The sequence below is a fragment of the Eptatretus burgeri genome, chromosome 14 (assembly GCF_056783735.1).
Source record: "Eptatretus burgeri isolate ZD-2024b chromosome 14, Ebu_testis_v1, whole genome shotgun sequence".
Lineage (NCBI taxonomy): Eukaryota > Metazoa > Chordata > Myxini > Myxiniformes > Myxinidae > Eptatretus > Eptatretus burgeri.
Genome location: NC_140974.1, coordinates 71,544,008 through 71,688,186, shown reverse-complemented (window position 1 = coordinate 71,688,186; position 144,179 = coordinate 71,544,008). Strand labels below are relative to the sequence as shown.

The following is a 144,179-nucleotide window of genomic DNA, read 5'->3' as shown; positions in this document are numbered from 1 at the left end:
TACGTACATACATACGTACATGCATACAAACAACCAATTGGCATCTTTCCATATGGCGTATGATAATTTTAACTGACAATTAGCATTACTACAGAACGTAGTTTTAGACAGAAGTGATCGTTTTTTGTTTTTTTTAAAGACACCAACAAAGCAAGACAAATATTGATATAAACCATAACTTGAAGGATTTTTTTTTCAGAATTGGTGTACTTTACCCACTCTCAATACCCCCTCCCCCTGACTGGTGTTGGTGCTTAAGCCACTTGTACTATGGCATAGTATAGACAAAAGTGAGAAGTTATCTCCGCACCCTCACGTGAGGGGGAGGGTGAGGAGTTTGGTCATTTTGTGTCCAAGAGCGATAAAACTTGTCCAAACAGCAACGTTTTCTTTTTAACCGCCTTGTTCGATATAAAACCTGGCAGGAGCATTTAAAAATAGGGGCAATACCCCTGGGCGCTCACCTAGTAGAATAATGACACTGAGAAGGAAGTCAACATGGGATGGAATCAGCAAAATGTACCAGTGAACCAATTGGAGGAAATACATATTTTGGGGGGCAACTGCCTCCCCCCCCCGCTCCATAGATCCCCTTTGATCCCAATTTTTCTTAAATAGCGTGAACAAACTTTGATACATCATGGGTGATGAAGCTTGTGGTCAAGTTTCATTAGAATTGTGCACGTAGTTTTGGAGAAGAAAGCAAATACATATTTTGGGGGGGCAACCCCCTTAGACCCTGATTTATTTATTTATTTTTAATGTTGTGAACAACCTTTGGTACATCATGGATGATGAAGGTTGTGGTAAAGTTTCATCGAAATCGTATGTGTAGTTTCAGAGAAGTTGCAAGTATTTGCGGACTGACGGACGGACAGACTGACGGACGGACAGACTGATGGATGGACGATGCACCATCCCATAAGTTCCCCGGTACTACATTCCAGGTGAGTTAAAAATTGAAACCCATGCTATCTGCCTGGCAAATGCCTGCCTGCATGCATGCCCTCACCCCCATACGCGTTCCTCTAACATCCTTGCATGCAGGCACGCACACACCCCACAGAAAGTCATTTGTATCCTTTTGTGCCATGTCCATGTGTGCTGTTTCTGTACCTCTTCGTTTTCAGCAACTGTCGACTGTTAAATTATTGCAACAACTATTAGTATATTTATTATATTAATATTTTGTCATGAAAGCAGATTGCACAAAACGGTGAAAAGAAAACTGCATGCGTAATTGCCGAAAAAAGGACCCCCTGTTGACTATTGTTATGGATTGCAAAAACAGGTTGTGGAGCATGGCCTTGCACTCAATGAAGTTCCACTTTCTGAACGTTCCTTCATCTTTTCTTCACTAAATATAATCGTTCAAACAGTGAAAAAAAAAATCATGCTTGATGTTTCGCTTCAATAATGTTTTGAATAATAATAAATAATGTTTTTTGATGTTTTGCTTTGCTTGATGTTATAGCCTGGTGTTGGCGTAGTGGTTAGGGTAGCAGCTTGGGATCCAAAAGGTCCTGAGTTCAAGCCCTGTTGGCCACTTGAATTAATACACACCAGGAGGTTGACTCAGCCTGTCATCCTTCCGAGGTCGGCGAAGTGAGTACAGGTGTACTGGGCCCGGTGTATGCCCCGGTTAGAATAGGTGTACCATATCCCTGTGTCGTAAGAGGCGACCAGGGTTGCGTCAGGAAGGGCATCCGGCGTAAAACCTGTGCCAAATCATTATGCGGATCATCCGCTGTGGCGACCCCTAACGGGAGCAGCCGAAAGAAGGAGAAGAAGAAGAAGAAGAAGAAGAAGAAGAAGAAGAAGACGTTTTGCTTAAATAAATACACTTGGTAATAATAATCGCTAATTTGTTAAAATGTTCAGATTTCACTCCAGATTTTAACACTTATTTAATCCACAAGATCCGATTCTCAAACCGGATATAATATTTTGATTATATTGGGTCGCCGAAATAGGTGACCCTTATTGTCAGTAATTCTGTCTGTTTGTTTGGATGTTTGTTAGTTTGTCATCAGCATAATTGGTAGTAAACGTTGGCCGATTTTGACCAAACTCGGGTGGTAGGTACATCTTATGACCTAGTGCTTTGGAAATTGTGATGGTTGCTAAGGACGCTTTGGTTCCCTAGCAACAGTCGAAAAACCTTCAAAATCGGTACCCCTCACGCGAAAACAATTCCGAAAGCCATTATCCCACGTAGGCTTATGAAATTTGGCATGCATCATCTGCAGGTGATGCTCTACCAAATATATTCCGGTTTTTGTGATATATGGAATAGTTTACCCGCAGCGCCCCCTACAAATGGGGTATGCTCGAAAATTGGCGAAAATTGAATGCCCCCGAGCGACCAGGTGAGTGCATCGATCCGAATGAAACTTTGCAGATTCATAGCACGCAATAATGAGTACTACAACTTTGCTCATTTGCATAATGACCTATCTCGAGTAGGTCAGGGGTCAAAGGTCAATATGTGCATTTTTCGGGCGAAATTACCATTCAAGGCACCCTTGTTCCTACCCGGATTAACCGATACGAATGAAAGTTCATCGGTACATAGTACTCAATGAGTACTACAACTTTGCTTCAGGACATATTGACCTATCTTGGCTAGGTCAGGGGTCAATGGTCAATGAGTGCATTTTTCGGGCAAAATGACAATTCAACTCCCCCTTGCTCCTACACGGGCTAACCGATACGAATGAAAGTTCATAGGTACAGAATACTCAATGGGTACTACAACTTTGCTTCAGGACATATTGACCGATCTCGGCTAAGTCAGGGGTCAAAGGTCAATGAGTGCATTGTTCAGGCAAAATGACCATTCAAAGCCCCCTTGCTCATACTCGGGTTAACTGATTCGATTGCAATTTCGTAAGTACTTAGTACTAGATTAACTCAGATCAGGGGTCAAAGGTCATCGGATGCACGGCGACCCATGGCCGCCTACCGGCTTGTACTTTAATTATTCCGTGAGAGTCGATTGTGCTTCCAAATCAAGGCATGTTTGAATCGGAAGAATCAATATGGCAGCAAAGACTCCTGCAAGGTGAACTTGGGCTGACCAATGATGAGCCTTTCATGGAGGTAAGCCATTAATTAACTTCAAAAGGGGTGTTTAAATTAACCCAAAAAACCCATTCTTCACTCATGCACTACCTTAGATTTCCGTTGGTATGCATGAAAAGTTTCAGGCTGCTCGGTTTCATGGTTTAGGACTGATGGAACACGCACACACACACACACACACACACACACACACACACACACACACACACACACACACACACACACACACACACACACACACACACACACACACACACACACACACACACACACACACACACACACACAATTATAGATGAGAGTTCTTAAATTAATCTTATCTTAAATTTAAATTGAGTCTCGATCTAAACATCATAGCGATGCATATCTAATATAACATTTAAATACAGTATTCATGTTTATTCAAAAACACTCATTAAGGAAATATCTGCCCTATTTTTGCATTATTGACCCATCAGAGTCATTTCTACAACAATACAAAGAAGTTGTGACCCTTTTGTAAAGTTCATAATAATTTTCCTTTGGATCTGATTTATTTAAATAAAGATTTCGAAAACCCTTTGATGATATCCTGCACTAAAGGTTCTTCATGAATTGTGTGGCATGACGAGGATAGCGGAAAATAAATATTTTCTTTTTGTGTTACCTACCAAATCGTTCGTCTTGCACATTATTCTGCAGATTCAGAAACATCACTTGAAAGATGATGTGAACAAGTTGTTGGGTTTGAAGTGAAGCTGCAAATACTTCTGTGACCTTGATTACAATATCTATATGTGCAATTCTCTGTGATCAAGATTGAACTCCTTCCTGCACGTCTCCGCCATCATGAGGCGACACGTACGTGCCTCGTTCACACTGCAAGGTCTTGTATTCAAAAGGGTTTAATCATCGAGGCATTTCAAGCGATGAGCAGAAGTGTGTGTGTGTGTGTGTGTGTGTGTGTGTGTGTGTGTGTGTGTGTGTGTGTGTGTGTGTGTGTGTGTGTGTGTGTGTGTGTGTGTGTGTGTGTGTGTGTGTGCGCGCGTGTGCGTGTGCGTGTGCGTGTGCGTGTGTGTGTGTGTTTGTACGTACATATGATAAACCATTGCAGATGTTTTCCCAATTATATTGTACTATCTGCTTGTTTTTTTTTTTTGTTCTTTTAAACAACATCCTGCTTATCCCCTTTTCGCACTTAATTCACTTGCAAATCAAATCTCAGCTTTCACAATGATGTGGTCATTGCTTCATATAATAATGTATGTTCTTGGGCAGGTTTATCAATTGCCTTTTAAATTTTTACATGAAAAGGAATTTATATACGTTAGACATTTTAATTGGTTATACATTAGTGTACTTTACTGTGAGTTTTCAAGGACATAAATAAACAATGGACAAATGCTTGTATTGTGTGGGATTTGAACCTCGGTTCCAAGCATCATGAGCCACCAGTTGTGAAGGAAATGCTAAACTGGATAATCCAAGTACATTTGTCCTTTGCTCAAAAGGTGAATGAATACATCCTCTTTGCTTCAACATCACGCTGTTAAGGCTGCTTCTTCTCTTCTGCCCAAGGCTTGAGGGAACTTTTTAAATAAAGAAACAATACTATGATGGGGCCTTTACATCATCTGCTGTTATCCTTGGTGCCACAGAGGCTGCGAGCATAATGATGTGACGATACCAACAAGTCGTACTTCCACTCATTAAAATAAGATGGAAAAGCATCCTGCTACAACACTGTGGGCCTAGTTCAAGGCAGGGTTCTTCGTGGAACACAGGATTTCGGTGGGAAAAAGGAAGCACTTAAGTTGTCACAGCACAGGAACAGTTCGCACATAATTGGAGTAATAATTATCAATTATTGTGAATGAGTTAATTCAGGATTAACCTGAACCTCTTTCAATGGTTTGTTTATTTATTTATCTAATATTCTCTCCAGCATGTGGACATCTTTCAACAGGTCCTTCTTGAATGGGGCAACTTCTCCGTTTTCCAAGATGGCAAACATCTCTCCGATTATATCGGTGGTCTGGACGAGACTTAATTTGTCTATTTCGAAGCGATGTGTGTGTATGTATATGTATATATATATATATATATATATATATATATATATATATATATATATATATATATATGTATATATATATATATATATATATATATATATATATATATATATATATATATATATATATATATATATATATATTGTTGTGGTTGACGAAATTCGCAAACCACCATTCAGGTCCCTTAGGTGAGATATCTCTGTAAGTATATGTGTAGTTAGGCCCAAACCCGTTGTTTCGAGGGAATAAATGTCATTCAGTCGGGCTGCGACTCTTCAGGATAGCCGTTTTTCTTTTACTATCTTTATTTTGGACCAGCCGCCATTATTACCACCACCAACCACGTCTCAACAACCACCAACCACAACGCCGCTTCACAACAACAACCACCAACCACAACGCCGCTTCACAACAACAACCACCAACCACAACGCCGCTTCACAACAACAACCACCAACCACAACGCCGCTTCACAACAACAACCACCAACCACAACGCCGCTTCACAACAACAACCACCAACCACAACGCCGCTTCACAACAACCACCAACCACAACGCCGCTTCACAACAACCACCAACCACAACGCCGCTTCACAACAACAACCACCAACCACAACGCCGCTTCACCACAACCGCCACGACCTTTACCGTCACAACTCGCCACCATCGCACCCCCACCATTCTCGCGCCACTCGTGGGCACCGATACTGGACTCGTGCAGGGCGCGCACCGAGCAGCGTATTCAAAAACATCACAGACTTTCCGCAGAAAGACGGATCAAAAACGACTCACGCCCACTTCTGTTCCGTCCTATCGGTGAGCGAGGGGCGATTTGGCCCCGCCTCCAGGGCGTTGGAGGGCGGTCGCTATATGCAAATTCATGGATCAAAAAGCATTCACGCCCACTTTTCCTCGGGCCAATGGGGAGCCAGTTGGAGAGGTGAAGGGTCGGAGGCAGAGGGTCAAGGGTGAAAGAGCGAAGCCACGGGGCTTATATAAACGGCTGCGTTCGTCAGTAAAGGCAGTTGTGCGGAGTTCAAGAGAGTCGTCGGTGGAGCTGGAAAGAAGTGGGACGAGCCAAGAGAGGAGACGGAGAGGGCGAGTAGACGGAGCTGTGGAGAGGTGACGGCGGCGAAGGCGGACGAGGGGGTGCTCGCGTCGGTGCCGGGAGCTGCACAGGGAGAGGCCAGCAACGCGCCCGAGGTCGAGGAGGAGACGCTCGCCGCGGGACCCGAGACAGGGTGATATCCTCCTTCCCCCGAGCATCAGCAACCCCCTCCTGTTTCCCCCCGCACTGAGATAGTGCGACAAAGGGGGCCCCTTTCCCACCCCCTACCAGACACTGTCCACGAGGCCCGCGGAGTTGAGGCGCCACCGCCGCTCCGCGTCTCATCATCAGACGGGTAGGCCCGACCCGGTCTCGGCCCCAGGCCCGCCTCATCCTTGAGGGTGGTTCTTTTTCTTTTGCTTTGGGAATATGTGTTGTCGGCGCCGTCTGTGAAGTAAAATTGTATAAGTGTTGCCGTGTGCCCGGTAGTCGGTTAGATCTGCATTGTTGCATTTGCTTTTTGTGTAATATTGTGTTTCTTCTTCTATTACATTTGCTTTTGGTGTAATTGTATATGTGTGCTTTCCGTTCATCGTGAAATAAATGTGCTTATTGTTGAACTGTTTTCCCGCTTCGCTTCGTCTTTTCTTCTATTGAATCTCCATCTTGCTTCACGTAAAGGGTTGGTCGTGGGCTAAAACGCCCGATAATTAATCGAACCGTCGAGGCCGACGAATAACACCGCTCGGTTATCCCGATAGTACGGAACGGGTCGCTTAAAGTGGCCCGTGTCCGAAGTCGACCTGCGGCGAGGTGCGATCGCCCGGTCTACCCTCCGTGTGGGTACTTAGGTAGGTCGAATTTGGCGAGCAACCCTATACCACGCGGGGGCCGATTGGCACGATCGTGGTGAGACCGAAAGGTCCACCCGTGACTAGTTCCCGGCGTTAGTCCGAGAGGGTCACGACTGGATTGTCCGTCCGGTGGGCGACGTGCCGCGATTCGAGTTACGTGGCCGTTCGCACGCCGGCGGGCGCGAATCCGCAACACTGGTGTCAGGTCGTGCGATATAAACCCATCGCCCTCCTCGCGGCACTGGTATCGGAGAACGGGAAAACGGGCTCTCCTGTCTCCAATTAAATTCACGGGAATCGGTCCAGGGGTGAGAGGAGCGACCCCCGATTCCCTCCAAATTACGAGCGAGCTAAATTAAACCCTTTAAGAGAAGCAAGATGGCGTCTCAAGGCGAGCGGGAGCCGGGGGTATTAGAAATGGATGTAGAATGTGTAGAATCCATGGCTCAGGATGAAATCCCCGTGCAGGAAATGTTGGTTGTACAGGAAAACGAACTCGCTCAACTGAACCCAGAGCCCGAAATGGGTGCGGCAGCGGCCGCGGTGTATGACACCTCCCCTCCCCCTCTCCACCAAAACCCTTCCCCAACCCCTGCCGAAACGGCTCACCCAAGCGCACCCGACATGGCCCAGCTATGCGCCATGCTGGCGGAAATGACAGCGAACATGAACAAAATGAAAACGAAAATGGATGCATACACAAATGAAATGAAAAACGGAATGAAAGGCATGAACGAAAAAATGGATGCATACACAAATGAAATGAAAAACGAAATGAACGGAATGGAAACAAACATGAAGGAAGAAACTAAAAAGCAGCGGGGTGAGACGCAGAACATGGGCCGATGCCTGCAGGCGGGCATGCAGGCCGTTAGCAGGGAGCTAAAAATGGCGACTCCACGTGTCGGAGCGAACGAGCTGGAAGGGGGTGCAACGGCTGTCGGGCCCGCGGTGGAGGCGGGTGAAAAAATAATTCGGGGGGCGTGTTGGGCGAGGGTCGTGACGATGACCGAAAGGGAAAAATTAAATGGGGAGACCAAAACGTGCGAGACGAGACACGAGGTGACGACAACGGAAATAATAGTTGAGACAAGGGAGGTAAAGGGTGAAGAGGTGACTGAGTTGGCAGAGACACGGGAGATGGGAACGATAGAGGGAAGACAACACGATGAAGACGGGGTAAGTGACGCACACACACACACGGAGGTAGTGGAGGATAATGGAGGTGAGCTCGCGGAGCGTGTAGGGACCCAGTGCGAGCACCTGGATGGCCTCCTCCAGGAACGAGGGGAGGGAGTCTGCCCCCTTGAGGCGGATCACGACCAGGTGAGTTCGGTCGTGCTTTGCGAGGTCGAGGGGAGGAGTGCTGTGGACAGGTGCACGGAGAGCTTGGGGGGTATAGAGGCCCCGGAGACCCTTGTGGGGACACGAATCCCCAGTGTGGTTGTCCCTGTGTGTGTGGTGCAAGGTGTGAGTGCGTCCCCGTGTGTGGAAGCGACCCCGTGTGTGAGTGGTGTGGTGGCTGTGGTGAATTGTCGTGAATTGAGGGACATGACGCGGGATCACATGTTGTGCGTCTCGCGTATAAGGGGAGGTCTCTGCGGCACGAGTGATTGTCCCCGGGGCATTGCTATTGACATCGGCTGTTCACTTGATGCTCGTTAACTGAAGGTGCTCATTGACTGGTGAGAATGGAAATTATATCGAACTCCGTGCTTACGCGGATTGTCTGCAATGATTAACTGCACATGTATACGTTACTGCTTATGTACTCCTAGCTGAACCTGTATTCCCCGGTGTGCCCACAGAAGCGGCTCCAATCAAATGGAATAAAGCCTAAACTCTGAAGGTTCATCTCTCGCTCTCATTTCAATTTATTCCATTTGGTTTTCTCGGCTCTCTCAACCAAAGATGGACAAGATCTACAAACCAGAGAGGTTCGACGCAGACCCGAACGCGACTGACGCAGAAATGAAATGGTCACATTGGTTCTGTTCCTTCTCACACTATCTGACCATCATCGCGGAGGGAGCTGACAAATTTGCCGCTCTCGTGAATCATGTCTCGCCCAGCGTGTACAGGCTCTTCTCGGGGTGCGACACTTACGAAGCAGCGATCGAGGTGCTGCAAGCGCTCTACGTGAAGCCCAAGAACGAGGTATACATACGACATCTTCTCAACACACGCAAGCAAGCAGCCGGGGAGACAATCGATCAGTTCCTGCAAGCTCTGAATCAGCTGGGAAAAGACGGCAGCTTCCGGGCGGTAAGCGCCGAGGAACACCGAAAGGAAGCGACCCGGGAGGCATTCATCCAAGGAGTCAGATCAGCCCACATACGGCAACGCTTACTAGAGAAAGCGCAACCCACTCTTGACAAGGTAGTCGATCAGGCTCGAGCGATGGATACGGCTCAGCAGCAATCTGAGTCATTTGGGACACCGATGCTGCTCATGAACGCTGCTACGATGGGAACCCAAGGAACCCCACTGGCACAGACACAGCCAGACATAGGGGATGGAGAAACACCCGAGGAGCCGGATACCCAGACCTCGTCAAACTCCTCAGCAACTGCTCCGGTTGGTAAATGCTTCTTTTGTGGGTACAAAAGGCATCCTCGTCAGAAATGTCCCGCCAGAGATGCCACATGCATGAATTGCGACAAGAAAGGGCATTATGCCAGGGTATGTAAATCTACTCTAAGGAGAAATAAACCCACTTCTGCGGCTCTCTACTCGCAAAATAAATTGACTGCAGCCTCCCCGGGGAATCTATCCAAGGCTATCATCAACGTACGAATTAACGGGCATATGGCTGAGGCACTGATTGATACCGGTAGCTCTGAAAGTTTCGTCAACAGCTCGCTAGTGAAGGGCAGGAAATGGGTAATCCACCCGACTGACAATACGGTATGCATGGCCGCCACCTCACTACAATCCCGCGTACGAGGGTACTGCAATGTTGAATTGGACGTAAAAGGGTACACGCATCGGGATGTAAAGGTACTGGTGCTTCGTGATTTGTGCGCAGACGTAATTCTGGGTCATAATGTCCTCAAGCAGCACACGAGCGTCGAAATACCCTTTGGAGGAAGCAAGCCTCGTCTAATTTTAAATGCGTTGACCACCGCGGAGGTGACGTCCCCCCAGCTGTTCGCTAACTTGTCGCCGGTCTGCAAACCGATAGCGATCAAATCGCGGCGATATACAACTGCTGACATGAATTTCATCACTTCGGAAACCAAGCGATTACTGGAGGAGGGAATTATAGAACCGAGTGATTCGCCATGGCGCGCACAGGTGTTAGTAACCAGCAGTCAGAACCATAAGAAACGAATGGTTGTCGATTATTCCCAAACGGTCAATCGCTTCACCCAACTCGACGCCTACCCCCTGCCGCGCATAGATGAGATGGTCGAACGCGTGGCCAATTATAAGGTATTCAGTACCATCGACTTACGAAGCGCCTATCATCAAATTCCCATCCGAGAGGAAGACAAACCTTACACTGCATTCCAGGCAGGGCGGCGCCTCTACCAGTTCAGAAGGATACCATTCGGTGTCACGAATGGAGTAGCTTGCTTCCAACGGGTTATGGACGACATCATCTCAGATGAAAACCTCAAAGACACTTTTGTTTACGTGGATAATGTCACAGTGTGCGGTAGGGATCAGAGGGAACATGATAGGAATCTGGACAGATTCTTGAGCATTGCTAGAAAATATAATCTGACTCTCAACTACGAGAAATGCGTATTCTCGGCAAGGTCAATTGACCTTCTCGGCTACACAATAGCCGACGGCACAATTAAGCCTGATCCTGAGCGATTGCGCCCGCTCCGTGAGCTTCCACCACCTCAGGACTTGCAAACAATGCGCCGGGTGATCGGGATGTTCGCTTACTATGCGAGATGGATTTCGCAATACTCCGAGAAAATACATCCCTTAGTGCATTGCAAAAACTTTCCACCAGATGCCGCTGTTGTAAGAGCTTTCCACAATCTCAAGGATGATATCAGTAAGTCCATGGTTTTATCGATCGACAGCTCGGTGCCCTTCGTGGTGGAGACCGACGCTTCAAATCACGCCATAGCTGCTACACTTAATCAGTCTGGGCGGCCGGTCGCGTTCTTCTCGAGAACTCTCTCTAGAAGCGAGCAGAGACACTCAGCGATAGAGAAGGAAGCGTACGCCATCGTTGAAGCGCTGCGGAAATGGAGACATGATTTACTGGGAAACCACTTCACGCTCGTTACGGACCAACGATCCGTGGCATTCATGTTTGATGGGAAAAATAACGGGAAAATTAAGAATGAAAAAATTATGAGATGGCGGATAGACCTAGCTTGCTACAGATACGACATTGTTTACCGGCCCGGGAAAGAAAACCCTGCTGCAGATACCTTCTCCCGGGTCGACAGTTCGGCAACAATCAGTCAGGCTTTGCAAGACCTCCATGTGTCTCTGTGCCACCCAGGGGTAACCAGGATGGCACATTTCGTACGCAGACAAAATCTTCCCTATTCTGTTGAAGATATTAAACAAATGAATGCTTCATGCCCTGTTTGTGCTGAACTAAAACCCAGATTCTATGGCGCGGCTTCTGGCAGACTGATCAAGGCCACTTCCCCTTCGAGAGACTAAACATCGACTTCAAAGGGCCCCTGCCGACCGAAACAGACAACAGATACATATTCACCGTTGTTGATGAATATTCAAGGTTCCCTTTCGCGTTTCCGTGCTCGGATATGACCTCGGACACTGTCGTAAAATGTCTCTCTGACCTCTTCGCTATGTTTGGGAGACCTTCGTACATACATTCAGACAGAGGGCCGTGTTTCATGTCGGCCGGGCTAAAACAATTCCTATTAGAGCACGGCATAGCAACTAGTCGAACGACGGGTTACAACCCACAGGGAAACGGGCAGGTGGAACGGTATAATGGAGTTATTTGGAAAGCCGTAACTCTGGCGCTGAAATCGAGAGGTCTGGGCCCCGAGCGATAGGAGGTTACTCTTCCCGACGCTCTGAATTCCATACGCTCTTTGCTCTGCACGTCCACAAATGCCACTCCTCACGAACGTATGTTTACTCACCAACGACGTTATGTTGACGGTCAAACGGTGCCCAACTGGCTGACCCACCCCGGTACAGTGTTCATGAAACGCCCGGTACGACAAAGCAAGTATGAACCGCTGGTGGAGGGGGTCGAACTCATTGACACTAATCCAGAGTATGCTCATGTCAGGCTCCCGGATGGCAGGGAGACCACTGTGTCGGTTCGCCATCTGGCTCCCTCAGGTACTCCTCCCGCCGGTACACCACCTTCTGGCACTCCTCCTTCTGACATTTCCCCCCAGGAACTCCGCCAGGCGACGGGGCTGCCGCGTTCCACCCGAGAGCGATCGAGGAGTCATCCCCGGCACAAGTCGAGGCTCACCAAGAGGATCGGGAGTCTCCCTCAAGTGAAACTGCCGTTCACTCCCGGAGAGGTCGACGAATAAGGCCCCCTCGACGACTCAATCTGTAAAGGGGATTATCGGCATTCTCGCTGCTCATGCTCCTATATGCCCATTATATCATATATCGATGCTCATTTCCATGCTCCTACAACTCAAAATAATCACTGCTTGGCATGTATGCTTCTGTAGATCAATTAGTCCGCGTTGCTTGAAATGTATACTCCTATAGTGCTAAAGCAATCATGGTGTGTAAGATGGGCCCCTAGTTACATTTTAAAGGTGGGGAGAATGTGGTGAATTGTCGTGAATTGAGGGACATGACGCGGGATCACATGTTGTGCGTCTCGCGTATAAGGGGAGGTCTCTGCGGCACGAGTGATTGTCCCCGGGGCATTGCTATTGACATCGGCTGTTCACTTGATGCTCGTTAACTGAAGGTGCTCATTGACTGGTGAGAATGGAAATTATATCGAACTCCGTGCTTACGCGGATTGTCTGCAATGATTAACTGCACATGTATACGTTACTGCTTATGTACTCCTAGCTGAACCTGTATTCCCCGGTGTGCCCACAGAAGCGGCTCCAATCAAATGGAATAAAGCCTAAACTCTGAAGGTTCATCTCTCGCTCTCATTTCAGTGGCGATGGTGCCAGAGTACGTGCTTCCCAGCACGCCGTGTGTGGATGAGGCACCGTGTGTGGAAGAGGCCGTGTGTGTGGATGAAACGGCCAGTGTGGATGAGGCACCGTGGTTGAGTGCCCCCGCGTGTGTGAGTGAGGGACGGTGTGTGGATGAAGCACCGCGGTTGAGTGCCCCCGCGTGTGTGAGTGGAGCCACGTGTGTGAGGGAAATGGCACGAGTGAGTGGAAGGCCGCGAGTGAATGGAGCACCACGTGTGAGTGGTATGGTTTGTGCAAGGGAGACCGTGTGTGTGAGAGAGCGGTATGTGAGGGAGATGTCGGTTGGCATGCGGGAGCACGCAGCCGCGTCTCCCGGTGTGAATGTAATAGAATGGAGTGTGAGCGTCGTAACACGCAGGTGTGCGTGGGTCGAATGGCGACGACGACGGCGACATGAGAGGAAAGAAAGCCGGGTAGCGGCTGTAGTTGTTTCGGGGACCGTGCCGGGTTCACCCAGCAGTGAGCACGAGGTCCGTGCTGTGCAACGCACGAGGCCCCCACGTGCTCGCTTGCGAGAGTGAAGTCCCGGTCCGGAAACGCCAGCGGTGGATTTGCCGATCCCGCGGACGGACAAAGTTTAGGCAGGATTATGGATTTGGACCGGACGGGTTCTCCACGCGATCGTGTGTGTTAAGCTCCAACGGGCAAAGCACATGTGTTCGCGTGGGGAACCCCTCGAGACGTGGGGCTTGTGTTTTTTTTATGCGCACGGTGACGCCATGGCTGCACGTGGGGTTGGAATCCGGCAGGAGGGGTATCCCTGCCGGATGGTACCGTCCAAGGAGGGACGAGGTGCACGTGCAGCTGCATGACGTCACGGGCAGCTGCAAAGTGCGCGAGCTGTGAGTTTCCGCGCTGGTGATGCGCATGAAAAACAAACAAAAAAAAAAACAAACAGCAAGCCTCACTTTCGGGTGCACAGGATTCCTGGGCAAGGGGTGGAAGACCCCCTTGACCTGGGCACAGGGTGGAAACTAGTTAGGGGGAAGGGTTAGCTTAGTTAGACCGACTTCATGGGGCAGGGGTAAGTCCTCATGGAGTCCGTGGAATGGATTAGGTAGAGGGATTTAGTGAGCTTTAGGTTGGGAAATAGAATGGGATTATTTGAGGACATGGACAGACTTGTGAATGTGTAGAGGGGACGTAGCTTAGCTACGTAGTGTTAAAAGGAACGTGCTGTAGTTTAAGGGACGACGTGGGAGCACGAGTTAGTTAGGGGATGTAGTTAGGAGGATGGCAGAGTTCAGCGGTGTGTGTGTTGAAGAGTTGTGAGGTGAGTACATGATGAGTGAGTGAGGCCAGCGGGTCTGTGTGTATGGAGCGAATGGGGAATGCATGGTGCGATGAGTGATTGGGGGGAGGAGTGACTCCCGCCCAAGGGACCCCCGGGGTCAGTGTAGAGTGAGTTCGGGGGTTCGTCAAATTAACAAAAATGGAGGTTGTTTTGTTGTTGGTGGGTGTGTAGGCTCGAAACCCGTTTGGAGGGGTGCAGGAGCCCTGTTGACGGGCTGGGAGCGTGGCTGCGAAAGGTGAGTATCGCTGAGTGGGTACCCCGGGCACCAGGCTAGTCGGCCGTGGTCGGCCAAGGGCCCATGGGGGGCCGGGATAGCGTAGTGGGCACGGGTGCGCCTGCTTGGTGCGGGGGCCCGGGGCGCCATTAGCCGCGTGGGCAGTGTTGTGGGCACGGGTGACCCTCGGAAAGGGGCCTGGGAAGCCAGCCTGCCACGTGTGCGTTTCAGGGTTGGTGCCATGGGGGGCACTCCCCGGTGTTAGGGAGCTGGTAGGCTCGGAGGCAGTGTAGTGCCCGGGGGTGCCATCGTCGGAGATTCGGCAGAGGGTCGTGCCTGCCAAAGGGAGCCACGTGTCCCAGCCATGAGACCGTGTGAGGGCACGGAGAGAAAATTGGGGGGCGAGGCCCGAAATCGTGAGGACACCAACACAGGCGACGGGGATCTGGGTTGTTAGAACCAATAGTTTAAGCGAGAGGCGCTTGTTGAAAGCCCCGGGGTAGTTTAACAGTTAAATGGATAGGGTAGATTAGGAAGTGTACCCCTCCGCACCATCCATCCCCTCGCTCTCGTTGTGGGCCGCTGGACCCACTTTGGGTTAGATCGCTGAACTCTGGGGAGGCCATTCTGAGGCTTGGATTGGGCCTCGACACAGGACGCTAGCTCTCCCTTATTCCCCTCCGGGAAGGGAACGTAGGGGTTGTGAGTAGGCTAGGTGACAGGATAGGTTAGCCGAACAAAGACGATAAAGGGGGTTAGAGGACAATTTATAGTGGGGAAGTAAAATAAAAAAATAAGTTGGGGCTAAATTGGGGTTTGACAAATTAAGGGAGTGGGTATGTACAGTGACAGGCAAAGGCGATAGGTGGGAGGGAGACAGGTAGGTAGGTCCGAGCCCGCCTTCCAAGTGGCCAGCACCACCGCACTCCCTCCACCAACCTCCACGGAACGGCAAAGGCTGGCCAACTTCATCGGCAGCTGTTGTTTTGCTGCGAGGCACGGCCTGTGCCGGCTGGATCGTCTGCAGCTGCTGTGCTGCAAGGCCTGTGCCGGCCCACTTCATCTGCCGGCTGGCTGTTTTTCTTCAAGGCCTGTGCCGGCCAGTTCATCTGCCGGCTGTGTTTGCCTGCAGCGGCCTTCTTCTGCGGGCTGTGTTTGCCTGATCACCTTTGCCATGCCATGCCCACTGCCCCTGTTCACCAGCCCCGTTCAATTTTTGCTTTGCACCCCCCCCTATTCATTGCCATGTGCGCCAGGATCAAGGCAACAGTTTGCAAGCTGCGAGAACTGCCCTGTTGGCAGCTTCAACACGGGCCTGCAGTGGCGGCCCGTGCACCGTGTTTGCGTCCATCCATTCATCCATCCATTCGTTGTGCTCATTGCGTGTGCCACTTGAGCTGGCACGGAGACTACGTTTGTGCAGCCCATGCACCGTTGTGGTTCACTGCGTTCAGTTCAAACCATTCATCCATCCATTCGTTGTGTTCATTGCGTGTGCCACTTGAGCTGGCACGGAGACTACGTTTGTGCAGCCCATGCACCGTTGTGGTTCACTGCGTTCAGTTCAAAAGGGAAGGCCTTGGACTGCGTGTGAGCAGCCGGCCACGTTCCCTGTCACCTGCGTTGTTTGAGCCAGAGACTGCATGCGAGCAGCCTGGCTCCCTGCTAACTGCTTTCTTTTTGCAGAGTTCATTGATCCTGGGCCATGGTTTAGTGTAAAATTTGTAAGTTAAGGTAAGATGTACTGTAAATATGAGTGCGCCCCCGGCATGTTTGTCTTAGCGCCGGCAATTTTTATTTAAGTCGTCCGTGTGAGTGAGTTTGTTTAGGTAGTTACTCAGCCCTTAGGTTATTTATTTTGGGGACACGAATACCATGAATGTCGCACTCAGGGATCCGTAGGTAAAATGTACTAGGGGAAAACTTCACATGATGGCACACGAAAATTTGACGACTCGGGACGAGTCTGTAAAAAGGGGAGGGGGTAGTGTTGTGGTTGACGAAATTCGCAAACCACCATTCAGGTCCCTTAGGTGAGATATCTCTGTAAGTATATGTGTAGTTAGGCCCAAACCCGTTGTTTCGAGGGAATAAATGTCATTCAGTCGGGCTGCGACTCTTCAGGATAGCCGTTTTTCTTTTACTATCTTTATTTTGGACCAGCCGCCATTATTACCACCACCAACCACGTCTCAACAGCCATCACACAACAACCACCAACCACAACGCCGCTTCACAACAACAACCACCAACCACAACGCCGCTTCACAACAACCACCAACCACAACGCCGCTTCACAACAACAACCACCAACCACAACGCCGCTTCACCACAACCGCCACGACCTTTACCGTCACAACTCGCCACCATCGCACCCCCACCATTCTCGCGCCACTCGTGGGCACCGATACTGGACTCGTGCAGGGCGCGCACCGAGCAGCGTATTCAAACACATCACAGACTTTCCGCAGAAAAACGGATCAAAAACGACTCACGCCCACTTCTGTTCCGTCCTATCGTTGAGCGAGGGGCGATTTGGCCCCGCCTCCAGGGAGTTGGAGGGCGGTCGCTATATGCAAATTCATGGATCAAAAAGCATTCACGCCCACTTTTCCTCGGGCCAATGGGGAGCCAGTTGGAGAGGTGAAGGGTCGGAGGCAGAGGGTCAAGGGTGAAAGAGCGAAGCCACGGGGCTTATATAAACGGCTGCGTTCGTCAGTAAAGGCAGTTGTGCGGAGTTCAAGAGAGTCGTCGGTGGAGCTGGAAAGAAGTGGGACGAGCCAAGAGAGGAGACGGAGAGGGCGAGTAGACGGAGCTGTGGAGAGGTGACGGCGGCGAAGGCGGACGAGGGGGTGCTCGCGTCGGTGCCGGGAGCTGCACAGGGAGAGGCCAGCAACGCGCCCGAGGTCGAGGAGGAGACGCTCGCCGCGGGACCCGAGACAGGGTGATATCCTCCTTCCCCCGAGCATCAGCAACCCCCTCCTGTTTCCCCCCGCGCTGAGATAGTGCGACAAAGGGGGCCCCTTTCCCACCCCCTAACAGACACTGTCCGCGAGGCCCGCGGAGTTGAGGCGCCACCGCCGCTCCGCGTCTCATCATCAGACGGGTAGGCCCGACCCGGTCTCGGCCCCAGGCCCGCCTCATCCTTGAGGGTGGTTCTTTTTCTTTTGCTTTGGGAATATGTGTTGTCGGTGCCGTCTGTGAAGTAAAATTGTATAAGTGTTGCCGTGTGCCCGGTAGTCGGTTAGATCTGCATTGTTGCATTTGCTTTTTGTGTAATATTGTGTTTCTTCTTCTATTACATTTGCTTTTGGTGTAATTGTATATGTGTGCTTTCCGTTCATCGCGAAATAAATGTGCTTATTGTTGAACTGTTTTCCCGCTTCGCTTCGTCTTTTCTTCTATCGAATCTCCATCTTGCTTCACGTAAAGGGTTGGTCGTGGGCTAAAACGCCCGATAATTAATCGAACCGTCGAGGCCGACGAATAACACCGCTCGGTTATCCCGATAGTACGGAACGGGTCGCTTAAAGTGGCCCGTGTCCGAAGTCGACCTGCGGCGAGGTGCGATCGCCCGGTCTACCCTCCGTGTGGGTACTTAGGTAGGTCGAATTTGGCGAGCAACCCTATCCCACGCGGGGGCCGATTGGCACGATCGTGGTGAGACCGAAAGGTCCACCCGTGACTAGTTCCCGGCGTTAGTCCGAGAGGGTCACGACTGGATTGTCCGTCCGGTGGGCGACGTGCCGCGATTCGAGCTACGTGGCCGTTCGCACGCCGGCGGGCGCGAATCCGCAACAATATATATATATATATTATCATTCATAAGAAAGGTTCCCAAACCGATCCCCTAAACTGCATACCGATCGGCCTTCTCACCATCGTAAGCAAAGTAGTGCCGTCCATCGTTGCAGCTGAACTTGGGCACTCTCTTTTCGAATTCGCTAATCTTTGACAAGTAGTTTGGTATCCGACCAGGCAATTCCACCATGGATATGTTGCTTCTGACAGCAGTGGATGGATGCCTCTGAACCACAACAAGTGATTAGAACCTTCTCTCTTCGATGTCTCGTGAGCTTTTGATATTTTCTTGCATCCAGCCTTGATTTCTAAGTTTTCTTCCTTTGGTATTCATGGACCCTGCTAAAGTCGTTTGATTTCCTCGATGAGTAAAACAGCAGGTGGAGCTTGATAGTGTCATTTCCCTTCCGGTCCGGCTGAGATTCTACAAGGCAGCTTCATCAGACTGACGTTATTGTTAGGAACGATGATCTATCTCGGATCAATGAGCTGTACATCACTCTTCCATCCTGCATGCAGTGCTAATAGAGTTGCAGTTATTCCAGCATGAGCTGAAGTTTCAATACTCCTTTGATTTGATGGTGATCATATCTTCTCATTGTAGACACCTTGACCTGAGGAGTAGCTTTCAGGACAATTATTGAGCTCATAGTTCCATGCCTACAACTGCAGCTGTTGTATGACACCATCATAGTTGAACAGTTCACACCTATTTATCACAATATCTCCACTTTCTAATACTTACTATAGATCTCCAACCAATAGGCACTTTACTTACAGACAGGGCAGAACATTTTAGCATCTTTTCGAAGCCCCCACTTGTGGGTCACCTACTTCGTTACTTGTCCAACATCACAGAGTTTGGCAAGGGTCATCGTAAAGACTGACCCCATCCCTCACCACCGATTGAGGTCAGGAAACCACCTTGTTTCGCGACACATCCTCTAGTCCTGAAAGGTGAGTCAGGCAAAAGAAAAAGGACAGCTAAATGAGACGGAAAAGAAGATTTGAATAAAAACAGTATCTCTACGTGAAAGCAGAACAACAAAGCTGTTATCATGTATATGAATAAACCTAATGTTTTGTTACATAAAGAATGTCCTGTTTCCTGTTTGAATATATAAAGAAAATACAACATGTCAAGACAATATTGTCACCTGCTTAGGGTTTTCACTTTGAGTGTACTCACATGTGACCGCATCCCAAATCACAAGGCCTTTTATGGGCCCTGATATTGAACAGTAAAGAAAAGATGAAACGAAACCAATCTATATGTTTAAAAGCAAAAAGCACGGTCCGTCCGTGAAGCCATCCATCCGTCCGTCAGTCAGTCAGTCCGTGAAACCGTGTGACCACATGCCTATTAATCACGTCCTGTTTGAACGTTGGTTGCAGACTACATGAACATCCATAAATGACATACTATTGGAATGTTTCGCAGCGAAGCCGTGTGACCACATGCCTATTAATTTCAGAATCTCAGAGTGCATTGTGTCACAATCACATATTCTCTGGGTTTTGTTCACTTTCCCTGGAAGGGAGGCAGTCATGTACAGGATGGGAGAAGGGGCTTGGTAGTGTACCAGATGGTGGATGTTGGTGTACCTGAATGGGGTAGGGTGTACCAGAGAGAGGGAGAGGGGGTGGTATGTTCCGGAGGGAAGTAGGGGGGTACAGAATGAGGGGAGAGGTTGGGTGTACCGGGTGGCTGTGGGTGGAGCTGAGGTGTATCTGTGGCGAGTGTAAGAGTGGTGTATTTGGGGATGGAGTGGTGTGTACCAGAAGTGGTTGAGATGGCTAGCAATTGAAAGGGGGTTGGGTGAAGCCGGGGTATGAGTGTACTAAGCATGATGTGGTTGTACGGGAGGGGAGGGGAGGGGAGTGTCCAAGGATGGATGTATTTTCCAGTACAGGAGCGGTGATTACGGGGGGGGGGGGGGGTCTGGGGAAAAAATAGGGTGCACCAAAGGGTGTGAGGTGTATTGAAGGCAGGGTTACAGCATTGGAGGGAGCTTGGGGTGTACTGGGGGAGGGGGGTATAACATTGGTGGGTGGAGGGTACGTGTACCAGAAGCTGGGGAGTTGGGTACCAATGGGAAAAGGTTGGGGTGCACCAGGAATGTGAGGATGACCAATGGTGGGGAGAGGACCAAGGTTGGATTTGAGTGTTCCAGAGAGGAGGGGAGTGTATCAAGGGGAGATGGAATCAAGAGTGGATGTGAGTGTACCTGAACGCGATAGAATGGGTGGTGGGATGCACCTCTATTTATTTACTGGAATGAAAAAAACCAAAGAAAGGTTGAGGGTCAAGAGACCCGTCCAGGATTGTGCCCAATAGCCAAGGAGATTGCTTTGTCAGCACCAAAGTTCTGCACAGAGAATGGTCCCAATGGATGGCTGGAGGGTAAAGGTCAAAGGTGTGAGCAAACCAACCCTTGCACAATACTCCCCATAATCTGGGGCTTGGTCCTTGGGTACCCACTATGGTGGATCAAAGAGGTAGTTTAAACCCCAACCAATTGCCTTCTCGAGCATCATCTCACCAGGTTTTTGGTTTAGATTGGAGAGGATATTACCATTACCTGTCGTTATTGCTGCATTTTAACACTTCTGAATAAACTTTAATTAAATGGACTTTAGCTTTTGAAATTACCCACATCCCATGGGGGTTAAAATGGTTAAATATGTGGTTTTCCGACGTGATGAGTGGAGTGAGAGTGTCAAGGGAGAGGAGAGGGAGAGGCTTATTTACAACTTGTTCAAAATGGCAGAAAACAGTCACAGATCAAAATGGTTTCTTCTTTAATCAGTCAGTAATGTAATGGTTAGAGTGTCCACTCTGAGAAGGGAGGTCAGTGGTTCAAACCCTGGTTGAGTTCTCTCCCAAAAAAGGGATTTTTCCAAAGGAGGGATCCCACCTTGTGAGAGTGAATCCCAAAGTAATGAATGGCATGGAGCACTCGGAGATGCAGTTCACCCTCAAGAAAGGACACTTGGTTCAGCAGCTCAAAATGGAAAGGCCCAGGTTGAAGATCAGTGCTTTGACATGTGCCATGATCAGGACACCTGCAGTGTTTGCAGAGGAATCAATACAGGACCCGTGGGTGCTTGTTTTTTGGCTGAATGTGCTCACCCCTCTTGAGATGAGTATAAGTGTGTGTGAAGGTGACAACTCGCAATGTCGTAGAGCAAGAGCAAGCCTTACGAACAACCAAATGACCCAAACTCCTGGTACATGCTGTTTTTTTTGTAACACTTCATCCAAGCACATTTGACAATCCTGTGGCAACACCCACCCAGTCTCCCAAAGACTAATCACGTGGCCACACACAGTCTTCTCTGAACATGCAAAAGCACGCCCGATGTTCCGCAGGTAAAACCCTTGTTGGTCACTTTTGATGTCTCACATGTTCAAACACTAAAATCAGAATGGCCTTGCTGGTTTGCATTGACACTTGCTGAATCACACATCCATGTCACTGTGACTAGGTACAAGCAAGTTTATGATAATATCTTTGTTATAATGCGGACCATCGTGTCTGTTAATGCATTCAGCTGTCTCCTGTTTCTGGCAGCTGCCTCCTGCCCTACATTTGAAAATCTCTGCACACAGGCAAAGCTGAACGTTCAACCAGAAGAACATGATACCAAATCGGATGCATTTTAAACAAATAAATACAACAGGGAATCGCAGTTTTCTCATCGTGCGTTAAGATACGACCTGGGCTGACAGGCTGGCCGAGAGGTAAACACACTCGCTTTCTAAGCTGTCTAGCCCGGGTTTGAATGTCGACCCAGCTATAAACTGTCATCCCAGTGTTTCACACACTGGATAAATCAATGTGTGTGCAGTACCTCTGATGGAAGTTAAACTGGATGTCCCATCTACCGACATGAGATGGTGGACATTAAATATCCTGACGGTGTCCTTAACAAAGAGTGGTGAGCTACCGACAGCACCCTGAACAAATTACAAATTCCTGTTTGAAATAAGGGTGGGAAGGCAATGGAAAACCACCCAATGTAACCCTTGCTCAGGAAGATGCTTCGGTGGCAACGACACTCTGACAAAGTTCCCGTCATGTACAGCCTTTTTGGCTGCTGGTTGCATCATAGGTTGGGGGCACGGCTATGCTGCTGATGCGGTGCCTCTATTACCAGTACTCTGGTGCTCATTTCACCGACCTCAGATATATATATATATATATATATATATATATATATATATATATATCTATCATAAGTTAAGTTAACTAAAAGGGAAAATCAATATATGAGGGAATTGTACCATGTATTGTAAATGCCTCCATATTTTGTGGAAAGACAAAAAAACCCCAAAAGGAGAAACAAGAATCATGCCAAGTACAGAAGGCATTACCAAGTGAAATGAATGTCAAATCGGTCAGAGTGTAAGAATGATATTATTGAAAAGAGTGCGATGACGCCACAAGCCAATTAAAATAGTACCTGTTTTATTTGTTTTCTGATTAATTGGACAGGTGCATGATTTTTGTTTAAGTGGTACTTCTTGTACGTTTACTAAAGTAAGTTTGAGGCGTTTTTAACACTGACTTGACCATCTTTCCTCAGTACGGAAGTGCCAAGTTAGCTGGAAATAAATAAATTAATTAATAAATAAATAATGGCAGTTGCTAGGGAACTGTTTGTGAATGAAACTGTGGATTGCTTAGCAGATATGAATGTTAAAATGATTACAAATGTTAAAATGGTAACTGTGCAAAATCGAATCGCTTTGGAATTTGGTACTTGCTCCAGAAGGGGGAACCTGTCCTCTTGTTGGGTTTGAGTGTTGTACTTATCGCTCAGATAAATTAAAATACATTAAAGAAGAAGTAGCTAACTTTCTTAATTATTTTTCAGATGATGGAATATTTTTCTTAACTCGAAGGGATTTTTGAAGGATGGTGAAAAGAATTCTTCATTGCAAATTGGAACCCTGATAAATACTGCTGCTCTTTCCACATGGAAATAGCAAATGACATGAATGCTTTTGAGTGTACATACAACTGAGATTGCTGTATATTTTAGCATGTCGTTTCGGTGTGAAAAAAAAAACGAAAGAAAAGGATAAAATTTTGATATAAAATGTTATGTACGTTAGATGCTTGACCTTGATTTTGTTTGTTTCGGAGTGTTTTTGAGCAGTTGAACTATGCAGTGCACGATTTCGTCTTATGAAGCTTGGAAGAACTTCCACTGAAAGATTGGACGATGGAGAGAACCCAGATTTGGGTGATTGTGCATTCAACACATGATCATGACACTACCCCGTTCCTGAGGAGATAAGATGAGCATGTTGGAGAAAGAGGAGGTAATAAAAGAAAAAAACCCACTGAAGAGAAGGTTGGACAAGTCAAACCCCGGCAAGGCAAAGACTTAACGTCGCCGTAGCATGGTGCCTGCCTGGAGGAATGTCCCCAACCACACTTGCAATTTGCTGCTCTGCAGATACATCGTGAATTTGCCATGGTCGCACAATAAACGAAGAAGGCCTTGAAGGTCCATACGGCGAGTCATCTGCAACATGCGTTCGATGGTGTGGGTGGGGCTCGTGCAGCTATCGCGGTTGCCTCCAACGTGCACAGCTCGCTTGGCGAATCAAACCTGATTGCATGAACTGCTGCTACGAGGCCCCAAACTCTGCTGGGACTGGATCTCTGGGTCACATCTCGAGTCCTTTTCGTCTCCTTCAACCCAGTGTCATCTGCAACCCAGTGTCGGGCCCAAGCTCGTACCTGCTAAGATCTACCTTCTCTGCAGCTAAAGGAGCGCCTCGACTCTATTTCCCGTTGGGTGCTGCTCTGTCTACACCCTGACCTGCTTAGGCCTTGGGTAGCATGTCTTTTCAATTTGTGACACCTGCTGATGAATAGACCATGAATTAAATGGAAACGCACTCACTAACCTGGCTGGGACACCATTGAAATGGTCGTCATCCAGCATTCTTCTTCTATGAGTGCTCACTGCCATTGTTGATTGAACTTGTGTAACGGATATCTTTTCTCCTCGAGGAACGGGGTATGGTAATCATGTGTAATATAATTATTCAAATTTTTCCTGATATGGAAAAAAAGTGGGGGAGGGGGGGGCTGTGGAAGAAAAATAATTACATTCATGTCCTCTCAATTATAATTGTTGCTAGTGCTTTATATATTTAATTTTTATGCTATATTCGAATTGGCTGTCAGTAATGTTTCCCTTTACCCAATAGTCTTTTGACCAACATATTGATAAAAGGAATGTCTTATGATGAAACAGGGTGACCTGATTGATAACACTGCAAACTTTCGCCGCGATTGTGTCATTCTCTCCCTTCCACCCAAAGTGGACATGTATTGCAGTTTTGAGTTCTTTTGCCGAATGCTTATCGGCTAATAGTGGAGGAGATAGTAGAAAAATCGTGAAAATTATGATACAAGTATCAAATTTGGCATATCTGTTCTGCAGGGCTTTCTGATCAAATCTGCCCGATTGGCCATTTGAAAATTCAAATTTTGAAAAATTTGAAAAAAAAAAAAAATTTCAAAACATTTTAAAGTCACAGCTGGCTGAAATTCTTGAAGCGCAAGTGAACATCCCAGACAGAAAACCAAGGGGAGATGCAGTCATCATTGATGGAGGGGGGGGGGCTCAGCACTTATCAATGCCCTACCTCCACGCACTTCAAAGATATTTGATGACTATGCTAAAGAAGACATCATCCCAAAGGTGGAATCCTATGGTCCCAGGTACGAGAGGGTGGACGTAGTGTTTGATGTGTACAAGAAGTCAAGTCTGAAGTTCGAGGCAAGGTCAAAAAGGGGGCAAGGAATCAGAAGAAGAGTGACAGGAACCAGTAAGACCCCAAGTAGCTGAAGAAGCTTTCTTCGAGATGACAGCAACAAGACTGAGCTGTTTCACTTCCTTGCAGAAAAGATGTGTGAAGCACAGACGACAAGCACAGTCATTGTCACAAAAGGAGAAGATGCCATTAGCAACACAAGGAAGTCACTGGATGCTGTGTCTCCATGTTGTCATGAAGAAGCTGACACTCGAATATTTGTACACGCCAGGGATGCAACGACGGATGGGAGCAAGTCCATTATCATCAAGGCGAATGACACGGACGTACTAGTCATAGCAATATCTGTACTGCCATCCTTACAAGAACTCGGTCTTGAGAACATGTGGATTGCCTTTGGCCAAGGAGCCAAGGCACGATGGATTCCAGTCCATGAGGTAGTTTCTGCAATTGGGCCTGAGAAAGCGAGAGGGATCCCATACTTCCATGCGTTCACTGGATGTGACGTCGTGTCTGCCTTCCGCGGTAAAGGGAAGAAAACTGTATGGCAGACTTGGAACGTCTTTGATGATATTTCTGAAACATTCACCAATCTCAGCCAGCATCCAACATTGATTCGTGATCTTGACTTTTTTGAAGTTTTTTTTTTTTTTCAAATTTTTCAAAATTTGGATTTTCAAATGGCCAATCAGGAAGATTTGATTAGAATCCCCTGGAGAACAAATGTGCCAAATTTGATGCTTGTATCATCATTTGCACGATTCCTCTCAAAACTTGCTGCTATCTGCCCCACTATAACCTGTAGTTGAGTTGCCAAATGTCTCCCCTCCCATCCTTTGGAATATCAAATTGTGTATAAGAAGAATTGCTTCAGCCTTCTGTTTCAGTGAAGTCCATTCGAATGTTTCAGTGAATCATTCAATGTTCTTCCTCCTGTTTACGAAATTAAAGATTCTCCTTTGGTATGCTGATTCAACTTGTGGAAATTGAGTTATTTTCCACCACAATTTTAAGAGTTACCTTGAATATTAAGAGTTTCACTGCATGCCCAAGTATCTCTCCCTGGTTACTCCCTCCTCTGGTATGACAGACCTGAGCCTCGTCCTGGTGGAGAAGTTGCTCTCTTCATCAAAGACTAGATTCCTCACTCTCCATGCACTGCCCTCACTCCTCCACACCTCCAGGAATACCTCTGGCTACGGCTTCCCCTCCACTCCCACCTCATGTTTATATGTGTGCTGTACCATCCACCAAACAGTGCTGACTCCATTTACACCTCACTATCCGAAAACATGGACCAACTTCTATCTTCTCATCTGAACTCTCTCTTCCTCAAATGTGGTGACTTCAATTGTCATCATGCTAGTTGGCAAGATGTGGGTACCACTCTCACCTGTCATGGCACTTCAGCAAAAGCTTTCTGCAACTCATTAGGACTGACTCCATCTGTCAATTTCCCGACCCAGATCTCAACCTATCTGGATCTGGATTACCATCAATGGTACTCTATCTCTTCTGGATCTGATTTTGACAAATTTCCCTGAAAATATCTGCTGTTTTTTGTCCACTCCAATTGGTTCTTCTGACCACTTGCTTGTCAAAGTGGACATCTCTCTGGCTGTTATCAGACAACCACCAAAAGTGCCGTCGAGTCTGGCATTTCACTCAGGCCGACTGGCAGTGTCTCCAAGCAGCCATCAAACTTCTAGACTGATCTCCCATCGCTACTTTCTCCAACATCAATTCATCCTGGGAATTCTTTCAAAGAATCTTGCTCTTCCTCATGCACAGATTTATCCGCTCTCATCTTCAGTTGTCCGACCCTTCCTCCTGCCCATAGTTCACTGAACTTGCCCAGTGGTGAGGCAGTTGTCCTGAAACAACTTGCCTTTGCCTCATGGAAAGCAAACCCAACTGAGGATAATCTTGGTTCCTTCCACAAAGCTCAGAACAAGTGTGTATCTACCCTCAGGAGAGCCAGATAACAACATCTTTCTCAGCTCAAGTCTGACCTCTCAAACCTCTCTCCCTTCTCCAAATCCTGGTGGCATCTAATCAAATCTGTTTCTGGTGTATGTTCCCCCTCCATCCCCTCCCATACCTCAAATGGCCGCACTGCTGATACCGCACGTGAAAAGGCTGAATGCCTAAACTTGGTGTTTGCATCGAAATCTTGTGTCCAAAACCCAAACATTTCTGTACCCATCAAAAACCCATCATCAATTCTTTCTCCTTACCCAGTCACACCCAACTGTCCCTGGACTCTATACTCTTCTTCTGCTAAAGTGGAGAGCTTGCTGTCAAACCTCGACTCAGATTCTGCAACCGGTCCAGACGGCATCAGCCCACGTGCCCTAAAAACCTGCTCCTCCGCTCTTGCTCACCCTCTCTCTGTTCTATTCACCCTCTCATTTACTCAAGGTCATCTGCCATCTGCTTGGAAATCAGTAAACATTACTGCCCTGCATAAAAAAGGTGCAAAAACAGATCCCTGCAACTACAGACCAATCAGCCGTCTCCCAATCATCAGTAAGGTTATGGAATCCATCATCGCTTCAGACATTGACTCCTTCATCTTCTCCAATGGCTTGACTTGCAATCATCAATTTGGTTTCAGACCAGGTCATTCTACCCTGGATATGCTGCTTCTGCTCTCCCAACAATGGATGGAGGTCCTCAATGCCGGACATGAAATCAGAGCCATATCCCGAGACATATCGCGTGCTTTTTGACGTGGTCTGGCACCCTACCCTGCTCACTAAACTCTCTTCCTGTAGTATCAAAGGGCATCTCCACTCATGGCTTACAGACTTCCTCTCCTGTCGCAGCCAACGTGTGGCCCAAAATGGAGTTCTTCCATCCCCTCTTCCTGTCAAGGCTGGAGTTCCTCAAGGTAGCGTTCTGGGCCCTGTTCTTTTTCTGGTTTTCATCAATGATCTCTCCGACTCTCTGGAAAATCCTCTTTATCTCTTTGCTGATGACTCCACCCTCTGCCGTACCATCTGTCATCCCTCAGACCGGCAAGCAGCACTTTCTTCGCTCATTGTAGATCTGGGTACAATCACAAACTGGTCCAACATGTGTAACATGTCTTTCAATCCGGACAAATCTCACACTCTCACCATGTCTCTCCGAAAGGACCATTTGGAACCCCGCACCATCTATTTTCTCAACAATCCCCTGGAAGAGGTCCTTTCATTCAAGCTTATGAGTCAATATCTGCCATGATCTTTCCTGAGAAAGCCACATTTCCAACGTGGAGTCCAAAGCCAGTCACCGACTGGGAATCCTCCATCGTGCAAAGTCCTTCCTCGGCCCACCTGAGCTCCTGACCACACACAAAGCTTTTGTCCGCAGCCTGATGGAGTACTGCTCTCCCCTCTGGGCTGGTGCTCCTGCCTCCCACCTTTCTCGGCTTCACGCTGTGGAATCCAAGGCATTTTGGATCATTGGCATCTCTCGCGATGAGGCTGTCTTTGGGCCTCTCATCCCTCACCGCAGGCAGGTCGGTGGTGTTTCTGTCTTCTACCATCTCCTCTCCGGTCTCGCCCCCCACCCCCCTGCTCTGTCTGCGATTTGTCCTCACCATTTTTCCGCAGGGCGCTCAAGGTCCGCCAACAATCCACTTTTGGTAAAACTACCAAAATCACGAATCACTGCTCACCTTAATTCTTTCATTCCTCTTTTTTCCCACCTTTGGAGTAAACTCTTTCACTCTGTTCAATCCCACTCTTCCCTCCAGGCCTTCAAAACAGCTGTTTACCACCACCTCTTATCAACCCCCATCCCAATCCTCGATCTTTTCCACCCCCGTTAATCCACCCCAAACCCACCTCCTTCAAATTCCCTTCCTTTCTTCCTGAAAGTCCCTGTTGTGTCCATCTTGTATACCCCGTGTTCCCTGCCCAATCGCTCTCCCTTCCACAGATCTCTCATGTCTCTGTTCCCCACTGTTATGTCCTTCCCACTCCTGCCCCTCTTGTCTCATGCCCCCTTCCTGTGCATTGTGTGATAGCTCTCATACGAGCCTCAACAAGGAATACAAAAAAAAAGCACCTCGAGGGCCCCCAAAAGGATATCCAGAGTCTCTGCAAAGATGACTATCATCTGCAAAATCAAGGTCGGAGATCTAGACATTCCCAAACGATGCACCGTAGCTTGATCTCTCCGACATCCTCCCCAGAGTCCAGTTCGTACAAGTGCTGAAAAGTGTGGGGGCCAGTACACACCCCTGATGAATTCCAGTGACAACTGGAAATAAGACAGAGATGGTATCACCACAGCTCACAGCACTCTCACTGGCAGAGTAGAGTTCAGACATCAGATCGATCAGTTTTGGTGGCACCCCACGAAGACCAAAAATCCTCCAGAGGGCATCCCGATTCACTTAATCAAACGCTTTACAGAGATCAACATCGGCTGCAAGCAGCCCCTGCCGAAACTCTCATCTGCGTTCGGTAGGGACCCGAAGGGCAAGGATACGGTCAATCGTTGACCTCTTTGGTGTAAAGCCTGACTGCTCTGGACGCTGGTGCTCAAGCAGATGGTGGCGAACCCTATCAAGAATTATCTGAGCAAAGACCTTGCCCGGCACTGAGAGCAGCGTCACCCCTCGGTAGTTGTTGCAGTCCTGGTGATCACCCTTCACTTTCTTGAGAGGGACCAAGGTCAGGTGATGTAATTCATGGAAATTTGATCAATAACTTGATGAAGTGCTTGAGCCTGTTGTCCTCATCTTGGAATTATGTTTGGTGAAAGGTTCAGATTAGCACGGTCAGCATCAGGAGTAAACAAAAAGCAAAGTTGATTGTTCTTATTAATGATTTATTTCACTGAAAGGCCTGTTTAACTTGTATTCCAATCTGAATACTTGGCATCAAATCCCACATACTGTTTGTTTGTTCATGGTCAATAATATATTTGTTATTCAAAGGATCTCTCCCAATGTCCTTGTCCAGCCTGGGATTTATGTGCAAGCTCCACTACCAGTGTGAGACCACTTTAATCTGCTCTTCCAAAAGACAATGTGGGTGTGTGTGATGGGTTAAGGATAGATCCCCTCTCTTATGGGAAGTTTTTTTTAGCATCGAGAGCTCGACGGCGTCGTCCGTCGTCGTCGTCCGTCGTCGTCGTCGTCGTCGTCGTCGTCGTCGTCCGTCGTCGTCGTCCTCCTCCTTCTTCTTCTTCTTCTTCTTCTTCTTCTAACAAAACCTTTATATTAAGACTCGGCTCTTTTATATACAAGATCAGGCTCTCCCTAAATACTAAGCACTTGTACACATCCTCACATTCAGGGTGCCTTTTGAGAGCGTCCATCATGAACTTTTAAATATATTCGGACATTTGCTTTAAAGTTTCGAAAAGTTCACGTTACTATTTAAAGATTATTCCATTTAATATATTGTAATGTCGTAAATACATTATTTATTTCGTAAATACACGATATTTCGTAAATACGTAAATACACTATGACGGGTCTCGCTATTGGCTTAATCAAGGCACGTGACGAAATATCGGAAGTTTTATTTATTTATTTATTTATTTATTTTTTTTAGCCGACAAAACCTTTAGGACGCTGCTCTTGGACACATTTGTCCTTGTTTCTTTACGACAGGCACGTTTACACACATTTCTTTCACGAGCTCTGAATCCCGCCCCAATTCTTCCTCAGCGGCAATCTTTCGTGAGCTCCGACGCCCGCCTTTTTTGAGAGCGCACGGGTCGTCATGGTAACCGTGCCCCAATGGGGCGGGGTGAGCTTGGGGCGGACGGCACCCCGCGGAGACGGCCCGGGAATATAAAAACGAGAGAGAGAGGTACGTTCTGAAGAGAAAAAGTCCGAGGAGAAAAATGGGAAAAAAAAATCGTTCTGAAGAGAAAAGCGTGAGGAAAGGAAAAGCGAAAGGAGAGAGGAAAAAAAAAGCAAAGGGCGAGACTCCGAGAGAAGCGACCAAGAAGCGGGTGTCTGACCTGCGCCGACGAGACAATTCGCCCTTCTCAGTGCTTCAGCAAGCGAGCGTGTGGTGCGAGCAGCGCCGCCAATAAGTGAAGCACGGGTCGATCACCAACAACACCAGGGTCTAACCCCGCGACGGACGATCTCGGTGTCCTCCAGACGTCGACTGGCGTTCAAGGCTGCCCCGCGAGAGGGTGCACGGCAAAGCTGGGGCTGGCGACGGACGTGACGCACGCACGCACTCTCAGGACGTCTTCGCTTCACGGACGACTTTGTGGTGAGCGAGACGATTTTCTCCCCCTCCCCCTGAATGATCTGCTGGGTTCCCTTGTCTGTGTTTAGCTGAAAGTCAACCCCTGTTAAGCTTCTGTTCTCTGTCTCTTTCCTGGCATTTTGATTGATTTTGCTTTGAAATTCATTCTTTATTTACCTCAGAAAATAAAAGGTTCTTTTTATTTATTTATTTTATTGTTAATAAAATATAATTTGTCGATTTCTAACCCGTCCGTGTTTGTCCTTTCCTTCCATTGGTCTCGCATTGTCCGAACCGAGATCAACTGGGAGGTAATTACCACAGATTTGACCAAAAATCGTCGGCACGAACCAGCAGTTAAAACGTTCGGCCGCCCTAATTAAAATCTAATTAAGATAAGATTGGTGCTTTTACGATGGCCCTGAAGCGTCAGGGCTCCCCCCCCCCCCCCCCGCTCAGGTAACCACGTGACCTCGAGTTAAACTGACCAATTAGACTGTGGACACTGGAACTCGTGGTTGACTGGGTGGTGTTCTTGGTTCTAAAACAACCCACCGTACTACAACGTTAATTGCAAGCGGTGGCCCCAGGTCCGGCTCTACCGAGGACAACCGGGGATTAATCCCCCTGAGTGACAATCTGCGCCAGTAGAGTACGTGGTTTAATCTGTGGTGCACAGGGTTACCGTGCAGGGGTGCTGTATCGAGGAAGGTTTGGTCTAGCCTGGCACGTTGTATTGCGTGTGTTATTGAAGTTGATTTCAACCTCACCAAGACTGGTGTTTGGCCTTGGTGCTCCGTTGGGGATTCCCTGTAACCATTGTGGCGTGGTGGCAGCGTCGGGATACGATTCCATACACTCTTCACCCCGGAGACAGCGATCGGAAGAACGTCACTGCTACGAGAGCCATCTTCGAACCCCAATCGCACCTCACAAGAAGGTGAGCGGCCAACCAGCTCACTCTGTAGCTGTGTCATAAACATCGTCTGTACAACGTGCCCGTCGTCAAAATGGCCACCACACACCGTGCACCAAAGCAGTGGTCACTTAGGAAGAGTAAAACGGTGAACTCGTTTGAAAATTGGAGACACAATTTTCTTTATATTTTATCACTCGATCCCAACTTTGCGCCCTTCCTCACTGAGGGCGTCACCTGGGAGAAGAAGAGCAGCGCGTTCCCTCTTCGTGGACTTGTGGATGATGGTGAGGATGTCCCCGTTGTGCAGGGTCACACTGCCCAACAGAAAGTCACCGTACTGGAACTTATGCTGGGTCAGATTGCAAACTACTGCCCTGTGATATCCCACAACACCATAGTCCAAAACTCCACCTCTGTTGTCAACATATGGCAATCGATTCGACAACATTTTGGATTCCAGTCGACAGGCGCACACTTCATTGACTTTGCAGCGATACGCCATAACCCCGAAGAGCGCCATGAAGACTTATACCAACGCCTGATGGCGTTTGTGGAGGATAACTTGCTTTGACAAGATGGCAGCATCTTCCACCATAACCAGGCGATCACGGAAGATGAGGAATTATCTCCCTCGTTGGAGAACTTTATTGTGCTCGCATGGCTTCGCCTTGTCCACAGTGGACTCCCCGGACTCGTCAAACAACGCTATGGAACTGAACTCAGGTCCCGCACTTTAGCCTCCATCAAACCGGAGATATCCCAGGCGCTTGACTCACTATTAGATGAGCTCCATGCTGCTGAAGATACAACGTCCTTGCGCACTTCAACGTCTCGACCACAGGTCCCCCACCCGGCATCGTTCCCATCATCGTCAAAACCTCGTCAAGTCTTTTCGGGGACTCGTTCCAACAACCTTACGAATTCCTGTCCCCTCTGCAAACAAGTACGCCGCACTGATTATAGTCATTTCCTCAGTGAGTGTCCTTTTCTCCCCGAACGAGATCGTCGGTACATCGCCAGAGCACGCCATGTGGCTGACATAACTGAAGAGTCAGACGACGAGTCTGGAGACATAACATATGCCCATATGGACAAGGTAGTTAATAACATAGACTATACAGAACCGTCCACTATCTCGCGTGTCCAGACTCGCCAGTCTCCATATCTAGACACCTTCCACGGCCACCACACAACCCGAGTTACCATCGACAGTGGGGCCACGGGTAACCTGATTCGTGAGACAACTGTAAGGAGGTTTGGAGCCAAGATTCAGAAGAGTGCACAGTCCGCTCGTCAGGCTGATGGGTCTTCCCCTCTTCAAGTAGTTGGTGAGACCAGACTGACACTGACTCGCGACGGAAGGGAATTTCAGTTTGAGGGCCTGGTTGTCGAAAATCTTGACGTAGAAGTACCAGCAGGAACACCTTTCATGGTGTCTAATGACATCTCAATCCGCCCTGCGAAGCATCAAGTTATCCTGGGTGACGGCACCACATACATTTATGGTTCTCAGGAAGGGAGCCTTAATCGCCATGCAGTATGCCGAGCTCATGTCCTACGTGCCCCACCCCACACAACTGCTCTGTGGCCCAGTGAGTTCATTGAAATGGTCCTTCCATGTGACATGTCGAGTATCGACTCGGCGTTCGCACTCGAACCTCGCACGGATGTCCCCAGTGCGAGGTCGCTGCGACCCATTGAGTACTGGCCCCCACCGAGTGTCATCCGTAGCATCAGCGGGAAGGTTCGGATCCCCAATTTAATTAACGAACCACGAGTTCTCAAACGACATGAGCAATTTTGCCAAATCCGCCCTGTGTACATACCCGAAGAACACCCAGATGACTATACCGAGACCAGCCCCCCCCCCAAATTAAAACGCACACTCACTTCACTCTCAGGACACTCTTCGACTGTCACCCTCGACCCTGACAACATGTTCGCTCCTGACACACGATCAAAGTTTTGTGCCCTTCTTGAAGAGTATGATGAAGTGTTTGACCCAGTGTTCCAAGGCTACAATGGTGCTGCAGACCCCTTTGTGGCTGTTGTTAGCATGGGCCCTGTTCAGCCTCCACAACGCAAAGGCCGTCTACCACAGTATGTGCAAGATAAACTGCGTGAACTACAACACAAATTTGATGAACGAGAAAAGCTTGGAGTCTTTGCTCGCCCTGAGGACATGGGGATTACTGTAGAATACCTGAATCCTTCATTCTTGATCAAGAAGCCCAGTGGTGGTTTCCGCTTAGTCACAGCCTTTGCTGATGTGGGCCCATACAGCAAGCCCCAACCCTCTCTTATGCCAAACGTAGATTCCATCCTCCACAAAATTGCTCAGTGGAAGTATCTAATTACTACCGACCTTACGAGTGCCTTCTACCAAATCCCATTATTTCACCAGTCCATGAAGTACTGCTGTGTAGCCACGCCCTTCCGGGGAATACGTGTGTATACCAGATCTGTTATGGGTATGCCTGGATCAGAGACGGCACTCGAAGAACTCATGTGTCACGTCCTTGGTGATCTCTTAGAGAAGGGGACCGTCGCCAAACTCGCCGACGACCTCTATTGCGGTGGTGACACATTGGACGAACTTCTCCAGAACTGGAGAATGGTGTTGCAGGCTCTGCATAAATGTCGACTTCGCTTCTCTGCTACGAAGACAGTTGTATGTCCAAAGAACACCACCATCTTAGGATGGATCTGGTCTAGTGGTACTATCCAGGCCAGCCCACACTGTGTGGCTACACTCTCTACTTGTTCGGCTCCTGAGAAGGTCAGGGGAATGAGATCCTTTATTGGGGCATACAAGGTTCTCGCTCGTGTTATCCCCAACTGCTCTGCTCTCTTATCCCCCTTGCATGATGTTGTGGCTGGATGCCAATCACTAGACAGAGTTGTGTGGACTGATGAGTTACATTCTGCCTTCCACAGAGCCCAAGCCACTCTTTCATCAACTCGTACAATTACTCTTCCTCGTCCAAGTGATCAGCTATGGATCGTGACGGATGGTTCTGTCAAAAAACACAGCATTCGATCAACTCTGTACATTACGTGCAATGGAAGACCTCACCTTGCAGGTTTTTTCAGTGCAAAGTTACGTGGATGCCAACCTACCTGGTTGCCATGTGAAGTGGAGGCCCTTTCCATTGCTGTATCAGTAAAACACTTCAGTCCCTTCATTATCCTATCTAAACATCATGCATCCATCCTTACTGATAGCAAGCCGTGCGTACAAGCGTATGAGAAGCTCTGTCGTGGCGAGTTTTCAGCGAGCCCTCGTCTATCCACATTCCTGTCCACCGTCAGCCGTTATCAAGCGACCGTACGACACCTCGCAGGATCCGCCAATGCCCCATCTGATTTTGCCAGCCGCAATGCACCAGACTGTACTGACACCTCCTATCAAATTTGTGCATTCATAAGACGCGAGGAGGAGGCCGTAGTCCTGCAGGTGTCAGCCCAAGACATTATTTCCGGCCGAACCAAACTGCCCTTCACCAACAGAACTGCCTGGATAGCAGTTCTGGCAGAGTGCGCAGACTTAAGGTGGACTCATGCCCATCTGATTCAGGGCACCCGCCCATCGAAGAAAACAACCAACATCAAGGATGTCAAACGTTACCTCCAGGTTGCATTACTTTCCAAAGATGGCCTAGTTGTATTCCGTCGGGACAAGGCCTTGTCCTCGGCATGTGAGTGCATTATTGTCCCACGTCAGGTAGTCAATGGCTTACCAACAGCATTACACATTCAACTGGATCACCCGAGTCGTCATCAACTCAGTTCTGTGATTCACCGCTATTTTTATGCTCTTGATTTGGACAGAGCAATTGATCAGGTAACCTCGAGGTGTCACCAGTGTGCTGCATTGCGCAACATTCCTCATACCATTACCAAGCAGTTCACTGGAGAACCCCCTGGTCCTTCGCAGCGGATATCATCCAACGCAATCACCAGCTAGTTCTTGTATTGCGAGAATGTTCCACTTCCTACACTACATTGTGCATTGTGGAGAATGAACAACACATCACTCTCCGCGACAACTTGATCCGCTTAGGCATAGAGCTCCGGCCATTGGATTGTCCAGTTGCTGTCATCCGCACCGATCCGGCTCTCGGTTTCACACGTCTGGTCCACGATGAGCTTCTTAAACATCACCGGATGTGCATCGAGATTGGTCGCATTAAAAATCCCAACAAGAATCCCATCGCTGAGAAGGCAGTTCGTGAATGTGAAGACGAACTTCTACGACAGGAGCCGATCGGAGGACCAGTAACTCCACTAACCCTCGCACTGGCCACCGCCAGTATCAACTCACGAGTTTGTGCACGGGGACTCTCGGCCTGAGAGATGTGTTGCCAGCGGGATCAGTTCACCAATCAACAAATCCCTTTTTCGGACTTACAAATGATACAAGCCTAACACCGTCTTCGTTCCATTAACCACCCCCATAGGGAGAAGTCGAAGGCACCCATGGGGTCCGTCAAGCCCAATGTGTCAGTGGAAGTCGGTGATTTGATCTATTTGTACTCTGATCGTAACAAGTCATGCGCAAGAAACCGCTACCTCGTCTCTGCCACCGATGGACCCTGGTGCAACATACGTAAATTTGTGGGGTCCCAATTGAGGAGTGCAGCTTATCGGGTGAAAAAGTCTGAATGCTACAAAGTCCCAGACTACTGGAAGGATACGCTCCCACTCCCTCGCAATCGGGGATATGGTGTTGCACAACAAACCGAGGACGTATGCCTCCAACCAGCAACAAAACCACCAGACCCCCCCATTCATCCCCTATGAGCTGTCTTCACCTGCTGACAGTGCTGAATCCTTCCCAATCCCTAGTAGCCAGGTACCAGATCTAGGTTCTGATGCATCACCGAGGCTTGACACCTGTAGACCTGGTTACTCCAGAGCCATCGGCGACACCTGTGAGGAACATCCAACGGTGTCCCCAACCGTCTGGACACCAAGACGCTCCAACCGTGTACGTTACCAGCTCAAACACTTCAAGGATTTTATTTTGGATGCTTAGAGTCATATTGTGGTCACAATGCTTGCAGAAACTGTCATGGGGCAGAATAATCCCCGAGACCGGAGGACAGTCTACCCGGTGATGGTCTCAGTATATCTGACTGACTGGTACATGATTTATGTGACCTCCTCCAGGTTAAGTAACCATTATCCTTGTTTAACTTTGTGTACTCTGCCTCAGTATTTGAAGCCATGTACTGTCACCTACTTTCTTCATTTATAACACCAAGCATGATTGTAGATAAATGACCTCGTAAGAAAAAAGAAGTGGTTACGCCAGTAGAGTACGTGGTTTAATCTGTCGTGCGAGCGTGGTGCACGGGGTTACCGTGCAGGGGTGCTGTATCGTGGAAGGTTTGGCCTAGCCGGGCACGTTGTATCGTGTGTGTTATTAAAGTTGATTTCAACCTCACCAAGACTCGTGTTTGGCCTCGGTGCTCCGTTGGGGATTCCCTGTAACCATTGCGGCGCTGGTGTCTCGGTACCCGCACCGCAACATCTGGTATCGGGAGTGGGAGATTTTTTGCGCTTCACACACCTCGAAATTCAGAGCGGTTAGACAAAATTTTAGTTAAATTTATTGGGACGGACAATGGCGGACCAACACGGGCAGGTCCCGGTGGGCCATGTAGATGATGTAAATATGGATACGGAATTGACCCAGGACCCGCATGAAGTCACAATGGAGGGTGAAGAGGAAGCAATGGGGGGGATGGAAAATAACCCCCACCCTCGGTCTTAGGAAAATGCGGCCCCGATAGCGCAGAACGTCGGGTTATCGCTGCAAGTGCAGCTCGAGAATGACATGATGTTGTTCATGAGGCAATTAATGGTACAAATAAAAATGTCGAGCGAAGAAAACAACAGAAAAATGGACGTGTTGGGCGATGAAATAAAAAGGTAGATGAGTGAAGCGATGGGCAGAGAAATGGCGGCGGTACGAGAGGAGGTAAGGGAGTATCGGATAGGTGTCCAGGAAGAAGTGAGGGATTGGGAAGATAAAGAAGGAGGTAGAAGGACTGACGATCGGACAGAACGAGTTGAAGGAACAAATGTAGAAGAACACAGGGGAGAAAAAGGAATGAAGAGCTGCCGAGAAGGAGACAACAAGAGAGATGACTGCAATTAAAAACGAATGTAAAATGGCACACGAGAAACTGACGAAGAGAGTAGAGGAGGTGACAGACGATGGGAACAAAGGAACGGGAAATGGAAACACAAATAGAAACAACGAAGGTGACGTTGGAGGGGGAAATACAAGGGGCGCATCAGGAATTAACGATGGTTAAAGAGGAGGTGGATGAGGTAAAAATCGAGATTATTGAAATTAAAGCAAAACTGGTAGAAACAGGTAGTGGAGTAAAGGAGGAGATTGTTGAATGCATGGACGTGTTATATTTGCAGCGTGACGGAGTGCTCGGAGAACGGGAGGAGGTGAGTATAACGAAGGTGAGTCATGGCGAGACCAGGCACGTACATGATGCGATTGGGTGTGTGTCGAGCTTGGGGGGCAATGAAGGACCCGGGGTTTCTTGGAGTGTCCAATGTGCCGGAGTATGTACGGAGTGCATGTGATACAACATGGATGAGTGCACATGGAAGAGTGGGACACGAATCGACCCGTACGGGAGTAGTGGTTAGTCTAGCGGACCGGAGTGGCGAGCCTCCTGAGCGGGACATAGTTGTATTGGAAACCACGCCGGCTCCACGGGACTTTGCGTACGAGGTACGGGAGTGTGCGTGGTCTGTGCTTTGCCAACTGCCCAAGCACGGATGTTGGCGCGATGTGTTAATGGTTTCAGAGGGGCCGGCGTGTAAACGTTCCGTGACAGATAAATCACTGCAGCACGGACGGCGAAACAGAACGGATTTGGCTGCAAATTGTTTTCCACGGGGACCAGGTGTGCAATATGCACGGTACCCCCGGAATGAGCAATGGGCGTGGCGAGCACAGCTTGGTTCCCTGTGGGAAAACCTCAATTCCCAGTGGCAAGAATGCAAACACAAATTGGCTTGCAACAAACATGTGACTGAGCACCTCTGCGGACGACGTGGGGGGCTCATGTGGGTAAGAGACGGTGACAGTAACCCCCATGTGTGGAGCGCAGTTGTGAAACAACCCACACACCGGGTCAAAGAAGCACTAGCCTAAGGGGGATTGTTCGGCCCACCTGGGGGTGCCAGCGATGGTAGCCTCTTTATGGGTACTGAAGAAGCGACTATGAGGGAGGGCGAGGATAAATTTAGGGACCAAAAGGGACTGTTTATGGAGAGACATGGAACGTGTAGTGGGGACATAGCTTAGCAATAGAGTTAAATCGAGCGTGTGTAGTATAAGAGAAGACTAGGGTGCACAAGTTAGTCATAGTTAGGGAATTTTAGCAAATTGTATTGACCTGTGAAAAAATTGCTTACCAAAACATTTCTTCACTAACGTATTCATCTTGGTGTCTACTAACACCTATCAATTAGTGAAAACCCAAATCCTTCTGGAAAATTCTGGGGAGTCAATCAAAGTTCGGGTGCTCAGAGGGCCTGGGTGAATAAATCGGAAAAATTAACTTTTGCCAATATTGACTTGTGGGATGTCTAACAGCTTGGTTTTTTTGGGGTACTGAATTGATTCCAACCATTATTTTTGAGAAAAAAACACTCCTTGATAATATAAAATGTATTTTATTGACATTTTTTAACAGAACTGTGCTCAATGGAAATGTTGCTTCATCAGCTTTTACAACCTTATTCATCATCCAAACATGTGGTCAAGTTGTATCGTGAGTCCGAGTTGAGAGGGCATCACTCCTGATCGAGGGCGATAGGCTTTCAGTAGGTTCTGGCCGCAGACTGCTACCTTTTCATCTGATTTCACGATTGATTAGAGTAGCTTCTGTCGGCTGTTGGGAATCAGAGCAAGCTGGTTCTGTGTATTGGTCATGCTCTCCACCGAAGGGTACTGCTTCTGGTCAAGTGGGACACTTTCCAAGTCTCCGCAGATCAGGTTGATGGCAGTTGAAATGGTGAGCTCTTTCAGTTCAGCATCGTCCAGGGTTTGTGAGGGGTTGAGGACCTGCTGACGGTAGTCTCGAAGGATTGCGTTTGTCATGTCTCTCAGACAGTGCCGGATTAAGCCTCGGCTGGCCCTAAGGCACATTTTGAAATTTTAGAGAATGGCCTGAAAATTTTAAATTGGATCTCGGGCTCATGGAAATGGACTCCAGACAAAAGATGAACTGATTCAAGAACAAAATATTTAATACAAAAAAAGACATATTTAATGAGAAAATAATTTTTGGCTGGCCCGAAGGCACATGCCTTGTCTGTCTAATGGTTAATCCAGCACTGCTCTCAGACACACAATGTCTGTTCTTCTCTCATCTGATGTGAAGTTGAGAGACTCCTCAAACTGTTCCTGAAGCTTTATTTTCAGATACCGTGACTGTATGCCAGACTTTTGTCCTCGCTGGGGTCAAGCTCTTCCATCTTCCTGTGGATCTCTGCAAGACTTGTAATACCGTGCTCCACCCCTTCATCTATCCATAAGCACAGTTTCTCAAACAGCAACTGTCTCTCTTCATCAATAGGCCGTCCAACCTAAGGACAAAAATATAATTTTTAATTAAGCCGAACTTATCATTTTCATTTTCATTTCATAAGTGCATTGTTATTATAATTACCTCAGGGTTTGTAAATGAGTGCTCGAATAGGGTCCTGCACCGAAGATGATAAAGCGCCTCTTCTGCTACCAAGTCTATGATCCCAGACAGATGACCGGCAACCTCACGTCCCCAGGCATCTCCTCGTTTCACAGCTGTCTCCATCAAATTCCTTTTCAGTCGGTCCTGGTATGGGGTTTTGAGACTCGTCGTCGTCTGGTGCAACACCCAGAATTGCAGAGTGGCAAACCTTGTCCAGCACTGCGAGAAAGCCGTCGATGTCAAAATTGCCACAAAGGTATGTGCTGTGACTTGGGTGAGTTGCCCCTCGATCTTTGCTCCTTTACTTGTGCAGAATTTGATTGTCTTTGTGGGCGATACTGTGATCTTGCCAGTTTTGGTGCTTTTCCAAAGTTGTTGCGAAAGCATTAGTTAATCATAGTGTGGATGGGCATCAGATGTAAGCAAGATGAGGCAGGTCATAAGTGAGTCATCTGGGTTTTTGTTGGGTCATCACAATTTCCAGAAGTGCAGAATCCAAATCATTATTGGTTCACGAAAAAATATTTTCATGAAAAAAATAAGTGACCACTATATTCGTTATTGTTGTGTCTATCTGTCTGTTGGGGAGTCGATCTCGTCCAAATTTTTTTTTTTCAAAAAATGATTTAATTGAAATTTGTTCTACCCTTATTATCAGTATTTCCGTCGATATGATTGTTGGGTAGTCAATGCAGTCGAAAAAATTTTTTTTTTTGAGATTTGTTCTACCCTTATTATCAGTATTTAAAATGGCGATTTCGATGAAACTTGGTAGGTAGGTTCATACCATGACTGAGTTGTGTGCAAATGAGAACCGTTGCCATGGACACCACCGTTGCCTAGCAACGGGACTTTGAAATTTTAGAAAAATAATAAAAAATTTATTTTTCCGAAAATCAAAAATCGGGCCACGAGCGACTGTGTGCAGTACATTCAGCCATATTGTCAAAAATTTCCAGCCGGATCCTATGAAAACTGTCAGAAGATACACTTTGAATGAACCCTGGTCAAAACAATTAAAAAACAAATTTCGTTATCTCAGAGACTCTGAGTCAGATATTCGTGAAACTGGTATGGTCGGTTCATGGTATGTCCTAGTTATGTGTGAGAAAGAACCGTTGCTATGGACCCCTCCGTTGCCTAGCAACGGCCGAAAAACCTCTAAATGTGGGGGTATTTTAACGAAAAAACAATCTGCAGCATTAACCCTTGAAGCTAGAATCATGAATTTTCTTGTGCTTCATCCTCAGGTCATTCCCCATCGAACGGGCCCATTGCGTCAGGTTCTATTGGGTAGGCGACGACCCTTGTCCGCCTACCGTCTTGTCTGTCTGTCTGTCTGTCTTTCTGTCTGTCTGTCTGTTGGGTAGTCGATCCAGTCAAAAAAATTTTTTTTGATCTACCCTTATCAGTATTTCCGTCGATATGTTTGTCTGTCTGTCTGTTGGGTAGTCAATCTCGTCGGAAAAAAAATATTTTTTTTTTCAAAAAATTTTTTTTTTGAAATTTGTTCTTCCCTTATTATCAGTATTTCAGTCGATAAGTTTGTCTGTCTGTCTGTCCATCTTTTTGGTCCAGTGCTCCGTTCATTCAATGGCGATTTCGATGAAACTTGGTTGGTCGATTCATACCAAGACTGAGTTGTGTGCAAATGAGAACCGTTGCTATGGACACCACCGTTGCCGAGCAACGGGACTTTGAAATTTTTGAAAAATCATAAAAAGTAATTTTTTCGAAAATCAAAAATTGGGCCACGAGAGACTGTGGGCAGTACATTCAGCCATATTGTCAAACATTTCCAGTCGGAGAAGATACACTTTGAATGAACCCTGGTCGAAAACAATAAAAAAAACGAAGTTCGTTATATCTCAGACTTTGAGTCTGATATACATGAAACTTTTACGGTAGGTTCATGGAATGTCCTAGTTATGTGTGAGAAAGAACCGTTGCTGTGGACCCCTCCGTTGCCTAGCAACTGCCGAAAAACCTCTAAATGTGGGGGTAGTTAACGAAAAAACAATCTGCAGCATTAACCCTTGAAGCTAGAATGATGAATTTTCTTGTGCTTAATCCTCAGGTCATTCCCCATCGAACGGGCCCATCGCGTCAGGTTCTATTGGGTAGTCGACCACCCATGTCCGCCTACCGGCTTGTCTGTCTGTCTGTCTGTCCCGAGCATAGCTTCGTGGGTTTTGATCCGATCCTGATAAAATTTTGGTGGGAGGTTTATATCATGATCGAGTTGCGTTTTCCTGAGAATGGGCGTGTTGCGCCCAAAAAACGTGTTTTTGGGGGGTAGCCGATTTCAATTTGCATCTTCTCCGAGGGGGTTTGTCGAATCTGACAGGGGTTTCGGTATTTGGTTAGGCCAATGGCACCTGCATAGCCCCATGGAGCTCAATTTTTCATTTTCGTCCCAAGGTCAAGGTCACAAGGTTACGAACTTCGAAAATTGCGAATTTTGACATAAAAAATTATCTTCTCCGAGGGGTTTGTCGAATCTGGCTGGGGTTTCGGTATTTGGTTAGCCCAATGGCACCTGCATAGCCCCACAGAGCTCGATTTTTCATTTTCGTCCCAAGGTCAAGGTCACACGGTCACGAACTTAGAACATTGCGAATTGTGTTTTTAGGGGGTAGCCGATTTCAATTTGCATCTTCTCTTAGGGGGTTTGTCGAATTTGGCAGGGGTTCCAGTATTTGGTTAGCCCAATGGCACCTGCATAGCCCCACGGAGCTCGATTTTTATTTTTTTTTCATTTTCGTCCCAAGGTCAAGGTCACAAGGTCACAAACTTAGAAAATTGCGAATTTTGACATAAAAATCAGACGACCGCCCAAACTTTGAGAGCTTGGATGACAATATTTTTTTATGCATAATCTTGAGGTCATTCCCCACCTCAAGTCTTGAAACCATTTTGCTCTATCTCGAACACCTTGCCCGTGGCGCCCCCTTCAAGTTTGTTTTTTACGCTGATTTCATCAAAGTATGGATAATCCGAGGAGTGCGAAACACCACATAGCCTATATGATATTATTAACCTCCGCCATCGAAGATCGGAGGTTGCTGTTTTCACCCCTTTCTGTTTGTTTGTTTGTTTGTTTGTTTGTGAACAGTATTACGGAAAAACTCCTCGACGGATTTCGACAAAACTTGGTGGGGGGGGGTTGGGTATGGTCCAAGGATCATGCCATTAAATTTTGGACTTGGTCCCCCCCGCCCAAAAAAAAAAATTGTTAGAGAAAAAAAAAGTTTTTTTTTGCATTTCTACATGTTTTAAGTGATTTCCAACCCCCCCCAAAAAAATTTAGAGAAAAAAGAAATTTTGCAACTTTTTTTTCAACAAAATTTCGATTTTTTTTTTTTTTTGCATTTTTACATGTTTTAAGTGATTTCCAACCCCCCCCCCCCAAAAAAAAATTTAGAGATTTTTTTTTTGCATTTCTACATGTTTTAAGTGATTTCCACCCCCCCCCAAAAAAAATTGTTCGAGAAAAAAAAAATTTTGCAACTTTTTTTTCAACAAAATTTCGATTTTTTTTTATTTTTTATTTTTTATTTTTTGCATTTTTACATGTTTTAAGTGATTTCCAACCCCCCTCCCCCGAAAAAAAAATGTTGGAGAAAAGAACTATAACTCTGTCAGCACTGTTGACATCATATTTAATGAATAAGATATAAGGTTCACTTGAGTGACCCAGCAGTATTGGTGGCGGAAGTTTTGCACTCTCCCGAGTGCTCCCCCTCTAGTATTGTTCCTGGAATGTTCCAGAGGAAGTTTTGCACCAAATGTCATAATCTTTGACCTTTGACCTTTAAAGTTCACAAAGTTCAAAGTTGTGGGAATCAAACTGGGTTTTCGACCTTCTTCGACGAACTAACTCCAATAAGCTATAGCACGTATCCTGTTTCCTTATTTTAATGTCCACAACATTGTTTTGTGACCTTTTAAAGGTTATGCAAAGGTCAAATTTTTAAAGTTGTTGAACGAAACAGGGTTTTCGACATTTTGCAGCTAATAACCTGTCACTCGTACCACATCATGTTGATCATTTTATAACTTGGTCAAACATTATCACATTGTCTCATCCTTGACTTCTGAAACAATCTACCTCGTCAAATACCGCTCGTGAACCTTCGTCGTCTTCAGACTTGTTACTGTTGCTTTCAGTTAAATTTGAACTCGTATCCTGCCAGTCTAGGTCCCTCACCTTTAGGTTACCTTTTTCTCCCAAATCTTGGTCTTTCTTGCAATTTTATTTTGATTAACATGTCAAGGCTCATGGAGGAGTGAGATCATAGAATGGATCAGGACATAAAGGAACAAACAGAACAATCTAAAGGGGGGGGGGTGGAAACGCACTAACAGCAATGTTGAGGGTCAAAAGAAGGAGACTTGGGGAAGAATGAGGGTAAGGGGAGGATGGAAGCGGTGAATAAGATAGATACAGTTGCAAACTGTAAGGAAGGAAAAGGTGGAAACTTGGAAAGAGGTGGGTTTGGGGAGGGCTAACGGGGGTAGAAAAGATCATGGATTTGCGTGTGGGATGATCTGAGATGGTGGTGAGCAGCACTCTTGAAGCCCTGGAGGGAAGAATGAGATTGAAGAGACTGAGGAAGTTGGTTCCACAAGCAGGAAAAAAATTGGACCAAATAAGTTGAGGTGAACAGTGATCCTGGATTTGGATAGTTTCAACAAAAGGGGAATGATGGTGGACCATGTGCCCTGGAAAAACCTGAGGGCACAAAGCAGGGAAAAAGCAGAGGGTGCAAGGCCAGAAACTAAGCGGTAGAATACAAAGGGATCACCTCTACTACCTTTCTGTGATGGCAAAGTGACAGACCCAAAGACCTCAGCTTCATCGTGGGAGATTCAAATGATCTTGAAAGCCTTGGTTTCCACTCCATCAAGCTGAGACAAATGTGAGGCAGGGGAGCCAGCCCAGATGGGAGAGCTGTACTCCTTAAACCTGCGGATGAAGGTCTTATGGGTTGATAAGAGTTCATGTGTACCAAGGAAGGACTTTGTACGAATAAAGATGCCCAGTTGGTGACTAACATGGAAGGCCAACTAAAAAGTGTGATTTGGCCAAGAAAGATCATGGCTGATTGTGAAGCTCAAAAGTTGGAGTGACTGAACGTGTTCAAGAGGATTGTTCAGAAAGTATGTGGGAGGGTTCACCATACGGTCCTTTCGGTGAGGGAGAGGGAGAGGGAGAAGGTATGACATTTGTCAGGATTGAAAGACCTATTCCAAGTGTTTGTCCAGATTGTGATTCAATCAAGGTGTGAAGAGAGGGAAGTTAATTGGTGGTGTCCTTCACAAAGAGTATGCGAGCTATCACCAGCACCGTGAACAAATTACCAATTCCAGCCCTAACTTCAGTCGAACGTCAGGCCTGGCCAGCCAGTTCGTGAAAGACTTCGGCCACCCCGATACAGTATGTTACCAATATGTTTGTGCAGTATAAGTAGTTAAATGATTCGAATGTTGTGACGCTCAAAATTGCTGAGGTTGTCAGAAGGGGCGTGGTTAGTTTGACAACTAACGGAATAGCACGATACATTAAGCTCCTCCTCTTCAGGCAGTCGGCTCCGCCTCCACCAAACAAAGTTTTTTTTTTTTAAGAGCATCGGATATCACGAAGTGAATGTGTCTGATCCGATTCGTTATCATGCTCCGTGTACTTTGTGGGATTCCATCCGCACTCTCTCTTCCATCCCGGACACCATGGCTCGTCGGTTTCGCTCGATGTTCCTCAAATAACTACACAATGTGAGTTTTACATTCCTGGACTTGTAAACAAGCGTGGGGACGGAGATGAAGGGTTGGAGGGAAAATTATCCTCAAACTCTTCTCGTTTTCCAAAACTGTTCTCACTTGGTGACGTTGATCTCGTACATGCTGAGAAAAGGTTACAAAACCAAGAAATCTGAGAGTTTCTACTCACAGGAGTCGCAGGGTTGCACGGTTTGTTTTTGTGGACGACGTGTCACAATTTTAATTACTTGATTCATTAAAATGTTCACTTGCATCACGTGATGTAGGTTTGGGTTCTCGAGTCCTCACGGTGTTTCATTCACGTTTAGTGAAGCATTTCTTCACTTTACTGAAAGTAAAGTTTACTGAAATGAATCACAAATTCTTGCTCTTACCTTCAGGGGGAATTGCATCAGCTTCACAACCCCCAACAACAAAGTACCCCCAACAAATGATGAAACCTGCAGCCCTGTGCTGCATACGTATGAATAATAATAATAATAAATGATAATAATACCAATGATATTTGGGAAACCTTCAAGGAACAAAGGTGCTGGGTGTAAAGTAAATGTGTTTCAATGATTTGTGAAGACTGGAAGCAGAAAGAGAGCATGGAGGTAAGAAGTGCAATGAAGGATAATCAGCAGAAGGCAATTATCGTTACACCGTAAGTACTCACGTTCTGTATCATATATATTTACTGGGAGGGTATGCTTACACATTGTAAGCAATAACGACTCGTGCTTCCCCATTATCTCCTATCGCTCACCTGCATTTATTTAGTTATATTTTCATTTATGGATGCTTTCCGACGGTTCTGTGATTTTTCCCGGTGTCCCTGCTTCGATGTCCATCGGCACACAAAATTACCGTGCTTCCCATTGTCTCCCGTCGCTCACCTGCATTTTTTTCATTTTTTTTCATTTATTTATATTTTCATTTACGGATGCTTTCCAATGGTTCTCTGATTTTTCCCGGTGTATCAGCTTCGATGTCCGTCAGCATGCAAAAATTCAGCTTTCTACATCACCCAAAAGGTACTGATCTTTAATATCAGTCAGTCAGTTAGTGAATCAGTGAGTGGGTGGTTAGAATAAGCTTTTTCTATTAGAAATGTATTTCTTATTATCATGGAGCAAACATATATGGTTATGGATGTATATTTGTAACCAAAACATCTCCTTTAACTTTATTAAACAAATTCCACCATGATGTTTATATATGTAAAACGAACCTCAGAAACACATTCACGACTTACCTGTATTCATGATTTTTTTTTTGTTACTTTTACTTGATTAATTGAGATATGGGAAATATAAAATAAAATATGCGATGTAAAAACCTGGCCGGAAGTCGAAGGGAAGCGGTGTATTGGGGCCACGTCTCCTCTGTACGGTTGGCAGTTCAAATTTTCAGTTTTTGTTATTGTTATTGTGTTGTCTTTACCATCCGGCTCTAACTGATAATTTAAAATAAACGAGTGCGTGGCCGTATGTGTGTAGCCGTACGTGCGAAAAAAAAAAAAACTTTCAAATTGCGTTCCAGAAACAACAACCACACAGGCCGTAGCTTCACTCTCGCATGCCCGTACGTGCGTGGCCATACGTGCGTGGCCGTACGTGCAAAAATAAAAAATAACTTTCAAACCGTGTGCCAGAAACAACAACCACACAGGCAGTTCCTTCGCTCAAAAAAAAAAAAACTTTCAAACCGTGTGCCAGAAACAACAACCACACAGGCTGTTCATTCGCTCTCGCATGCACGTACGTGCGTGCCCATCCGTGCGTGGCCGTACATGCAAAAAAAAAAAGCTTTCAAACAACTACACAGGCCGTTCCTTCGCTCTTGTAAACGACGACTGGATTGGGGCATTGTGTTTATAAATGCGCATAAGAAATCGAGAAATTATTAGAATACAGTAAATCATCACTATCCGGAAGTCCTGCGTTGTAACCCGTAATGGGGAACGCGCTCTTTCCCCATCGGCCACACCGACGCAGCAACGTGTCCTGTCGTTGGTTTGGTAAATAAATGGCCACAACTTGGGAACCACTTGTGCGATTAATATCAATCCTTGAAAAGGCACATACTCAGGTCCCCAGCAATATACCTGGCAAGTTTCAATTAGATTGGGCCAGTGGTTGTCGAGAAACAGCGGACACACACACAGACACACACACACAGACACACACAACACAACAACAGGTAGTCACACAGACTGCAAGGCCACCATACGTTGAACACCGGGATGCCTTAGGACTACCCTATGGCGACCGTGGAAATAGTGCGGCCGCCGTAATTATTGTGGGGTTGGCAAAATTCATTTTTCATTGATAAGAGCCTACGGCAGCCGCACGAATGACGCAAGCCCACCGTACGCCCTACGTACGGTCGACGTGGAACACATCTACATCACAGCTTGGCTTGTCGAATTGCTACGGCCAACGTAGAAATGAAAAAAGTTATAACTCCACGCTATAATTCCATGGCGACCCCTACGGCCTGTAAAAGATAGCCATACGACGTCGGGCCACCCTGAGGTCTCCTCAGAAACTTTGCGGCCGCCGCATGTTTCTGTCAATTCGGGGGGGGGGGGGGGTACGGCCGCCGTATCCTAGCCGTAGAGCAAATCTGACTTAGGCCTGAGCATTTCCAAGGCAAACGCTTTGCATTTGGGTCCGTCAATTGGTTAAAGTTCCTGCAGAATCTGCACCTTATCGGAATAAATCTTGTCTTTTATTCAAAATCCTGAGTACAGTGGTGGTTGGTAGTCTCAGTTGTCTGGATGCGCGACGGATTGATTTTCTGGGACTTTGTTGAAATTATTCACGCACTCGTTCAACGTCTGCTGCACTCATGCTTGGGCGACCCGTACTTTTCCGTTTGTGACAACTTCCAATCTCCTCAAACATCTTGTACCCTTCTCTGATATCAGTCCACGATGGCCGATTCCTTCCATACCTTGTACAGAAATTCCACTGAACTTTCATGTCGGACCTCGTCTCGATGAACCATTCGGCACATTGAGCTTTCTTCAGTGGAGTCACCATTTTCTTTTCCATTAAACCACGAGACCTGAAAAAAGAGAAAACTTTATGAGTTTCTGTTTCATATAAAATTAAGGGTGTTGTTGTATCATTTGTGGTACTAAATATATTAACAACCAAAGTTGTCCAGATCTTCTTGAAACATCCTCTTATATGTACTGCTTGAAACGCTTTCGTTGTTACCCTATCCAAGTCTAAAATCGATACTCACCTGGATTCTTTCACACCCTTATTTTCTCACCTGTGGTTGGTTAACTGTTATCCTGATTCCATTGTCTTAAAATATTCCCTTCATGATTTCATGTTTGCTGCCCATAACTACGTCGTAGTCTCCCATTTATGCTCGTGAACCTCACTACACCTGCTTGGACCATGTTCTCACCTTTCCCCTACAATTCCCTTTCCTTATGCTGTTGCACCCATTTTTTGCTGTCCTGCTGTTTTCCCTTTGCCCCATCTTGTCTGTTGATCCATTGCCCTTTGTCATTCTGTTTTTCCTTGAGCCTCACTTGACACCTGTATAAAAAGTGAGAATTTTGGTTGCATTCAGAGCAAGTAATTCTCAGCTTTTGCAAGTTTGATTTCTGTTTCTCTTGAACGTTTCTTGTTTGTGTAAAACTTAAGATGGACTCTGCTTTCCAGTAGACCTTATCCAGCAGATCCATTTCAAGCAGTATGTGACGGACCACCCACACAGCCTTGGCTCTCCACAAGTTATGTTCACGGTTCGAGAGGACCACCACTGCTGCCTGATACCATTGGTATATGCATCGAGCGTTCTGCACAACTCTGGCCTGAGCGAGAAGCTTTCATATTTGCAAAAGAGGGAGAAAGACGCACCTTCCACCAGGTGCTTGAGGAGGTGAGCAAATGCATTTGTTTTTGAGGAGTAGGTTTTTTGTTACCAAACTTAGGAGAGCACAGAAAGATGACCATATACCACCATGCACATCACGACCATGTACCACCATGAACATCACCACCATGTACCACCATACACATCACTACCAGAGACATCACCACCATGTACCACCATGCAGATCACCACCATGTACCACCATGCACATCACCACCATGTACCACCATGCACATCAACACCATGTACCACCATGCACATCACCACCATGTACCACCATGCACATCAACACCATGTACCACCATGCACATCACCACCATGTACCACCATGCACATCAACACCATGTACCACCTTGCACATCACCACCATGTTCCACCATACACATCAGCACCATGTACTACCATGCACATCACCACCATGTACCACCATACACATCAGCACCATGTACTACCATGCACATCACCACCATGTACCACCATACACATCAGCACCATGTACTACCATGCACATCACCACCATGTACCACCTTGCACATCACTACCATGTACCACCATGCACATCACCACCATGTACCACCATGCACATCACCACCATATACCACCATGCACATCACTACCATATACCACCATGCACATCACCACCATGTACCACCATGCACATCACCACCATGTACCACCATGCACATCACCACCATGTACATCACCACCATGCACATCACCACCATGTACCACCATGCACATCACCACCATGTACCACCATGCACATCACCACCATGTACATCACCACCATGCACATCACCACCATGTACCACCATGCACATCACCACCATGTACCACCATGCACATCACCACCATGTACCACCATGCACATCACCACCATGTACCACCATGCACATCACCACCATGTACCACCATGCACATCACCACCATATACCACCATGCACATCACTACCATATACCACCATGCACATCACCACCATGTACCACCATGCACATCACCACCATGTACCACCATGCACATCACCACCATGTACATCACCACCATGCACATCACCACCATGTACCACCATGCACATCACCACCATGTACCACCATGCACATCACCACCATGTACATCACCACCATGCACATCACCACCATGTACCACCATGCACATCACCACCATGTACCACCATGCACATCACCACCATGTACCACCATGCACATCACCACCATGTACCACCATGCACATCACCACCATGTACCACCATGCACATCACCACCATGTACCACCATGCACATCACCACCATGTACCACCATGCACATCACCACCATGTACCACCATGCACATCACCACCATGTACCACCATGCACATCACCACCATGTACCACCATGCACATCACCACCATGTACCACCATGCACATCACCATCATGTACCACCATGCACATCACCACCATGTACCACCATGCACATCACCACCATGTACCACCATGCACATCACCACCATGTACCACCATGCACATCACCACCATGTACCACCATGCACATCACCACCATGTACCACCATGCACATCACCACCATGTACCACCATGCACATCACCACCATGTACCACCATGGACATCACCACCATATACCACCATTTACATCACCACCAGGCACATCACCACCATGTACCACCATACACATCACTACCATATACCACCATGCACATCACGACCATGTACCACCATGAACATCACCACCATGTACCACCATACACATCACTACCAGAGACATCACCACCATGTACCACCATGCAGATCACCACCATGTACCACCATGCACATCACCACCATGTACCACCATGCACATCACCACCATGTACCACCATGCACATCACCACCATGTACCACCATGCACATCACCACCATGTACCACCATGCACATCACCACCATGTACCACCATGCACATCACCACCATGTACCACCATGCACATCACCACCATGTACCACCATGCACATCACCACCATGTACCACCATGCACATCACCACCATGTACCACCATGCACATCACCACCATGTACCACCATGCACATCACCACCATGTACCACCATGCACATCACCACCATGTACCACCATGCACATCACCACCATGTACCACCATGGACATCACCACCAGGCACATCACCACCATGTACCACCATACACATCACTACCATATACCACCATGCACATCACGACCATGTACCACCATGAACATCACCACCATGTACCACCATACACATCACTACCAGAGACATCACCACCATGTACCACCATGCAGATCACGACCATGTACCACCATGCACATCACCACCATGTACCACCATGCACATCAACACCATGTACCACCATGCACATCACCACCATGTACCACCATGCACATCACCACCATGTACCACCATGCACATCACCACCATGTACCACCATGCACATCAACACCATGTACCACCTTGCACATCACCACCATGTTCCACCATACACATCAGCACCATGTACTACCATGCACATCACCACCATGTACCACCATACACATCAGCACCATGTACTACCATGCACATCACCACCATGTACCACCATACACATCAGCACCATGTACTACCATGCACATCACCACCATGTACCACCTTGCACATCACTACCATGTACCACCATGCACATCACCACCATATACCACCATGCACATCACTACCATATACCACCTTGCACATCACCACCATGTCCCACCTTGCACATCACCACCATGTCCCACCTTGCACATCACCACCATGTACCACCTTGCACATCACCACCTTGCACATCACCACCATGTCCCACCTTGCACATCACCACCATGTCCCACCTTGCACATCACCACCATGTACCACCTTGCACATCACCACCATGTCCCACCATACATATCACTGCCATCTACCACCATGCACATCACCACCATGTACCACCATGCACATCACCACCATGTACTACCATGCACATCACCACCATGTATCACCATGCACATCACCACCATGTCCCACCATACATATCACTGCCATCTACCACCATACACATCACTACCATATACCACCGTGTACATCACCACCATGTACCACCATGCACATCACCACCATATACCATGAGACACATCACCACCATATACCATGAGACACATCACCAACATATACCATGAGACACATCACCAACATATACCATAATACACATCACCAACATATACCATGAGACACATCACCACCATATACCATGAGACACATCACCACCATATACCATGAGACACATCACCACCATATACCATGATACACATCACCATTGACTTTAAATATTGACTTACTGTATGTATTGTTATTTTAAAATACTATCATTATAATACGATACATGTTACTCTTTTGGTGTTAAAACTCATTTATTGCCACCATGTTCTCATATTTCTGTTTCTCCAGAGAGCAGCATGGACTTCTTTTAAAAAACAAAGTTGAGAGTGAAGTCGACATTTGAAAAAGTTGAACTTAAAGAAGCATAAAACTAATAATTGTCATCAGAGGCGGAGTTAGTCATTTGGGGGCCCCATGCAAATCTCAAAAATGGACCAGTGAGGCCCTGTGAGCCCTGCAAGTCTGTCATCACATGAAAATGGGCAATTTTGACATTCATCTGTGTGACATCGATGTATTCCGTCATTACTTGTGCAATCTCAACCAAGTAAACTTGCCAAGCGGACTTCAGGTCAGAAAGCAAAGGTTGTCGCGACTTCGGTTGCCCCCCCTCACTGAGAGTTCTGAAGATGGTGCGACACAAATTTATCTTTGTAAATGTTTCCCGTGTAGCACCTGGCTCCTGGTGGTGGTGGGAGATTGTGTTACGAGTGACGCTTCAGAACCCTTGATTGTATCACGAGTGAGAGCACTCCGTGTTATTTTCACTCTTTCCGCCGATGTTGTTTTTGACTCGATTGTAAAAAATCCTGAGGAATTCCCGTTTTATTGCAACCCCCCCCTCCCCCCCCCCGCTTTGGAAAGGTGTATATATCGCAGCTTGAGCGTCGTTCCACCTTATCGTGGCATTTTTACAAGGCCACTTCAAATGTCAAAAATAAGAACAAGAAGTGTCTCTTGGTTCTTTTTGCTCTTAAGTGCCTTTAGTCATCCTGAGTGTGCCTTTATTTATTAATCTTTTCACAGTGTTTCGGTCTGCCTTTCATTTTGTGACTCTCAATTTTGTCATCCCATGTCTCCTTTCAATAAAACTGTTGTTCCTAACGTACAGTGGTCACCTGATAACCCCCTATTATCTCATGCGCGTACCCACACTGTTTTAGCCTGGTCTGCTTGATCACGGGTGGAGATAGAATTTGATAAACGTTCATCATAAGAGACCGGCGACATTTTGATTCCGACAATGGGAAACCACGCTGACTGCTCGAACGTGATTACCTTTAATTCGGCCATTCGCGAAGCACATCACGTTGACGTGGCTGGTCTGCATTGGTTGACCCATCGATGCTACAGTATTACATCGTGTGTGGCATGGTATTACATCCCATTAGGTTTAAAACCATGATGATGATGCACTTTCATACTGCATACAATATTTCTGCTTTTTGTGCTCTGGTGCTTCACAATATTTAAACCACATGCATGCCATGTCATTCTGTAATGCACTCAATAGACAGGGACGAAGGTTCTGAAGTGGGAACAACAGGTTTAATTCGGACACGGTCACAACACAGCACAGTACAGCATCGGAACATGCGCGGGTCACGTGACTCTGCTTAACCACGCCCCGGTGCACCTGTGTACGCATGCATTCTCATGAACTCCTGATACATCTCACATTCTTAATGTTGTTCTGCTGAATTTTCAGTTTTGTAACATTATGAAGGATAGTTTTGGTTGAATTGCTCTGAGCTGTGCAGTGTGTTTTCTTTACAAGTTAAGGCTTCTCAGGTTCAATGTAAACTATAATTGTGACGTTATTATCACCCTCTCTTGGTCAGGTAGAAAAACTAGCCCAAGGTTTTTTGGCCCTGGGACTGAAACCGGGAGATCGTATTGGAGTGATGGCGCCAAACTCGCTGTATTGGGTTCTCACCCAGCTCGCAGCAGCATATGCGGGCATCATTCTGGTGAGTCATCAATTTGTTCTCATTATTTTCAGTAAAATTTTGGGATAACAGTTGTGTTTTTGATTGTTGTAATGTGTGAGTAATGTCATGCAAGTTTCTTCTGATATGATGTGTCCCATGATCAAGAAAATCATTGTGGCTCCATGCTGGCATTTGCCTGATCAAATAGACCACCGGTACCCCTGTCCTCTCTGAACCAGGTTGGATCTGGAATTTGGAATTTACCTATGTGCTCCCAACATCTCGTCTATTCTTCATTGAAAAACGCCGTGGGATGTTTAATGTCTTCCAGCAAACCAATTACAAGCAGTCATGGAATCCATCGATGTTTCCAATGTCAAGTCGTTCCTGTTTCTAAACAGTTTAATCTCCGACCATCACTTTGAATCCCGTCCAGGACGCTCAACTCTGGACCTACTTTTGCTCCTCTCTGAACAATGGTTGGAGACCCTAAATCTCAAACAAGAGGTTAGGAACGTCTCCCTGGACATATGTCAGGTATTGAACGCAGCCTTCCATCCTGCTTTGCTGGTCAACCTCTCTCCCTGGATTTCTGACTTCCTCCACTCACACAGTCAATGCATTGCCGTCAATGGAACCCTCTCCCCCCTCTACCAGTGGAAGCTCGGTTTTCTCAAGGCACTGTTTTCAGCCTGGTCTTGTTCCTTCTCTGTGTTAATGACCTCACTAATTCCCTGGAAAACCCTCTTCCTTGTTGCTGATTACTGCACATTGTGTCTGGGGGGAGAGGGGGGGGCTGGCGGGGGTAGGTGTAGAGCATGAGGGGTGAAGGGGGGGAGGCAGCATGAAGGGAATGGAAGTCAGCATGAAGGGAATGGAAGGAAGCATGAGGGGAATGGAAGGAAGCATGAGGGGAGGGGAGGCAGCATACCAGGCTGTTCCCGGGGCGATAAAACGCGCCAAAACAGCAACGTTTTGTTTTTTACCGCCGTGTTCTACATAAAACCGAGTGGAAAATCTTCCTCCTTCATCTTCTTCTTCACTTATCATAAAAGGTGAGTCTCATTCAATCCCGTTTCACAAATTTATTAGATTCAGAAAACGCTGATAATTATACACCGCTTTTCAAAGCATCACAAAGCAGGTCGCTCTACTTGCAACACAGGTGAGAAACGGATACAAAAAAGCAGCTGATATTTCAATAATTAATTCACATGATTTTTAAAGGGTGAATGTAAAAAAATTTTGTGTGTGTGTTTTTATTTTATGTATTGCATTTTTTTTAATTAGGTAATTTCTAACGTCATCGCTGACGAGATGACCTAATAAAATCAGTGTCTGTGTCCGTACGTCCCCATTTTTTTCTTTCGATTTTCTTGATATTTGGTATGTGGGTAGATGTCGATGAGGGATGCATGACAGTATGACCCTTGACCCGATTGAAGGTCAAGGTCAACGTCAAGGTCACTCCAAAGTTGCGAAATCGTCCATTTTCAAAATCTATCTCCTCCGCCGTTTATGATCCAATCTTCGAAATTCCTTCGGATTCTGATAATATAGAATATCTAAATTTAGACAGGCAGGTTTTTTGAAATTCGTCCTTGTTATCGAGTCACGTGTCTTCAAAGTTGGAAGAATCGTCGATGTGATATGGTCAAAAAAATTTCGCCCGATCTTGATGAACTTGGTGCGTCGGTCGGGGTCGATGAGTGATGCACGACGGTATGACTTTCGACCTGATTGAAGGTCAATGTCAAGTCAACGATGCTGTAAACTTGTGAAATCATCCATTGTCAAAATATCATCCGCCATTTATGACTCAGAAATGCGGTTTGATTTCTGAGGTCCGGTTTCTATCCTTTTGAAGACACATGATCATAAATGTTCCAAATCAACCATTTTCAAAATCTATCTCCAGATAACTCAGATATGTTGTTTGATTTCTGAGATTTTCTATCCTTTTTACTCCCGGGCTTTCGTCTGTACGTTGAACCAAAAGACAAGACGACATCGAAGCCATTCTAAGCCGATCAGAGATCCACATCTACAGAACTTCAGAGATGACCGTCACCCCCAAACGGGGGTAATTTTTATTATTATTTTTTTATCTTTAGCAATTACGCAAAGATTGCTATTTCCATCAGCGAAGCGACGGGTCTTGTTTCTGGTGGCTTTGAAATGAACAACCAAGCAGCTTGGTGAGTGCTCACCAAGTGGCTTAAGCCTCAATCGAACACTCCAACAAAATGGTTGATAAGGAACATATGGCTTGGCAAACAATTAACGATCACCAATTGGACATACAAACAGCATGTACCCGAAGACGCCCAAGCAATGTCCGAATTGGACAAATGAACAGTTTTTAGCAGTCGGAACTGCTGTTAAGTTCAATTCTGGAGCTTAAATTTTGTAATTTGGCATAGTTTAGGAGATTCTCGAGGTTATGAAATAAATCCACGAACACAGGCATCTCCCAGGGTTTATAAACATTGCAATGTGTCTTGCAATTCATAGGTATGATCAGGCATTCGATGATATAAGTGAGGAAGGTGAAAAAAAAAACTTTATCGTTAAGAAATCATTACGGCCTGTTCCAAGCCAAGGCAATGTTGAGCGGGCCAAAAAAAAAAGAAATGCTGGCTTAAGACTCTTGTGGGCTGACCAAGATGGCGCGCCACCATTTTGGTGAGGCTTATTTTGGTTTTTCGTGATGAGCACCCCCTAAATTTTCTTCAAAAGAGGTGTTTAAATTAACCCAAACACCCAATTTCATTCATGCACCACCTTGGAGTTCAGTGAGTATGCATGCAAAGTTTGGGGCTGCTGGGTTTCATAGTTTTGGAGTTATGGAGGAGATGGGCTGAGAGACACACACTGACATTCATTATTATTATTATTATTATTTACACATGGTACATGCTTTAGAGCCTCATTGGGATGCATTTCTTTCTGCGCTGTCGCTGATGAATTACCAACAAACGACGAAACCAGTCTGGCAGCTGAGGGGGTGTGTAGTTTGAGATTCCCACGTTTGTACAATTTGTGAACATCTTTATAGCTGTGGAGGAACTCTGGGAACGGTTTAAAACAGCAAAGCACTTACCTTGGGTAGCCCTTCATGGTTGCTTTATGCAGCTTCTTTAGCGAGAAGAGCCTGGGAGGAGTCAATTTATTTATATAATCCGAGCCACCTGGGTTTAATTGATTAGGTGAGAGCTGATTGGTTATTCCCTCCATTTACAGGTGAGAGATGTGGGTGGGTCTTTGTATTTCATAGGGACAGGGTAGTGCAGATCCGACTGACACACTTGGTTATGCGATAATTGAAACACACAAGGTTTATGTTCAAAGCTTGCAATTTTATTATTTATGGTAGATAACATCAGGAAGGTGGCCTCCACCAGTTGCAGTGCATTGTCTTCGAAAAATGGTCCCACAACCCCAAAAATTCCCACCCACCCCTCGGACAGGAGAGCGGTCTGAAATGTGTCAGTTGGCTCTGCACCAGCTTGTATATACACACACTGCTGAGATTGCTTTCATGTTTTGGTCATTATATTGCAATGGTGATATGTCGAGCTTTTATATGTGACATATCATGATGCTTTCTTTTATCTGCAGGTCACAATAAATCCCATGTATGAGAAAGATGAACTTGAGTTTGCACTGAAAAAGGTTTGCCTTTCACAGCTACATTCCACTGAAACAACTTAAGATGTTTATTGATTAACTTTCCTGCAGGCATAATATTGATACTTTTTGTGATTGTTAATTCAGTTCACTTTGTGTTCTAATTTCAATTGACACAGTTTTTGATAAAGCTTGCTGCAAGCTGAATTTTAACGGAATTGTTGATTGGTGGTGTAACGATGAGAGCGTCCACTCCAAGTCTGGGAGGTCGGTGGTTCAAACCCCTGCCGAGTCCTACCAAAGAGTTAAAAATGGAACATCATGCTTACTTGCTTGGTGTTCAGCATTACAAAGGATAAGAGCACGGACAATCCTCATAGTTTGGCATCCATGGGGAGGAGGAAATTCCTCCAGAGGAAATGTTCTGCTGAGTGTGGTGAGAAAGGTGGTGCCATTTGAAATGAAGACAAGAGAAGAACCTTCAGAGTTTAGGCTCTATTCCATTTGATTGAAGCCACTTCTACGGGCACACCAGGAAATACAAACGCAGAATGGAGTACAAGCAGTAAGGTACACACGCGCAACTAATCACCGCAAAATAAATCAGTATTATATATCAATCAGTGTTCTCACCATTCAATGAGCACCAAGTGAGCCGGCGACATACAACGGCAATGCCCCAGGGACAAAACCCCGCGGCCGAGCCGAACCTCAGCTTTATCTCTTCTGTGCTCGAGCCGGGCATCATGTGATCACACGTCACGACCTTCCATTCACCACACCATTGTTGTGACGTCGCTAGTACCCAGAGTATCCCGGGAAGTGCTGGCACTTCCCCCAAGTTCAGTGGCTGTATTTGTCTTGTCTGACAGTCCTATATTATGTCATGTCGGTCCGTGTGTGTGTGCGTGCGTGCGTGCGTGTGTGTGTCCAGGCCGTAACATTTTTACCATTTCAGTTTTTTTCATCAAATTTTCAACAAATGTTTATTTTCAGAATGTGGAGAAAATAATAAAAAAATTGGGTCAAATGTGAAAGGGCAAAGTCATCAAAACTATAAATAGACATGACTAGTCCAGCAGCAGCGCATTAAGGCTTGGAGATGAGTTGCGGGAATGTGCTTGTAAGGGGAAATGCTGATTACCCTGAGGCCCTCTCCCTGTAAACTGTTTATTTCTCGGCAGGGAAAATGATCAGAAATGTTCAGGGCTTCTTCCGTAACTTCTTCTTTTTGATAACCTCAAAGTGAGAATAAGAAAACTGTTGTTACAAAATACAACTTTCTTATCTCTCCCTGGTTACCCTCTCCTCTGGTATGACAGACCAGAGTCTCGTCCTGGTGGCGGAGTTGCTCTCTTCATCAAAGACTGTATCCCTCACTCACCATGCACTGCCCTCTCTCCTCCACACCCCCAGGAATACCTCTGGCTTCGGCTTCCAGAGGTCTTTATACATCTTTATACATCTTCCAGAGGTCTAACCCAAGCATCTCGTCTTTATATGTGTGTTGTACCGTCCACCAAACAGTGACGACTCCATTTACATCTCGGTCTCTAATAACATGGATCAACTTCTTTCTTGTCATCCCAACTCTCTTGTCCTCAAATGTGGTGACTTCATTTGTCATCATGCCAGTTGACTGGGTGTGGGTACCTCTGCCACCTGCCATGGTACTTTGGCAAAACACTTCTGTGACTCATTGGGACTGACTCAATCTGTGAACTTCCAGACCCAGATCTCAACCAATGGTACTCCATCTCTTCTGGATCTGATTTTGACCAATTTCCCTGAAAATATCTGCTGTTCTTCCTCCACTGCAATTGGTTCATCTGACAACATGGTTGTCAAAGTAGACATCTCTCTGGCTGTTATCAGAGAACCACGACAGTGCCATCGAGTCTGGCATTTCACCCAGGCTGACTGGCAGGGTCTTCAGGCAGCCATCAAACTTCTACACTGCAGCTCACGTGCTCTCAAAACATGCTCCTCTGCTCTTGCTCACCCTCTCTCTGTTCTATTCAACCTCTCATTTGCTCAAGGTCATCTGCCATCTGCTTGGAAATCAGCAAACATTACTGCCCTGCATAAAAAAGGTGCAAAAACAGATCCCTGCAACTCCAGACCAATCAGCCTTCTCCCAATCATCAGCAAGGTTATGGAATCCATCATCGCTTCAGACATTAAATCCTTCCTCTTCTCCAATGGCTTGATTTCAGATCATCAATTTGGATTCAGACCAGGTCACTCTACTCTGGATATACTGCTTCAGCTCTCCCAACAATGGATGGAGGTCCTCAATGCCAGACATGATATCAGAGCCATATCCCAAGACATATCACGTGCTTTTGACACGGTCTGGCACCCTGCCCTGCTCACCAAACTCTCTTCCTATGGTATCCAAGGCCATCGCCACTCATGGCTCGCAGACTTCCTCTCCTGTCGCAGTCGATGTGTGGCCCTTACTGGAGTTCTCTCATCCCCTCTGCCTGTCCAGGCTGGAGTCTCTCATGGCAGCGTTCTGGGCCCTGTTCTTTTTTTGGTTTTCATCAATGACCTCTCTAACTCTTTGGAAAATCCTCTTTATCTCTTTGCTGATGACTCCACCCTCTGCCGTACCATCTGCCATCCCTCAGATCGGCAAGCCGCAGCTTTTTCACTCTCTGCAGATCTGGGTAAAATCACAAATTGCTCCAACACGTGGAACATGTCTTTCAATCCTGGCAAATCTCACACCCTCACTCTGTCTCTCCGAAAGGACTGTCTGGAACCCCCCCTCCCCCTCCGCCACATCTACTTTATGAACAATCCTCTTGAAGAAGTCCTTTCATTCAGGCTTCTGGGTCTCATGATCTGCCATGATCTTTACTGGGAAAGCCACATTTTCAACCTGGCCTCCCAAGCCAGTTGCAGACTGGGCATCTTCCATCGTGCAAAGTCGTTTCTTGGCACACCTGAGCTCCTGACCACATACAAAGCTTTTGTTCACAGCCTGATGGAGTACTGCTTTCCCTTCAGGGCTGGTGCTTCTGCCTCTCACCTTTCTCGGCTTCATGCTGTGAAAACCAAGGCATTTAGGGTCACTGGTATCTTCCATGGTGAGGCTGAGTCTTTGGGTCTCTCACTGTCTCACCGCAAGCTGGTCGGTGGTCTTTCTTCTCCCATCTCCTCCCCAGCCTTGCCCCCCTGCTCTGTCTGAGATATGCCCCCCCCCATATTTCTCGCAAGGTGCTCAAGGTCCGCCAGGTAAAACTACCAAAATCACGAATCACTGCTCACCTTCACTCTTTCATTCCTCTTTTTTCCCCGCCTTTGGAACAAACTCCCTCATTCTCTTCAACCCAATTCTTCCCTCCAGGTCTTCAAAACAGCTGTTCACCGCCACCTCTTATCGTCCCCCGACGCCCCAAACCAATCTCCTTCAAATTCCCTGTTTTCCTTCCTGAAAGTTCCTGTCGTGGAAAGACCTGAAAGTTCCTGGTGTCAATTTTGTTTACCCTGTGTACCCAGCCCCATCCTTCTCCCTTCCACAGATCTCTTCATGTCTCTGTTGGGAGGGAAAGGAGCATGAGGGGATGAAAATGGAAGGCAGCATGAGGGGATGGAAGGGGAAGGCAGTGTGAAGGGATGGAAAGGGAAGGCAGCGTGAGGGGAGGGAAAGGGAAGGCAGCTTGAGGGGTTGGAAAGGGAAGGCATCATGAAGGGATGGAAAGGGAACGCATCATTAGGGGAGGGAAAGGGAAGGCAGCATGAGGGGAGGAAAAGGGAAGGCAGCATGAGGGGAGGGAAGGGGAAGGCAGCATGAGGGGAGGGAAGGGGAAGGCAGCATGAGGGGAGGGAAGGGGAAGGCAACGTGAGGGGAGGGAAGGGGAAGGCAGCGTGAGGGGAGGGAAAGGGAAGGCAGCGTGAGGGGAGGGAAAGGGAAGGCAGCATGGGGGGGGGGAAGGGGAAGGCAGCAGGAGGGGAGGGAAGGGGAAGGCAGCATGAAGGGATGGAAAGGGAAGGCAGCGTGAGGGGAGGGAAAGGGAAGGCAGCGTGAGGGGAGGGAAAGGGAAGGGAAAGCAGTGTGAGGGGATGGAAGGGGAAGGCAGCGTGAGGGGAGGAAAAGGGAAGGCAGCGTGAGGGAGGGGAAGGGAAGGCAGCGTGAGGGGAGGGAAAGGGAAGGGAAAGCAGTGTGAGGGGATGGAAGGGGAAGGCAGCGTGAGGGGAGGAAAAGGGAAGGCAGCGTGAGGGGAGGGGAAGGGAAGGCAGCGTGAGGGGAGGGAAAGGGAAGGCAGCGTGAGGGGAGGGAAGGGGAAGGCAGCATGAGGGGAGGGAAGGGGAAGGCAGCGTGAAGGGATGGAAGGGGAAGGCAGTGTGAAGGGATGGAAAGGGAAGGCAGCGTGAGGGGAGGGAAAGGGAAGGCAGCGTGAGGGGAGGGAAAGGGAAGGCAGCGTGAGGGGAGGGAAAGGGAAGGCAGCGTAAGGGGAGGAAAAGGGAAGGCAGCGTGAGGGGAGGGAAAGGGAAGGGGAAAGCAGTGTGAGGGGATGGAAGGGGAAGGCAGCGTGAGGGGAGGAAAAGGGAAGGCAGCATGAGGGGAGGGAAGGGGAAGGCAGCATGAGGGGAGGGAAGGGGAAGGCAGCATGAGGGGAGGGAAGGGGAAGGCAACGTGAGGGGAGGGAAAGGGAAGGCAGCATGAGGGGAGGGAAAGGGAAGGCAGCGTGAGGGGAGGGAAAGGGAAGGCAGCATGAGGGGAGGGAAGGGGAAGGCAGCGTGAAGGGATGGAAGGGGAAGGCAGCGTGAAGGGATGGAAAGGGAAGGCAGTGTGAGGGGAGGGAAAGGGAAGGCAGCGTGAGGGGAGGGAAAGGGAAGGCAGCGTGAGGGGAGGGAAAGGGAAGGGGAAAGCAGCGTGAGGGGAGGAAGGGGAAGGCAGCGTGAGGGGAGGGAAAGGGAAGGCAGCGTGAGGGGAGGGAAAGGGAAGGCAGCGTGAGGGGAGGGAAAGGGAAGACAGCGTGAGGGGAGGGATGGGGAAGGCAGCATGAGGGGAGGGAAAGGGAAGGCAGCATGAGGGACGGGAAAGGGAAGGCAGCGTGAGGGATGGAAAGGGAAGGCAGCATGATGGGATTGAAAGGGAAGGCAGTGCCCTGGGGCGATAAAATGCACCCAAACAGCAACGTTTTCTCTCTCTCTCTCTCTCTCTCTCTCTCTCTCTCTCTCTCTCTCTCTCTCTCTTTCTCTCCCTCTCTCTCTCTCTCTCTCTCTCTCTCTCTCTCTCTCTCTCGTTTATTTGTGCAGATTGAGCTGCAATGTGGCTGCCCAGGCCATAACTTTTTTACAAATTGAGCTTTTGTCATAAAACCTTCAACAAAGTTTTATTATGACAATCTGGAGAACACTAATGAATACTAGCCGAAACCCCGTCACAGACGGATTCCGTTCATTCAACCACCCTCACCAGCTCACCCACACTCGAGGGACATGGACTGGACAGGTCGTGCTTGCCCCCGCCTACTCATCCCCGCCCCTGCCCCATTCCCCCCACCTTCAATTTCCTTACCCCCGCTCAAAAATTTAACTACCCCGGCTCCGCCTCTTCACTCCCCTCCCCCGTCTCTTGATTCCCCGCCCCACTTGCCCCGGGCCCCCACCCCTGTCCACCCCCTCACACTCAACCCCGCCTAATTCACCCCAGCCCGCGCCCACTCTTCCCCCGCCCCATTTCCCCCCCATCTCCCGCTTTCAATTTGCTGACCTTGCCCCCCAGATCTTCACTCCCTGCCCCCGTCTCTTCATCCCCTGACCCCGCCTCTTCACTCCTCGCCCCAACAAAAAGTGTTTATTCTGCCTCAGAGTTGAAAGTTGACTATTGCCACTATGTGCGATGCACTCTTACAGGAATGAAGTTTCTTTCAGTCCAGGTCACAGTACCGAGAAAAACGTGACGCGACCACCAGGAGGAGCACAAAATTGGTCCTTCAGTCTGAATATATAGATAATGTATAAATATATATTTTTTAACTTGTTTTGGTTGTTTATTTTTAGGACAGTACAAAACAGATGGGCTTTGCATTTTGGGATGTTTTCTCGTTTCTCACTATTTTGCATCATGTGAATGACTGCAGGTTGGTTGTAAGGTGCTTGTGAGTCCTTCAGCATACAAAACACAGAATTATTATGGGATGCTTACAGAAATCTGCCCAGAGCTTCCAGGAAGTCGTCCAGGTGCTTTGCACAGCAAAAGGTATTGCCGTAGAAGTTACCTTATCACAACCATAAGTTGAAAATATTATACCAGCCCCTCAATACTTGTTTTCTCTGCAACGAACCTGATGTACTGTTCTCTGACATATATATATATATATATATATATATATATATATATATATATATATATATATATATATATATATATATATATATATATATATATATATATATATATATATATATATATATATCTGACCGTCTATGTATTACATACATGCTTAAGGTGCATTGTGAGGGAGGGGTGTGTTTTTCTTTTGTGTATATAATGTGCAGTTTGGTGTAAGGAAGATTGTCTCTTTTCATACATATGATTCATGATCATCAACAATCGATTGTAGTCTGTTTATCCTTTCAAGTTGGCAGGCAGCACCCTCTTTGTTTCTTCTTCTTCTTTATTTGGTTCCGGATATTGGTGGCAATGCCGATTGGAAGTTCCTGTTCCAAGTTTTCCTGAAGATGGTGGTGGACCTTCTCTTTGAACTGCTGCAGTCACTGCCAGGATGGTTCACTCATGATGATCGGTTGTCGGTCATTCTGTCATTTTGTTGGAGCATCAACACACATCAAAGTTCGGATAGGATGGTGTGTGTCCTCAAAAGGAACTTGTTATTCTGGTTCTAATAATGAGGCCACTCGTGTGGTATTTGATGGTGCAATGAGCGGAGATGTCGTGAGTCATTGGAGCAGCGATGGTGGGTTCCTGCAGCGTACATTGCAGCCAAGGCTTGCCATTGCGATGGGACAGATATTGCTTTTATAGTAGATGGGACAGAATTAGTTGCTTACCTCTGTCCTGAATGCAGTTCAGTTTCTGAAGTCTTGTTTCGAATACTCCCATTCAGGTTAGCAGTGGGTATTCCATCACACTCTTGACCCAATACTTGCAAAGGGTGGTGAGGTCTTGAAGGGTCAGGAGTTGATCCCCTTGAAGGGTCAGGAGTTGATGCAATCAAACCAGAGTGCCCAACCTTTGCTATCCTTTTGTAGCCATGTGTTGACGTGTTTGTCCTCATCATTCGGCTTCTATTCCCTCGAGTATACCCAACAGTATCATCAATCCTTTCAGCATAGCCTTTTGGGAAGGAATGAAATGCATATCCATGATATCCACAGAAGTAGTACTAATGACCTCAATGGTGTTGCATTTCCTACCTCTCACATACCTATACCAAGTACAAAATGCCTCTTTCCAATCGACATTGGACCGTGATCAAATAATTAATTTTCCTGCTGGCTGCATCATTACTGTGGTGCAGCTGTCGGATGAGAAAGCCAAGAAAGGAAAACGGATTGTCATTCGATTGCAAGTTGTATTTAATTTATTGCAACTACAGACGTCACCAAATAGTTGATGGGTGAGAAGAGACTTGGATTAAACTGTTTGTGGGCATGTTACAACTATACTACAACTTGTCCACCTCCACCAGCGCACACCATACCAGTGTAGCACAGTTAGCTTTCATATGAACACACCTTGCAAGTCGTCGTTAATGGGTACAAAAGCTCGGATTTTCTGTCATTTTGCCCCGTTCCATTAGCCATATTATGGTTGACAACTGTTCCATCATGATTTGGTCTGCAGACTACCGGAGTTACGTGTGATGGTGACGATTGGAGAGTCCCTGCCTGGCACTCTATCCTTTTCTGATATTTCTGCAGCAGCAACGTCTGAGAGTGAAGAACAACTTCGTCTGGTACAAAAGTCACTGGACATGGACGACCCCATCAATATCCAGTTCACATCGGTGAAAGTTCAATGCTTTATTTTCTTTTATTTATCGAAGGGTCATTGAGGAGCATCATGTAAATGAATTACATTCAGGACAAAAACAGCAGGTTATATCATTGTACTCGCATGTGAATTACATTGATGGAAGTATTGTGACTTGGTTTGTTTATTTGTGGAAAGATATTTGGTTTGTGATATGATTTATTGATCTTGTATATAGTATGTGAACACATAGACTTTATTTTGTAGACTTTGCTTTGTAGACTTTGCTTTGTAGACTTTGCTTTGTAGACTTTGCTTCATGTGCTTGTGGAATTATGTGATCATCCTGTTTCATAATTTTTCTGAATGCCATTTGTGTCTGTGCCGTGTCACACGGTCATGTCCATAAGGTGGCGATGTCCCTCCCCAGTGGATGGGAGATTATGGAGGGGTATGTGGGATGGTGGTGGGTATTGTGGGGGGTGATGATTGGTGGAATGGTGGAGGGGATGGGGGTCAATCAAACACCTGTTGCCATTGTCCGGCAGTGACCACAAGAGCACCTTGAAAGTTTTGAAATCCTCTTGGAGGAGTAGATGTTGATACATACATACTTTCGCTCCACTATAAATAGACGGTGGTATATTTGATTTGTAGAAATTAGTGTTAATAATAGATAATTATTTTCAGGTGCCCTTGTGGTAACTGCCAATCAATAGCAACCGGTGTTTGATTCACCGCTCAAATTGCCTGTGTACATGTGCTGGCTGGTAGCCGGATGGAGGTGGTGTTACAGTTACGAGTGACTGCTGTTTCTTCGGCTTAATTGTGGGTATGGTATCTCTCTGAATCATGGCACATAACCACAAGGTCTGGTTATCTCTGTTGTTTCATAACATGCTCTGTAACAGGTTCTGAGCACAAAAGTGAACATTTTGTCGGCCCGATCCACACTCGGGTATTTTGGACACATCTTGTCCAATTTCTGGCAAACCTATGGTGTTTCGGCCATTAGTGTAGCATGAAACCATCTCGTGTTGCATTACTATACAACCACTAAGGGGATGCATCGACTTGGAATATTTGTGGAAAATCGAAAATTATTTGCCATTTGAGTTAAATCGTACCACGATCAATTGAAACAAGTAACCTGTCTGCAGTATGGATCTGGTGGTCTACTTCCAGGTGTGATACAGTAGGTCACAGCTAATCTGAAGAAGAAGACAATTTAGACTTTTATTCGCAGATTTACTCACTGCAGAGTTCAGAAATTGGAAAAAAGTCACATCATATCTATTTTGTAGGGTGTCGAGGGATAGATTAGCATCGAGGTGGTCTGAGCGTTTGGGTTCCCCCTTAAAGACCTGCATCACCAAATTTGGAAGACAGTCTCCTGTGAATCTCAGCTGGTCTGATGTTCTACTTCACGAGGAACTTGATACACCTCTTACACAACGTGTGCTTCCATGTTGGTCGGAATCTCAGTTTTACCCAGAATCCTTTGACCACCGTTGGTGTCACTTCATCCATAACTTGATCAGGGTTGACAATATCATTGCACAAAATTTCAGCATGTAACGATTACTTTTCTCTGTTTGAAGTAAATTTCCTTTCCTGAAATACCAAATGTCAAAGTTTGCATTGCATATCTCGAAGCGACGATTAAAAAGTTGCTTTCGGTCGAGTTTTTTTTTTTTTTTTGAGTGATCTAATTGTTGATAAATTCAGATTTAGGTGGACATTGTGAGAGTACTTATTTTTTAAAAATAAATGTTATTTTTGAAAAAGCATGTGCAGTAAAATTAGACTCCGATTGCAAGTACATCGTGTTCGAAATAAATAGTGGTTCACATGCTGTGTCGTCATGTTTGGTGGTACATTTTTATTTGTTTTTGAAGGGAACAACTGGGCGATCCAAAGCAGCTGTTTTGACCCACCACAACATTGTCAACAATGCTTACCTGCAAGGTTTCCACATAGACTACCTTAAGCAGGTATGCTTCCTGTATTAACCACAAAATCATTAATTTGATGACCTCGATCAACCGAATTTGTAAAGAGAAAGTAATGTGGGAAATATTTCAGGATGCTAAAGTAAAAACAATTTTCAAGGTCTGTTAAATCTAAACATTGATTACAAAATTATTTTAATTGTTTTAAAAGTTTTAAAACAATAGTTATTTTTCATTAATATCCACCTCCTTCATCACACCTGCATATTTATATGACTATGTCATGAAGCTGCATCTGGCTCATTCCAAGTTTGCACTTCCACTGCATTGCCCGCTTGTAGGAAACCCGAATCTGCGTTCCAGTTCCCTTACATCATACTTTTGGTTGTATTAGTGGTACCTTGGTTGCCATTATCCATGGAGTTACCCTCTGCTTCCCCTCTCCTGGGTTCAATGCAAGCTCTGTTCTCAGTGCTGTACAGAAAGAGAGGTAAGTCGCTCATGCTGCCATTATTGACAGCACAGTTACCCCACACACGTGGAGCGAAAAGCAGTATTAAGCAATTGATTGACTATGTCTGTCTGTCTACAAGCGTCAGTTTATTCTCAAGGAACAACTTAATTTCATTTGAATGTTATATTTTGAACATGAATTAGAAAACGAACTTTTACTTGTCAATACCTTGGCTCTGAATTTGGCCCGATCACGCATGCGCAGAGAGGAGTGAGATAATCTTTTTACTCTCTCTCTCTTTCTGCCTGTGTGGAAGTCAAACAAGATTGAAAATCATTCCAAACAGGGAACTTACTGTTTTTAAGGACGTCTTAAAGGACACAAACAACAGCCATGAAAAACTAATGAAACATGTTAAATAAGGTGGTGTAAAAGACGCTGCATTGACGACATTAAACTTCCGAAAAAAACAACCTTTAAAATAATTTCTCTTTCCATTGAATTATATATTGGATTATATATTATAATTATATTACTAACTTATTAATTATATTACTAACGAACATTTTCTGGGACGTTTTGCTGGATCCATGTCTCACTGACAGCCACTATGTCTGCATTATAATCATAAACAAGACAACAAAATTCATCAGATTTGTTTTTCCATGACCGAGCGTTCACCATGTACACTGACGGGAGCTTGACTTGAGTTTGATGAGATATCACCTTTACCTTACGACAACATCTGTTTCTGTGTGGTCGCTGTCTTATGTAACAATCCGATGTTGAAAGTATCACTTGTATTGGGTGGTAGTGGAGTGTTTTCCCAGTCAGTTTATCCAGTTTTAGCCATCGCTTTCATTCACCATTTTTTCAGAAACGTGATGTAATATAGTGCTATATGGCTGAATCTTATGAACAAAGCATCGTTTACATCGCAAGTGCAAAGAATTGAGCTGGAAACATTCTCTCTCTCGAGCTGGAAACTTTCTTCTCTATCTCATGGACATTAATCATTGTGGAGGCATAAAAGGTGAAGATACTCTGTTGAGTACTGAATAAGTTGCAAACCTAAAATCACAGTCTCGGTTCAATTAAAATTAAAAATGATTTACAATGGAATAATAAAATGAAAAATATGAAATAGCTTATCGGGGCCCTGTCCTCATGTTGTAACCCAAATTTGGTAGCATTCTGACTGGTAGGTCTGGAGAAGAATTTGGAAGGAATTGGTGAAACTGCCATTTTGACATACTTCTGGTCACGTGATCAGCATGGTGTCTGCAATTTAACATCAGGACCCTGTCCTAATGCTGCCATTTGCTGCCAAATTTCAGCCGGATCGATCCAGCGGTTTGGCCGGAGAAGTAGAAAAAGTAGACAGACAGACGGACGATGCGCGATGGCAATACCTTATCTGGAATGTAAATTCCAGATCAGATAGAAACACAACTAACGATAATAACAAAAAGATTACGGGACGCCACAATGAAGATGAAGTCAAGCGAGAAAGCGTGTGAGAGTATGTAGCTGTCAGGCACTGCACAGGACTTCTCTTCGCCAAGATCAGTGAGATGCAGAACCAAAAGTTCCAGTACAAGGCCAGAAAAGTACTTGGCGAGGTAGGCCGATAAAATGGCGTCTCTTGCCTTCTTCCTTGCTCCACCTCTTGAAAGAAAATAAATGGAATGACATGTAAATGTTGAACCACCTGGTGATTCTATGAAGGTTTGCACAGAGGGAAGAGGAGGCTTCTTGCATATCTGAAAGATGAGGGAAGCTGAGGAAGACACCCATAACACTGTAGAATAACAAAAAAAGAAGCAAAAAATAAACTAACATATCTTGCAAAAACTTTGTTTTGGCAAGATAAAAAACAAATGAGTCTTTTTGTTATGTTTTTCTCTAAAAGAACACCTGAGAGTAGTTGGAACACATTGTGATGAAAAAGTACATGGCGTTTGCAAAGATACCAGAAGCGGAAAAGATGATGTTTTTGATATTTTGCTTTAAAACAAACAAAAGAATAAGAGAACAAATACTGCAACAATGTTTGATGCAACAGATGGAACAGTTTCACCACAGATTGATTCACTGGGATGAGATGAGTGAACCAGACCCACTTTAAGGCCACTCTTGCTGAAATATTAACCCTCTGAGCTTTTGTACTGAAACAAAAAAAATCTCAAGTTATTTGTATTATAATACTTTTTGTGCACTTTTTGAATGAGTCTTACATTTTAACTAAATATTTGTTTTGTATTGTTTTTTCATACAGGTGCACAGGCATATATGGTGTCCCATCCATGTACGTCGACATGCTGTCTGAGTTCAGCATTCACAATTATGACGTCTCTTCACTGGAATTTGGTCAGCACCCGGCTTTCTAATGTTTTATTAAGTTCGGTATTTTATTAGCCTTGCCCATTCACCAAGGGACGGGAGAGATTATTCGAATCGGTGCGTGTGTGTGTGTGTGTGTGTGTGTGTGTGTGTGTGTGTCTACTGGTCCCATCGCAAACGGAAGATCTAGTTTCATCTGGATCATTTGATCTCTCTATCTACCTTGACAAGGCTCTGCATTATTGAATGCTCAATGGATGAAATGGAGACATTGATTGAGGTATGTCATGGGAAGCTGGGAGAAGCTGATGTTTCAGGCATTTTAACCCTTCGTTGGAGTAAAAGAGGACAAAGGAAATTTTGCAAAAATTTGAAACTCTTCTCTTGGTTTTCTGCCATGTATTCTCCAACAATGCCCTCCGACTATTTTAGTTCTTCGACCCTCCCCAGCTACTCCAGGATGCACAAGTTCTTCCATTAACCCCCTCCTGGTTGAACTTACAAAATCCAGGCCGACTGCACACATCAACTCGTTTTTTCTTCACTTTTTCCCATTTATGGAACCACCTTCCAGAGGCTGTTCTGTCTCACTCTTCCCTCAAGGACTTCAAGCATGTAGTGCACCGCCATCCCTTGTCATTCCCAATTTCTACCCATTGTTACGTGTCGACCTCAGGGCACCGCTGCAAGTGCACCGGTAAACCAAAGGGTGACATGGCAGAAAATACATAAAGACACTGATGTGCCCTTCTTTTGGGTGAAACCAACAACTGACAGGAAACAGAAGTGTCATGTTATAAGAAATATTAAATAATCCCTAATGTCTACTGTGAGCACAATAATATTCATTAAATGTAGCAATAAATGACTTTTTTTTGAAGAATCCCAAATTAAAAGAGTACGAACAATGCATACAGCAATTCAGCCACACATTAACTCACAACGGTGGACATGAGAACTCGGCTTAATGAAAGAGTTTGCACATTAAACCCAGTGGGTCATAAATGGGTGAAAGGTCGGCGGTACACACCACAGGTCTTGACGAAGTCCAGAGGGTGTGCACAAATGGTGAAGCCAAGACAGGCAGTCACGTTCAACAAGTCCTCAGAAGGTAAATCCCCGAATCATTGAAACAAACGAGAACCCGATTCAGCAGTTACAGCTGCCTCACAGCTAATGAAGATGGGAACTTCAAGCTGAAAATGTCGATTTGGTTGAAGGACAGGAGAGGTTTGAGGAACGATAAATTCCGAAAGTAAGCACCGGTCAACATGTCGATCGTCTTCTCAAAATGATGCATACATCACCAAAATGGCACCAAAGAGAATACAAGTAGCCGAGATATTGTCACTGGGATAAGGCCAAAAAAAAAAAAAAAAATCCAACACTTGATTGGCCGGATTTTTTTTTAAAAGAAAGGAGGCCCTTTTTTTCCATTTTTTTTTCAAAATGGCCACTGGCTTTTTAATTCAAGTTGGCCACCAGATTTTTAGTTTAAAATTCAAGAATCCTTCCTGTTCAAGGATCCTTCCTGTTTAATGCACTGAAACACTTTTTAAAATCCCATTTTTTAAAACCCCTTCTACGCTGATAAAAAAACAACCACCAATCATCTACCTGACATGGCAGTTTTTTTTTTAACCTTCCACTCTCCATCAAAAAAAATTACATGAGGCATGTACCAGACCTGTCAGTTTTTTTCCCCCAAACAAATATCATGACATGGTTCATATGCCTGATACGTCATGTATTGGCCTTTTGAAAATACAATCCACAGTTCTAAGAAAATATATTACATGTATATATATATATATATATATATATATATATATATATATGTATATATATATATATATATATATATATATATATATCCCCTCTTCCTGTCCAAATACAAAAGGTATGCCAAGATACAAAAAAAACAACAAGCTTCATGCATATCAGTAGGGTGAATATACTGGTTCTAGCTCACTTTTCCCCATGTAAATGAATGGGGGATTTTCAGCGATTCCCTTTTTTTTTCCCTAAAAATAAACCCCCTTTTTATCCGTTTTTCCCTGCTGTGCAGGGGTTTGGCTTTTTGTGAGGCAATGTTTTATGGCCGGATGCCCTTCCTGGACGCCTCTTACAACACAGGGATATGGTACACCTATTCTAACCGGGGTATACACCGGCCCAGTACACTGGTACTCATTTCGCCGACCTCGGATTGATGACAGGCTAAGTCAACCCCCTGGTGTTAATTCAGCAGCTGAGCGGGATTCGAACTCGGGACACTGGGATCCCAAGCCGCCACCCGAACCACTAAGCCAACACCAGGCTTTGTATATATATATAACCAGGCTATCCCAAGGTATATTTATTTGTCTCCCCTTTTAACCTGGAGGTTGATCAGCTCACTCATTGAACCTATAAAGATTTGTTCATTCTCAAATTCCTTCAATAGTTTAATTTTCTTTGCACAATAATCCCCATCTAAAATATTGACAAACAAAACATTTGAATCTTTATATTTTTTAAGATACCCCTTTTGTGCCATTACGAAATGATAAACTTCTCTTAATGCTCTTGTTTGACCACCTCCTGAGCCACATATCATTTTGAGATTATAGTTGAAATGAAAGCGAGAGAAGAACCTTCAGAGTTTAGGCTTTATTCCATTTGATTGGAGCCGCTTCTGCGGGCACACCGGGGAATACAGGTTCAGCTAGGAGTACATAAGCAGTAACGTATACATGTGCAATTAATCATCGCAGAATAAATCCGCGTAAGCACGGAGTTCGATATAATCTCCATTCTCACCAGTCAATGAGCACCTTCAGTCAATGAGCACCAAGTGAACAGCCGATGTAAATGGCAATGCCCCGAGGACAATCACCCCGTGCCGCGGAGACCTCCCCTTATACGCGAGACGCACAACATGTGATCCCGCGTCATGTCCCTCAATTCACCTCAATTCACCACATTCTCCCCACCTTTAAAATGCAACTAGGGGCCCAACTTACACACCATGATTGCTTTAGCACTATAGGAGTATACATTTCAAGCAACGCGGACTAATAGGTCTACAGAAGCATACATGCCAAGCAGTGATTATTTTGAGTTGTAGGAGCATGGTAATGAGCATCGATATATGATATAATGAGCATATAGGAGCATGAGCAGCGAGAATGCCGATAATCCCCTTTACAGATTGAGTCGTCGAGGGGGCCTTATTCGTCGACCTCTCCGGGAGTAAATGGCAGTTTCACTTGAGGGAGGCTCCCGATCCTCTTGGTGAGCCTCGACTTGTGCCGGGGATGACTCCTCAATCGCTCTCGGGTGGAACGCGGCAGCCCCGTCGCCCGGTGGAGTTCCTGGGGGGGGAACACCTGTGGAGGGGATGTCAGAAGGAGGAGTGCCAGAAGGTGGTGTACCTGCGGGAGCCAGATGGCGAACCGACACAGTGGTCTCCCTGCCATCCGGGAGCCTGACATGAGCATACTCTGGATTAGTGTCAATGAGTTCGACCCCCTCCACCAGGGGTTCATACTTGCTTTGTCGTACCGGGCGTTTCATGAACACTGTTCCGGGATGGGTCAGCCAGTTGGGCACCGTTTGACCGTCAACATAACGTCGCTGGTGAGTAAACATTCGTTCGTGAGGAGTTGCATTGGTGGACGTGCAGAGCAAAGAGCGTATGGAATTCAGAGCGTCGGGAAGGGTAACCTCCCACCGCTCGGGGCCCAGTCCTCTTGATTTCAACGCCAGAGTTACGGCTTTCCAAATAACCCCGTTATACCGTTCCACCTGCCCGTTACCCTGTGGGTTGTAACCCGTCGTTCGACTAGTTGCTATGCCGAGCTCTAGTAGGAATTGTTTTAGCCCGGCCGACATGAAACACGGCCCTCTGTCTGAATGTATGTACGAAGGTTTCCCAAACATAGCGAAGAGGTCAGAGAGACATCTCACGACAGTGCCCGAGGTCATATCCGAGCACGGAAATGCGAAAGGGAACCTTGAATATTCATCAACAACGGTGAATATGTATCTGTTGTCTGTCTCGGTCGGCAGGGGCCCTTTGAAGTCGATGTTTAGTCTCTCGAAGGGGGAAGTGGCCTTGATCAGTCTGCCAGATGCCGCGCCATTGAATCTGGGTTTTAGTTCAGTACAAACAGGGCATGAAGCATTCATTTGTTTAATATCTTCAACAGAATAGGGAAGATTTTGTCTGCGCACGAAATGTGCCATTCTGGTTACCCCTGGGTAGCAGAGAGACACGTGTAGGTCTTGCAAAGCCTGACTGATTGTTGCCGAACTGTAGACCCGAGAGAAGGTATCTGCAGCAGGGTTTTCCTTCCCGGGCCGGTAAACAATGTCGTAACTGTAGCAAGCTAGGTCTATCCGCCATCTCATAATTTTTTCATTCTTAATTTTCCCGTTATTTTTCCCATCAAACATGAATGCCACGGATCGTTGGTCTGTAACGAGCGTGAAGTGGTTTCCCAGTAAATAATGTCTCCATTTCCGCAGCGCTTCGACGATGGCGTACGCTTCCTTCTCTATCGCTGAGTGTCTCTGCTCGCTTCTAGAGAGAGTTCTCGAGAAGAACGCGACCGGCCGCCCAGACTGATTAAGTGTAGCAGCTATCGCGTGATCTGAAGCGTCGGTTTCCACCACAAAGGGCACCGAGCTATCGATCGATAAAACCACGGACTTACTGATATCATCCTTGAGGCTGTGGAAAGCTCTTACAACAGCGGCATCTGGTGGAAAGTTTTTGCAATGCACTAGGGGATGTATTTTCTCGGAGTATTGCGAAATCCATCTCGCATAGTAAGCGAACATGCCGATCACCCGGCGCATTGTCTGCAAGTCCTGAGGTGGTGGTAGCTCATGGAGCGGGCGCAATCGTTCAGGATCAGGCTTAATTGTGCCGTCGGCTATTGTGTAGCCGAGAAGGTCAATTGACCTTGCCGAGAATACGCATTTCTCGTAGTTGAGAGTCAGATTATATTTTCTAGCAATGCTCAAGAATCTGTCCAGATTCATATCATGTTCCCCCTGATCCCTACCGCACACTGTGACATTGTCCACGTAAACAAAAGTGTCTTTGAGGTTTTCATCTGAGATGATGTCGTCCATAACCCGTTGGAAGCAAGCTACCCCATTCGTGACACCGAAAGGTATTCTCCTGAATTGGTAGAGGTGCCTCCCTGCCTGGAATGCGGTGTAAGGTTTGTCTTCCTCTCGGATGGGAATTTGATGATAGGCGCTTCGCAAGTCGATGGTGCTGAATACCTTATAATTGGCCACGCGTTCGACCATCTCGTCTATGCGCGGCAGGGGGTAGGCATCGAGTTGGGTAAAGCGATTGACTGTTTGGGAATAATCGACAACCATTCGTTTCTTATGGTTCTGACTGCTGGTTACTAACACCTGTGCGCGCCATGGCGAATCGCTCGGTTCTATAATTCCTTCTTCCAGTAATCGCTTGGTTTCTGAAGTGATGAAATTCATGTCAGTAGTGGTATATCGCCGCGATTTAATCGCTATCGGTTTGCAGACCGGCGACAAGTTAGCGAACAGCTGGGGGGACGTCACCTCCGCGGTGGTCAACGCATTTAAAATTAGACGAGGCTTGCTTCCTCCAAAGGGTATTTCGACGCTCGTGTGCTGCTTGAGGACATTATGACCCAGAATTACGTCTGCGCACAAATCACGAAGCACCAGTACCCTTACATCCCGATGTGTGTACCCTTTTACGTCCAATTCAACATTGCAGTACCCTCGTACGCGGGATTGTAGTGAGGTGGCGGCCATGCATACCGTATTGTCTGTCGGGTGGATTATCCATTTCCTGCCCTTTACTAGCGAGCTGTTGACGAAACTTTCAGAGCTTCCGGTATCAATCAGTGCCTCAGCCATATGCCCGTTAATTCGTACGTTGATGATAGCCTTGGATAGATTCCCCGGGGAGTTAATTTATTCCCCTGCAGTTAATTTATTTTGCGAGTATAGAGCCGCAGAAGTGGGTTTATTTCTCCTTAGAGTAGATTTACATACCCTGGCATAATGCCCTTTCTTGTCGCAATTCATGCATGTGGCATCTCTGGCGGGGCATTTTTGACGAGGGTGCCTTTTGTACCCACAAAAGAAGCATTTACCAACCGGAGCAGTTGCTGAGGAGTTTGACGTGGCCTGGGTATCCGGCTCCTCGGGTGTTTCTCCATCCCCTATGTCTGGCTGTGTCTGTGCCAGTGGGGTTCCTTGGGTTCCCATCGTAGCAGCGTTCATTAGCAGCATCGGTGTCCCAAATGACTCAGATTGCTGCTGAGCCGTATCCATCGCTCGTGCCTGATCGACGACCTTGTCAAGAGTGGGTTGCGCTTTCTCTAGTAAGCGTTGCCGTATGTGGGCTGATCTGAGTCCTTGGATGAATGCCTCCCGTGTCGCTTCCTTTCGGTGTTCCTCGGCGCTTACGGCCCGGAAGCTGCCGTCTTTTCCCAGCTGATTCAGAGCTTGCAGGAACTGATCGATTGTCTCCCCGGCTGCTTGCTTGCGTGTGTTGAGAAGATGTCGTATCTATACCTCGTTCTTGGGCTTCACGTAGAGCGCCTGCAGCACGTCGATCGCTGCTTCGTAAGTGTCGCACTCCGAGAAGAGCCTGTACACGCTGGGCGAGACATGATTCACGAGAGCGGCAAATTTGTCAGCTCCCTCCTCGATGATGGTCAGATAGTGTGAGAAGGAACAGAACCAATGCGACCATTTCATTTCTGCGTCAGTCGCGTTTGGGTCTGCGTCGAACCTCTCTGGTTTGTAGATCTTGTCCATCGTTGGTTGAGAGAGCCGAGAAAACTAAATGGAATAAATTGAAATGAAAGCGAGAGAAGAACCTTCAGAGTTTAGGCTTTATTCCATTTGATTGGAGCCGCTTCTGCGGGCACACCGGGGAATACAGGTTCAGCTAGGAGTACATAAGCAGTAACGTATACATGTGCAATTAATCATCGCAGAATAAATCCGTGTAAGCACGGAGTTCGATATAATCTCCATTCTCACCAGTCAATGAGCACCTTCAGTCAATGAGCACCAAGTGAACAGCCGATGTAAATGGCAATGCCCCGGGGACAATCACCCCGTGCCGCGGAGACCTCCCCTTATACGCGAGACGCACAACATGTGATCCCGCGTCATGTCCCTCAATTCACCTCAATTCACCACAATAGTAAATTGTTTTTTCATTGTTCAATTGATAACCATCAAAGTTTTCAGTCCATTCAAGGATATTCATTTTTTTCTTTACATCCTCTAACTTACTAGTTTTAAAATTGATTCGCTTATTTGTTTTATTTACCTTTGTTTTAGTTATTTTTTCAATAAGACTTATTTGATATTTTTCACATTCATTATGTTTTCCATTTATATACCAAGACTGAGATTTTCTCCACTCTTTAGTTTGATTAATACTTGGTTTAACCATTTATATATTGCGAAAAAACGCGGCGGTAGCCCTTAAAAAACCCTAACCCATCTTCCCATCGTTAAAACGCAATCTATTCTATTCACTCTATCATACAATATCCATATGGAACACAATCTATTCCATTATCTAAAATAAATCTCTTATCATCAAAGGCTCCTAATGTCTTTTTATTTACTTCTTCACTATATATGTTATGTTTATAACTTCTTATTGTATTCATTTTCCTATATTCTTCTTTCTTATTCATCAAACAATTATAATAATTTCTAAAAGTTATTGATTTCTTTATTACATATTTCTTTATTCCCTTTAACCTCTTATCAATCTGATCACCATACTTATAAGCATATGCCTTTGCTCTCAATCCAATAAACTCACTCATTACTCTTCCACCCAACTCATCCTTAAACTTACCAATAACCTTTTCATTCTTTTTGGAAAATAACTCACTCTTCTTGCTGAAATTACTTGTATCATATACTCCAATATTTTTCTTCATATCTTCATAAACATCATCAGTTTTTATATCTAGGATAAAACTATCAGTGTCCATATACAACAATGAAACATTTTCACCATACTCTTTCTTTAAGTCATTATACAAATAATCATACATCAATATCTTTGATGAATCAAGAACTGCTGTTCCAATATAAATTGGTTTATCCATTACAATACTTTCCTTTTTCATATGAATTGCAGAAAAGTTCTCTGAAAAAATCTCTTCTCTCTCAAAACTTGGTTTATTTATCAATCTCGAAGCTTCTTTCCAAGATGTTGCGAATCTAATGTTTTGCCTGTTTCTAACATTTTCCATAGTCCTTCCAAATACAGCATTATTCATTAATTTATAAAAGTCCCCTTCAAATTTTACTTTTGTATTTGCTCTCATATCTGTATTGAATTGAATATACTTTTTCACCCAAGGACTTTGTTTAAATTTTAAAACTCCATGAATTTTAGCTACTCTCAATCCTTCTCTCAAAAACTGTTTTAAGCTTCTCTGATGCAAAACATATCCCTCTTTATCATAGAATGTTGTTAATAACTTTTCTGTTGATTTACCTTTAATATTAAAACTTTTATGATAATCACTTAACCATTCTTTCTTTGGGGTTTCTTTCTCACATGCAAAAGGAAGATCTTTATGCTTATTATGAAGATCACTCGGGTACCTCAAATCAACTTCAAAATAATAACCTTCTTTTTCGTCATTCAATTCCTCTTGAGAAGAAATAACAATATTCATCAAAGCCTTTTCATAATCCTTTTCTTCCACCCACTCTAATTTACCATAAGGCAGAGATTGAGACATTGCCCATCCATACAAATTATTAGCATCAAAATACATCAAATAATTACTATCTTTTTCACTATCATAATTTGGGAGATATTTATTATTTGCTTTCGCATATCTTTTTGAACATACTTGTGATATTCCACCTCTCTTGGACTTCTCAATCATCAAAAGCATATCAACATCACTGATTACATCTATATCTTGTTTTGTCATTTTCAACATTGCACTCCAAGCTAAACCAGGAGCTGTGAAATAGTGGGAAGGGTCTAATCCATAACAATTTTTATTATGACAGAGTGATCTAAAAGCTTCAAACACATCAGCTAACAATAAAACATCTGTTTTTAGATATAAATCATGATATTCTCCAAGGTTCTTTATCTTAAATAATTTCCATATTTCTTGTGCGTGTTTATATTCCTTATCACTTATCTCTTCTTCATAAAGGTTATTATAGAAACTTTCTTTTGATGGAAGTTGTGTTTCTTTAAATCTCATAAATGAATCCATATAATCATAAGGATAAATTCCCTTACTTGTAAGAATTTTCTCTTTACTTTGAATTTCATTCCTTGTTTGAATTTCCTCTCTCGTAAGAATTCCTTCTTTAATCAGAATTTCATCTTTAATCAGAATTTCCTCTTTAGTTAGAATTTCATTCATCGTTCGAATTTTCTTTATAATTAGAATTTCATCTTCAGTTAGAATTTCCTTATTAATTAGAATTTCCTCTTTACTTTGAATTCTCTCTTTAATCTGAATTTCCTCTTTAGTGAAAATTTCCTCTTTTGGAAAGAATGAATTAAGATTTGGAAAAGAGTCCATGGAGCTTAGATTTGATGCGAGGTAGGCTAGTGGTGTTCCCATAAACTTGTAAGAATCAAGAAACCGAATACGAGTTATAGGTTTTGTGAATATCATTTTTGTAAATGAAATATACTTTTGACTTGTGTTTGTTATGGCAGAAATATTCCCTGGTGTTTTTGAAAGTTCATTTATAAATAGATGTGTATCATAGTTGGCGCTATTGTGAAGAAAGACTGGAATAAAAGAAGGTAATTTATAATTAAGATTACAACAGGAATGAGCGGGGCCTCTATATTTACCAGTAAGATGACAATGATCCCTAACTTTAGACTCCTTAATTTCCCTCTCACAAATATGACAGATATTGTTCTTTCTAAATTCTAATTTTTTTTCTTTGGTTAATTTCATCGGTTCATTTGTTTCTTTCATTAATTTAGTGAGTCTTATACAATCCTTTTCTAATCGTTTTACAAACTCTTGTGAAGCTTTTTTTCCACGATAATGTTCAAGTTTGTTATACTTTTCTCCAACAGATGATTTGATATAATAACAGAAACCACAAGGAATATGTTTTTGATATTTATTTGTATATGATTCTTTTGGATTAGGAGAAGCAGTATTTATCTTTTTAAGGATACACTCAAAATCAGCGTATATCACAAATGGGTGCATGATAGATTTATTATAATCTTCAAAAGAAATCTTTTCACCAGGTTTAGGCATTGTAATTACAGCTGATTTATGATTACTACAATATTTTGAATGTTGTTCTAATCGTTCTTTTGTATGAAATGAATTAAGACATCGCTTACAAGGATATATTTTGTTTGCTGTTCTGAATACCTGAGAAGAGATTAATCTTGATAAATTATTGATGTATGTGTAATGTGAATTCTTTCCAACACTAAAATATAAAAGATCAATGTGTGTTTCTTCATTTTTATAGTTGTTTGAAATTTTTAATATTTGAACTTTGTTTGTATCCGTTAATCCATATACATTAATAGAAAGATTATTCTTTTTCTCAAATTTTGGAATATCTGTTAGTGGCATTGGGAAATTAAAATCTTTAATGTCCAAGGTATTCTCATATTTCATATATTGTTTTACTCTTTCTGAATTACATTTTGGTGGATGTAAGTGAGCAAGAACAGACCAGAGAAAACATTTATTATCATTATTCTTAATATTAACAACTGCCTTCTTTCGTTTTATTTCTTTTGGTAATTCAATAAAAGAAGAAGCTTTAAGAGGGTTTGATTTTAGAATGTGTATATCTAAAAAGATGATTTTTTTTAATATTGAATCCACTTCCTACCACTGTATTATCAACATCCTCCTCTTGTCTTGATAGTTCTTCATCAACCCCACTATTCAAAAAATCTTGAAATGATGTTATAAAATGAAGATCTGTTCTCATATAAGGAGTTTGTTCTTCATCTTGTCTTTTCATATTCATTTTCACCCCCATATAAAACTTTAAAGTTTTCATTTCTTTTAATGTCTTTTTAATAAATTTTTCAACATCGGGTTTCACTATTTCAATTGATTCAGCTATTGATGATGGACCGTGAAATGAGAGCGAGAGATGAACCTTCAGAGTTTAGGCTTTATTCCATTTGATTGGAGCCGCTTCTGTGGACACACCAGGAAATACAGGTTCAGCTAGGAGTACATAAGCAGAAACGTATACATGTGCAGTTAACCATTGCAGACTAATCCGCGTAAGCACGGAGTTCGATATAATCTCCATTCTCACCAGTCAATGAGCACCTTCAGTTAACGAGCATCAAGTGGACAGCCGATGTCAATAGCAATGCCCCGGGGACAATCCACCCGTGCCGCAGAGACCTCCCCTTATACGCGAGACGCACAACATGTGATCCCGCGTCATGTCCCTTGATTCACGTTAATTCACCACATTCTCCTCACCTTTAAAATGTAACTAGGGGCCCATCTTACACACCATGATTGCTTTAGCACTATAGGAGTATACATTTCAAGCAACGCGGACTAATTGATCTACAGAAGCATACATGCCAAGCAGTGATTATTTTGAGTTGTAGGAGCATGGAAATGAGCATCGATATATGATATAATGAGCATATAGGAGCATGAGCAGCGAGAATGCCGATAATCCCCTTTACAGATTGAGTCGTCGAGGGGGCCTTATTCGTCGACCTCTCCGGGAGTAAACGGCAGTTTCACTTGAGGGAGACTCCCGATCCTCTTGGTGAGCCTCGACTTGTGCCGGGGATGACTCCTCGATCGCTCTCGGGGGGAACACGGCAGCCCCGTCGCCTGGCGGAGTTCCTGGGGCTGAAATGTCAGAAGGAGGAGAGCCAGGAGGTGGTGTACCGGCGGGAGGAGTACCGGCGGGAGCCAGATGGCGAACCGACACAGTGGTCTCCCTGCCATCCGGGAGCCTGACATGAGCATACTCTGGATTAGTGTCAATGAGTTCGACCCCCTCCACCAGCGGTTCATACTTGCTTTGTCGTACCGGGCGTTTCATGAACACTGTACCGGGGTGGGTCAGCCAGTTGGGCACCGTTTGACTGTCAACATAACGTCGTTGGTGAGTAAACATACGTTCGTGAGGAGTGGCATTTGTGGACGTGCAGAGCAAAGAGCGTATGGAATTCATTGCGTCAGGAAGAGCAACCTCCCATCGCTCGGGGCCCAGTCCTCTCGATTTCAGCGCCAGAGTTATGGCTTTCCAAATAACTCCATTATACCTTTCCACCTGCCCGTTTCCCTGTGGGTTGTAACCCGTCGTTCGACTAGTTGCTATGCCGTGCTCTAATAGGAATTGTTTTAGCCCGGCCGACATGAAACACGGCCCTCTGTCTGAATGTATGTACGAAGGTCTCCCAAACATAGCGAAGACGTCAGAGAGACATTTTACGACAGTGCCCGAGGTCATATCCGAGCACGGAAACGCGAAAGGGAACCTTGAATATTCATCAACAACGGTGAATATGTATCTGTTGTCTGTCTCGGTGGGCAGGGGCCCTTTGAAGTCGATGTTTAGTCTCTCGAAGGGGGAAGTAGCCTTGATCAGTCTGCCAGATGCCGCGCCAAAGAATCTGGGTTTTAGTTCAGCACAAACAGGGCATGAAGCATTCATTTGTTTAATATCTTCAACAGAATAGGGAAGATTTTGTCTGCGTACGAAATGTGCCATCCTGGTTACCCCTGGGTGGCACAGAGACACATGGAGGTCTTGCAAAGCCTGACTGATTGTTGCCGAACTGTAGACCCGGGAGAAGGTATCTGCAGCAGGGTTTTCCTTCCCGGGCCGGTAAACAATGTCGTACCTGTAGCAGGCAAGGTCTATCCGCCATCTCATAATTTTTTCATTCTTAATTTTCCCGTTATTTTTCCCATCAAACATGAAAGCCACGGATCGTTGGTCCGTAACGAGCGTGAAGTGGTTTCCCAGTAAATAATGTCTCCATTTACGCAGCGCTTCGACGATGGCGTACGCCTCCTTCTCTATTGCCGAGTGTCTCTGCTCGCTTCGAGAGAGAGTTCTCGAGAAGAAAGCGACCGGCCGCCCAGACTGATTAAGTGTTGCAGCTATGGCGTGATTTGAAGCGTCGGTCTCCACCACGAAGGGCACCGAGCTGTCGATCGATAAAACCACGGACTTACTGATATCATCCTTGAGATCGTGGAAAGCTTTCACGACAGCGGCATCTGGTGGAAAGTTTTTGCAATGCACTAGGGGATATATTTTCTCGGAGTATTGCGAAATCCATCTTGCATAGTAAGCGAACATCCCGATCACCCGGCGCATTGTCTGCAAGTCCTGAGGTGGTGGAAGCTCACGGAGCGGGCGCAATCGCTCAGGATCAGGCTTAATTGTGCCGTTGGCTATCGTGTAGCCGAGAAGGTCAATTGACCTTGCCGAGAATACGCATTTCTCGTAGTTGAGAGTCAGATTATATTTTCCAGCAATGCTCAAGAATCTGTCCAGATTCCTATCATGTTCCCCCTGATCCCTACCGCACACTGTGACATTATCCACGTAAACAAAAGTGTCTTCGAGGTTTTCATCTGAGATGATGTCGTCCATAACCCGTTGGAAGCAAGCTACTCCATTCGTGACACCGAATGGTATCCTTCTGAACTGGTAGAGGCGCCGCCCTGCCTGGAATGCAGTGTACGGTTTGTCTTCCTCTCGGATGGGAATTTGATGATAGGCGCTTCGCAAGTCGATGGTACTGAATACCTTATAATTGGCCACGCGTTCGACCATCTCATCTATGCGCGGCAGGGGGTAGGCGTCGAGTTGGGTGAAGCGATTGACCGTTTGGGAATAATCGACAACCATCCGTCTCTTATGGTTCTGACTGCTGGTCACTAACACCTGTGCGCGCCATGGCGAATCGCTCGGTTCTATAATTCCCTCCTCCAGTAATCGCTTGGTTTCTGAAGTGATGAAATTCATGTCAGCAGTGGTATATCGCCGCGATTTGATCGCTATCGGTTTGCAGACCGGCGACAAGTTAGCGAACAGCTGGGGGACGTCACCTCCGCGGTGGTCAGCGCATTTAAAATTAGACGAGGCTTGCTTCCTCCAAAGGGTATTTCGATGCTCGTGTGCTGCTTGAGGACATTATGACCCAGAATTACGTCTGCGCACAAATCACGAAGCACCAGCACCTTTACATCCCGATGCGTGTACCCTTTTACGTCCAATTCAACATTGCAGTACCCTCGTACGCGGGATTGTAGTGAGGTGGCGGCCATGCATACCGTATTGTCAGTCGGGTGGATTACCCATTTCCTGCCCTTCACTAGCGAGCTGTTGACGAAACTTTCAGAGCTACCGGTATCAATCAGTGCCTCAGCCATATGCCCGTTAATTCGCACGTTGATGATAGCCTTGGATAGATTCCCCGGGAGGCTGCAGTCAATTTATTTTGCGAGTAGAGAGCCGCAGAAGTGGGTTTATTCCTCCTTAGAGTAGATTTACATACCCTGGCATAATGCCCTTTCTTGTCGCAATTCATGCATGTGGCATCTCTGGCGGGACATTTTTGACGAGGATGCCTTTTGTACCCACAAAAGAAGCATTTACCGACCGGAGCAGTTGCTGAGGAGTTTGACGAGGTCTGGGTATCCGGCTCCTCGGGTGTTTCTCCATCCCTCATGTCTGGCTGTGTCTGTGCCAGTGGGGTTCCTTGGGTTCCCATCGTAGCAGCGTTCATGAGCAGCATCGGTGTCCCAAATGACTCAGATTGCTGCTGAGCCGTATCCATCGCTCGAGCCTGATCGACTACCTTGTCAAGAGTGGGTTGCGCTTTCTCTAGTAAGCGTTGCCGTATGTGGGCTGATCTGAGTCCTTGGATGAATGCCTCCCGTGTCGCTTCCTTTCGGTGTTCCTCGGCGCTTACGGCCCGGAAGCTGCAGTCTTTTCCCAGCTGATTCAGAGCTTGCAGGAACTGATCGATTGTCTCCCCGGCTGCTTGCTTGCGTGTGTTGAGAAGATGTCGTATGTATACCTCGTTCTTGGGCTTCACGTAGAGCGCCTGCAGTACGTCAATCGCTGCTTCGTAAGTGTCGCACCCCGAGAAGAGCCTGTACACGCCGGGCGAGACATGATTCACGAGAGCGGCAAATTTGTCAGCTCCCTCCGCGATGATGGTCAGATAGTGTGAGAAGGAGCAGAACCAATGTGACCATTTCATTTCTGCGTCAGTCGTGTTTGGGTCTGCGTCGAACCTCTCTGGTTTGTAGATCTTGTCCATCTTTGGTTGAGAGAGCCGAGAAAATCAAATGGAATAAATTGAAATGAGAGCGAGAGATGAACCTTCAGAGTTTAGGCTTTATTCCATTTGATTGGAGCCGCTTCTGTGGACACACCAGGAAATACAGGTTCAGCTAGGAGTACATAAGCAGAAACGTATACATGTGCAGTTAACCATTGCAGACTAATCCGCGTAAGCACGGAGTTCGATATAATCTCCATTCTCACCAGTCAATGAGCACCTTCAGTTAACGAGCATCAAGTGGACAGCCGATGTCAATAGCAATGCCCCGGGGACAATCCACCCGTGCCGCAGAGACCTCCCCTTATACGCGAGACGCACAACATGTGATCCCGCGTCATGTCCCTTGATTCACGTTAATTCACCACAGACCGGGTTCTCCAAATTGAAAAATCCTTATTTTTATATGCCCTTTAAATGCCCCATCAGTGTTTTCAATATAATAGTCTCCCTTTACTTTAAACTCATTTTTCTTGTGTTTTTGTGATTGAAGATGTTTATTATAACTACTCTTCAAAACATCCTTTGAACAGATATCACAATGTTTTCTTTCCAACTCAAGAGGAGATATTTTATGAAACAGATTAAATGTGTGTTTGTTGGTTCGGAGGTGTTTTCTATAATGTTTATATTCGTGATTACAAACATCGCAGTATGTTGTATTCACCATATTTATATAATAAATCTTTGCTTAAACTAAAATTTTCTTGATGAAAATTTCGTTTATTTTACAGGTGAATCTGTGCTTAAAACCATTTTATCCTCCAACTTTTTCACTTAATAAATACAATGTTTCAAGACACAAAAGACAAGTTTCAATCAATCTCTTCATTTGTTAAAGATACTGAGAAATATGTCAAGGATGTAAAATTGAACAAAGATAAATATAACAACTATTGGATAAAAACAATTATGGTAAATAATATGAGTTCTTCAATTTCCTTCAGTGGAAGGGCTTTTAGTATACCTGGTAGAACATCAATTAAAGTATCTCTAACAAAAGTTTCTCCTCTCCTTCTAGTAATATATTCAAAACTAGAAAAAGCAATGAAACAAGAAAAAGTATCAAAAAACAAAAACCTTATGGATGAAGCTTTAGAAAGAAAAGATAAGACCATCTGTAATATGCAAGGAGAAATTTGTATTTTTTTCAACAACCCTAAAGATGTAAATCCTGATGAAATAAAGGATGTTAATATATCAGGTGAAATGACATTTCGTTCAATAGTAATTAACGATCATTTTAAAATTACCTTTAATATAAAAAATGTTGTCGTTGAATCTGATAATGAAAAAAGTATATCGATATCGATGGTAATATACAACTGAAAGTATAGATGAATTTCAGTTTAAGTAAAGTTTTACTTTATAAATATGCTAGACTTTCCTGATTCTCCATATGACAAATTTGAGAATTGTCCTGCGTGTGAAAGACGGGGATTAAACACAGAGTCAAAAGCCTATAAACAATGTATATTCTGTGATTATCTTCTAATTAATGATAATAAAAAATATAAAAAGGAAAATAATTCTTTTAGATTTACACCAAAAATGAATTACTTTACAAGATTGATTAGAGAAATGAATGTAAAGTATGAGGGTGATAACACACCTTTCCTTACAAGGGAAGAAACTGAACGTATAAGAGAAATGTTCAAAGGATTGTTGTTATATATTATTCATGGATGTAATTTTCAGGGAAATATCAACACAAGATATTGTATAAATAAAATAATGGATTATCTTGAAATTAAACCTGAACTTAGGATAAAATATAGAGTTTCTAAAAAAGCCAATAATAAATTTAATAACCTGTTTTCCAAATATATAAATGAATGATTTTTTACCTATTTGGGAAAATAAGATAAAATTTAACAACCATAAAAATCTCCCAAATTCATTAAGATGTCTCATAGTTGGTTCAAGTGGATGTGGAAAAACCTGCTTACTTTTAAAAATGCTCCTCACTCCCAACTTTTTAGATTATGACAATTTAATAATTTTCACAAAGTCGAGTTTTCAACCAGAGTATCAACGACTCTCACAAGGTTTTAATGCTGGTCTTCAAAAAGAAGATATAATAGGTTTATTTAAACGCCAAAAAAAACCTAAATGATTATAACATTGAAGATATAATTCAACTATTTTGTGATACACAGAGATGTAAAAAGAAATCAAATCCTATAACTTGTATTCTTAGTGATAATACGGATGATATACTGTCTCCCCAAGATTTGGATAAATCAAAAAAGAACCTCGTTATCTTTGATGATTGTGTTAATGAGAGAAACCAAACGGTAATGGACAGCTACTACACAAGAGGGAGACATTCTTCTTGTAATTGTATTTATCTTAGTCAATCATACTTTCAACTTCCTCGTCGTTCCATCAGAAACAATGCTAATACTTTTATTTTATTCAAGTTAAATTCAATAGATATCAATAATTTTTGGAGAGATAATTGTTCTACATTCTGTAGTAAAAAGAAATTTGAGGATTACATGAAGCACACGACTGAAAAATATAAATATATTGTTGTGAAACAAGATGAGATATTAAGGGATATATTTTTTGTTTTATAAACAATTACATATATAAATGACAACTATTATTATAAATCTTGTGGGTAAATCTGCTTCTGGAAAAAACTTTCATAAATCAAGGTTCTTGTGTAGTACAAATGAGAATATTGTAAATTTACTTAAAGAACACCCCGTGATACGCATTGTATCAACAACAACTAGAGCAATATGACCTGGAGAAGTAAAAGGTGAAGATTATCACTATATTTCAGTGGAGGAACATATGCGATTGAGGAATGAAGGTCAAATGTTTGAGGAGGTTTCTCTTGGTACAACAAAATATTCACATTGTAAGAGTGAGTTAAGGAAACTAAAATCTGGTGGTGTTGGGATATTAGAAACTAATCCAAAGGAACGAGACAAATTATTAAACATCTGAGTGGAGTGAAGATTTTATCATTCGGTTTTGATGTTGATGAAGAAACTCAACGCAAACGTATGAAAAGCAGAGATGCAAGTATTAGTGAAGAAGAAATTACAACTCACATTAATGTTAATAAAGAATTTGATGAAATATTTAAAGAAAAGGATTTATTTGAACACATCTACTTGAATGATGAAGAAAAGGAAAATTTCCCTGTTGATCTTTACAATTCATTAAATGATATTTTACAATAAATAAATGGATGCAAAAGAAAGAGCAAGAAGATTTAAGGAACATCAAGAGTTGGTTTCAAAAGTTGTAAAACAACAGGAAGACATAAAGAAGAAACGCAGACAGAAACTAACGGGCGAAGAAGCATTTGAAAGAAAACAAGAGAAATTTTTTAAACCACTTTTAAAAACTTCCCAAGAAAAAATGAAAGATGTTTCCACAGTTCCCACAGTAGAATATACTCCCAGAAAGCTTCAAATGTTAAAAGATTTCAGTCAAATGACGGAGGAAGAATTAGAGCATATTGGAGAATTAGAATATCATGATGAAGAATTATTTCAACAACTGGAAGAGATTAATCAACCCCTGATTATATTGTGAATGCTGTTCAAAACAATGAATATTCAGCGGATTCAAAAACCAAAGCAGGACTCATTCCAACAGAACAACCAGCAATATTTCATCTTGTTCAAGAAAAGGTATTGATATTTAATGATGAATTAAGGTTCTTAGGTTCCGCTCAACCCCTGTTAAACTAACTCCGAGATTAATGTTTCTTCTCACAAAAGATGGAAGACAAGGTTCAACTGTGAGGGATGAATCAAAGTATATTGATAAACCATTGGATATGGAAAATAATGATGATAGAGTATATATTGATCTGCTGAACACTCTAAATTATAAGGTTATTCTTTCTGGTAAAAGTAGGAAGAATGAGAAGGAGAAACACATTATTCAGGCTTTAAGTATCCTTGGTTCAGGTGTTAGTTTTCTTCCAAATGACCCATCGCAATTAGTTAATAGACTGTTGTTGTTGTTAGGCAGTAAGAAGGCTGGAAATAACAATTGTTTTGATGAAGCATCAGCCATTTTAGACCAGTTGATGAACATGAAAATAATTAATAAATCTCAATATAAAGACATTTTATCTCATATTAAATAAGATGAGAAGCACAATCCTTCGTTTCAATTTCACAACAAGCGACCACACATCTTCATTCCCATACCCACTACAACTTGACACAACAAAAGCATATGAGGCATCTTTATTGTCCATGGAAACTTATAATACCTTATTTAATATAACTGATAAAAATGACAAGTTTAGTTATAATCCCGGAAGTGGATACAAAACGATAACAGTCTCACCCGGAGCATATGAGATTTCTCAAATATCTTCCGAAATTGCTCGTCTTATGAAAGAACAGGGTGATGAACCAAAAAATATTGTTATAAACATTCAAAAACATACTTCAAAATCAACGATTAAAGTTAAAAATAACTACAAGGTTGATTTCACAATTGATAATTCATTTAGAGAGTTATTGGGTTTCTCCTCAAAAAGATTGAAACTAATGGGACGTTTTACAGTGATAATGTCATTCAAATATCCTCAGGAATAAATTCGGTGTTAATTCACTGTGATTTGATTGATGGTGCTTATAATGATGGAAAAAAAACAAATACAATATTTTCATTCAGCGCATACTCAACCCCAATTGGTTATAAATTCAATATGGAACCCAAAAATTTGGTTTATCTACCTGTGTCAGGAAAAACCATACACAGAGTAAATTTTAGGATAACCGACCAAGATAATCGTGTGATTTCTTTTAATGGAGAAGTTTTATCCATCAGAATTCACCTACGTGAAGTTTTCCAATAAATAAATACGATGGTTATTGTGAGGAAACACGAGTTGGGAAAATATAAAATAATTACAGGGGATGGGATGTTCCTTTCCCCATACTACAAGGGTGAAGGTATGTATCTTGGTAGAGGATACTATAAACCTAAGAGACAAAGGGGTGTTGGACATCAATTTAGAGGAGATGGGATAATTGATACTCTCATGGGTATTGGTTCAACTATTCTTAAACATAAAGATCTAATTGGTTCAACTGCTTCTGCTGTGGGAAATGTAGCAGGTGCTGTAAAGAGTATAAAAGATGCTCAGAAGGAATCTCATAAATTACAAGCAATAAAAGAAATTAAGAAAGGCAAAACTCAGTTGTCCCCCCAAGAACGACAGAAAATAATTCAAATACTTGGATCAGGGTTTCAAAAGTTTTAACATCTTTTTTCCTAAATAAATACAAGTATGGAAGCAATTGATAGTATGTATGATTTGGATGATACTATTATTATCTCAAACTCCACTAAAAAAGAAGATTACTTCAAGGTAAATGCAATAACTGGAACAGACTGGAATACGAATGGTACAAAAAGTTTTGAAATAAATAATCAACAAACCTATTTGAATCTCTCCGAAAGTTTCTTGTTGTGTAAATTTAAATTCACTAAAGCTGGGAATAACACAAACGCTACACTTGTAAATGATTTCTTCTGGAAAATGTTTGATAGTGTGCGTTTGTATATTGGAACACAAGAAGTTGAAGCGGTTGATTATGTCTCTGCTGTATCTGAAATGATAAAATTTACACTCTATACATTCAGTGATAGAATGGGAAAGGGGTCTGTCGAAGGTTTTATTCCTGATATGTCAACGGGAACAAACACAGACCCTGGATATATTCAAAGGAAAGGAGCGTATAATGATGATACAAAAGCAGAAAATAGTTTTACTGTGGCGGTTCCTCTTAAAGGTATATTTGGATTTTGTGATCATGATAAAGTTCTGTATGGTCTTAAAATTAGATTTCAACTACAAAGGAATGATAATGAAAATCGATTGCTTTTTGGTGTTGGTAGTGCTTTTGGTGAACAGAATAAATTTGTAATTGAGGAGATGAGTTGGTATATCAGTGAATATACTCCTAATCTTAAAACAGAAGAGATGTTGAATCGAAGACTTAACTCAAAGAAACCACTCAGTGTATCATACCTCAAAAGAAGATGTCAACACGTTAAACTCAATCAAACTACTTACACGTGGAATTTGGGTGTTCTGGAAGGAAAGCCACGATATCTGTGGATCATTTTTAAAAATCCAGATGGTGATACTGCGACTGATAAGAATAATGCATTGAGTGATAATGCTAAGGTGAAACAACTTCGCGTTTCTCTAGATGGAACATTTTATCCACGAGATAGATTGGAAATTAATTGGGAAAAAAATGATTTTGCTGAAGCATACAAGTCTTACCAAAAGGTGTGTGAAAGTAATGGAAATAAAGAACCTATTTTGGATATGACAGCATTCAAAAGTTTGTATACAATCTATGCGTTTGACCTGAGCGCGCAAAAGGAAACTATAAAGTCTAATCGAGTGGATACTTCCCTATACATTGAAAGAGGAGAGAGTGAAGAAGTTGATACATATTGTTTGCTTTTGGAAGAAACAGAATTGCAGATTAATACAGATAATGGTGTGATGATTAGTCTCACATAATTTTTTGTTAAATAAATGAGTGGCAAAGTACCAACTGGGGTATATGTTAATCAAATCAATCTTCATAAACTATCATCTTGTGTTCAAAATCAAAAGCCTTGTATGATTAACGTTAATACAATTCAGAGAAAAGGAGCAGTAAGAATTGATGTTTTGCTCACAAGAGAACAGGTTAAAATCTTGAATGACACTGGCTCACTTAAAATTAAAATGACAAAACCAATGTTGAAAAAATATTCAATAAGAGAGACGAGTGGAGGATTTCTCCCATTTCTAATTCCTTTATTTGCTGGTTTAAGTGCGGTTGGAGCATTGACGGGTGGTATTTCAACAGCGGTGAAAACTGTCAACGAAAGGAAGGCTCAACTCCAGGCTCAAAAAGAATTGGAAAGACATAACAAAGAGTTGGAGAAACAAATTAGTGGAAGTGGTGTAATTGTAGATTTTGCTGAAAAACTTGAAGGTCTGCCTGATAAAGCGAGATTGTTAGTTGGAGATATGCTTTCTTCTATAGCACAAGCAGGTGTAAAATTAACGAAAAGAGGTAATGGATTATATCTTTCTAATAAATAAATGAGCATTGATGAGTGGTTGAAAGAATTTGGAAAGAATACAACATCAAATTTACAACTTGTTAAATATTGTAAGAAATTAAAAATTCATAATGTGGTTATTTGTATGAGAGATGAATTAACAAATGTGCCGAAACATACAAAGAATATTATTATGAACTTAGAAGATAATAATGGGAACGGTTCTCATTGGGTTTGTATTTTTAATAGTCAAGACAAATATTATTTTGATAGTTTTGGTCTTCCACCACCTGTTGAAGGCATAAAATTCTTACAGAATGGTGTTTATCAAACATTTCAAGTCCAAGAATTAAATTCCAAGTGTTGTGGTCAATTATGTCTTTATGTGTTATTTCAACTCAACAAAAATAAAAAATTTTATGATATTATTTTTAATCTAATATAAATGACTTATGTTGGTAAAGATGGTTCTATCTTTGGTGTATCTCAAGAACTGGATATTGATTTATCAAATTATTACACAAAGGCACAGGCTGAACGACATAAATATAATATAACCAAAAATATTAACATGAAAAATGCTTTTAAATTAAAAAATTATCCAAGCCCGACTGACGCGAATGACTTGGTGAGATTAAGCGATTTAACACAATATATATCCTTAAATAAAACGGCTGTGTATTCCAAAGATACAGAAGTGTTGATATTATCTCCAGGTCATACAGAATTCACAGTTCGAATTGAAATAAATTTTTATAAAGAAGGGCGTATCGTTTGTATGAGAATAGAACAATGGGGGTATGATATGAATGATTTAGGGTATAATTGGTCATTTAAAATTAACCTCGAAGACCTGGAACAATTAAATCAGTCTCGTAAGGAAGAATATTATCCACTTGGTATCGAGAATGAGTTTTGTGGGGCCACGATTAGTAAACAACAAATAAAAGAATTTAATAAGGGTAAATATAATAATGGTTTTGCCCTTGTTTATCTCATGAAAACAGAAAAAACAGGATTATATATAATAAGTAAGGAAATACAAAATGATTTAACTATGGGAAGATGGGGAGGTGTTTCGTGCCATAATATTATTCTGACATATATTTCTAATACATAAATGACAGCAAGAAGGCTTCAAGAAAATTATCATTTCTGTGTCCAAGCATACCTTCAAGAAAAGGGTATTCGTTATTTTAATAAATATGTTCTACAACATAAGAATGAGGTATTTTCAATAAAAGATTGGCATTATGCTGATGTTGATAAACCGACAACTTTAGATTTAATTAGAATGTTAAATAATGAAAAAATTATAAGGTTAAGAAAAGGTAAGGCTCTTTTAGAAATTCAAAAGAAATTTTATTGGTTTCCTGTTGTAAAAAAAATTATTTTGGATACAGGAATAACAAGAAATCCTGATGAATATATGTATAATATTCTATGGGGTGTAAGCGATTCAAGGATAGTAAGGGATGAGGAAGGAGTTGAAGAAGAGAGGGAAGAGGAGGAAAAGGAGAAGGAGGAGAGGGAGAAGAAAGAGAAGGAGGAAAAGGAGAAGAGAGAGAAGAGAGAGAGGGAGGAAAGAGAGAAGAGAGAGGGAGGAAAGAGAGAAGAGAGAGAGGGAGGAGAGGGAGGAAAGAGCGAGACAAAATAAATATCAAAATATGGAAACCAGTGAGATTCAAAAAAGATTGGTGGTATTACAGAAAATAACTCAACCCACCAAGGAGGAAAACAAAGAATTGACAAGTCTATTTGCAATACTTTCGACAAGACTATTGTCATCGACAAGCTATTCATTTTAATTCAAGTTTTTTCTTAAATAAATGGAGGAGAGAGTGAAGGCATTTCTAAGGATTCTTTATGTTTTAAAAATTAAGACCCAAATGTGCATGTTGGAAACTAAAAAGGTTTTTGCACTCTGCAGGAATTTTTCACATAAATAAATGAGTTATTGTCTCAAATGTAAAAAGAAAACTAATACTAAAAATATTTCATATATTAAAAGCAAAAATAACAGGGTTATACAAAAAGGTATATGTTCGGTGTGTGGTTCAAAAAAAATCAATTTATCTCCAAACACAAACTCGGAGGAGATATACAAAAGTTTTTATCAGGAAGTAAATTTACAACTACTGGAATACCAGGGGAATTACATCTTCCAGGGTATTCTTTCTGTGGTCCAGGTACAAACTTGGATAAAAGATTAGATGAGGCAGACAATCCTAAATCCTGGAGTCAGCCTATCAATAGAGTTGATGAAGTGTGTATGAGACACGATATTGATTATGGGAATACCACAACGTTGGAAGAAAAGCATGAAGCCGATAGAGAAATGTTGCATAATTTGTCTCTGATACAAAATCCAACCTTGAGAGAAAAAGTTGATCGGTTCATTGTGAAGAAGATGATCAGTGCTAAATTGAAACTTGGGCTTGGAAATTCAAAAAACTTATAGGCTCTAATGATGCCATTAAGACTGAAGAGCAATTAGCTGATGAATTACATAAACCAATATTCACAAAGTTTCAGAGAAGGAAAGTTTATTCCAAGGAAGTAGATTATATCTGGTCTGCTGATTTGATTGAACTCAATAATGATAAGGGGTACAAGTATGCTTTAACCGTTATTGATTTGAGGAGTAGATATGCGTGGGTTGTCCCTTTAAAAAACAAAACAGGTAATACTCTTATGTTAGCTTTTCAACAGATATTTAATAAAAGTAAGAGAAAACCTAAAAAATTGTGGACTGATGAGGGTAGAGAGTTTTATAACAAGACATTTATGAATTTTCTAAAAAATAACAGTATTACATTATACAGTACCTTTAATGAAGGGAAGGCAGTTGTTGTTGAACGTTTTAATCGTACCTTAAAAGAGAGACTATATAAAAAATTCACACAACTCGGTTCATAACAATGGTCATCTTTTATTCAGGATATTGTGGATAAGTATAATGACACGATTCACACGGCAACAAATATGAAACCATCAGAAACATTTACAAAATTAAAATATGAAAAAGAGATTAATGTCAGAAAACCTAAGTTCAAAGTTGGTGATATCGTAAGAATATATAGGTGGAAATCTCATTTTGAAAAGGGTTTTACTGAACGATGGACAAAAGAACTTTTTAAAATTGTTGATGTAATAGATACGGTTCCTTGGACTTATAAAATATATGATTTGGAAGGGGAAGAGATTTTAGGTTCATTTTATTCACAGGAATTGCAAAAGACAAAGATAAATTGAAATTTTTTGACTCCGCCCCTTTTTGACTCCACCCACACAAGCCCCGCCCACACAAACCCCACACAAACCCCACACAAACCCCACACAAACCCCACCACACACAAACCCCTCACAAGCTCCAATATATTGAAATTTTTTGACTCCGCCCCTTTTTGACTCCACCCACACAAGCCCCGCCCACACAAACCCCACCACACACAAACCCCACACAAGCTCCACACAAGCTCCACACACACACAAGCTCCACCCATATTCATCATATTCACATAATTAGTGATTAGTTAATTAGTTCCCCACACACAACATGTTTATTTAATTAAAAAATTATCCACCCATCCACACAAGCTCCACTCATCCACCCATCCACCCATCTCTCCACCCATCCATTGATCCACACAAACCTCATCCACATAAGCTCCACCCACATAAACCCCTGCCCACATAAACCCTGCCCACATAAACCCCTCCCACATAAGCCCTGTCTACACAAGCTCCACACAAAAACTCCACACACATAAACCCCTCCCACACAAGCTCCACCCACATAAACCCCGCGCACACACACCGCGCCCACACAAGCCCCACCAAAGCCCCGCCCACACAAGCTCCACCCACATAAACCCCTGCCACAGAAGCCCCACCCACACACACCCCGCCCACACAAGCCCCACCGAAGCCCCGCCCACACAAGCCCCACCCCCTCATCCCCCTGTGCGCCCCACCTTTGACCCACCACCTCCTCATCCCACCCCCACCCTTCCCCACACACACACATGGGGAGGGGAGGGATGGGATGAGGGGTGATGGGTCATTGGGGGGCGCACCTACCCTCCCTTCATGTCTTGATTCTTTTTTTGTAATTCAGAATCAAGTAATTGTATACAAAACAAATATAATTTATTAATATTGAAAATATTAAATATTCATTTGCGAGAATGTATAATCTTTCCCAGCAATCTTCTCCAGATGTCTTGTGATTTCGAAACTCAGACACCATATTCTGTTTTGAAACAAAAAGTGGATAATAATTGGGTTTTATAAAGATAATTACATGGTAATATGAGTAAGCCTCGTTGACCACTGAATTAACACACCAGGAGCCTGTCATCCTTTCAAGGTCAATAAAATGAATTCCAGTGTACTGACAAAACCACATCCAAACTAATGATGCAACCAACATTAGACGACATTCTAAAGAGAGAGTGATATTAATAATAATTCAGAAACATTTACCTCCAGAAAATCATGTGTTGTACAAGATTGCTTCAACAGCTGATGTTGTGTGATAGTGCTGAAAAAAAAAAAAAATAATAAGTCAAGGGTATAGATGAAGAGACAAACAGAGAGAGATACAAACAGACAGGGAAAGCAACACACACACGCACACACACACATACGCACACATAGACACACATAGACACACACACACATAGACACACACACACGTGTCTCACCATTGGTTTAATTCATTCGAGATCAGAGACCAGTCATTATAAATCATTGATCTCTTCAATAAGAGCAGAGAGAGGTAGGTAGAAAGACAGACACACACACACACACACACGTGTCTCACCATTGGTTTAATTCCTTCGAGATGATAGGACGTGATAAGACTTCATGCCACTCATTGTAAATGTCTTTCAATTCTCTTCTAAAATCATTGATCTCTTCAATAAGAGTATTAATTTCATGCACCACGTCGTGATACGTAAACTCAATTTCTTGCAATGACCTGTCAGGGAAAAAAAAAAATATATATATCAGAATTATCATGATTTAATTAATAATCATTTGCTTCATCGTTCAAAGAGAAAACCACACACAAACTTACCAACTCTGTAGTGAGCTTTTGTCTTCATCGGAAGAAAGATCGCCCATATCTCAGTTGTAAAAATGAAAATCCCGTCTGGCAGAAACTTTGTCTGGTGAATCACTTATAAGGCAACGACGAGGAAATTACCTAAGCATTGGGTGCGGCCACAGGAAATGACAGCTTGGAAAATAACTGGGCGATTGTATGAATCATTTACAAAACATACTTAAAATGGTTTTGATTCAAATGTTTTCAGTTCGTGTTCTGAGATAAAATATAAACACGAGACCTTGTCTCACAGAATAGTTCCTATTTTTTCACAGCATGACTGTCTAAAACCACACAGCACGACCGTGTCAAAAAACACTTCCTCATTTTCACGGCATGAACCGAAAACATTTGAAACAATTTACTATAATCTCAAAATGATATGTGGCTCGGGCGGTGGCCAAACAAGAGCATTAAGAGAAGTTTATCATTTCGTAATGGCACAAAAGGGGTATCTTAAAAAATATAAAGATTCAAATGTTTTGTTTGTCAATATTTTAGATGGGGATTATTGTGCAAAGAAAATTAAACTATTGAAGGAATTTGAGAATGAACAAATCTTTATCGGTTCAATGAGTGAGCTGATCAACCTCCAGGTTAAAAGGGGAGACAAATAAATATACCTTGGGATAGCCTGGTTATATATATATATATATACAAAGCCTGGTGTTGGCTTAGTGGTTAGGGTGGCGGCTTGGGATCCCAGTGTCCCGAGTTCGAATCCCGCTCAGCTGTTGAATTAACACCAGGGGGTTGACTCAGCCTGTCATCCATCCGAGGTCGGCGAAATGAGTACCAGTGTACTGGGCTGGTGTATACCCCGGTTAGAATAGGTGTACCATATCCCTGTGTTGTAAGAGGTGTCCAGGAAGGGCATCCGGCCATAAAACATTGCCTCACAAAAAGCCAAACCCCTGCACAGCAGGGAAAAACGGATAAAAAGGGGGTTTATTTTTAGGGAAAAAAAAAGGGAATCGCTGAAAATCCCCCATTCATTTACATGGGGAAAAGTGAGCTAGAACCAGTATATTCACCCTACTCATATCCATCTCGCTCGTATCCATATCCATCATATCCATCTTGGCAATGCCATCTCGCGATATAGATCGACAGGAAACATTTAATGCACAGATTTACATTTGGGTGATGTGGACTCCCCAGCGCTCCCCGGTCCAACTCCCCACTGGCGAAATCGGAGAAAACATCACATGGCGATCGTTACCCATCAAGAACTGTTCCCGCATACCATGGCTTCAGGACCCTAGTTCCCGTCAGAATTTGCAAACAGATGAAAACCATCTTTAAAAATGAAGCTTAAATCATGAAAATGATTCATCGTGTTCACGCAATTTGTCTGCATTCTACATTCGTTGCGCAATTTGCTAGTTTTAAAACCAGTCATATTTTGCATCATTTTAATTGGAAGCATGCACAGAATCTTACTGCAGTGGCTGATGGAACTTAGGTACGCAGACATGTACACAGATCAGTATTGCTCACATATTGCACATGGAAACGGAAGGCGGCAGGACAGCTCTTGACGCTGCGGCTCAGTGGAAGCTATAAAAACTCAGTTTCGACATTGGGAAAATGATCAATTCAAAGAATAGTGCAAGAGTCGTACACGAAGACACGAATTTTTTTTTTTGGTGGGGGGGGGATGTTTAACAAAATAATAAATAACAAAAGAAAGGGAAGTGGTCAGGGACGATCAACTGGTGTGTGTGTGAATATATATATATATAAAAAAAAATTTGGTCTAACAAGAGAAGTGCAATGTCCGACAGGCAGGTCCAACGAATAGTTGAGGGAGTTCAGCAGAGAAGAATACCTCAAAGGGTAGATAGAAGACAAGCTGAATCTCCTCCACTAACCACCGTCAGGCGGGTTAAAGCTGAGCTGTCGTGGCAATGGCATCGATGAGTCATGAAACCTTTCCAGGCTCACATAGGGAAGAGCCCAAATCTCCTTTTCTGTGGATGTCGGATTTAAATGATATTCACCACTGGAAACGGAGCGGGGCTGCTCAAGAGAAGTCCCTAACAAGGAACACAGCCTTCGGCCTTCTTGTTCTCCTTCGTCCTTCGCTCTCCCTCACTTCCATTCCAAAAGCCTGTGTTGGCTTCGCAGTTAGGGTGGTGGCTTGGGATCCGATGGTCCTGAGTTCGAGCACCGTTGGCAACTGAATTAACACTAGGGGGATGACTCAGCCAATGTTGTTCTTCTTCTTTCCACTAATGTTGTTGTTGTTGTTGTTGTTGTTGTTTTGACTCCCTTTATCTGGAGTCCAGAAACTTAGCAGTAAATGTAACCTTAAACAATCACAATTGGATCTTTGAAATAGATTATAGACTGGACTGTAAAAAAATAAAATAAAAAATAAAAATAACTTATGGAATCACCTTCCATAGGCTCTTCTGTCCAACTCTTCCCTCCATGACTTCAAGCATGTAGTGCACTGCCATCTCTTGTCATCCCCAATTTTGACCCATGATCTTTGTTGTACCCATTAACCTTTCCGACTCGACCATTTTATTTCGTGAAACCTTAATACAGCAAGTTTCCACTTAATGTCGTGAATGCATTTCTGGAAAGTGTGACATTCAGCAAAATGATGTGAAGCAGACGAGATATTCCCATGGACAGCATGTTGTAATATAGGGTTACATTCCCAGGACATGATTTTGGTCACCCTACCATAACTTTAACCTCATTTAATTAGGTATTAGAGATAAATATTAAACAAATCAATAACGAACACAAATGAAATACAGAAATGGACAATTAAATGAATAGTTACAGGGGTACTCACCAAAATGTAGGGCCGATATTGCTTGTCGGGACGGGAGAGGTGCGTGTGTGGAGTGTAACTTTCTCTACCCCTCGTGATTTGTAATGAACTACAAGGAGTAACATTTTGGGCAAAATCCATTAGCTTTTTACTGGTTTTCACAATTCTCACTGTGGTCTGAGGCAAGCCAAGCACGTGACCAATGCCCATTGCCACTCACCTTGCTCAAAGCGCTTAATTTCGTCCATTTTCACATCCACTGATGGAATTATTGGCTGGATTACTTGCAGGATGCCTTCTAGTCATTGTGAATGGTTTCTTGAATGTTTTTTGTAAGTTAGGCACAAAAATAGTTCACAGAATGAGTTCAATATTGAACCGATCGCGAGGGGAAAACACGTGTGACTGAAGCTGTTACCACTGACAAGTTACCATTAACTCTAACCATGTTATTACTAACAAGTTATCACAACTCGAACCGTAGCTCTTGTTTCAGGGAGGGATGTGACTTGGCAGAGTGGGCACGGCGTAAGCTGGATTGTGTGCGGCTTCCGTTCCACAAACTGATAATGGCGTGCTGTTCAAAATGACGCAAAGTCGGTTTTGGCACAACTCATAGTGAACTGTGTTCACTAATTTGTTGTTGACGTTCTGGCAAATCTATTTGGCAGGACGTATCTGAGAGAGTACGTTTAGCGAGTTTCAGTTTCCTACCTTCCTTCCTCTCCTCTTTTCCGTTTTGTTGATTCCCTTGATTTCTACCTTGCTCATCCATAGGCCTTGCTCCTGCTGTGAAAACAAACAACCTCGCTCCGTCTTCCCAAGACGATGTCATAACATGCAATGCCTTGAAAGCAACAAAATGCTAACTTTCTCTTTTGCTCCGACAAAGGGTTGACAATCGAAACGTCAGCCACTCCTTACTGAGTTAGTATACTTCAATCAATGTTCTGTTGATTTAATCAATAACTGTTCACCAACACAGACCGACGCTGGTATTCCCAAAGGCTAGTTTTACATTATACTTGCTCCATGCTGGTCCCTGTGAATTAGGAGTAACAATGATGAGTTTCATCTTTCAGTTAACATGCCAGAAAAACTTGTTAAAATTTTGCTATATTGAAATAAAGATAATATGACATGATAATGACAATGTTTATTGTAAAGAGTGCCTTGATGTACCTTGGTAAGAAGTAAACAAAGTAATGTTGAATGTGTGCAGCCATTATCGGAGGCTCTCATTGCCCTCCTGCATTGTTGAAAAGGTTGAAGACAGAAATGCAAGTCACAGATATTTTGGTAAGTGAACAGTCTCATTATCATATACATAAGTATTGCTGCATCCACGAGACTGGGAAGGGGAGAGGTCAGAGACAGAATTAAGGCTCCAGCATGTCTGCATACTCGTCGAGGTTTTGAAGCATTTCTTGTGTTCATCAATGTTTACAGCAAAGTTGTCTATGTTCACACCATCTGGGGGGAGGAGTGGGAGAGATAGGCATGGTCCAAGTTAGTGCTTAGATTGGATATGGATGTTGTGTCTGGTGTTCCATCCATCCCCTCCCCCTTCTGAAACTTGACCAGGGCCGTCCAGGTCTGCCATGTAAAATGGCAGCCCCGCAGCAAGTGGCGGCCTGATGTATGCTCGTGACAGCCGGCCTGCTACATCGGGGGCCGGCAATTGGCTCTCCGGCGAGTCTTGACAATCGCTTTGTGACTGGTAGAAGGGAGCGCCCCTTTAAGCCAATGACCCATTGGCCCCAACGATGGACGACGTATGTGTGGGTGGATACCCTGGCGGAGACACCCACAGTGTGCATAATTGGCTGCTACCATTCGTTGGGGCCTTTTGAGTGGCACCAAGGAATGAGTGCAGAGCGACCCTGGAGAAAAGATGGGGGAAGCACATGTGTGGAGTCCTTATATACCAGGAGCAGCACCAATGTGCAATTTGACGCCATTTTGTTTCCATCAAGCGAGGTGCACTCAACCTGTGCCCATTGTGTGTAAAAGCTAAGGTTTTTGTTGGTAATCAAGCTGTCCAATGGGACAAAAAAAATTTACAAAACATTACTTCATGGTGTTTTTTTGTTCTTCCAACGGGTCAGAATAAGCACACAATCAGACAGGATTGATTTAACCTGAAAACATATCACAGAAACTGCAGCAAAATTGAATGTAATGTGCAAGTCAAGGTTCACACTGATGAGTGTCTGATTGGAGGTGGACAGAGCGAGTGAGTAGAAGAAACATACAAGTAGTTACAGAATGCAGAAATTCGAAATAATTGGAAGAATGAAAGAGAGAGAGAAATGGAGGCACACCATCCACACCAGATGCACACACCGTTAAGAGAGTGGAGAATTAGAAAAGATAACAATTGTGAGTGAAAATAGGAGAAAGACAGACATGAACCAATTGCTTAATCCCACTTTTTTCTTCGCGTGCGTTCTTGTCCGTCTGTCTGTGGAAAAAGCTACACGACGTAATTATGTCGATTAATGACATACTATTTGAAAGCAAGTTGCTTTCTAGGTGACTAGGTCTATTAATTACATACTATTTGAGTGTACCTTTTAAAGCATTAGGCCCTTTCGACTGCTTAGATCCCATTGGACTCTTAAAGACCCTTTAAACATTTTAGACCTGTTAGACACCTTTAAGAATTTACATCATTGAGACCCCTTTGACCTCTCTAGACCTTCAGACCCATTTGGCCCTTTAGATCTCCTTCGACCCTGTATTACTACTTTTGGAACATACCCTTTATTCCTTTAGAACCTTGATTTTCGTACATTCTGTATGTTAGCTCTCATATGAGCCTTGACACTGTATACAAAAAACAAACAAACAAAAAAACCCTTTACACCCTTGTAGATCCCTTAAACTCTTTGGACACCATCGACCTCTTAACTCCTTCAGAACTTTACACCTTTTAGACACCTTCGGGTTGGACCCTTTAGACTCGTAGACGTTTTAAGACCCTTGAGACCATTTATACTCTTCGACACTTTTTTTTTCTGTACAAGTGTGCCCGTTGGTCCGTTGGACCAAATTTTCATTGGTCTTCACAGCTTGTACCATACCTGCCTGCTCTACTGCTGGAGCATTAGTTTGCCTTTCACCAAGCCCAGATGTGCTTGGCCAACGCAGGGATTATATGATCAATATTTTTATTGCCATCAGATACTACAACTATTATTATTGTGCAAATATTATTGGTATGATTACGTTTTTGGGGGGAGGGAGGGTAGATATTACCATAGAGCATGGTACATGTACAAGTAGTTAGCCATCTTGATGTACAAGTAGGGAAACATCAGCTTAAGAATTGTCTTGTTTTCATGTGCATCATACAGGGGGTGGTGTGTGGTAATAATTAGTTAGGGATTATGATGAAGAAAATTGGGTGTACAACCTCTGTCGACCTCGACCAGGGGGCGCTGGGAGACTTGGCATGAAATGGGGGGGGGGGGCTATGAACACTCCTGAGGGGCAGAGCAATGGATCGCCTCGGAGGGGTGGAGCCGGCAAGCATGAGCAAGGGAGCTGCAGACATGGGCACTTTGGGAGGGAATGGGTGATAGACACGCTCAGATCATTATTGCAGTTTGGGAATACGAGGCTGGCCGTGAGAAGGAGAGGGTGACAACAAAGTTAAGACAAAATATGAAGAGGCCGAGTGAATGGAGACAAGCCTATTACTTTGATCATACCTTCCGTACACCAGTGAGTAACCAGATTTTCACGATATGACATTCCATTTTATGCTGTCATATAATCGTCCTTTGACAACAAGGCGTCTGTTGCAATCGCCTTTCGGGAATTATTTAATTACCACCAGGCAATGGGTGCCAGCAGCAAAGCGTGCTTCTCTTGAGCAACAGAGCAATCTCATTTAAACATTGAAAATACTAATTTGGATATATATATATATATATATATATATATATATGTATATATGTATATATGTATATATGTATATATGTATATATGTATATATGTATATATGTATATATATATATATATGTATATATATATATATGTATATGTATATATATGTATATGTATATGTATATATATATATATATATGTATATATATATATATATGTATATGTATATATATATGTATATGTATATATATATATATATGTATATATATATGTATATATATATATGTATATATATATATATGTATATATATATATATATATATATATATATATATATATATATATATATATATATATATATATATATATATATATATATATATATATATATATATGTATATATATATATATATATATATATATATATATATATATATATATATATATATATATATATATATATATATATATATATATATATATATATATATATATAAAGCCTGGTGTTGGCGCAGTGGTTAGGGCAGCGGCTTGGGATCCAAAAGGTCCTGAGTTCAAGCCCCGTTGGGCCACTGAATTAATACACCAGGGGGTTGACTCAGCCTGTCATCCTTCCGAGGTCGGCGAAATGAGTACCAGTGTACTGGGCCGGTGTATACCCTGGTTAAAATAGGTGTACCATATCCGTGTGTCGTAAGAGGCGACCACGGTTGCGTCAGGAAGGGAATCCGGCGTAAAACATGTGCCAAATCACTATGCGGATCATACGGCTGTTCCGCTTTGGCGACCCCTAACGGGAGCAGCTGAAAGAAGATATATACATATATATATATATATATATATATATATATATATATATATATATATATATATATATATATATGCGGATCATACGGATGATCCGCTGTGGCGACCCCGAACGGGAGCAGCCGAAAGAAGAAGATATATATATATATATATATATATATATATGAAGCCTGGTGTTGGCGCAGTGGTTAGGGCAACGGCTTGGGATCCAAAAGGTCCTGAGTTCAAGCCCCCGTTGGGCTACTGAATTAATACACCAGTGGGTTGACTCAGCCTGTCATCCTTCGGAGGTCGGCAAAATGAGTACCAGTGTACTGGGCGGGTGTATACCCCGGTTAAAATAGGTGTACCATATCCCTGTGTCGTAAGAGGCGACCAGGGTTGCGTCAGGAAGGGCATCCGGCATAAAACATGTGCCAAATCACTATGCGGATCATACGGATGATCCGCTGTGGCGACCCCTAAAGGGAGCAACCGAAAGAAGAAGATATACATATATATATATATATATATATATATATATATATATATATATATATATATATATTGTTGTGGTTGACGAAATTCACAAACCACCATTCAGGTCCCTTAGGTGAGATATCTCTGTAAGTATATGTGTAGTTAGGCCCAAACCCGTTGTTTCGAGGGAATAAATGTCATTCAGTCGGGCTGCGACTCTTCAGGATAGCCGTTTTTCTTTTACTATCTTTATTTTGGACCAGCCGCCATTACTACCACCACCAACCACAACGCCGCTTCACAACAACAACCACCAACCACAACGCCGCTTCACAACAACAGCCACGACCTTTACCGTCACAACTCGCCACCATCGCATCACCGTCATTCCCATGCCACTTGTGGGCGCCGATGCTGGACTCGTGCGGGGCGCGCACCGAGCAGCGTGTTCAGAGACATCACAGACTTTCCGAAGAAAAACGGATCAAAAACGACTCACGCCCACTTCTGTTCCGTCCTATCGGCGAGCTGGGGCGATTTGGCCCCGCCTCCAGGGCGTTGGAGTGAGGACGCTATATGCAAATTCATGGATCAAAAAGCATTCACGCCCACTTTTCCTCGGTCCAATGGGGAGCCAGTTAGAGAGGTGAAGGGTCGGAGGCAGAGGGTCAAAGGTGAAGGAGCGAAGCCACGGGGCTTATATAAACGGCTGCGTTCGTCAGTAAAGAAAAGTTGAGAGTGGTGCGTTGGAACGAGTTGTCGGTGGAGCTTGGAAGAAGAGTCAGGGTTCGGAGGGAAAGTTGAGAGTGGTGCGTTGGAACGAGTTGTCGGTGGAGCTGGGAAGAAGAGTTGTGAGTTCGGAGGGGAGAAGTCAAGAGTGAAGAGTTGGGACGAGCCAAAAGAGGAGACGGAGAGGGCGATTAGACGGAGCTGTGGAGAGGTGGCGGCGGCGAAGGCGGACGAGGGGGTGCTCGCGTCGGTGCCGGGAGCTGCAGAGGGAGAGGCCGGCGGCGCGACCGAGGTCGAGGTGGAGACGCTCGTCGCGGGACCCGAGACAGGGTGATATCCTCCTCCCCCCCGAGCATCAACAACCCCCTCCTGTTTCCCCCCGCGCTGAGATAGTGCGACAAGGGGGCCCCTTTCCCACCCCCTACCAGACACTGTCCGTGAGGCCCGCGGAGTTGGGACGCCACCGCCGCTCTGCGTCTCATCATCAGACGGGTAGGCCTGACACGGTCTCGGCCCCAGGCCCGTCTACCCCCCTCATCCTGGAGGGTGGTTCTTTTTCTTTTGCTTTGGGTATCTGTGTTGTCGGCGCCGTCTGTGAAGTAAAATTGTATAAGTGTTGCCATGTGCTCGGTAGTCGGATAGCTCTGCATTGTGTTTCTCTTTTATATTTGCTTTTTGTGTAATATTGTGTTTCTTCTCCTTTTACATGTGCTTTTGGTGTAATTGTATATGTGTGCTTCCCGTTCATCGCGAAATAAATGTGAGTTATGTTGAACTGTTTTCCCGCTTCGCTTCGTCTTTTCTTTCATTGAATCTCCATCTTGCTTCACGTAAAGGGTTGGTCGTGGGCTAAAACGCCCGATAATTGATCGAACCGTCGAGGCCGACGAATAACACCGCTCGGTTATCCCGATAGTACGGAACGGGTCGCTTAAAGTCCGAAGTCAACCTGCGGTGAGGTGCGATCGCCCGGTCTACCCTCCGTGTGGGTACTTAGGTAGGTCGAATTTGGCGAGCAACCCTATCCCACGCGGGGGCCGATTGGCACGATCGTGGTGAGACCGAAAGGTCCACCTGTGACTAGTTCCCGGCGTTAGTCCGAGAGGGTCACGACTGGATTGTCCGTCCGGTGGGCGACGTGCCGCGATTCGAGTTACGTGGCCGTCCGCACGCCGGCGGGCGCGAATCCGCAACAATATATACATATATATATATATATATATATATATATATATATATATATATATATATATATATATTTCAATGAGATAAAGCACATAAGATTTTGTAAATTACCATTTCATCTTGCTTGTATATCATCTACATCACTGGAGATCAAGAGGCTGCAAATTTTTTTTACTGACAGTCAATTTTATTCCAGTACAATAGTAACACCTTATTCTATACTGTTAAAACAAACGATAACAAAATTGAGAATACATGAATATAATTAATTTTGTTTCTTCCACATCCCCTTTAACCTTTCGACCTTCACACCCTTTGCGACCTTTCATTTGCAATGAGTGATCCTTTCATTTAGTAAATCCAACCACCAATTTTCCACATAAAATACACCACACAAACCAAGTCCTGATGAGGGTCTGTGATCTCTGATTGCTCTTTTTCTAGTTTGCTTTGAAGTAGTTTCATTTTCACGCAAAACACTTGTATACTCAAGAAACAACCAAGTTTTGAAAAAGCTTCGTATGATAACCCGTGGCATGTTTTTTGTTTATTTTATTAATTTGGTATTATTTTATTAATTCAGACTTTTATTTGCCTGGCTGTTGAGGGTAATTTTTGTGCTCTATATTTATAAAGGTGTTAACTTGTCTTTTTCACTCAGGTTCAAATCGCATATACTGTTCATTTGTCGACTGTCTACTCGTGTCCTTGTAATTCATATTAAAAAAAGTACACAGATCTCTCTGTCTTATGTGTGATGTCCAAGCAGGGATGCTGGTGTGCAGTGGGGGGTGCGGGTAGTGGAGGGGCTTGGGAGACATTGCTGTTATGACTTACTTGATGTTACCAATTACTATTTCCAAACATTTTCATTTTATATTGAAAGCTGGAATACCGTCAATCGTCGTGACAACCGAAAAATGACTTGATGGTGGAATTTGTGACATGAAGATGATGCTGACGTGATCTGTGATACAGGTTGGTTACGGAACAACAGAAAACAGCCCAATGACATTTTCGAACTTCCCTCAAAGCGACATGAAGAAAAAAACAGAAACTGTTGGAATTGTTTTGCCACATATCGAGGTAAGAGTCCCCACAGCATTCCCTTCCATATCTTGAACAAAAGAATCATACAGCTTTCTATTTACACTTATGATTAAAAAAACAACACCCAGAACAAATGTGAATTTAAAAATAAATAAATTAATTCCTTTTGTTTGTTAACCTCTGCCATCGAAGATGGACGGAGGTTACTGTTTTCACCCCTGTCTGTTTGTTTGTTTGTGAACAGTATTACGGAAAAACTCCAGGACGGATTTCAACGAAACTTGGTGGGGGGATTACGTATGGTCCAAGGATCATGCCATTAGATTTTAGACTTGGTCCAAAGTCCAATATGGCCGCTATGGCGGCCATTTTGAAAAAATATTTGAATTTTTGTTTTTGCATTTCTACATGTTCTCAGTGATTTCCAACCCCCAAAAAAAATTTGTGAGAGAAAAAAAAAAACAATTTTGCAACTTTTTTTCAAAAAAATTTCGATTTTATTTGAAAAATATTTGAATTTTTTTTTTTTTTGCATTTCTACATGTTTTAAGTGATTTCCAACCCCCCAAAAAAATTGGAGAAAAAAAAACAAATTTTGCAACTTTTTTTTCAAAAAAATTTCGATTTTATTTTTTGGGCATTTCTACATGCACGTCGATCTAGTTTAGTTTATTCAATCGTGGTTCAGTCGAGTCTGATCCGTTTTGACCTACAATGAATAGGATATCAGGTTCACTTAAGTGACCCAGCAGTATTGGCGGTGGAGGTTTTGCTCTCTTCCGAGTGCTCCCCCTCTAGTTTTAGTTTATTTTCCTCCAAAAACAACATCCAACAGATTAGAACACATACATTTACAATAATGTCAACATTATTTTAAATGTTGTTTTCTATGATTGGCAGGGGTAGAGGGGGTTGATCCATCGATAGAATGTGATAAGAATAGCTTGATCCATGTGTTTGTGTAGCTTAGATTTACTGCTGTATTGGGGATGTGTCAGGGGGTGTCATATGTAAAATGTGCACCGAGAAGGTGCTGATGGTAATTTAAATTAAGGTTGTATTGTTGCGGGGCCGGGTATCGGCCGCGAGCACGACCACCAGATGGAGCAGTAGAGTCGGCTCGACCGATCACCCGGAATTTAGATTGTACCTTTTCGGAAAACTCCGAAAAATTACGGGTCCCTTATCGGACCATGAAGCGTCAATATTTCTGCCACGTGGTACAGGGTTATTCGCCAATTTTCAAAATACCTCAAGACCATGTGGCGATTTACTGAGTCTCCACACTCTCGACGGCACCCGTACGGAACGAGCCGCTTAGTGTACTCGAACCGCGTGCGACCCGAGCGGTTTGATCGCCGAGATCCGTCGGTCCCAAATATCCCGTTACAACGGCAATAGCCTGGCTAATTTCCCAACACGCAGCACGCTAAGACAATGGAGGAAAGGACACGAACGAGCTGAAATATTTAACAGTCAGGGTATTTATTCACAATGGGGGAATGAGGGGAGCAGATAAGGGCAGAGTTAAACCGATTAAAAGAAATGCACGTACATGCAGAACGGCACTTATACAATTCACTACTTATCTGACTGGCGCCACAAACACACACACGCACACACCCAAAATAATCGGAACAAATGGTCTTTATTGAGGCCTGTCTCGGACCTGTCCGCCTCGTGCGGTCTTCAAGGACCAGGTCCTCGGGGCAGAGCTGGACCCCCAGCACGATCCAGATGCCCTCACGACCGGGCTCCAGGCGAACGAAGTCGGCAGGGCAAAAGCTGGCAGAAGATGCTCCGTTGCACATGCGCAGTAGCTCCATGCGCAGATGCTTTTTCACTCCACCACCTTGCGCGCAGATGTTCACTTCTTGCCAGAACCCTCAGAACCCCCGAACGCGCAGACGGCGCTTATAATTATCCCCCCTCTTCAGAGGGGGAGTGGGGGCACCTTCTCGCGACCCTCCCTCTCTCACTGGCTGGTTTTGGCGCTCAAATCTCTCAGTCAGTTTTGGCGAGCAAATCGCTCTCCGTCTCTCTAACTGGCCAGTTTTGGCACGCAAATCGCTCTTTGTCTCTCTCACTGGCCAAAACGGGTGGCAAGCTCCTTGATTGGCCCGGGGGCGTGGTGACGTCACACGGATCCCTTTCCTCCTGTCGCGGGATCTGATTGGCCAGGGCCGAACACTCTATCTGAGGTGATGAGGTTCCTTGTTGGACAAGGGGGCCCGCCCCTGCCCTTCTGGGCGGAGTCTCGATCTGAGGTGAAGGAAATCTCCGCCCCCGTACGTGATCGAACACACGTAGACAATGACGTGAGCAGAGCAAGGGGAAGATGACGCTGGCGTTGGTGGTGTAAAAATAAACGAAACCCAGGTCAAAAAACCAGTAAAGACCAGTAGCTTACTGGTCAACTGGTACCAGTTGAAAACCAGTAGCCAACTGGTACCAGTAAAGCCAGTTGGTTTCTTACTGGTTTTAATATGGAAATTGGAATAGAGTGATATATTACCCAGTTGAAATACAATTGTATTTAACTAACTGGTATCAACTGGGACCAGTACATTGTAACTGGTATCAACTGGGACCAGTACATTGCAACTCGTATCAACTGGAACCAGTAAGACTTTAACTGGTACAAATATGAGCTACTGGTTTTTTCAACTGGGAAATTGGAATTCTGACTGAATTTAACTGGTACCAGTTGAAACCAATAGAGACCAGTTAAAGACCAATTAGAACCAATAGAGACCAGTTGAAAATGTGTACTGGTTTTAACTGGTTTTTCGACCTGGGAAAGAAAACCTGACTATTAAAATAACTCCACAGCGCAGGAACATTTAATTACCCATTAGACTAGGGTCAGGACCCCAACTGGCAACATGTACTTACCGATATAACTGATCGATAGGACCTGTATGTTGAATGCAGTAAACTTCCAAATCCGTAACAGTATTGTGTCCAACCTTCTGTCCAGGCGAGGTCAGGTCGAGGGCTTGTAAAACAATGGCACTTTGAATGGCACAATCATGAACTGTTTGGCCGGCAGACTACAAGCCATGGCGGCATAGTTGGCTGTCGAGCCTTGGAGAGGGGTGGGATGCTGAAGCACGTGGCACTACCCACCAGAAGTGGCAGTCAATGACGGGCCGCCATGTACTGAGGGCCGGCCAAAGAGCACCTGCCATACAGAAGTCTCATATCTCTTCCTCGTCCTGCATGCTTATTATAATAAACATTTGACTCTAAGAAATATCTTCCTGCCTTTTGCCTTCACGTGTAACCAACCACAACATTCAGTTTATGATTTTAGACAATCCATTGGTGATTAGAATAGTAATTTTCAACATCATTATAGCGAATTAAACATCGTTTCAGTCATTTGTGGGGGTTGTACAAACCGCTGGCTCATATCGCTCGTAAGGTGGGCGTCTGACATGACAATTGGTAGTCAGGATTGAGATATACAAACCAAATTTAAATTTATTAATTTCCCCTCAGATAAATTATAAAATCTAAATTTGTGTGCAAAAGTATAATTGGCATTGTGAAATTTTAAATAATTTTATTTTCAAATTTGAGCGCACGTGGGAAGTTGACAAAAATGGTGGACGTCCACAAAATGGAGGATCGTGTGGGACATGCTCGGAGGCAAGCCAATGGAACATTAATGGAACAAATGAGAGACATGAATGGGAAATTAAATGAATGGAGGGCATAAATAGATGGAATGGCGGATTGCTTTGGAAGGATAAAGGAAAATGCCACAGAGATGTGTTTGGTGAGTCCTGGCTTGGACCGACATCACACTGATGTTGTTGTCTCTCTGCACCAGGAAGTGTGGATCACTCTCCATGAGATGAAGTAATTAGAGGAACTAGTGGGACTATAGAGATAGGGAATCCCTGCAGTTTGTGAAGCAACATCTGTGGTGTGTGGGATGGCACTTATGAGTGTATGGTTAGACCCTGCAGGCATCCTTCTGACATGTCCGGGACAGACAAGGGACGACACGACGCCAGCAGGAAGCTGAACCTGAGCCTGTGAGCCGAGTGTTAGAGCTTGCGATATGTGGGGTTGCAGGCGAGCCCGCACAGTGTCAGGGCAAGGCCGGACCTGCGCCGGTGGCCAAGGCTTGACCTACATCAATAAGCGAGACCAAACCTGGCATTTCAGGTCAAGCTGAGACCCGGGGTGTTGGAGGCAAATACTGTGCAGATCAACTTGGTGCCCAAAGTCGTTGACCCACCACACATGGGTTTTTTGTTATTGGCTGCGGGGCAGGGGTCAAAGGAAAATGTTACCGCAATTAAAGAGCCAGGCCAATCTGGGACGGTGTCAGCTTGAGCCCCCATTGTTTTTTTTTTAATGTTTTGCTCTGGTGAAGTAGGAGCAGTGAATTACAAACACTTGGCTGCTCATACCAATGGGGGAAAAGTTGGAGGAGTTGAAGGCTCAAGGCCACAGTGGCTGCAGGGAGAGGTAAGCAGGCCCGAAAATCACAAGGTCTTTACCCACAGCTGGAATTGGAAACACGAGGCCTCACATTATAAAATAAATTTGGAGCACTGCATCTGAGAGATTTGGTCTATGGGCTGCAGAATTCGGACATAGTCGGTTAGTGGGACAGGGCTTGTGGAAAATTACCCCTGGGAAAATGGGAAGTGGCAGACGGCGAGGGAGCTGCACTTGCAGGAAATGGACAAGGAGTCCAACTCCAGGTGTGGTACAATGGGCATGTGTCTAGTAGTATTGTGGGGCATCCCCTATCCATCTGGTTGCCACACGAGCGAAAATCTCAGGCCCGTGGGCAGACCCCGGAGGGGGTTACACCTTTGGGGGATAGAGGTGGTCACTCCCAGGCACCTGTAAGAGTGCGATGAGAGGACCACTTGGGAGAGGTGTTGCAGGGCCACACCTTGGTAGCATCACCATTGAGGGTCACAAAGGTGACTGCCCAGGCATTTGGACCTGAGGTGGTGACTACCTGGGCATTTGGCCTGGCCTGCACAGGAGGTTTTACATGACACAAGCTTACCCTATTCTGCTCGGTTTACAATCACCACCTACTTGGTGCATGTTTTACTATATGACTTACCTCTGACAGGTCCCTGATACAGAAGTAAATGTATGTTACTTGAACACAAGATATTCTTATCGCATTTTATCTATGGATCCCCCCCCCCAACCCCATCCACATAACAATATATCACAACAGCCTCTGTGGCATAATGGTTAAAGCGTCCACTCTGAGTCTGGTAGGTCGACAGTTCGAACCCCGACTAAATCATACCGAAGACTTTAAAAAAAAAAAAAAAATAGTACTTTCTGCTTCATTGCTTGATGCTCAGTATTTAAAAAGGTTAGAACATGACAAACAACCTTAGATTGTTCATAATAGCACAGGCTTTGATGGGGCGAATGGCCTCCTCCTGTGTCAAAGTTCTTTGCAAGGGAACTCATTATTATTATTATTATTATATTATAATATACCCTTTCTATCAGTGGATTTTGTAGACTTGAGGTTGGAATTGTACTTACAGCATTCTCTCAAGGTTAATATTTTTCACATTAAATATGAAATTGTTAAAAAGATGAGAAATGCTATATATATACATGTACATATCTGCTACATTGTGTACGAGAAAATACCACCTGTCACTTTGGAGGGAGTGGCGTGAGGGGGGGGGGGAAGAGGAGGGAGGGGAGAGTGAAGAGTTGAGGGAGTTTCAGGGGGAGCAAGGAGTGAGGGAGTGGGGCAGGAGAGTGAGCAAGGGGAGAAGGAGGAGAGAGGGGGGTGAGAGTGAGCAGGGGAAGTAGGGAGAGTGGGGTGGCGGGGAAATGATTGAGACAAAGACAGAGAGGAGGGGAAGCGAGGATGGTTGCGGGAGGGAGAAAAAGGGCGAGGAAGGGTGGACGCGAGGAGAAGGGAGGGGGGAGGGAGAGTGGAGAGAGAGATTTTGTATACCTTTATTGATACAAACTTAGGAAAAAACAGTTACACATAAACATACAAAACAAGACAGAATAAAAAGGTCAAATACACAGCTAAAATGAAATAATGATAAGATCATTTGATATGAGAGAGAGAGAGAGAGAGAGAGAGAGAGAGAGAGAGAGAGAGAGAGAGAGAGAGAGAGAGAGAGAGAGAGAGAGAGAGAGAGAGAGAGAGAGAGAGAGAGAGAGAGAGAGAGAGAGAGAGAAGGGAAAGGGCGAGGAAGGGTGGGCACTTGGAGAGGGGGGGCCTCCCTTCCTCCAGACTCCCACCCCTTCCCCACAACAGGTGGTGGCTTGTGTGTTTATCAGTTATGAATTGTGAGAAAAACCCCTAGTAAGGTGTATTGTGGTTATAAAAAGAAATGATCCGATAAACTTTTTCACGATAAAACGATAAATGGAGAAGATAACATCACCCCAAGCTCCTAATGAAATGAAATAACATCCTAAATGAAAGCAGATCACACACAAACGGAAAACAATGTGATGCCGTGTTTAAAAAAAGAAAAAAAGACCGTGGGTCCTCACTTTGTTCTTTGATCCATCGACCAGTTATTACAAAGGAGAACAGGATGTATCTCATCCTTTTATATGGAGGGGGAGGGGTAGACAGTGCATGCTTAGCAGAGTGACGGTGCATGCAGAAGTGTGGGGCATGCAAGTGACTTAAAACACACACACACACACACACACACACACACACACACACACACACACACACACACACACACACACACACACACACACACACACACACACACACACACACACACACACACACACACATTATTAAAGATGCACTGTCGAATGGACGAAAGCTTACTCACAAGCTTCCCATCCTTAAGATCACTCATTGTTAAATCCATCCCCATCTCCCTCCCCCACATTGAAAAAGCTTCAACCTCAGAAAATGCTCTGAATAGAACATGGCACATGAAACGAATGAAGGAATGAATGACTTTTCGTCAGCTCTTATGTACTCAGCAGAGTATCATAAAAATTGAAGCGTGAGACACAAATGAGTCTTATATCGGAATAATCGTACATTTTCCCAAAAGTCTCACACACCACAGCTGGTGATGGTCTTCATTTTACTTCATTTGTTATATTGAATATTGCATGGACTTCACCTGTGAAGTTTGGTCTCTGTAAGTAAAAATACAGGATCATGGTTAAAATGTCATTTATTATTTACATCAACGAAAAATTGGTGAATACACAATCTAAAATAAGCCAAGTTGCTTCACCAAAACCACATATTGCATGTGATAAAATTATGCGATTTTCACGTTGGTGATGAATCGAGATGTACGAGTCAATTTATAGTACAAACCAGGAAAATATTTAATACAAATACGATTGAACGTACTAATGTTGTGCTTGTAGGCAAAGGTGGTGGATACAAGCTCAGGTGAGATTCAGCCAATTGAAGTGCCAGGGGAGCTGTGTATTCGTGGATATTGTGTGATGCGTGAGTATTGGGATGATCCGGAGAATACAGCAAATACTATAACCCCTGACAACTGGTTCCATACAGGGTAAGAGATGTATGTAAGTTTACAGAACTCCATGTTGAATAACATGTTTGTGTCATATTTCATAACATGATGTTTTTATTCTTTTTTTCATTTTCAGCTAGTACTATACAGAATTACACTTTCCCCAAAACATATATCGGAGTTTGCCTGATTGGCATTCCCATCTGAACCAATCTGAGTACATGACTCTTACTGCTGGATTCCCAGATTCAAATCCCAGATACTGTGTAAATGTGTCCACTGTATCGAAATTATATGTTATATGTTGTTACGTGCGGCCTCCAAGTTTCAAAACGATTGTTCCTTGAATACTCGAAGGGGTAGTACGGGAGACAATGAAAACGATCACTTTGAACTTTTAAGTCAATTGACGAGCCAGGTGATAACCAGCGACATACAACAGAAGGAACTTTAAAATGCAACTTATTTAAAACCCACTGTTAAAATGTGCAAATATCAATCAGTGATGATGCCATCAAAATTCAGTCAATAATTATTGCATTTCCTGTGCGGAATTTTATAGTCACTGATGAATTATAATTCATCAGTGACTATAAAATTCCGCACAGGAAATGCAAGTCATGGTCAACGCTTGATGAAAGATGCACATATATTTCAATGCAGTTTCAAATACTTCAACAACTCTTTACAAAGACAACTCTACACTCACATTTTAATAATACACCCCCTTTTACCAAGACGTGTGCCATGAATCAAAGTTTTAATCTTGCAGTGTCCGAACGTGCAATTAAACCTTTTGCCGTGTGGCAACAACCATGCAGTTGAAACGAGTATGAACATCTATGGTCGTGCAGAGACAAACCTTGCAGATGAGTGATCAGCTTTGAGTGTAGAGAGTGAGCCCCGCGGGAATTGTCACACAGAGTGGTATCTCACCGCTTCTCCAGCCGAACCGCGAGAAGGCATGAGGAGGGGTGATCGACCTTGACGCGAAGAAGCTGCCGGCGTGAGGTGTTAGCGTTGAGCTGTTTCGCACCCCGAGTGCTTTGTTGGCTCTTCGTGAGCACAACCGATCCGCCAGCAGAAGTGAAGCCGTACACCAGCCAGATGCACAGGATCAATTCCCAGGTAAGTGGTCACTGTGTGCTCAATGCAAAAGCTCACAATACCGTCGCTGCCTGTCTCCCACTGTGTGCCCAGCACTCCGCCATTCCAAGGCTTCATACGCTGCTCGAGCTGGATCTCTGGTTCACCTTCAACATCTCCTCGATGTCGCATCTGCTTTTCGTTCTCCTGAACTCTCGTCGCTTCACCTTTTTATGGCACTCTGGCGAGGTCACTCGAAGCAAGGCGACACACTGTCTGACTCCACAGATTGATCAAAGCTTAACCATTGGTTCAGAATGTTGTTTTTCATACCAAATCTTTCAGCCAGATCGTTCACATTACCATACGAATGAAATGCCCCGATTGACCAAAACATGCAGCCTCAACACCAGTCATCTTCAAAGTTCTGTTGACAATCCATATTGACGTCACGATGCCTGTGTATGAATCCTTTGTCCCACATCTACATCTCATTTAAGTAATTCACTGTAACTCGAGTTGCCTTTATCCCCAAATCATCAGCATCATGTCTTTAACACAAAACTTCACATTTCTAATCACATAGGATTTACTAATCCGTAACAACATATAGATTTTTTTTTTTAAAGAAGAAGAAGGCACTTCCAACCAAAAGTTAAAAAAACAAGATTAACTCCACCAATTTGAGCAAAAAAGCGAGAGCAGACTCGGTCTCAGGAAACGTTTCGCCGGCTTCGCAGCTGGCTTCCTTTGTGCTTGATGTAGCCGGCTGCCGTCACATCAAGCACATATATGAAGGCCCACCGACATATCTCACCTGTGAATGGAGGGAATAGCCAATCAACTCTCACCTCATCAACGAAAACCAAGTGATGAGGATTATATTTTAAAATAATTGACCGCTCCCACACTCCTTGAGTCGAATAAGCTGCACAATGCAACCCAAGAAGACCTACACAAGGTAAGTGCTATGCTGCATCGAACCCTTCCCAGAATTCTTCAACAACCATAAAGACGTTCACACATAGTACACACATGATAATCCCAATGCTACACAGCCCCTCAGTTACCGGACCAGTTTCATCACCTATTGGCGAATCATCAGCGATCGCGTAGACAGCAATGCACACCAATGAGGCTCCCAAACATGTACCGTGTGCAAACGTCAAAAGCAGTCAATATATTTTTTCTATTTTTTCACTTTCCTCACTCATATTATCGAATGCCTGTTCATCATTGCTACAAATTCTTGTATACATCACTTTTGTAAGTACTATAGTTTTCAAATTAGGAGCTTGGAGCAATTTCATGCATTGTACGATATGATTTTCCATGATATACTCTCATGGACTAATTAAAGTATATCATCGAAATATTATTTCGGTTTTGAGGATACAATATTGTCTGGACTAAATAAGTGTCAAAATCTGTTGTAAAATCTGATAATTTAAAGAAATAACAAGTCTTATAAGCAAGCCAATATACCAACTTACTTTAAGCAAGTAAGGCTATGTTCCCTCCTTCTCCACACATACACAAGAAAATGTGAAATTTCTAAAGCATTAAACTTATCTTTTTCTACTGTTTGGAGAATAATATTCAGAGAACAAAATATTTAGGAATGTAACAAAATTAAACGGCTTCATTTATCTATATGATTTAATGTATTCACCGCTCGACCTCGTGCCCTGTCCCCTGAGGGACTGCCAATCCATAGCTTCTGTCAGATCTGTGTCTATATTTTCGGAGGTTTCGCGAGGTGCTCGACAGGGAATCAAAGTAAATCTGGTTTAAAAAAAAACAAAAAAAAAAACGTATGTTCAAAAAAAAGTTATAACATTTGCGCGGACCCTGAACTGATGTGACATGTGACACGTGCACAGACAAGCAGGCATAATGGCAGATTTATTATTATTTCATTAACTGCTGCGTGAGCAGTGAAGACTGGCTTTAAGGATAAAGGGATCCTTTATGGTATGCAACAACAGCGTGGCCAACTGTTCTTCAGCAACCATTCAATTGGAGTGCTTGGATGAGTGCTTAACCCACTTGCCGAGTGCACATTGTCGATGGGGGTGGCTCGCTATGTCATTCTCAACGAATCGTTCACTCACTGTGGATGCTTTTGCCATGCCACATCATTCAGAGCGAGTGGTTCGTGCTCCATTTCCCAAAGCAAGTGGTCCGTGCTCCGTCACCCTGAGTGAGTGGTCCGTGCTCCGTCGCCCTGAGTGAGTGGTTCATTCTCCGTCACCCTGAGTGAGTTTTTCGTGCTCCATCACCCTGAGCGAGTGGTCCGTGCTCTGTCACTCTGAGCGAGTGGTTCGTGCTCCGTCACTCTGAGCGAGTGAGTGCTCCATGCTCCGTCACCCCGAGCGAGTGGTCCATGCTCCGTCACCCCGAGCGAGTGGTCCATGCTCCGTCACCCTGAGTGAGTGGTCCTTTGTCCGTCACCCAGAGCGAGTGGTCAGTGCTCCATCACCCAGAACGAGTGGTCAGTGCTCCATCACGCAGAGCGAGTGGTCCATGCTCTGTCACCCCGAGCGAGTGGTCCATGCTCTGTCACCCCGAGCGAGTGGTCCGTGCTCCGTCACCCCAAGCAAGTGGTCGTGCTCAGTCACCCTGAGCGAGTGCTCTGTCACCCAGAGCGAGTGCTCCATGCTCCTTCACCCTGAGCGAGTGGACCGTGCTCCGTCACCCTGAGTGAGTTGTTGTGAAATAACACCCAATTTCTGAGCCGTTTGCCGTATTAACGTGTTTTCTAAATTATCGAGCTAGAATTTTTTTCCACCCGTCACACGCAGCTGTTTATAAAGATTGATGTTTGTGAACATGTCCCTGAAACGTCTATATAAATGTAACGTTGACTTTCGGTGAAAGCTACTCAAGGTGTTTGGGTTGTGCACAGTACTTGCTGTAGTTGGTTATCACACTCACTCCAACCAGCCCATTCCCGAAAAATTGCCGATATCAGCCAAGCACTAGTGTGTGTGTGTGTGTGTGTGTGTGTGTGTGTGTGTGTGTGTGTGTGTGTGTGTGTGTGTGTGTGTGTGTGTGTGTGTGTGTGTGTGTGTGTGTGTGTGTGTGTGTTCATAAAGCATACCATATTCTCTCTGCCAACTCCCTTCCTCCTCTGTCTCTGTCTCTGGACGTGTCTGGGCAGTGATTATGTGTGGACAGTGATTTATCTCCTGGTGGTATTTGTCTCTGGACATGTCCGGGTGGTGTTTGTCTCGGGACCATGTTTATGGTATGACCGGAAGAAAATGAATTTCAGACATTATTTTGTTTCCATCTTCACTGTTATTCTATGCAGAATCATTTTGATGAAACGGTATGAATAATAATTACCACTCTACCGCACGTCTGCCTTCCCCTCCTCTCACCTTATGCTGTCTTACCTTCCCCCCACCCCTCCTCGCTCCCACACCTCTCCCCTCCACCTCCTCATTCTCTCCCCACACTCTTTCTGTCACCCCCTTTTAGTATCCCCGTCAGCAAAGCAACGGGTGGTATGTACTAGTATATATACACACACCAGCTCATAAACAACAATGGACATTTAATTGTGCCTTTTTGTATGGTATTGCCACATTGAGGGTGGGAAGGAGGGGGTGTTTTCCCCAAGAAGATTGACATAGTTTGGAAGGCCTTGAGTGGTTGAGGCAAGTATTACAACATGGAGCAGTTTCCACATATCTCCATTCATCCTTTCTGTTCAAATCACCCCAATGGATGGTGTCCCATATTCGATTATATTTTAAAAAAAATCTTCAATCTCAACCCAGCATTTGGTATGTTTCAATTAATTCATCCAAATTGTCTTCTTTTTCCATTTAATGACCTCTACATGATCTTAACTGTCCAAATGAGAGCGGCATCCGACCTCATCGTCATCCCCTACTCATGGGCTAATGGAGAAACATGACAAATGAATGTTTGACCATTTTGCTTGTCACATACTCCAACAAACCTATTGAAGAAATTCAGTCATTCAAACTTTCAGGCCTCACGATCAGTCATGATCTTTCTTGGGCAAACCATATATCCAAGTTGACATCTAAAGCAAGCCACTGACTGGGCATCCTCCATCATGCAAAGTATTATCTTGACAAATCTGAACTTGTATTAGCTTACCTGGCATTCATCCACAGCTCAATTGAGTATTGCTCTTCCATTCGAGCTGGTGCTCACACCTTGCACTTCTTGATGTCGTGGAAACCAAGCCCTGTGGAAATCATTGGCGTCTTCTGCGATGAAACGGAGTCTCTGTCCTGTTCCTTTTCGGATTGTAGACAGGTCGGTGGTCTTTCTCTCTCTCTCACCACCTCCTTTTTTTGTCTTGCACCCCCTGCTCTTTCCTTGCTCTGTTTCCTCCATCACCCCCCGCCCCATAATCTCATTCTTCTTCTCCCAAGTGTCCCTCTCTTTTATTCCTCTATCCTGCTGCTGATGTGCCTCCCCCCCACTTATATTATGTTCTTCATGTTCTGTTATGTTACAGTCTATTCTGTGATCTAGCTTTTCTGTGAGCCTCAACCTTGCATTCCAAAACGATGGTGGGTTGGGGGTGGGGGAGACTGGAGGAAATCGGCTTTACAGGACTAACTTGTGACTTTTTATGCAATTCGAGATGTACTAACAAGTGTGCGGCTCAAATAGAGTTTGCACACACACATAAACCCTCACGTCTCGACACATGTTAAATGTCTGCTGCTCCTTTGTACAAATCCTGAGATATCCCCTTGCCCCAATTTTCCATGCACGTTGCAGTATAATTGTTATTGAACATTGGTAATTTCCTTTGTTTAGAATCGTGAAAACATTTAATGAGCAACTTTATGCTGACATATGGATTCGTTAATTACCATATAGAGTGTACGAGGTGCAGTGGAACACGAGAAGCAAGCTTGCCAGCATCAACTCCGCTTTATTGCGCTACCAGAAGTACACTCCTGCCACCCCTAGCGGGCGAGGCATGATATACGAAAACCCAATCACGTGACACAGCACACTCCTCCCCTCGTAAAATGACAAGTCAAATGATGAAAGGACAATCATAACATGACCACCTAAAACCCATCAACACTCATAATCCTCCAAGTACCGCGGCCGCACCCTGACCCGCCTCGGACGGGCAGCGCCGCCAGACAGTCCAGGCTCAGACGCCTCCCGGCTCGGTCGAGGTGACACCCTCGCCGGACTCTCGCCCTCCGTAACACCAACCGCCCCCGACCGCCCAGCCTGCCCGACGTCCCCGGGTAGGACAGCATCAGGCGAAGACCCCCTGGGCGTCGGCACAACCGGCCCTGACGATACAACGTCAGGTGCCGGCGACATTACAGGTGGGGGTCCCACATCGTTCGGCCCGGGGAGGTGCGGGGGGGGGGGGGGGTGACGCTGAACAGCGATCATGCATTTGGTCCACGTGCCGCTTCCACACATCCCCACCATCAGTCCGCACCATGCAATTCGCCGGCCCCAGCACCACAGAGACCACCGCCGGCACCCATTTGGAACCGTGGAAATAATTGCGCAACATTACCCGCTGTCCCACATCGAAGCCGCACAGCCGCGTCGGACGCGACATCGCCCCACTCCCTGACCCTCCAGGTCGCAGCAAATCCAGTCTGGACCGCAATGCCCGTCCATAGAGACGAATGGCAGGCGAATCACCCGTGACAGGATAAACTGCGTTCCTGTAATGGAGCAAAAACACATCGACCACCGTCTGCACAGGTGCAACACCCCCCTGTGCAAAGCCCGTTTCAACATCTTAACAAACGTCTCAGCTTGGCCATTCGTCTCAGGATGATATGGTGCTGACCTTAGATGTCGAATACCATTTTGGCGCATAAACTCATCAAATGCACCCGCGATGAACTGCGGACCATTATCAGAGACCAGGATCTCCGGTAACCCTTTATTAGCAAAGATCGTCCGCAGTTTCTCTACTGTAATGTTTGCTGATGTATGCTGCATTACTACAACCTCCGGCCATTTAGAGAATGCATCGATCACAATCAAAAACATTTTGCCATTAACCGGCCCCGCAAAATCTACATGGACCCTCTGCCAGGCCCTGGCTGGTGCAGGCCATAGTCCCGAAGCTCGACGCGGGTTATCAGCATCTGTTTGGCACGTGGCGCAACGCTTAACCAAATGCTCAATGTCTTTGTCAAATCCCGGCCACCACAACAGGCTACGAGCAAGACTCTTGGTCTTCACGATGCCAAGGTGACTGACATGCAGTTCTTCCAAACACCGCTGCCTGAACTTCGGTGGAATCACCGTCCTCATTCCCCACATAACGCACCGTTGGACCAACGACAGCTCCGATGCACGTGACATGAAAGGTTGAAATGCCGGTGTCGAAGGCAGATCGCTCCAATTCCCCGTAGAAATCGCCTGGACGACACGGGCGAGCACGGGATCATGAGCCGATTCCACCGCGACCTGTTTGGCCGTGATCGGCCCGCTTTGGACCTGGCCCAGCGCGAACACATCAACCCGGTCGGCCAACTCAGACGCAGCTGGACCCTCCGCACACGGCAAGCGTGAGAGCCCATCGCAGTTAGCATGCTTCTCAGTGCTTCGGAACTGAATATCATAATCGTAAGCACCCAGAAACAGACACCACCGTTGTGTTCGCACGGCCGCTACCACCGGCACCCCGCGTTCGGGTCTCAGGATGAATTGAAGCGGTTTGTGATCCGTCTGCAAAGTGAAATGCCGCCCCAGCAGGTATTGATGAAACCTCCGCACACCCCAGACGAGGCTGAGAGCCTTACGCTCGATCTGGGCATATCTGCGCTCTGCTGTGGACAGGGTCCGGGATGCAAAACAAACAGGCCGCTCGGAACCATCGTCCATCCTGTGGGAGAGCACTGCCCCGATGCCATATGCAGAGCTGTCGCATGCCAATAGGAGCGGACGCGCAGGCTCGTAGTGCACGAGGACCGTATCCTCTGTGAGCAGCCGCTTGACGCGGTCGAACGACGCCTGGTGTGCAGGCCCCCAAGCCCAGCGCTCGTCCTTCCTGAGCAACCGTGTTAACGGCGCAAGTTGTGAGCTGAGCCCACGCACGAACCTTTGGTAATACTGGGCCATACCAATTTGTTAGAATTCCCTGAGAGCTGAGTCCCTGAGAATACTGTTTGGCTTATCGAGATTTTTCTCATCACATGTTCTTCCTATTTTTTTTTTTTTTTTTTTTTTTTTTTGTATACCTTGGTCGAGGCTCGTATGAGAGCTAACACACAACTCACAGCAAGGAGGCATGAGACAAGAGGGGCGGGAGTGGAAGGGACAAAACATTGGGGAACAGACACAGGTGAACTGTGGAAGGGAGAGGGATGGGGATGGGACGGGGAACATGGCGAGGGGAAGATGGACATTAAAGGGACTTTCAGGAAGGAAAGCAGGAGAATTGAAGGAAGTGGGCTTGGGTGGATTATCGGGGGTAGAAAAGATCGAGGATTTGGATGGGGGAAGATAAGAGGTGGTGGTGAACAGCTGTTTTGAAAGCCTGAAGGGAAGAATGGGAAAGAATAGAGTGAGGAAGTTTATTCCAAAGGCGGGAAAAAAGAGGAATGAAAGAGTGAAGATGAGCAGTGGTTCAGAACCCTATTGGGTCAGAACCAAGCGTAAATGTAAATAGCTGCTCTCCCTGCCACAGAGACATCGCCATTTTGGATGCCTTTGGTTACTGCAGCATCGTTGGGCGCTCCAAAGAAATGCTCATTCGTGGTGGAGAGAATATCTATCCAGCTGAGATTGAGAAGATCCTATACTTGCATCCAGATATCATTGAGGCACACGTAAGGATGGATTTATTGAACTTCATGCAAGATAACTGATATATCGATGGAACTACGAGAAAGTTATTTTGAGTGAACTGGGGACAGTTCTGTTTTGTTCGTTTTTGCTCAGGTTGTCGGCGCACACGATTACCGACTTGGGGAGGAGGTGTGTGCGGTGGTGAAATGTAAAGCAGGAAAAAGCATCTCTGAAGAAGAGATACAGGAATTCTGCAAGGGAAAGGCATGTTACAAGCAGAGAGAGTATTTGTTTTCTTTCAGACAACGAGAGAGTTCATAGAATACGATAACCCGTGCAGTGTAATGGTGTATACAGGAGGGCCTTGCAGTTTGTGAGGGGGAGTTACATTCTTGAAAATGCTTTTGGCTGAGGAATATCCATGTGAACCGCAAATATGCAAACTTAGGGGGTAATGGGGAAAATTGGGTTTGGGACTTCAACTTTAAAATTTGTCCACATTGCGCCCTTATTTAACAAGTTTGTGCATCGTTTTGTGTGTGTTTATTTTCATGAATAAAATGGTTATCAAGAACAAGAAATAAGGTTTATTTTCTCGTGTTTTTAAGACCATGAAACTGACTTGTAACAATAATAATGATAAACTTTATTCAATAATGCGATGGTGATGTTGATGAAGGCGACGTTAAAGACAAGTTAATGGAGATGATAATGTCAGGGAGATTGAGGGGGTTATTGGGTTAATGGCCCATGTTAATTAGGTGAATAAATGTGGAAAATAATTCACCAACCCACGATTATTCAGGCACATTGACCGCAATGCGCAAACCTTGAATCAAAACTTCATTGCGATCGAGTGAATCCAGGAAAGAGAAACCCATGAATGGCAAGGCCATCCTGTACTTCAATTTTTTTTTATAAAATGATGATTTTAAAGATCATTTTAAAAAATCTGGAAGTTTAGAGCAACTGAAGCAGCCTTATACGCAGTCAATTTAAATACGTTGTTCCTCCATCACAAATGAATGGTCATAAATGGATAAGATGGACGAACGGACATGAACCAGTTACTAAACCCCACCTTTCGCTTCTTGTGCACAGGGTAATAATAACAACTGATTATTATGTTGATGATGATGCAGAAACAATAAGTTAATAAATGATCAAATACTGCCATTATTTTTCTCGACAAAGAAAAATGAAGCTGTCTATTTCACTAAAATTGTCAATACAATCCTGAAACATTTAAAAGAAAAGAACAAATAACCATAATTTGTTTCCGAATGATAATGTTTCCGATGAAAAGAATACTCAAGGTATCATGTCATACTATGTATAATTACCCCATGCATAAAGAGAAAGGTGGGGTGAAGCAATTGGTTCACCGTCTGTCTGTCTGTCTGCCTGCCTGTCCATAGATGTCACGATGATGGAGGACCTATTTAATTGCAAGTCAATTTTATATTCTGAATAGTGTAGAACACTAATCGGAACTTGAACTCGCAGTTTAGCAGTACTCTGGCCAATTGGATGGAATCTCATCCCGAGCACACATGTGCACAGAGTAAGGTAATTTGGCAGTGAAACAAAACTGAAATCATTCCACACTGGAAACTTATTGGTTCACGAGTCAGTAAGTGACCACTATATTCGTTATGGGTGTCTGTCTGTCTGTCTGTCTGTCTGTCTGTCTGTCCCGAGCATAGCTCCGTGGGTTTTGATCCGATCCTGATAAAATTTGGGTGGGAGGTTTATATCATGATCTAGTTGTGTTTTCCTGAGAATGGGTGTGTTGCGTTCATTATAGGTGGAGCCACGCCCAAAAACGTGTTTTTAGGGGGTATCCGATTTCAAGTTACATCTTCTCCGAGGGGGTTTGTCGAATCTGGCAGGAGTTTCGGTATTTGTTTAGCCCAATGGCACATGCATAGCCCCACGGAGCTCGATTTTTTTTTCATTTTCGTCCCAAGGTCAAGGTCACAAGGTCACAAACTAAGAAAATGTCAAAAAAATCAATAAATTGGGCATCGAGCTCCATGGGTTTTCAACTGTTTCGAATGAAAGTTGGTATGCAAGTAGTGCTCTTCGAGTACTACAACTTTCATCATTTACGTTTTTCCCGATTCTCGCCAGTTTATTCGTGGCGTCCCCTCGAAGGTCAAAAAATAAAAAAGGCGAACCGTGTACATTGCTCGTGAACCATCGCCGTCTCCAGACTTGTTTTTACAGCTGTCTTAAAGGATACAAACAACACACGAAAAACTAAGTTAACTTGTTAAATACGGTGGTGTAAATGATGCATCGAGAGAGGTAAATTTCCGAAATATATATATATATATATATATATATATATATATATATATATATATATATATATATATATATATATATATATATATATTATTCACCCTTTAATACCTTTTTTATTTTATTTCAATTGAATTATATATTTGAACACTTTAGAACATAAACAAGTCTGGAGAGGGCAATGGCTCACAAGCGGTATTTGACGATGTAGATTGTTTCGGAAGTCAAGGATGAGGCAATGTGATAATTTTTGGCCAAGTTATAAAAATGATCAACATGATGTGGTACGAGTGACAGGTTATTAGCTGCAAAATGTCGAAAACCCGGTTTTCGTTCAACAACTTTCAAAAGTTGACCTTTACATAACCTTTAAAGGTCACAAAACAAATGTTGTGGACATTAAAATAAGGAAACAGGATACGTGCTTTAGCTTATTGGAGTTAGTTCGTCGAAGAAGGTCGAAAACCCGGTTCGATTCCCACAACTTTAAAAATTTGTCCTTTGTGAACTTTAAAGGTCAAATGTCAAGGATTATGACCTTTGGTGCAAAACTTCCTCTGGAACATTCCAAGAACAACATAACGTCATATAGGCTCTATGGCATTTCACACTCCTCGGATTATCCATACTTTGATGAAATCGGTGTAAAAACAAACTTGAAGGGGGCGCCACGGGCAAGGTGTTTGAGATAGAGCAAAATGGTTTCAAGACTTTAGGTGGGGAATGACCTCAAGATTATGCATAAAAAATATTGTCATCCAAGCTCTCAAAGTTTGGGCGGTCATATGATTTTTATGTCAAAATTCGCAATTTTCTAAGTTCGTGACCTTGTGACCTTGACCTTGGGACGCAAATGAAAATCGAGCTCCGTGGGGCGATGCAGGTGCGATTGGGCTAACTAAATACCGAAACTCTTGCCAGATTCGACAAACCCCCTCGGAGAAGACGCAACTTGAAATCGGCTACCCCCTAAAACACGTTTTTTGGGTGTGGCTCCGCCTATAGTGGGCGCACCACGCCCATTCTCAGGAAAACACAACTAGATCATGATATAAACCTCCCACCAAAATTTTATCAGTATCGGATCAAAACCCACGGAGCTATGCTCGGGGCAGACAGACAGACAGACAAGCCGGTAGGTGGACATGGGTAGTCGACTACCCAATAGAACCTGAAGCGATGGGCCCGTTCGATGGGGAATGACCTGAGGATTAAGCACAAGAAAATTCATGATTCGAGCTTCAAGGGTTAATGATGCAGATTGTTTTTTCCTTAAAATACCCCCATATTTAGAGGTTTTTCGGCCGTTGCTAGGCAACGGAGGGGTCCATAGCAACGGTTCTTTCTCACACATAACTAGGACATACCATGAACCTACCATACCAGTTTCATGTATATCTGACTCAGTCTCTGAGATATAACGAACTTCATTTTTTTAGTTTTCGACCAGGGTTCATTCAAAGTCTATCTTCTCCGACAGTTTTCATAGGATCCGGCTGGAAATTTTTGACAATATGGCTGAATGTACTGCCTACAATTGCTCATGGCCCGATTTTTGATTTTCGAAAAAATAAATTTTTTTATGATTTTTCAAAAAATTAAAACTTCCGTTGCCTGGCAACGGTGGTGTCCATAGCAACGGTTCTCATTTGCACACAACTAGGTCATGGTATTAACCTACCAACCAAGTTTCATCGAAATCGCCATTGTATAAACGGAGCACTGGATCGAACAGAGGGACAGACAAACATATCGACGGAAAAAGTGATAATAAGTGTAGAAAAAAAAAATCTCAAAAGTTTTTTTTGGGAGATATTTTTTTCGACTGGATCGACTACCCAACATATCGACGGAAATACTGATAATAAGGGTAAAAAAAAAAATCAATTTTTTTTTGACATTTTTTTTGACGAGATCGACTACCCAACAGACAGACAGACACACACCCATAACGAATATAGTGGTCACTTACTGACTCGTGAACCAACAAGTCTGGAGACGGCGATGGTTCACGAGCAATGTACGCGGTTCGCCTTTTTTATTTCTTGACCTTCGAGGGGACGCCACGGGCAAACTTTCGGGAATCGGGAAAAAACGTAAATGATGAAAGTTGTAGTACTCAAAGAGCACTACTTGTATACCAACTTTCATTCGAAACAGTTGAAAACCCTTGGAGCTCGATGCCAAATTTATTGATTTTTTTGACATTTTCTAAGTTTGTGACCTTATGACCTTGACCTTGGGACGAAAATGAAAAATCGAGCTCCGTGGGGCTATGCAGGTGCCATTGGACTAACCAAATACCGAAACTCCTGCCAGATTCGACAAACCCCCTCGGAGAAGATGTAACTTGAAATCGGCTACCCCCTAAAAACACGTTTTTTGGGCGTGGCTCCACCCATAATGGACGCAGCACGCCCATTCTCAGGAAAACACAACTCGATCATGATATAAACCTCCCACCCAAATTTTATCAGGATCGAATCAAAACCCACGGAGCTATGCTCGGGACAGACAGACAGACAGACAGACAGACACACACCCATAACGAATATAGTGGTCACTTATTGACTCGTGAACCAATTATCTTGTTGACGCTTCCCCACACCTCCAGTTTAGCAGTACTTGAACAAAATATTACGCCATCTTGACCAATCTGTCGCTCCCACTCAGCGTTGGGGAATATCGAGATTCAGACAAAATCGCAGCTTCAAGGAAATGTAGATCATACTCGGAAATGCAAGGCAAGAGTTCTAAAAGAGTCTTCCCATGTCCTTTTTGTCAAGACTGCGTGGGGTAAGATGTTCCATGAACTCTCTCGTTTGAGAATTGTTTGTTTATTTGTGGATTTGTTTGTATGACTTGTATGCATTCTTAAGCTGCTGGACGGAATGAGTTGAAAACCTGTGCTTGTACTCACATGGTGCCCAGGGAGGTTTTGGGAAGAATAAAGAAAAATTCAGTCCTGACGGATCAGGGTGGGGAGGACCCAAATTCTCTCGAGGTAAATGTGCATCGTATAGTGCCACCTGGTGGAAGTCAGTGGTACAAGTCATGTCATAACCAGAGAGTTGGTGTCACAGCCACCCAATGCTCACCTGTTTATACATTTATCGTTTTTAAAAGGCGAGTCTAATAATATTTTTTATAAAGCATTGCAGTGAGGTCTGATCCAAATAATTTTAAAGCAATATATGTATTTGTATATTGTAATCAGTAAAAAATAGTGTGGTAGATAAAAAAATGAGAAAGGAAATAACTTGCACCAAAACTTTAACATTTTCACGCTCACGCTTACGCTGACGCTCACGCCGGGGGTATCGCTTTAGTGGGGCAGATAACAGCAATTTTTGAGAGGAATCGTGCAAATGATGATTCAAGCATCAAATTTGGCACATTTGTTCTCCAGGGGATTCAAATCAAATCTGCCTGATTGGCCATTTGAAAATCCAAATTTTGAAAAATTTGAAGAAAAAAAAAAACTTCAAAAAAGTCAAGATCACGAATCAATGTTGGATGCTGGCTGAGATTGGTAAATGTTTCAGAAACACCATCAAAGACGTTCCAAGTCTGCCATGCAGTTTTCTTCCCTTTACCGCGGAAGGCAGACACAACGTCACATCCAGTGACCGCATGGAAGTATGGGATCCCTCTCGCTTTCTCAGGCCCTATTGCAGAAACTACCTCATGGACTGGAATCCATCGCACCTTGGCTCCTTCGCCAAAGGGAATCCACATGTTCTCAAGACCTATTTCCTGTAAGGATGGCAGTACAGATATTGCTATGACGAGTACGTCCCTGTCATTAGCCTTAATGATAATGGACTTGCTACCATCCGTCGTTTCATCCCTGGGGTGTACAAATATTCGAGTGTCAGCTTCCTCATGCCAACATGGAGACACAGCATCCAGTAACTTCCATGTGTTGCTCATGGCATCTTCTCCTTTTGTGACAATGACTGTGCTTGTCGTCTGTGCTTCACACATCTTTTCCGCAAGGAAGTGAAACAGCTCAGTCTTGTTGCTGTCATCCCGAAGAAAGCTTCTCCAGCTACTTGGGGTATTACTGGTTCCTGTCACTCTTCTGATTCCTTGCCCCCTTTTCGACCTTGCCTCGCACTTCAGACTTGACTTCTTGTACACATCAAACACTACGTCCACCCTCTCGTACCTGGCACCATAGGATTCCACCTTTGGGATGATGTCTTCTTTAGCATAGTCATCAAATATCTTTGAAGTGCGTGGAGGTTGGGCATTGATAAGTGCCGAGCCATCAATGATGACTGCATCTCCCCTTGGTTCTCTGTCTGGGATGTTCACTTGCGCTTCAAGAATTTCAGCCAGCTGACTTCAAATTTTTTTGAAGTTTTTTTTTTTTTTTTTTCAAAATTTGGATTTCCAAATGGCCAATCGGGCAGATTTGATCAGAAAGCCCTGCAGAACAGAAAAGCCAAATTTGATGCTTGTATCATAATTTGCACGATTTTTCTACGATCTACTGCACTATATAGCTCGATGTTCTTCGAACAGGCAAGCTAAAGATGGTGGAATTAACCCATCACCCATCTCCAAAGATTGTTCTTTCCAAGTAGCAGTAATTTTTCATTTAATATTGATTCTGTGAAATGATCATTCACTGTCATTCACCAAAGTTTTATGACCAAAGTTGTTTTTGTTACTTATTTTTTCGTGTTGCAGATGGCACGTTACAAGATTCCCAAATATGTGGTCTTCATGGAAAGCTTCCCCACTACTGCCACAGGAAAGGTATTATAAATGTTCCCCCCACCCTCCAACCCCTTGCACCATCCTCTGTATTCCTCCAATTCTCAATCATAAATAAACAATGACTTGCATCTGGTTTTAACAGCAAAATATGCACTTGCAAATTCAACAAGCACTGGCAAGCCCGTGGGTCCGAGGCTCACTCTTTGTTGTGTTTGTAGCTTTAATTTCTTTATTTTGGAATTCTAAGATCAGGTAAACAGTAAAGAATAACATTCATTGTACTGGCATCACTTTCCAGGAGCAAATCACTGTGCACTTAAAGCCTCACACAACCAATCAACAGTGTCTCACGACTTGTCGCCAAGCCACACAAAGCATAGTTACCCTCGCCAAAGGAGAGGGTATTGCATTTGGGTCCGTTTGTTTGTCTGCTTGTCTGTCTGTCTCTGTCTGTCTGTCTGTATGCACAGAACTTTCATGTTTTTCTCCACAACTGCATGTCAGATTGAGACGAAAATTTCACCATTGGTGTGGACGACTCTTAGAATGTTTCAATAATTATGACATGAGTCACATGGTGTGGTAGCCATATTGGAAAAATGGAAAAACTTTGCACCTCTGTACCTCTGAAACCACACCAAGGAAAAAATTGAAACTTGATACGAAGCAACGAATCCTCATGGGGAATGAGTGCTTTTTTATTGAGGTCATCGGTGCTTCGTTAAGACGTCATAATTATATATTTAGATCGCCACATCCGATCAGTATGAAAATTTTGAGGGTCATCTCGGGATAAAATGGTCCACAGAAAAAAAAATTGATGACATCATCGGTCACGTGATTCGGCGGCCATATTGTTTTAAGCAATATGTAAACTTTACACGTGTGACCGCCTGTCCATGAGGAACAAAACGTTCACACATGTTATGTCATAGGTCACATGGTTTGGTAGCCATATTGGATTTACCCTCAAATCTATAAAAATACACCACTCAAAAGAGTCCTGGCGAGGGTCTGCATTGTCAGATTCTCGTTTTCTTGTTCACATTTGCTTTGTGATCGTATTTATTGATGTGATTAATGAAAATGCTTTTGTAAAAATGTTTTTTGTTTGGCTCTGCACTGTCTGGGTCCTTGGCCACTACTATAATACCACGGCTGAAATACCCGGCGTTTCCCAGGGCAAATCGATGCAATACTCTTTGTGTTGTTGACAACAAATCGCTCCAGCCTCAACATACGATCTTCATAAAACATATTACTCGATCGCTCCCAGGGAAAAAACGCAGTACAAGCAACATACTCACTCGAGGCCTGAACACAGAGGTGTTACAATAAACCTGTGCAAAGCAAGCTTTTTAATAGCAGGCACATGTGTAAACACTATAATAATTCAACTTGTGTTGACAACAAATGGCAACAACCTCAACACACGACCTTCACAACACAAATTACTCGATCGCTCCTGGGGGAAAAAAATGCAGGTAGTATATAAGCAGAAGACCAATCGAGGCCTGAAGGCCAATTATCTGGTTTTATCTGGGGTCTTTTTTTTAGAAGGGCACATAAACATAAACAAATATGTTACACATAAACAAACTAGAAGGGCACTTGGGAGAGAGCATACCTCTGCCACGTAATGTCTGATCCACGAGAACATATTGGGCCCAATACATTTTTGAAATATCATGCTATATAATCATTTTTGGCCCGACCTCTCAATGGTGAAGAATCACTATAATAGTTAAATAATTATCGTATCCAGATCTGGAATCGGATCTTCACCAAAATCGAATCAATTTGTCATGGTCAGACACCCAACCTTTTCACCAAGTTTCATCCGAATCCATCCAGAACTCTTTGAGATATTGTGCTATATATTAGTTTAGTCCTATCTCTCAACAGTGAAGAATCACTTTTTAAAAATCAGATCTGGATCCAGATTTGGATCCTCACCAGAATTAAATCAAGTCTTCCTTGTCATACACCCAATGTGAGCACAAAGTTTCGGCTGAATCTGTCCACAAGTTTGAGATATCTTGCTTTGTATCATTTTGAGCTCCTATCTCTCAATGGTGAAGAATCGCTCAAAAAATTCTCATCATCGGATCCAGATCCAAATTTTCACCAAAATCGAATCATTTTGTCCTTGTCACACACCCAACCTGTCCACAAAATTTCATCTGGATCCATCCACAACTTTTTGAGATATCCTGTGCACACAGAGATGGACAGACAGACAGACAGACAGACAGACAGGAGTGAAAACATAACCTCCACCTTCAGTGGTGGAGGTAACAAACTTTCTTCCTTATATATTAAATATCAGAGTATCCACTCTCTGGGTCGGTCAAGTTTGCACATTACTTGCTGAAAAAAAGTAAACAGTAGTCTGTGTTTTGCAAGAAGATGATAGATGTTTGTGCAGTGTGCGCTTAAATGGTTGGAGATGGTCGAAAGAGTACGTTCCAAAAGTAGTTAGTGTCCAAGGGGTCAAAATGGTCAAATCTCTCAACCTTGTGAAAAGGATCTAAAAGGTACAAGTGGTCTAAAGCTCGAAATGGTCAAGGGTCCAAGCTGCCTAAACTGTCTGAAGGGTGTAAGGCATCTTAAGGGTCTTATGTGTCTTGACGAGCTTCAAGGTCTTTTCGGGTCTTAAGGGTGAAAAGGTTTAAAAGGTACATTACAATAGTATGTAATTAATAGACTACGTGAAGTCAGGGTGACACTGATATTCAAACAGTATGTGATTAATAGAAATATAGTCACATGGCTTCACAGACACATGGGGTCTTAAGGATATTTAAAGGGTCTTCAAAATCTTAAATGATTTTGGATTTTGAGATTTTGGAGCCACTTGGATTACGGGTTTCCTGGGTCAAAACGAAGATCCAAGCAATTACAATGATTCCAATGGAAGGAAGCGACATTCTCTCGGGTATCGCATCCGTACCATAAGGATTTGTTTTTAATGGGATTTTAAAATCGGGTTTTCTGGTTCAAAACTAAGCTGTTGGTGTATCCCCACCCTCTTTGTCATGTTCTTTTTTCCTGTTATGCGTGGTCCTTTCATTATATCCGGCACTAAAAGTTCTTCATGAATTGTGTAACATTATTAGGATAGTGGAAAATAAATATTTTCTTTGTCTGCGTCACCTCTCAAATCCTGTGTTGCACCTTATTCTACAGATTCAGAAACATCACTTGAAAGATGATGTGAACAAGTTGTTGGGTTTGAAGTGAAGCTGCAAATACTTCTGTGACCTTGATTACAATATCTATATGTGCAATTCCCTGAGATCAAGATTGAACTCCTTCCTGCCCGTCTCCGCCATCATGCGGTGACACATACGTGCCTCATTCACACTGCAAGGTCTTGTATTCAAAAGGGTTTAATCATCGAGGTATTTCAAGCGATGAGTGGAACTGATCATTTTGATTTCTTCATACAGATATACAGTTCTATGAGAGTTACAGAAAAAAAATTGAACCATAATCTAAAAAAAAAAACGAATTAATGAACCATAATATAAATAGGGTGTTTCAAAAGTAACGGTGCACTGAACGAAATACTTGTTTCATACGTTTGTAAATGTCAAAATTAAAATGTATCCTTGTTTACTTGCAGGGAACATTGACTTGCTCAAGTGAGATACCCACAATATCTGTTTTATTTGACAATAAATAATTTTCTTTGAAAAACATCCTTTTGCCGAAGAGTTGTTGAGTTTCCACTGCACTGTTTTGAAACACTGTGTATGTAGGCTCATGGGGCATGCTTACAGATTGAAAGCAGTAGTTCACTTGCATCCTACATGCAGACATTATATATATATATATATATATATATATATATATATATATATATATATATATATATATATATATATATCCGTATGATGATTGGATTGTGAAAGAGTATCATGGTCGGAGTATGATCGTACTCCATATGTAGGGATGGAGCATGGGAAAAAATGGCTGCCCATTCAAATGTGCACAAAACGATCTGCTTAAAAACTACGATACAGTGAAGTCATAAGCATTTAAAAGCCATACCTTTTATTCTCGAAGGTTTTCATTACCAACAAGAATGAAAATATGCCAAAAATGCATGACAAAGTACCAGATTGAGAGATCACAAAATCACTGATTTAGTGACCCTTAAAATGTTGATAAATGTTGTCGTGCCGAGCACAATAATGGCTGGAGCAATTACAATGATTCCAATATTGCACGAATGGTGTTTTTCACGGCACGGGAAACAAGGCCAGCACGACGCCCACGCTGCACGAAACACATACAGAGGCCAATTGAGCCGATTCCATGCCATGTAGGGCAGGATACGAGTGTGCGGGTAGAAGCGGCTTGCTCTTTTTTTAACCTCAATACTCGACGCATGTTGGTGTTTGCCCCGCGCACACTCTCGCGGAGTCGTGTGAACGCGAGCACTGGCTACGTGCGTAATGGCGGAACCGCGCGCACTGTATGGAATGTGCTCGAAAGCAGACACGTACACCGCTCGTGAAACGTGCATGGATTTATCCATGGCGATGTACCTCGGTCCTCGCTTGCAGCGGTGGATTCTCCATGGATGGTGAACGTCTTCTCGTCTCTGCGGCCAGCGAGGCTGCAATCGAGCCAGGGAATGTATAGTGCGGGCCACGTTGGCGCACGCGGAACGAGCGTGTTGATCGACGCTGGTCGCACACCCGAGCGGGCATGCGGGACCCTCGCCGGGTGTTTTTGCAAGATGATTTGCGTGCCAATTTCGGTGTGGGCGATTCAAGCCATCTCGTGGGTTCGGAGCGCAATATTGCCGCTGTTTGGGGTGGCCTTGCCGGAAACTAAGTTAGGCGGTTTCCGGCCAAAGCTGCGGGCCACGTGAGGAGTCGGGCCTATCGGAGCGCCCGATTCGAGTGATGACGTTTGGATTCGGCATTGCCCCTCCCCCCAAGCTGTGGGCCCTATAAAAGTCGGGGCAGTCTCTCTCTTGACTGTCTGTGGTTTCCTGGTTCTCGTCTCCACCTCCTGGTCTCCGCCCACGCCTCGTCAACACCGACATGACCCACCTCCTGCTCTTCGACTCCACCTCCTCGTCTCCGCCCACACCAGGTCGACCCCATCCACCTACCTGATCCCGCCCACTGCTCCACCCTCACCCTCTGGACTCCGCCCTTCTCTACTGAAGCTCCACCTTCACGAGCACAGTCTCCACACATGTGGCTTGTGCCAAGGGCAACACGCCCACTGTTGGGTACCGCACCCCGGAGCGCCCCCCTCCTCCCCCCCCGAAACGTATTGGTGGCACGTCGTCCCATCAGGCACACAGGTACCGAGATCATAGCCTCAACCCTCACCCCCCTCCATGGTTGCAAAACTCCATCTTCATCGGTGTGTGTGTGTGTGTGTGTGTGTGTGTGTGTGTGTGTGTGTGTGTGTGTGTGTGTGTGTGTGTGTGTGTGTGTGTGTGTGTGTGTGTGTGTGTGTGTGTGCGCGCGCTGGCGCCTGTCTGCTTAAGTAAGACTGTAGAAAATTGTTATCATTGTTATTGTTATTATTTCCACGTTAAGTCTGCTCTGTGTCCCCTTGTGTAAGTTGCCTGTTTATTGTCGCACGACGCTTCTTTCTATCTCTGCACAACACACCCCAATAAATCTTCACTGTGCCACATATCTTTCCTCGCCCATTGTTAATAAATTATTACTATTAGGAATGTTCCCTGCTAGTTTTTGTCTTTTCCTCCATTGATCCAGCATGGTCCGTATCCAAGTTTAGCCGGGATTTTATTCCTAACGATCCGTTCCTTTTCGCCGGTACGTCCTTGGCAGTGTCGCTCGGCTGCATCCGATCCGGTAAAGTGATCCGATCCGGTAGAGTGATCCTTTTCAGACAAGGCGTACTGAGGGCGTGTTTCCCCGGTAATTAAACCACGTGGTTAATTAGGTAACCCGATTAACCCATAGACGGGAGGGCCCTCGGTCACGCGGTTGAGTTATTGGCGTCCACGGTCGGTTAAGGCCAAGGTCACATTTGCCACGGCAGCCGTGGGGTCTCCAAAATCTATGCCACAAGCAATTATACGGCGGCTGCAGTATTTCCACGGTCACACAATGTAGCAGTCACATATGTTTTTATTTTTTCGGGGAGCTGCACGGTGTATTTATAAATTGTGAAGACCGAAAACGTGGGGTTGCCATATGGTCTTTGATTTGATGTCGCACGGTGACCTTAGGGCGTTCCTGCGGCGGCCATATAATTTTCAAGGCAGACGCAAGGTGCCCGCAAGGCGACCGCAGGGGGGCCTAAGGTGAACGTGCGGCCAGACGGACGGTAACGAGTGGGTTAATTTTTTTTTAACCAGTTTTTTTTCGGCTTGTCGAATTACTTCGGCGAACGTAGAAATGAAAAAAGTTATAACTCCGCGTTATAATTCCACGGCGACCTTACGGCCTGTAAAATATAGCCAAACGGCTTAGGGCCACCCTGAGGCCACCGCAGAAACTCTGCGGCCGCCGCACGTTTCTGTCAATTCAGAGGGCGTACGGCCGCTGTATCCTCGCCGTAGAGCAAATGTGACTTAGGCCTAAGCGACCCACCGCTTCACGGAATTATCCGTGTGCGACGGCCTACAATTCCGGGCAGGGAGTCTGGTGGGAATCGACAGAGCTTCCCCAACCTCGTAGTCTTCTCACCCGACCCCCCGGCCCGCAACAATATATACATATATGTATATATATATATATATATATATATATATATATATATATATATATATATATATATATATATATATATATTGGCAGGGATGGCTGTCGGTTCATCTGTTATGCTGATTAGCTTTGTGAGGAGGCTTGGTGCAATGTGATTGGCTACTGGTTTAGATTATTGCACATACTTCTTAAAAGCTGATATTCCAAATTTGATTCAATATTTTTCCGATCAGAACTAATGGCCTCAATAATTATGTCGAAATCTGGCGTTACATCTGAGAAAAATTCGGAAAAAATAAGTTATTAAAACAACATATAATTAAACAAGTCTGAAGACGACGATGGTTCACCAGCGGTACTTGACGATGTAGATTGTTTTAGAAGTCAGGGATGAGATAATGTGATAATGTTTGACCAAGTTATAATAATGATCAACTTGATGTGGTACGAGTGACAGGTTATTAGCTGCAAAATGTCGAAAACCCGGTTTCGTTCAACAACTTAAAAAATTTGACCTTTGCATAACCTTTAAAGGTCACAAAACAATGTTGTGGACATTAAAATAAGGAAACAGGATACGTGCTATAGCTCATTGGAGTTAGTTCATCGAAGAAGGTCGAAAACCCGGTTCGATTCCCACAACTTTGAAAATTTGACCTTTGTGACCTTTAAAGGTCAAAGGTGAAGGATTATGACCTTTGGTGCAAAACTTCCTCCGGAACATTCCAGGAACAATATAATGTTTTATATATATATATACTGTATATATAACAATATGTATATGTTTATGTATATGTTTATGTTTATGTATATGTATATGTATATATATATATATATATATATATATATATATGTATGTATATATATATATATATATATATATATATATATATATATATATATATATATATATATTGTTACGGATGTCAGAATCAAAACCGACGAATGCCTACAAACAGCGAGGTCCTCAGACAGTTATTTCCCTAAATGCATGTCCAGGATAGACCCATCCCCATGTCTGGTGGGATTCTAACTGTGATGCGTTGAGAAGGGTAAAGAATAGATTCCCTCTCTTATGGAAAGCTCAATTTTCTCTTCACGACACACATTCATGCACGCGAGATAGCCGTGAGCACAACGGAGGCTCGACACCCGCCTTTTTCCGACGTTCGACACCCACCTCTTTCACCGATGTTGACACCCGTCTTTTTCCATAGAAGTTTGACACCTCGTTCAGCAGCTCTATAGACACTAACTGGCTCTTTTTCATATCGGGCTGAACATCGAGATGATAATTGTTGTTGACGTTTTATGAGCACTTCACGTTTTCGCTCAGTAATTCTGGCAAATGGCTGCTTCATGCCGTTCGTCCAGCACCACAAACATGGCATCGTAGGCCAGGAATGATTGCGAGACTGGAAGTTTGTCACGTGCACCGATGCGCCAATAGGCAAGGTGGATTTGGCTGAAGTCTGCTTGAGGCTCCGCCCAGACTGTCCGCCTCTGAAAAAGGACAAGAGGACCGTTATTTCCCATCAGTGAGTTGGCATAAGTGCCAGAATAAAGGAAGAACTTTTTATTTATTTTGTTTTCCCTTGTTTATGTGAAGAGGTGCCTCGACTTTAGACTTTAGTTTACCAAACGTATTACATTCTGAATTATTGCGCCTTGTAAATATTTGTCCATTTTCATTAAATTCCCACATTTATCTGAAGTTGATGCGTCCATGTATTTGTCGTGGGGTTTGAGTATAACCCCCCGTGATGTACATCGATTTGCGCCTCCATTGCTCTGCCATTGCGCCCTGCCGCATGCATTATATTCTCCAAGGATCAATGTGTCCGCATCCTATTAAGGAAGACCACTCGGCTATCTGGGCTGGCAATGTTGACTGCCCGTCACCATAATTTGGGTTGGGGGATTAACGTAACTGTCAGCACCGCAACAATATATATTAATTAGAAGACGAGCAAATAGCACGCATCACTTTGCTGATGGGAATACGTAGGGTGGGGGAAAGGGTCGTATGAGTAAGGAGGGGGAGGGGTGAGAGGAGTAAGCAAGGAGGGGTGAGAGGAGGGAGGAGCGAGAGAGCAGGGGGAGGTTGTTTTTCCATTTTACTAAAAATAGGGTTGGGTAAATATGATTGAAATTTTGTGCATAGCATTTCTGTGGCCGTTTTCCATGTTGAATCCGAATCCGGTCGAATATTTTTTTTTTTTACCCCCCGGAACCTTAATTTATTCAAAATGGTGGCCAAAAATTGACCTTTTTCATGTTTTCCTTCTCTAATGTGACTAATAAGGCTTGTAATATATCATTTCATATGTTTTTCAGGTCAAGGAATACGCTAATCACATTTTCAAATTGACTGGATGTTGCATAGGACCAAAATCAAGTAATTTAGGGCCGAAAATGTGATACTAAAATGATTTTTGACAAAAACTATCCTGATTATGAATATTTAAATTATCCATTTTGTCTTTCCAGATTCGGACGCTAACCAAACTGTTTACTCAACACAATAAAAATGAAGTATACTTTTTTATCGTTGCAGAATCATCAATCATGACTGACAGACCAAGATCCAGTGTTTCAAATATGAGGAGCAGTGCTCAGAAATAACTGTTTGGTGAAACGTACAAAGAAGTGCCTGAATATGAACTAAAATCTAAACTACCCCCTGGAATATAGTTGCTAGGTCGAATGATTCATTTATGCAGGACTGTAGAAAAGGGACAGAATCAAATTAGCAAGAATGATGCAAGTAATGTGGTAGCAGAATAAGTGTGTGATGATTGGATTTCAAAGAATGTATATCCCAAAAATTTACGTCGTGTGGCAAAACAAATCAAATCGGACTATGATACTTTCCTAACGATGGCTAACTATGAACGAAATACAAGTAAACCGAAAACATATTCGTGGTGTGAAAAGGCAAAATAATTTAATGATAGAATGACAATGAAGGCATATGATATTAGATCAAAAGTTTGAGATCAGCAGAAGAGTTTTGAAGACCAATATGGTGTGAAAATGACCCAGGATGATGAGAACTTTTATTTAGATAATTGTCACGGGAGTACATGGCGATCTGTACCAACATACTACCTGGAGACTGGAAGAAAAAGAAGAATCGAGAAGAAACAAGGAAGAATTCAGTGGAGAAAAATCTCAATGAAGCTGAGAAACAAAAACAGGAACTCATCTCAAGGTCACTAGATTTCGAAGATGAAACACATGAACCTGTTGCGGACCCAGTAGTATCCGATCAAACTTATGAAGATTCACTGCCATCTATGAGTATGCCGTCATTAGATACCACAACATCATCAAGGCCGTCGACCAGGGGTTCGCGTAGAGACGAAGAGATGGAAGAAGACCAGCCT

General features: G+C 44.1%; 2 protein-coding genes across 4 annotated transcripts in view; both read left to right on the top strand.

The window, feature by feature from the left end:
- Window positions 1–4,469, top strand: part of ACSF2 (acyl-CoA synthetase family member 2) — an 88,408-nt gene extending 83,939 nt beyond the window's left edge. Inside the window, exon 16 of the mRNA XM_085855501.1 lies at window positions 3,766–4,469. Within this exon, the coding sequence (XP_085711627.1) occupies window positions 3,766–3,819 (54 nt within the window). The 3' untranslated portion in view covers window positions 3,820–4,469. The remainder of the gene's footprint in view (window positions 1–3,765) is intronic.
- Window positions 4,470–46,745: 42,276 nt separating this feature from the next.
- LOC147013577 (medium-chain acyl-CoA ligase ACSF2, mitochondrial-like) lies at window positions 46,746–137,784 on the top strand. Of its 3 annotated transcripts, none has more exons than XM_085855485.1 (16): window positions 46,747–46,927; window positions 50,605–50,821; window positions 55,811–55,939; window positions 59,522–59,575; window positions 65,629–65,747; window positions 67,356–67,518; window positions 69,383–69,478; window positions 69,778–69,926; window positions 72,169–72,260; window positions 103,780–103,856; window positions 110,610–110,717; window positions 118,068–118,219; window positions 126,945–127,086; window positions 127,199–127,309; window positions 134,051–134,119; window positions 137,270–137,784. In XM_085855485.1, the coding sequence occupies exons 1-16, from the start codon at window positions 46,803–46,805 to the stop codon at window positions 137,321–137,323; spliced, it is 1,857 nt and encodes a 618-aa protein (XP_085711611.1). In that variant the 5' UTR covers window positions 46,747–46,802; the 3' UTR covers window positions 137,324–137,784. The 3 variants fall into 3 exon arrangements, with proteins under 3 accessions (XP_085711612.1, XP_085711611.1, XP_085711610.1); XM_085855484.1 differs by having other exon boundaries at window positions 46,748–46,927; window positions 50,602–50,821; XM_085855486.1 differs by lacking the exons at window positions 126,945–127,086; window positions 127,199–127,309 and having other exon boundaries at window positions 46,746–46,927; window positions 50,602–50,821.
- The last annotated feature ends 6,395 nt before the right edge of the window (window positions 137,785–144,179 follow it).

Excerpts from the sequence above, each read along its gene's own strand:
- LOC147013577 (XM_085855484.1), top strand. The coding sequence starts at position 46,803 with ATGTGTCTGATCCGATTCGTTATCATGCTCCGTGTACTTTGTGGGATT. Across the intron at positions 59,576-65,628 it reads TTGAGTTTGCACTGAAAAAG|GTTGGTTGTAAGGTGCTTGT; the intron begins GTTTGCCTTTCA and ends GAATGACTGCAG. Across the intron at positions 127,310-134,050 it reads AGGAATTCTGCAAGGGAAAG|ATGGCACGTTACAAGATTCC; the intron begins GCATGTTACAAG and ends TTCGTGTTGCAG.